Here is a 121896-nt window from a genome sequence, read left to right as displayed (position 1 = left end):
GCCCATGTCCTTCGTCTTCTGCCATGGATGCAGCGGTCAGCAGAGGCAGCATCATTATGTTCTGGTATATATATTTATATATAGATATACATATACAGGTTGTCAAATATCTCCCTTCCGCCTTTATGTCTTTTGAATTTTGCAGCTATGTATATATGGGTTTGCTATGAATATTGCGTTCAACAGTTATAGAAGTGTAAAAATGGAGTTTACTAACGCGGAAATTCGCGATATTTTAAATTTTTTAATGGAGTATTATAAAGTTGCTATCTAGAACAAATCAGCGCTTATTTGAAATAAATCCGATCACTGTAACACTTTTTTAAAGCATTGAATAAAGAGTAAAAAAACGTAAGGGAAATATTTGACAAACTTATATTTATATATATATATATGCCCATGCAGACTTTATATAAGGGCCAGCAGCAGATTGTGATTGTGTCTCCTGGTATGACTGGGCAACTTGGTCTTGGTTATGGGGTAGCTGTAGCTAAAAGCGTCGGACTCGTCTGCCTTTGCTTAATGGTTTTAGGAAATCGAAAATTAAATAATTTATCTCGATTTTATGACGTTACAAGCAGGTTTTTATACCCCTCTTCTCCCATCCAGCATGCGATAAATCTTCGGCTTACAATCAGGAGAAATGCTGCAAGAACAAAAGGAAAAACAAAAAAAAAACCAAAAACAAACATGCCTAGTGCAATGCTTTCAAGTCGTTGGTAATTTGAATAGCCACAGTTCTAATGCCATAAAAAACGATGCTATTCGTGGCCCCTGACCCTCGTTGTCGTAATCAAAATCCCCCAGTGAATCAACCGTAGAGGGGAACTATTTAAAAAAAACCCCATCTTGACTTGCTCATTATTTTCCTCGTTTTTTTCTTGGCTTTTTTTTTTGGCTGGTCATCGCTCTCAAGTGGTTCGTTCGCGTCGAGATTGATTCGAAAGAAAGGTGCAGAGAAAGTGGTAAAGAGGCAGCGGTCTTGGACCAAGTGGGCTGTCACTGGGCCTTCGCGTTTACACTGCAAAAATACCATGTTTCTTTTTTGCATAAAAAATGGAACAAATCCAAGAATATTAAATTATTATTTATTTTTGCTCAATACAACTTCAAGTTTGCATCTTTATATTTAGCATGAATAATGTTTGCAAACAATATAAATTGATCATTTTAATAATTTCTTATTTACAAATTGTAAGCTTAAAATTACAAACTAAGATCACATAGAGGAATAGTAGCCATAGCTACTTTGGTATTTGGCCGTGATATTTAGAAATATCTTATAATATAGTTATGTTTTTATATGTGTACTCATTTGATGTTGGAGGACAAGGATTGACTTGACGCTCCAGTCGCATGTGCTCGCATCGTTAGCAATTGATGGAAAAGTTTTCGGTTTAATCTGGACAGGCAGCTGGTACAGTTTTGATAATGTCCAAGATACTTTGTGGTCACTTTGATGTGGTTTTTACGGGCTTCAAGTGGATGAATGCATGGGTATAATCGGCGAAACCCGAAGATGACAATTCAGCTTAGCTTGACATTAAGTCTTATTCAAGTGCCACTTGACTTTGGTTCAAATGTTGTAGTTTCTTTTCTTCCTTTAAAAAAATTGACATGAAATTTACGATTCGAAACGATATTAAAATTTGGTTGGAACAAGATAACACCCTCTAGGTCGAAAAGTTAGCTTATTTCACGATTTTGCCTGAAGAAGCAATGAAATTAATTGAATTTAACAAGTATTTTTCTTTCTTATACTTAAGTATTCACAATTTATTTTGTGATCAAAACTAGAAAGAAATGTTTTTTAATTCTTATTAAACGTAAACTTATTACTATTTCAGTTTTCCAATAAAAGGAATACGAAATATTTCAAAAGCTTTTTTCTGTTTGATTTTTCAATAAAATATTTATTTATAAAAGCTTTTTCTGTTCTTATTTTATTTCATGCACTTGTTTTCAAGTCATAAAATATTTTCTATCGTTTACGAGCTCAACATATTGTCCCCGAAAAGTCATCATAGCCTGGCAAATACCGGAATACTTTTATCCTTTTAAAAATGTAAATAAAATTGCTATTCATTCAACTAAATTCTAGTTTTATTTGGCTTAATCACTATGAAACAAACTTAAGGGAAACTCTAAAGTCCTTAAATTTTTCCTAGTAGAGCACCACCTCCTCGATGCCATACCACGTGGTAGAGTAAATGGGCTTTATATCGCGCTTTTCCACAATATTCGCTAGCTGCGGCAGCAGATTGGCCAAATCGAATAAGCTATCCTCGTAGAAGGAGAGAAGATCGGACCACTTGGAAAGCGTTTCGAGGAGCGCTTCGTCCTTGGAGATGCTCAGCAGGGTGAAGTGGGAGGTCAAAAGGCAGCCAAACCATTGCAGGGCCTGGACTTCCGTTTGGATCAGCGAGGAATCCCGGTTGGGCCGTTCCTCTAGCTGGGCTCTGGGATCGTTGACCAGGTCGTACAGGTGGTTCATCAGGTGCTGGACATGAGAGAGCTCCAGCCGATGGCGCAGATGTCTCTCGATACCGCTGGCATCAAAACTGCAGGCTAGCACTGCATTCAGCAGCTCTTTTTTGGACTGGTTCGTCTCCATGGGTTCCACTTTGGCATCGCCATTAAGGACAGGGGTTTTCGTCCATTTATCTAGAGCAAAACGCAACGACCAGGCCAGCATTCTTTCCGAGATGTTGCTGTAACGCCGCAGGCACATTAGCACATGCTCTGTGTTTCCGGTCTTGATGAATAGGGTCAATATCTTCTCGATAATCTCCTCTTCGCCCGCTCCACTTCGCTCCAACTGCCGCACCAAGGCCTGCACAGCTGTGTTCTGTGGGCCCGCATCAAAGAAGTTCGTCATAAGAGTGACGCTCACATCCTCCAGTCCATTCTCGCAGCTTGTGGTCTCTCCATGGACATGTTGCTTAACGATTTCGTCCATCTCCTGGTCCACAAACTCAGGAGGCTCGTAGGCCAACGCCCTGCCATCTGCCGTTTCGGCCTCCACTGTGGGCATCAGCTTATTCAACTTGGATTTCACAGAGTTATAATTGAAGGGCTTTGTGCTGCCACCGAACTTGATGATCGACTCCAGTTGCTCCTCCTCGTTAATGTGATCCAGTTCGATGGGCGTGAGGTGGGTGTCGCTGAACTGGGAGCCCAGCATGTCCACCAGCACCTCACGGTTCATACGGTACCGCACGGCGGCTATATTGTGACCCATGGCCAGCAGAATGTGCTCGTCGCCGGCCCAAAGGCGGGAGAAGTCCAGGTACACCTTGAAGTACTGCTTGGCATTGACCACCTTGAACTGCGTGTTGTAGACCAACAGCGAGGCACCCTCCTGTCCGTAGTTGGCGCCGTAGATGGCAGCAAAGTTCCGCGACACTCCGTGCACAGATAGATTGCTCTCCACATTCAGCTCGGCCAGCATGGACACGAATTGTCCGGGTGATCGCTCCGCGGTACGCTCCGCCAGATTTAGCATGAAGATGCGCTTGTCGGACCCTAGAAAATAAGGCATTTTATAGTAAGCGATAGAAATTAGACAGGAACAGGCATCTATTTCGTTGAAATACTTACAAATAGTCAGCAGTTGAGGAGCTGCATCGCCTTCCACGACGGCGTAGCCTGTGAGGCGCACTTCCTCCCGCTTGATGAGGTACTCCCGCCTTTTGGCGGTGGTCAATGAAAGTCGGATGAGCTGTAGTTCGCCGGTGGCCTTTGTTTCCTCGAAGTAGGTGAGCACCTGTTGGCCCTGGGCCAATGTGTAGACCTTGGGCTTGCTAATGACCTTGCTGGCGGCCAAGGCCAGCTGCTCGGCCGTGTCCTCCTTCTGATCCTTGCGAGAGGTCAACGCCTGCGAGAGGGTTTGGCAGTCGCCATCGCTGTAGAGGACCAAGGCCTCCTGGCTGGTTTCCACCAGGTGGGCAATGCTTTTTTGGAACTGCAAGGGAAATTAAGGTTATAACTAATATATTTAAGGGACTTTGGGGTGCCCTTACCTTCAGCTTCTTGCACTTGGCTACATCACTGGTGTCCACATCCCAAAGTCGCAGCGAGTGGTTACCAAAGACGCCCACATATTTCTGGCTGTTGGGATCGTAGATAACCTTGGACGATAGCTTCTCCGGCAGGGACCAACTGAGCAACTGTTTTTGTGTACTGATCTGTAAGGAAACGTATTATTTATAGGAGAATCATCTTATTGTGGGGCCGAAACTCACGTTCAAAACGACAACCACATTGCGTGCCAGTGTGGTCACCACATTGCCCTTCTCCTTGTCGGAAGCCAGGCCCAGGAACTCCTTGGGATCTGGTATGGGAAACAGATTGTAGTAGGACAGAAACTTGGACATTTCTAAAGTAAATCTGTTTTTTCTGAATCAATAACAATTCAACACGTGCAGAGCGGCAAAATATTGGATTAGGGGTGGGAAAGAAACGACGACACCCTGATGTTTTTAAAATATCGGGCCTATCGATGTTATTCCATCTCTAACGTTTGGCTAATAGCGTATTCACACTATCGACTTCTCTGCGACAGAGACCAATTTCCATAAAAACTAATTTTTCATACTTATAAAGCTACAACTTGCTGTTGCAACTAGTATTCGCCCTGCAATTCGGTTGGTACTTAGTATTTGTAAAGTGGAAAGTTTGGAAAGAGGGCATTAGGATTATGTACCTGCTACATCGATGTTAGGAAACGACGAATATTGGGCAGCGCTGCGGCAGAGGGAATGCAGAGCAGAGATGGGAAGACATCGCCGTTGCCCAGCCAATCATCGATAAGACCGATGTTTTGAAAACATCGATGACACCGATGTAACATCGATGAGTCGCCACATGTAACCTCTAACCGAAAGAAGAAGAAATGGGTGGAAAGACAAAACAAGCGCCGCGCACCAAAAATAATGCAAAGGTAAGGCGTAATTGGGCCAAAATATAGTATTTAACCATGAATTCTGCCCTCCCGCACACTTAGCCCTCGAGCAGCAGCCGCACAGCCGAGCTGCTGGGCAGCTCCACGCCCATTTTCGTGGGCTTCTCGGCGCAGGCGGATGGCGGTGGCCTGGTTCCATTTGCTCCGGGATTCGCCAGTGCCGAACAAATGCCCGATAGCTTCGATGCGGCCATCAGCCCCCAAACGCAGATCATTCTGCGCAAGCTGTCGAAGAAGGACCCCATGACCAAGAAGAAGGCGCTGCAGGAGCTGCACGAACTGATCGAACAGTCGGACGTGGAGGCCCTCAAGAACATCCTGCCGCTGTGGCCCAAGTACTATCTGAATCTGGCTAGCGATCCGGAGCACAATGTCCGGGAACTGACACAGACGGTGCTGCAGTTGCTCATGGCCAAGTGCAAGAAGGCGATGGCTCCGTACCTCAAGTTGCTGGTGCCCGTCTGGCTGGGCAGTCGCTTCGATACCTATGCTCCTGCGGCCAGCATCGCCAGCCAATCGTTCCGAGACACCTTTGCGGGCAATGCCAACCGCACCCGCGAGGTTTGCCTGCACTGCCAGGTGGAGATCCTCGAGTACGCCACCCGCAACCTGACTTTCCACACAGCCGCCACTCTGTCGATCGGGAAAAGTCTCACGCCGGAGGAGGCGGAACAGAAGTACCAGCGCGTGGTCATCAGCAGCCTCAAGCTGTTGTCCTTCTTCCTGGAGCAAACGGCACAGACGGAGGAGCTCAGTCAGGTCAAGGAGGGATTCGTAACCCTGGTGTCGCACCAGAAGTTCTGGAGCTTTGCCAAGCACAAAGTGCCGCCAATAAAGTGAGTAATCTTACAACTTGTGAAATTCGTAATATGAATCATCTTTTGACCAATCTAATTATGATTTAGGGCCGCCTGGTTTGAGTGCATCTATCATGTCCTGCAATCTGTTGCCCTCTTAGAGGTAATCTCGCCCCAGAAGTCGCAACTGACTACCCTCTGTTTCCAATTTATAGACGATGCTGATCCCGTAGTGGCTCCTCACATTTGGGGATGTGTTTTGCTTCTACAAAGTAACTACGAAGATTGGTAAGAATATATACCCCTACTATATTTCCAAACTTTTTTTAAATAATTATAATTTGCAGGTTTGTTCCGCTCAACATTCGCAAGGCTCTCCTTCCCAAACTGTCGTCCCTGCTCCGCAATGGTTTCAATCGCAATGCCCAGGCCATCTGTCCCAATCTGCTGCCATTTCTATCCAAGATCACGCCAGACTCCCTTCAAGATTTCGATATCTACGAGTTCTATCAGCGCTTCTTTGACGACATGAAACTGGCTGTCACGGAAAAGTTCGATCCCCCGCTGCCCAAATCCGATTGTACAGTCATTCACAACGCCTATTTCGAGTGCCTGCGTTTCCTGCTCCAGCAGATCAACAACAACAAGGAACGGGATCAGAAAGTGGAGGAATTCGCCTCCAGCTTACTGGAGAACAATGTACTGGACCCCATTAGTTGGCTGCTGAAGAGCGACAGTGCGCATGTGAAGATCTTCTTCCAGCACAGCTCTGCACTGGTAGCCTTCTGGGATCGGCAGATTAACCAAAGGCTGGACAATGGTGGCTTGTATGCCAAGTTGCTGAACCAGTTCTGGACACGCATCTTCGAGCTGGTCACCCATGATCTGGCTGCTGAGGAGGTCAACGAGCAGCTGCTCTCACATGTCTTGCTTTTGGTTCAGGATCTGCACATGGCTAATCCTAGCTTGGAGTCTCCCAGTGTCAAGTTTGTGGAGGAGCAGGATGTTAAGGTGGAGAAGAGCGAACCCACGACGCCAGTTAAAAAGGCCCAAGAAGCTGCGGCTTTTATTCAAAAGGAACTGAAACAGTTAGTTGTGAAGCTGGTCAGGATCTGCCTGGAGAAGGCTAAAAGCAGTGGGACATGTAGTTCCTCTTCGCGTTACATTGAACAGATTCGCACCCTCACCAAAATGTTCTCCGATGCCGGCTTCTACAAGAGTTTAACCGATGTCGGAGATCTGGGAGCAGCGCTGGATAAATTTGTTTCACTGCTGGAACCACTGAATGACGACGCTAGCGAACCTGTGCTGGAGATTGTATTTGAGATTCTGCCACTGCTTGAGTCGGAGCCACGCTTTGGTTACATTGAAAACACCCTCATGAAGGTAAGTAGCAAATTTAAAAGCTGGAATGTATTATAACCTGATTAATTCGCCATAGCTCCCACAACATCGCGTGCAGAACCTACTTCTCCACCGATTGCTTTCGTATCCCCTGTGCACAGAGCCCGCCGTGAGGCAGATGCTCAGTGGTCCGGAAACTTGTGGCGTGATTGCGCGAATAGCGGAGGAGGTTGTGTTGGACAATGATCGGGAGAAGCTGAACCTGCTGCACAAGTGCTTCTTCCAAACGGACTCGGGAGACATACTCATCAATGCTGAAACTGTGGATAAAATACTGCTGGCCATGTGCGGACCCCTGGAGCAGCCTGTTGTCGACGACAGGGTGGAAGTGTGTGGCAGCTTTATTGCCCAGATAATGCCTGTGATTTGCAGCAACGACAATTCTTCGTTGCGCGTGCGCCAACATATCTTTCTCAAGCTGTTCCAATTCAGTTTGGAGCATCGGCCTGAGGATTATTTGTCGGAGGATACTCTGTGGGAAATCACCACCTGCTGGCAGGATGCGCTGTCTAGTAAGGACATCGAAATCGATAATGAAATGCTAAATAGCTGTGCGGAAATTGTGGAGGCTTTGGCGAACTCCGTCGAACTCAAAGCGGATAATCTGGATGGCATGGCGGAGGCAATGGCCAAGTTTGTCATTTGCTCGACGGAAAACATTGAGGAAGAGAGCAAGCGCTTGGAACGCATTGATGAAACCATAGCGTCTCTTTTGGATTCCCCCCTCAAGACACCAGAAAAGGTTCAGAAGTTCGAGAACCATTGTGTGCTCCTGGAAGCCTTGCAAGGATCTGTCAGTGCGGGAGTGCCCTTCGAAAGCGCTTCCCTGGCCAATGATGAAATCTTACCATTACTTCAACGTTCCACCCTTAACTTTTCCACCATCCACAAGCTTGTCTATCAATTCCCGCCACCGCAAAACCCAAATGATCCTGAAGATGAGTTGACCGAGGACTACTGTGATCCCAATGCCGATGTGCTCAAGAATTGGAACGAACCCTTGATTGCCGAACTGCTGCAGTGCATTCGAGTGGCAGGCACTGCAGAGTGCTGGCTGGAAGTGTCGGAGCTGCCATCATCGGTGGAGGAACTAGTGCTGATCCTGTCGGCGAAGGTTCAAAGCTTTATGGGCAACAGCAGCGATCTGGTTGGCATAGTCAAGGAGCGTCTTCAGCAGGCTGCAGTGCAGCAGTGCAGCGTAATAGGATCTCGCCTTCTGAGCTACTTCACTTCTTGTCCGCAGTATGCGGCTTTCGAAGAGAGTGCCTGCATTTTGCTGCACGAGGATCTCTCCGAATCTCTGGTGACGCAGGGAGCACTCAAGACCTATGTGATGGCACTTCAGGTGAGAGGTTTGAAATCATCCAAAGATCGCAAAGTAATTCCTCATTTATTTTGCAGTTTCTGCTGCCAAAGCTTTCGCAAAAGGCTATCAGTCTCAATTCGGCCATTATGAGAACGGAACCACCCGAGATTTGGGTTAAGGCAGCCGTCTTCCATTCCCTTCTCCTGAACAACTTCGAGGCCGAGGTCAATGAGCAAACAGATCGCAATATCATTGTATCAGCCGTTCAGTTTATGACGAGCATTGGGGAAAGGCAAGCCATCCAAAAGGATTTACTCCATTACAATGTGTAAGACCATACGGATTTCTTAGGTTCTTTGTTTTGGATTTAATTTAAATGCTTTTTAGGGAAATACACAAGCAACCCTACGAATCAGTTATCAATACAGTGGAGTTTATCAAATTGCTTACCGAAGTTCTGAAACGGTTTCCCTACGAACTGGGCATTAAGAACTGGGACGCCATTCGCATTGGTCTCAGTTCATGGGTGCTATCTGTTTCCAAATCCATTGCTCAGTTCAATGATCCAAAGGTAGGTTTTCTGGTAAAAACTAATTTTTTAAATGTACAAACCTCTGGTTTTCAATTGCAGACCTCTCTTTTTGTGGCGGCTGTTTATCAATTGTTTGCCGCCTTGATTGAATTCATTCACTCCGAGAAACAAAAGAGTTCAACGGAATTACTCAAAAACATGATCGATGAATGGGACTCTTTGTTTGCCAAGGAAGTCAATGTGGTGCTCTTCAAGTCGTTTTATCAACTAACTCACGAGGCTACTTTGGAGCCAGGATTTCAGGCCTGCTATGAGGCTCTACTGGAACGTCTAACACCAACTTTAGAGCTGCTGGATTATAGTTTTGTTTATGCGGTATTGTATAAAGATTTACTTTTGATTTGACTATTGATTGACTAATGCATTTACGTTTTCAGTTCTGCAAGTCAAACAGCAAAATCAGTTTGGACCACCTCTGCAATTTCCTGTTTAAGCAGCTCTACAACTCCCAGCACTCACTGCGCTTGAGTGCTGTTCACTCCCTTCGTCAGTTAACGCCACACTTTGTGGCCGATGACATTGAATTGAATGAGAAACAAAGCGAGAGTCTGGATACCACTACCTCGATCTCCAAGTGGCACTTTCTCAATCGTTTTGAGGATTACCTGACACGCTACGATAGCCTGATACGTAAATACCTGGACGAGTTCACTTTCAAGCTGACGGAGCTGGAGGATCTCGAGGCCATAGACAGACATGATGCACTAAGCTACCTTCTCCTATGGGACTGCATCATCAATGCCTGCGCCAAATCTCCGGTTGCATTGCGAGCTGTCTACACCAATTGGCTACACGACAACAAATACGAAGAGGTTGGAAAACAATACTTAAAATTTACTTTTGATTTGGGTCTTACACTACAAATTTGTTGCATACTTTACAGAATTTTCTACATTTCCTTTTCCGCGCAATGCCAGTGGACATACTTAAGAATCACGGGGCCAAGGTGCACAGCAATGGAGTCTACAAGGAGCTCACTTGGACACAGCTGAAGGGTAAGCTCTAACACAACTAAGCAAGCAATGTTTCCTCCGACATGTCGTCATTGTTAAGAACGTCGGTCAAGTAGCCCTCCCCATAACCATAATCGTCATATTCGGCGCCTCCTTGTTCCACATCCTCCATCATTTCATCTGCTCCCGGTTCATCGGATACAGAAATGAAATCTGACAGGGGCACAAACTGTTCGGGATCGTTCTCAGCCATCATCTGCCGTTTGACGGGCATCTGTTGTGGCGCCAAGTAAATGTTCAAGTTCGATATGAACTTGTTGATCCAAACGGTCAGGTTGTTGGCCAATATGCGCTGATACTCGCGTAAATTACTAGTCGTGTAGAACTCTTGATCTATTCGGGGATTTAATTTAGTTATTAGCACAAAGTTTTGTTTAAAGTACTAAGCTCACCCGTAAACTCGCGAAGTCTTTCGAGGATTACACTACAGAGCGGAGAGTTTTCGTCCACGATAAACTGATCGTTGAGTAGAAAGTCCTTCATTTCCTCGAAGAGGACGCAGATGATCTTCTGCATCTGTTTGCGTTGGCGCATCAGGATGCGCTTCTTAAGCCCCTTGCAGCGGCGTTTGTGGAGGCGCCTCGCCGCCCTGCGCTGACGCATCTCCTCCTCCATATACTCCAGTGCCTTCTCCATGCTCATTACCTCCACCGGCGGCTTGGGTTTCATGTGGTTCTCCAGAGCGGCTATGTGGCGGGGCGAGAGGTACTCCTTGAAGAAATTGAAGGTGTCACTCACTCGCATCGGATGCGGATCGGCCAGGCGCTCCACCCGCGCTGTACATTGGTTCACGAAGATCTTCTTGGTATAGTAGTGTGCCTGCTTGGCCAACTGGGGCGAGGAGAAGTCCTTCTTGGGCGTGGCCAGGAAGCATATGTGCTCCTCCCGGGACAACACGTCCCGGTCGATGATGATCTGGCCCGTATGCTGGCAGGGCACATAGCAAGGATGGTAGCGGGGACAGACGCAGATAAATCTGTGCGTTAATATGTGGATAATGGTTTAATTTTCAAACTATGAAAAATGACAAGCCATAGAAGCATTTAATTATTTTTAGCAGTCTATTAAAGTTAGGTTTTAGATAGGACAATCTATTGGTTCTTACTAAAATTTTGGAATTTAGTTTTGAGAATTAAGATAAAAGAACTCTTATTAAATAGGTCTGTGTTCACGAGTAAAAAGAAAATACGTTTACAGAAATAAATTTAAATATTTAGTTTGAATGTTTTTGGAATAAATTGTAATATCTAATGTAATTTAAGCTTTCGTTTTTACCTTTACCCATTAAATATTTAATTTGAATAATTTCTGAAGAGACTTCAATAAATAAAAATGTAGTTTAAATTAAAACCATGTTATGTTATGTTATATATTTAGTATAAATATAAAATATACAATTTTGGAAACAATAGTCAGGTATTTATGTAGACTATTCGATTTTGTTTGCACCAGTGTTATAAATACAACTTTTTTTTAAGTATATAGTAGAGGTCCTACCCAATGTTTTCAGTAAAAATTAAATTAAATAAACTTACTTACCTGTACAATCCCTGGATCTCGTTGGTGGGATACTTGACCAGGCGGCGGATGCGTTTGGCACGGGACTCCCGCACATGGACCATGGCCAGGCGGGCGTTGAGCTCGTCCGCCACGGTGGGCCCCTCCTGAAGGGGATCTTTCGGAACGTGCTCCTTGCGCGTTTCGCATTGCGTCTTCAGGAAGTTAATGGCCTCGGCCACCGTTGTCTTTTCGCCCTCAAGCTGAATGCGCTTGGGCTGCGGCATTTCGGAGGGCATTTCCTTGAAATTCACTGGCTTTGCCATACTTTCTAATTAGGAAAACCAAAAAAACTGAAGGAAAAACTATTTAATAAATTGAACGACAGCAGACGATCGAGCTAAGCGAACGCTTCACTATATAAACATTGATTGTCAAACCAAAATAAGTTACACAGCCTGGCTTGCCTTGATTGATCCATTCGTCTTACATTTTACAGATCGTCAGTTGACTCTGGAGCGTTATGTCTGCCATCTGTACACGGAGGTGCTGCGCAAGCTGCCGGCTGTGGTGCGCAGATGGTGGAACACCACCCAATCGAGACAGAAGAACTTCGTGGACAACCTCACCACCAACTATGTGAGTTCGCTGATTTGCAGCGAGGAGCTCAAGGCGATCGCCAATCGCAAGGAGAAGCACGAGAACATGCAGGTAAGTGGCTGAGAGTGGATCTTTGGAGTCCTTAAATCATTTCTGGGGAGGCTATGCGCAAGGAAAACACCACAGTGATGCTGATCAGCAGTATGGTGATGACAATGACGCGGAAGATTTCAAGGGTCACCATATCTCTGCTAGAAAGGATATATACTTTATTTTCTTGAAATTCTTTAGCCCTAAATTACTCTGGACTGACTTTACATCCTAAATACGCAAAGACTACTTAACTTACATATAATTTATATAATTTATAACTTTTCCTACTTTTAGGTCACTGTTCACTCCTCCACCCGCGAAGTGCTGGCAGTATATGCCATTGATGAGGCCCGCATGGAGCTGGTCATAACCTTGGCACCCAATTATCCATTAGGAGCTGTAAAAGTTGAGTGCGGCAAGCAGATCGGTGGACGAGCCTCCTCCCGAAATGTGGGAATGCAACTGACCATCTTCCTGACACATCAGGTATACATTTATATGGTTACCATAAATCAATATATATAAATCTATCTATAAATGTAATAATGTAATGTAATTTCCTTACAGAATGGCACCATTTACGATGGCCTGACCATGTGGAAAAACAATCTGGACAAGAAGTTCGAGGGCGTTGAGGAGTGCTATGTTTGCTATACCGTCATCCATCAGGACACTTGCCAGCTGCCCAAGCTCACGTGCAAAACCTGCAAGAAGAAATTCCACGGACCTTGTTTGGTAAGACTACTCCAATGTGTTTGCACTTTCTCAGGTCTAAAAGTATTTTTTCCTTTAGTACAAATGGTTCACCACCAGCAGCAAGTCCACTTGCCCCATTTGCCGCAATGTCTTCTAGATGGAGTATATATATATATAACATACATAGGAATGTGTATATATGTAACAGCTAAATCTTAGTTGACAACACGTATTATGCAAAAGGCACAACCAAACCATTCGATTTAGGCAATAGTTTCTGGTCTCTCAAATTGTAAATCAGCAATAATAATAAATTCGTACAATGTTTAAATGTTCTTCGTGAGTTGTTAAGTGCATGGATTGATTTTATTTGATTGTAAATAACTTTATTGCGCATTAAAGATTTTAGAAATATCAATAAACCAGGCAAAAAATTTGAATACGAAGTAAGCTTATGTAAAACAGTTCAGCAACCATTTCAATATAAGGCTACACAGTGTATATACAACTATTTTAATTTACAATATTTTGAAATGCTATAGGGGTTTTAAGAACTTTTCTAGAAGATTGTAATTCAATCATGGGAACAAGAGTAAAGGTTATCGGCACCTGTCCATACTGCAATCGTTATGTGTCCAGAGACTTGCGACCTATTAACACTCTGACACCACGGGATGCGAAGAGGATTTCTCAACTGATAAACGCGGAACCACCAGCTCCAATTCAGTTGGATTCTGAGGAGGAATCGGAGGTGCGAGTCTCAAGGAGGAAGGAAACCACTCAAGAGGAGTTACAGACGAATGCTGCAAGGGATGCTGAAGCTGATGAAAACTCTTTGGAAGAACTAACAGAAAACATTTTGAACTTGGTAGAGCAGGAGTTTGCCCGTAGTCCGGAATGCAGTGGAGCATCTAGGATTTCAGAGGAGAATGCCGGGCTCATCGTGGCCATGTTGACGGAGGAGCAGCGTATTATCGATAAGATTGAAAGGCGTGCACTTAAACGGGATGTTAAAGAGCCGCCTGCCAAAAGGCGAAGGTGTTAATTAATGGATACATCACATGCAGGCGGCAATAACTTACAAGCATTGTAAAATCAACCGCCGTATGGGAGGGCCGCCCACGTGCTGACCTTTCCACCCAGCTGGAAATAAACCTCCCTTTTTGCGCATGCGCCTTGGAGGGTTAACTTTCTTTCGGGGTGGGGCCCTCAGCACATGATGACTCGCCTTCGCGAGTCGGTTTTGCTCAGCAGTGCAGTTTTGCAAGCTGCTAACTGGGATTACACACGCCATCGCCTCATCCAAGTGGACTGCGTTGGGTCCACAGGATGACGTAAGCGCCGTGCTTGTACGATGAGCCCCCGGGAACTGAAACTTGGCCAGCGTGTTGAGGTGACGGGTAAAAATCTGCAGGGTAGGATTGCCTATGTGGGACGCACCACCTTCGCTGCGGGACTGTGGTACGGCGTGGTTCTGGACGAGCCGCTGGGCAAGAATAATGGCAGCATCCACGGCAGCATTTACTTCAAGTGTCCCCCAAACTGTGGCCTCTTCGTGCGCGCCCAGCAGCTGGTGAGGATTGCAGCCGAGTTGCCCCCCGGAGCGGACGACAATCGAAAAGCCGATGAAATGCAACGCGACGGGGCCAGAGCGAAACTATCGAGGCGGACTGGCGGCGGTGGAAGGTCCGTGGAGGAGCAGGTGAGTGGTGCAAGTGGAGAGTACATCAACTAGATATACATACTGCAACCATTTCCTGCAGGATAACCAGAGGGAGCAGGTGGCCAGCACTTCTGGCAAAGCGAAGGCGGTCACCCCATCCACCCCATCCACTTCATCCACTCCATCACCGCAGCACAGAAGCCGGAACGTTCAGTCCTCCAGGGAGCAGGCATTGGCCAAGACGTCGGGCAAGTTCTTGGCGGCTCAGCAGCAACCTTTGCAGCTTCCAAAGGTGAGTTGAGGGTTGAGAAAAAGGTGGTATCCGACTTCTAACCAAAATATAGGTCAAGCTAAAAATTAAAAAAAAAATTCTTTTTAATGTTAAGATTATTTGTGAGTACACCTTAATTGAGTTTATACAAAAAGAGTCTACCTTTTAATCTATATATAAAATTTTAGGTACAGCTGCGGTCAAAATAATAGTTTTTTAGCTCATTAAAATAGCAAGCCATAATAGTTTAAAAGCAACTTTTGAAAGACTGAAGCAAATATACAAATTTGGATTTTATCATTAACATAATTTTAAAATATTTGGTAACAGATTGAATAAAATAAACATTATTTTAAAATTAAAAAAAAAATATGTGATATTTTTTTATCTTAATAAAATTATAAAGATAAACGAGGATTTATTGTTATTTTCTAAAATTGTAAATGAAAAAGTGAATTTAGAGGAAACAATATCAGAGTTCTTTGTAGTCCAATTTTGTTTATTGGTAAGAAAGCCCGTGAGCATTCATAAAAGCTATTGTTATTATAAAACTAAATCAGTTTTTAAATTTCTTTAGAATCCAATGGTGTCAGAAGGCAATGCAAGACGTTCTCAGCTGGAGGAAGTTGACAAAGTAAACATGTCTCCCAAGAAGTCCTCAGCTACTGAGCAGGCCAAAGAGCTGCCTAAGCAGGAATCCAATGATGCACCACAGCTAGTAAGAAGGGGAGATGAGTCGGTTAAAAAGGAAGAGGAGCAGTCGAGCAGGGAGCAGTTGGCCAAGCCAAACCAGGAGACGAATGCCAATCCGCTGCAGACAAGCACAATTGGTGAGCTGCCGGCACAGAAGGCCGCTGGTCAACTGATACCGCCCATTATGACCTGCAACCAGAGGCGATCCACATCCTACACCCAGTTGCGACCGACGAGGATTAGCCAGCCGAAGCCAACCACGGCACAGGCGCAGAGTTCCACGGCCCAGCTCACTTTGGCCATGCCGGTGCCACTGGCTTTGGCACCCAAACGGAGCAAGACCAGCATGAGTCCCACTAGCTCGATTAAACGGGCTGCTCCAGCTGCCTTTGTGGAGCCACGCTTCCTGGAGATCCTGAGGCCTCAGTTCACGCCGGGGCCAGCTCTCCGGACGCCCAGCTCCGTGGCTCCACCTCCACCCGTGGATAATCCAGAACTGCGGCAACTGAGGGAGGAACTTCAACTGTTGAGGGGGCAGAAGAGCGAGGATAAACTCAAACTCCTGGAACTAGAGCGTATGCGGATACAGAACGAGCAACTGATGGAGTTCAAGTCGCAGATCATGACGCAGCAGGTACTGCTGCAGAGGGAACTCCAGAGATCGCGACACGAGCTGAGGGAAGCCCAGGATGTGTCCTCGAAATTCAAGAGGGAACTAGACGAAATAGCCGAGAGCATAGAACTCCTAACGCTGGACAAGGAGATGGCGGAGGAGCGCATGGAGACCCTGCAAATGGAACTGGAAATGGCTCAGGAACGCAATGATGAACTGAGTCTGGACGTCGAGATCCTCAAGGCGGAGCAGGAGGAGCAGCAGGGTCAACGCATCGAGAAGAGTGAGAAACAAAGCGGTGGCGGTGGAGTGATGACTACCACCCAATCCCCTGGCGAATTCCTACGCTTGGAGCAGTACAACCAACGACTGCGCGAGACAGTGGTCCGCTTGAGGGACACCCTTGCCCAGGAGAAGCAACTGGGCCAACGCACGCACAAGGAGCTGGAGACCAAGCACTCGGAGATCAACGAACTGAAGAGCATCAAGGAGTTGCTCAGTCGCAGGGTGGACAACATGGAGGTGCAGCTGATGGACCTGAAGGAGCAGGTCGATGCCTCCCTGGGGGCCGAATCGATGGTCACCCAACTGGCCATGCTGAAGCTAGAGCTCGAGGATCGCGTGAAGCTGCTGGAGGATGAGGTCAACGAACTGGAGGCCCTGGAGCAAATCCAGGAGCAGCTCATCGAGAGCAACCAGGAGCTGGAGACCGATCTGCGCGACGAGATCGACAAGCTAAGTGGTCAGGTGAAGATCCTGGAGCAGCAGAAGAACGCCGCCATGGAGAGTCTCTACGACCGCGATGTGACCATCATGAAGTTCCGCGATCTGGTCAGGCATCTGCAGGAGCAGCTCCAGCTGCGGGCCGACGGCACCCTGTCCATCGAGGACTTCAGCAGCGCCAACGAGTCGCAGCAGGAGGAGGGCTCCAACCAGAGCCAGACGGACTACCAGCACATCTTCAGTGTGAGCAAGGCCTATGGCCGCGCCCTGGAGCAGCAGATCAAGACCGTGGAGCTGCGGCTGCAGCGCCAGCACTTGGAGCACGTCCTGGCCTTCGTCCCCGAACAGTTCCTCCTGCGCGGCGGCGAGCACGATGTCGTCCTGGTCATGCTCCTCCTGGAGCGCATGAACGAGAAGCTCACCATCGTCTGCCAGGCCATCAACGAGAAGTTTCCCACGGCCTGTGAGTTTGGTGAGTGTTGTTTAGTCAATCTGTTGGATTAAGGAACTGCTTTAAAATCTTCCCTATAATTTTGCATTTATATTGTTTTGGATAAAATAATATTAAAATGCTTATACAAATTTTGGCAGTCAAAAATAAGTTATGCTTCTAATCTCAAAGACTTCTAAAAATAATATTTATAAATTCTTTAATAACTGATAAAAGCAAAACATTATTTTTGTTTTTCTAATTATTAGTTTATTTATATATTTACTATCCTAGTGCGACAAGGTTAAGCTTATATATATTGCACTAGTCAAAATGAGCTGATGAAATGTGTTGTTTATAATATTTTTAAAAAATGTAAGGGGGCAAGCAATATATTTTATTTTTTAATCTTAAAAAATTATTGACGTTGAAAATGTTTTGGGAATAAATTAGACATGAAGACCGCTATAACTAGAGATATACAGTGGATATTTTATGACATTTGTCGATTTGTTTTCAAAACTTAGCAATATGCTAACTATTACTAGAGTACCTGTAAAAAAAAGGTCATGGAAATTAAAAATAAGATTTGTTTATATAACTTCGACCATATACATATTGATAATCATTATCAACTATTCGATTCTTTGCGGATAGAATGTCAGGGTCTGTAAAATCCAAAGGCTAAGAACCCACGCAGATCATTTTTTGCTATGTCGTCCACTTTTTGGCTTACAAACACATACAAATTTGAAAGATAAAGTTTTTATAAAATTATTTTGATATACAGATAAAAGACTATTATTACTATGTTGCAATAGTTTAGAAAGAGTAAGGAAATATTATAAAATGTATAGATGAGGCATCTTTATATGGTTTGGTATTAAATAACTAATATTTGTAATTTACAGGTCGCGATGCCATCTTCGAGGGCTACTCGGTGCAGCGGTACATATTCCGGTCGCAGTGCCTCTATCTGCTGAAGAGTCTGCAACTGGTGCTGCAGCAGTTCCGCCACGGACTCACCCACTGCGACTACGAGCTGTGCACCCATGCGGCCATCTACCGGAGCGACCTGGAGGCCCAGGAGCAGCAGCTGGACGAGTTTGTGCGGCTGCTGAAGACGGGCCAACTGGATGAGCACACGAACTGCGAGCCCATTCAGCGGGTTCTCCACTATGTGAGTGGATTGCATCAGAATCTGATGCCACCGCAAACGCTTGTGGAACTCCTAGATGAACAGCAGCTGTATGAGGCTCTGATTGAGGTGTACGAGGCGGGATTGGATGCAGTGAATGCGAATGCTGGACTGATGCATACCATCATACAACTGGGCCACGAGCAGACGGCCTCCTTCAGTTGCATGCAGCTGCTGATGGAGCAGAGCTGTGCCCACAAGCAGAAGCTCAAGAAGCTGCAGCGGAAATTGGGTGGCAGCAAGACGGCTGCCTGGACGGGAATGCAGTGTGCCCGGTATCAGAGGATCCTGGAGGCCAACGAGGCATTGGGAGCCCTAATACGGCTGCTGGGCTCGACCGCTCGAGAGGCCAGCAGGGATTCCAATGGGGGAATAGCCCATGAGAAGCTTTGGCGGATGCTGGTGCTCAACTACAATAAATTCGCACCAAGTCAGGAGAGCCAGGAACCCAGGGAAGTGGATGCCTACAGTCAGTGGTGCATGCAACTCCTGGAGGAGCAGCTAGACGAGCTCTTCACGCTGCTAGAATCCACAGATGTGAATACGGAGTATGTGCGTCATCCCACTAGCAATACACTGCAGGAAAGGGCTGCCCAGGTCAAAAGACACTACGAGGATGTGAAGAAGCTCGAGCTGACTGTTAACGAACGGGACAAGGAAGTGAAAAGCCTCAAGTACATGGCCAAGATGCGGCAGCAGGACTTCTCGGAGCTGCAGGTTCGCAAGGAGATGGCCGAGAAGCAGCTGAGCAAGCAATGCCATGTACTGGCCGGCTTCGCAGATGCAGTGGAGCAACTGGAGCAGTCCATTCTGGCCAAGGAGGCAGCCCTGGGACAGGCCTTGAACATACTGGCGGATAAGATATCCATCCTAGAGCAGTCGCAGCAGCATTGGCAGGAGCAGCAGATGGTGGACAATGCGTGTGTGACCAGCACCACTAAGAGTTCCAACCGAGAGATGAACATGCTCCATCAGGCCCTGCGCCAGGAGCGATCGCTGCGAGTTCAGCTGCAGGGCACTGAGATGAGGAAGACCTTTGCCTCCCTGGAGCCACTGCATGTGCCCCGCTCTGGGTGCCAGGAGTTGAGCAACTTGGACAGGGAACTCCGCTCGCTGAAGAACCAGTGGCTACTGGCCCACCTGGAAATGGGTTCCACTGGCGCACAGCGACGCACGGAGATCGAGCTGCAGGGCAGCCGCATCCTGCGACATATCTTCCAGACATATTGCACCCATCATCCGCATCGGGCCAAAAACACCGACTTTGGACTCTTCATTAGCGAGGATCTGCGCAGAGCATTCGAACAAAATTTCTAGCTATACGAACATTAGTATTCGAAATGTATCTCGGTGGTCATAGCAAAGGTATATATGTGATTCGCGGCTTATATAACAAATTAATATACTAATAGTTATTTGTACGAAACTAGATATTATATAAAACTGTACAAATATATAGTTCATTTCGTGTTTATCGGGCAATAAACAAATTTACATTACGTAGATCAATTAGAAATGACAGTTTTGATTTTTAATTATCTAAAAAGAAAACGAATTTGGGGGTTTATTGATTTTTTTATAAAATAAACTAATAAACTATCCAAATATGGCCCCACAACAATATATTACCAAATATTCAAATATTACGTTATTGCATAATATTATATGCATATATATGTATTTCTGATCTGGGGTATCTGGGCAAATTTTAATTTGAAATTAATGTTTACTTAATAATTTTAAATAAGAGCTTCTCCACAATCAGGAAACAAAACTATACAAAATATTCCCATTACATTGTTTTGCCAAATATATAAGTATTTAATTATTTCAAAAATAATATATTCGTATTATTGGTTTCAGCGAATATATTCTTTTGGTTTGGATTTATACCAAATATTTTAAGTAAGTGACTAAGGTCTTAAAAGCAATCGAGGTTCTAATATTGATGCCAATCAATAACACATTGAGCCAATCTCATTGTCGAGCACCCCCGACTGTGGCGTTCTTAAATGTCGTTTATTTGAAATTAACATTTTACAAAATATCAATATACAATCCGTTTATGTACAAATACAAATAGTTGGGCCTAATAAGAGGCGCGCAGTTTGAGATGAGAGCGGCGCAAGCAGTTCAATTAAACGAAACGCTTATCACATGAGCACAGTATCGGGGGATCCAGAGTGGGCGTTGTGGGCGGTGTGGACGGTGTGGGCGTGGTTGGCGGATATATAGTCGGATATTGGATATATCATGGCAAGATGGCGGCCGTTGTGGGGTTTACATAAATACGTTTAATGTATAATGAGAAGAAGATTGGATTTGAGGCTATTTACAGTTGCTGAACGAACAAAACAATTTGCGACCTGTGAAGAACTGTTAAACAAAAATGTATTTGATCAAAAAACAACATTAAATAATAAATTAATATTACAAAAAAAAGGGGTAGAACAAACTATTGCTTTTCTGGATTTAATAAACTTAGATTATCAATTAGATTATAATTGTAATCCAAGTTAATAATTATAAGATTAATATTTATAACTTGTCAATAATTAGATAGTTAAAAGATATTTATCTAAGCTGATAACAATTAAACTAATAATAATATTTTGATAATTTCAAGAAAAGTAAATTTGTTTATTTTTTAAATCGATAAGCATTGTCCTAAAAATATACAGTCTCAACTAAAATATTTGGTTAAAATCCACTTTAGGGTTTTTATTTTTGATTTTTAATTGACATCGTTTTTATTTATAAATATTAGTGATTAATAAATGTTTTTAAAGAAATATAAGCAATTTTAGAATAACGAATAGTTTTTTAAATCCTTATTAATGCATAGAATAATATCATAAAATGAATTTTTGATGTACCAGTTTAATGTTTTAATAGCTTACATTTTTATTTTAGTACAACTTTTCCAAATTATTTTTTAATTTGTATAGTTATTCTTCTGGTTACTCACCTCACGACTTGGCTTCCGTCTGGCGCTTGGCCACAATTTTGCCCTGATCGCGACTGTTGATGACCTCGGCATGGAAGCCCGTCTCCCAGTCGGCGTAGTACTTCACGGTGCGCACATTGCCGTCGGGCTCCACCAGGGAGTACTCGCCCTTGACCACGTCCCCGTCGCGCTCCTCCTTTTGGTGCTTGTTGTCGCCCGTATGAGGATCGTTTACGGCGTATTCGAAAGCATAGCGTGGATGGGCATCCTACAAGAAAATAAAATCAATTTTAAATTAATAAATGCATATATTCATCGTGGAATCATGGCAAACTTACAAAGTGCTCCAGATGCTTCTCGGGCACTACCTTCAGCACGGCATGCTGAGCCACCGGCGCCGACTTAAGGTAGGCGGTGGCTGCCACGGGGGCGTGGCTGCTCAGCGCTGGCACACTGGGAGCATAGCGATAGAAACCGGCTCCCAGCGGTCCGATTCCACCCACTCCGTGCGAGTATCCACTCAGGGAGGAGTCCAGGTGGGCCAGCGAGGAGGTGGCCGGATGCGACAGACCAGATCCGTGGGACAGCAGACCGTGGTAGCTGAGGGCCGGGGACACCGCACCATGACCCAGCGAGATGGCTCCGTAATAGCCACCACTGTGATCCGCTCCATGGCCTAAGTTACCTGAAAGGAGGAGTGTTGTCAATGGTAAGTGATTTCAAATTTAAATCTTAACAAATAACTTGAACTAATATGCTATATATATACATATATAATATGAAATATTTGACTTTAAGGAGATACTTAAGGTTAAAAAACAAAATTCGTATTTTCCAATTAATCTATTGTCCTTATTATTTTATTTTTAATGAATCTAAGGTATTTTTCGCTTTAAAAAACATTTACAATTTAAAGTTTTTTATGATTAATTATCTCATTTTGGTTAACTATATAATTATTTCTTAGTTAAATTGATAAACCACTTTTTTTTAAGAAGAAAATCCCTAAAACTCACCCGCATGAATTCCGTAGCCGGTGCTGGTGGCCAGTTTACCTCCCAAGGAGTAAGCTGGAGCCGAAGTCAACTTGGTGAGAGGAGCGCCCAGAAGAGCTGCTCCGTGTCCATGTCCATTGCCCCCGTAACCAAGTCCCAATCCCAGTCCCAGTCCAACTGGCGAAGCCACCTTGGCGATGGCATGACCTGAAGCAATGGCCACAGCTGGCTTGGACACATACTGATGGGAGACTGCTCCCGAGCTGTAACCCGCTGCACTTCCTCCATACCCAGTGGCCACTTTGGTGGTCAAATGGGGAACGGAGGCGACGGCATGTCCCGTGGACAGGTGGCTCACTGCAGGAGCTGCGTATGTGGCCACCTTGGCAATTGCAGGAGCAGCTGCGATGGCCAGCGCTGGCTTGGACACATACTGGTGGGAGACGGCTCCGGCACTGTATCCCGAGCCACTGCTTCCGTATCCATGGCCACTGGACAGCAATGGACCCGCTGAGTAGGTGGAAACGGCAGGAGCGGCATACGAGGCCACCTTGGCAATGGCAGGAGCAGCTGCGATGGCCACCGCTGGCTTGGACACATACTGATGGGAGACGGCTCCTCCGTGCCCGGATGCTCCATAACCAGTGGCCACCTTGGCGGGCAGGGCGATGGCCGGAGCAGCAGGCAAGTAGGTCTTGGACAGAACGGGAGCCACTGGTTTCGAAACATACTGATGGGCGAGCAGGGCTCCGCCATGTCCCGATCCGCCATAGCCTGATCCGCCATAGCTAGTGGCAATCTTGGCGAGACTGGGTGCCGAAGAATAAGTGGCGATGGCAGGAGCAGCATAGGTGGCCACCTTGGCAATGGCAGGAGCGGCTGAAATAGCCACCGCTGGCTTGGACACATACTGATGGGAAACAGCTCCTCCGTGTCCGGATGCACCATAACCAGTGGCCACTTTGGTCACCACAGGAGCAGTGGCATATGTGGCGATGGCAGGAGCTGCATAGGTGGCCACTTTGGCTCCCGATCCCGAGACTCCATAGCTGGATGACAGCTTGGTGATGGCCGGGGCGGATGTGTAGGTGGCCACCGCCGGAGCAGCGGCCACAATGGGCTTGGAGATGTACTGGTGGGACACATCGGCCGCCTGACTGTAGGAAACCTTACTGAGAGCAGGTGCCGCCGAATAGGTGGCTATGGCTGGAGCGGCATAGGTGGCCACTTTCGAGATGGCCGGAGCAGCATAGGTGGCTACCTTGGCGTTGGCAGGAGCTGGCTGGGAGACATACTGATGGGAGACGGCACCTCCATGGCCGGATGCTCCATATCCAGTGGCCACTTTGGTCACCACCGGAGCTGAGGAATATGTGGAAATGGCTGGGGCAGCATAGGTTGCTATCTTGGCAGGAGCAGTGGCAATGGCCACCGCTGGCTTAGACACATACTGATGGGAGACAGCTCCTCCATGGCCGGATGCTGCGTAGCCAGTGGCCACTTTCGCGGCGGAGTAAGTGGATATGGCTGGAGCGGCATAGGTGGCCACCTTGGCGATGGCCGGCTTGGACACATACTGGTGGGAGGGGGCACCCGAGGCACTTACTCCGTAGCCAGGAGCCGAGGAGTAGGTGGACACAGAGGGAGCAGCATAGGTGGCCACTTTGGCAATGGCAGGTCCAGTGGAGTAGCTGGCAATGGCAGGAGCAGCATAGCTGGCCACTTTGGCAATGGCCGGGGCTGGCTTGGACACGTACTGATGGGAGACAGCTCCCGATCCCGAGGCTCCGTAGCTGGTGGATAGCTTTGTGATGGCCGGAGCGGACGAGTAGGTGGCCACCGCTGGGGCAGCATAGCTGGCCACCTTGGCAATGGCGGGCTGAGCCACATACTGGTGCGAAAGAGCTCCCGATGCAGTGCCTCCGTAGCTGGCGGCCACCTTGGTAACCGCCGGAGCCACAGCTGGATAGGCGGCCACTATGGGCTTGGAGAAGTACTGGTGGGACACATCCGCCGCCTGGCTGTACTTGGTTATGGATGGCGCATAGCTGGCCGAGTAACCGGTTCCATGGGACGACAACAGTGACGAGGTGGTGGCCAGCTTAACAGCCGGCGCGGAGTAGGTGGCCACCTTGGCAATTGCTGGCGCCGAATACGAAACCGATGGCGAGTAGGTGGCAATCTTGGAGATTGCCGGCGAGACCTGGCCATAGCTGTAGGCCGGAGAGCTGTAGGTCTCCACCTTGGAGTAGCCAGGAGTGGCCTTGGAGTAGGTGTACCCAGGTGAGCTGTAGGTCTCCACCTTGGAGGTCACCGGTGGCGCATAGTAGGGAATGCTCGAAAGCGCTGGCGAAGAGTAGGTGGCCACCTTGGATACAGCCGGCGTGGCCGAACTGTAAGTGTATCCCGGCGAAGTGTACGTGGCCACTTTGGTGAGTCCCGCCGATGGTGGCAAATAGGCGTTGTCCAGCTTGGTAATGGCTGGCGAAACCAAGTTCTTGATCTCGATTCCAGATGGCACCACGGTGGCGTACTTGGCGGCTGGCGACTTGTCCGCATAGGTGATGCCACCTCCGTACTCCGCCGATGGAGTGAACAGGGTCTTCTGCACCGGAGCAATGTACTTGTCGATCTGGGCAATGCCCCCGTGGGACACGCCCTCGATTCCGGCCGTCGACTGGTAGGAGGCGCCTCCACTTCCCACCGAGGTGTGCAGCAGGTGGCCGTTCTCCGCGTACGTGGAGATCGCCGGGCTCTGGCTGTACTTGGTCACTCCCGGCGAGATGGAGAACTTCACCTCCGCCGGCGGCGGATACGCGTAGCCAGCGGTGGCCGCGTGCACGCAGGGCAGGATCGGGGGGCCAGAGTGGGCGAGGGATCCGCCAGAGCCACGCTGAGCAGGCCCAGAAGGGCTACCAAATGGAACTGAAATCGGAAGGGTAAACATTAAGTCAAACAAAGTGAGTACCATATTTAAATATAATATAATCATAGGGTTATAAAAAAAATTCATTCTAATTTATTTTACTATCTAAAGAATATAAAACCAAGTTGGATAAAATGTATTAATTGTGTTTATATATGTAAGCCTATATATTAAAATATATATAAATGGATTTTTCAGGATTAATATACATTATTTATTTTTAATAAAAACAGAGACTTATAAATATTTAAAAAATTATGTTTCTTGTATTACTCGACATAAATTAAAGAACCAAATTAATTATTCACAAAACCTAAAACACTCCTAAATATATTTTTGGTACCCACTGCGCCGTACTAAATTTAGCCCAAATAATGAAATATGTATAAGTGCATATATTTCAGGATTAACCTTTAATATTCAAAACGTACCTAAATTTCAAAATTTATTAACACTTCAATAATATCATACGTAAAAAGGATATTAAATAAGATAATTAATTAAGCAATGTAAAGAAATTTTTAAAGATATTTGAAATTTAATTGATGTAATCCACTTTTTACTATATTTATTGTGTTATTAAACATTAAACTTAAAATGTTGAACCACTTCAAAAACACAAGAAAGCTCAAAATTAATAATAATACGTTTTGATACAGTATATCCTTTAAGTTCAGTTATTTGGCAAATATAAATTTACAATCAAACATTTTAAAGGTGCATTTCTTTATATATATTTATGCATTGGACATAATTTTAATAACTTTATTGTTTTGTTTTAATAAACTTTAGGAACTTCACCCTGCACAAAATGTCAAATTTGTAATTCGCCATTGTCCTTTTTTTATATTTGTAATTTTTATTATTTATTATCAAAGGACCCACCTTCATAATTTCACTATTCGAACTTAACACAGGCGACAGCTGCTATTCGTTTGCAAGGACTCACGAACTAAATAAAATCTTTGTTCAGTAACACAGCATTTGCACACTTTTTCTCAAAAAAGAATTCACAAGCTTTGCGATCCTTGATGGTTCGATTATATTTGCTATGGGTTTTATCCTTGGGCGGCTCTGAAAATAATTCGCATCGAGCAAAATACGCACAGGTCACAATATATATATATATATTTTTCGTTTTCCGATTTGCTTAAATTCTAACAAGTACGGCTCGAAATGAAGTCGATTCGAATCGAATCGAATCGAAACGGAACGGATCGGAACGATTCGGGATGTAGAGCAGAGCCACGCGGCCGACTGGACTGGACTGTTGGCCAGCCCGGCCCTATAATCGCTTATATACGTTCGGTCAGTTGGCCAACAGTCGCGAAAAAAGCTCGCACGCATGCGCAGCAGCCACGCACCAGTTTGGCGACAAAGCGACAAAAAAAAAACAACCAACTATGTTACTATATGTGTAGCAAAAGAAAATGCAACCAAAAAGATCAAAGATCTAGTTGCAAGGAAAGAGGCACGAACGAAGTAAAGCTGCGACTTTGGCGCGTGCAGATGAAGAATTGATGACTGCTGCTCGACTCCAGATCTCTCGTTTGCTTTGCCAGCTTTGTTCTCTCCCCGTTGAAAATTGAAAACTGCCAGCCGAAAGCTGAAAACTGAACTGAAAACTGAACTGAAAATTGGCGAACTGCAACCTGCGCCTGCCTGGCCAATTGTCTGGGCCCCACCTTCGCTGAGAGCCTCAGTTGGTAACGTTTTATTAGATCATAGTGGCGAACGCCTCGGCTCAAAACGTATAAGCCGATCACAAAATGCGCGTGGTGCATTGTTGGCCAAGTCAGCGGTTTATTTTTTTCTCTGCTTGCTTTCGGCCACAATTTTATTTCGACTTTTTTAAAGATTTATTTTTTTTTTTTTTTGCATACCCGTATGCTTTTAAAGCGACTTAATTTGATTTAGATTTTAATCGCGGCCATTGCGTGTAGCTCTGGAAAAAAATAAATGCATACGCAATTTGCTAGAGGCCCCCGAACCGAAATAAAAAAAAAAAATCAAGAAAAAAAAAGAGAGCAATGTATGTGTAGAAAATAAAACAAGAATTGTGGTATTAATGTCGCTATCAATAAATTTTGTCTGCCCGTATGTGTGCGCAATCATGCGTGTTGTGCGCCTTGGGCCTTGATTGTGCATTAGTTGGCTAAAAGGCATTGCATTGCCACATCATAATGCGATACAATGTGTAACTAATAGAATAGCCGGGAGATATGGCCAAAGTGTTGACTTGTCGGCAATTAAGGTCACCATGCATCGAGTGTCACCCTCTGTGCGAGGGTGGGTATACACCAACTCCAACGCCACACTTATAGTGGTATAGTGGTAATATGTCGAAAGAATGGCCAACCCAATGCGTTAACATGTCTGATAAATCGGCTGGCTGACAAGCGATTTGAAGAAACATGGCCAAGAATTTGGGGTTAGGCTGGCATCGTTTTTTTGTGTTATTTATGGTGTTGAATTTGAAGATAATTTTAAGTCATTACATTGGAAAGGATGCTTGTTTATAATTGACAATTTAAAACTTAAATTTAATTTCATAAATTATAACTAAATATTTTTTAGATTTGACAGAGAAGTGGGTCTTATAATTCTATGTCATTTTTATTCTTATTGCAATGATTAATAAATTTAAGTATTTTTTTTGAAATTAAAAAACAATACAAATTCAAAGAGTGTTGTAGCTTTTTTAAAACTAAAAAAGATAAGGCGTTTAAAAATGTAAGTAAACTTATGACTCTTATTAATCTAAGGCCACTGAAGATATTATAGAAAATGCGCGTTTTATCCGTTTTTTCACTACCTTATATAATAAAAGCAACCATAACTGTGCCATTTAATGCGGTGATTACTAAACCGTTTTTGGCCAAGTCCAGACATCGCCCACGAGTTTTGTGGACAACAGCTTGGCAGCCATTTCACACAAGGTGCGGAAAATGCATTTCCACTCATAAACACCGACCATTGGGCTACCTAAAGTCATAATTTTGCCGCTTTTGCGACTGCCCCGCTGGCATCACGCATACGCCATGTTGTGCGCTCACACAGAGCTAAAAATGCCAAGCCCGTCGGCCTTTCTCAAAAAAACACACGCAATACTTGCACTCTAGCACTAACTTAACTGGTTCACGATACACAAAAATATTCATATTCACTGAGGCTTGTAGAACTCTTGGGGCGAGAGATTGGCCGCTCGATTATGCACAAAACATAAAATCGACGATTTTATAAATATGTTTGGCAAATTTTGAAATGTTTACGCAGCGACCCGGTCAACATGATCGCAGTATTGAATGAACGACAAACCATCTAGATATAGGATTCGCCGCCCGTTACAATATTGAATGTAAATGATCCGGCTGGGGCGAAAATCAAGATTTTTCAATTAAAAAGGTGAGGGGTGAAGGAGGTGAGGGGTTTTACTTGCGATTTGATTTCGTCATGATGTTAAGTAGGCATGGTCGTGAGGCAGCAGCCATGGCCAGCTGAAGCTGAGGCTGAATCTATATAGTTACAGCTCTACAAAGTCCGCAGATCGTTTCACCAAACTTACGCAACCCGAGAGATCTGTGCGTGTGTGTGACAAATGCGTGGCGAGGCGAACTAAACTCGTCCAGCGATCAGCCTGAAGTAGGTTAAAATTCGCGCAGCTGACTTTTCTGCTTGCGTTTGCAAATGTTGAAAAATTAAAATTCAATCAAATTGCGAAAACCGTTCGCGTAAAGCCCAAAATAAAAATAAAAAAATATAAAAAACAAGGTAAAGCTGGACCAACAGCCCGAAACATGTTTCATGTTCAATTAACAGCAGCACCAGCAGCAGTCCTAGTTGGAAAAAAAATGGCAGGAAAAGTCGGGAACATTTGCGGACTTAACTCTTCTCCCTGGATTCGATTTTCCGATAAAAATCGCATCATGCAACACCCAATCGTTGAAGCTTAATTGGTCCACAAGGTTTATCTACTGGCACCGGCACTCGATCTGGATCGGCATTCTTTTCCAACTGCCGATTGCGTGTCTTGGTTTTCCCCACCTACCTACCTTTTTTTTTCGCTTTTTTCCATCGATTTTTCTTTCGGTCCGGTCTGGGCTTCTAATTGAAATGTCAACGCGTGTGCTGCTCAATCAATTTTCCAGCCAGCCATTTATGGTTGGTTAGTTTTATTTCGGCAAAACTTCGCCTAGATTTCACATCGCTGGTAATCGTCTGGCCAGGAGTTTGTCTTGCCTCTAGTTTTTTGGTTTCTTTTTTTTCCATCTGGGTGTTTTTAATTGATTTGGCCGGCATGCGGTGTCATTTGCGAGTCAGGGACAATGTGGCTGCGATGGCAGCTTGATGGCTGCCAGTGCCACCAAATGGCAGACTTCAGAGTTCAGACGCGGCGGACAGCTAATTAAATGCGCTCATAAAATATCAGGAGACATGGCCATTAATAAGGTCCATTGGGACTGGATCCTGATTCAAGTTTCTACTTATCAATATTTTCATACATGCTTATTATAAATAAAATATTAATTGATTACCACAATTTGAATTTTTGTCTTGACTTTTTAAATTAGATACAAAAATTGTAGATTCGTGAGAAATCATTTTTTTATTAAACAAACATTTCTTTAAAATTATTGTATTTATTGCATTGCAAAAAAATAAAATATGATGATGTAACATTAAGGTTCGACTTAAATATATAATATAATAATAAATAATATTTAGCCCTTAAGATAAAGTATTACCTTTCGACTACAAATTATTTAGTTGAAAATTTAAAGCAATACATTTTAGCCTTTAATATTCAAATTGATTTTCCAGGTTTTAAGAAAAAATAAAAAAGATTGAAACATTCAACCCACTTTATTTTATATTGCAAGCTAGCGAGGATTTCAATAAATATTTAGTGCAATTATTTTTGTATAAAATCCAAGGTAAAAAGCCGGATGTTATTGTGAACAACTAAAGTTGTAAACAATTTAATTTATGAAGCATACCGTCAGGGGCAATTTGATTTAAAAGTAGTTTGCTTATAGAAGGTTAAATAACAATATTTTATTAAATATTTAATAGGTTGATGCTTCGGTTGAACAACTCCTGAAGCAACCTCCTTTGAAGCAAAATATGCACCTCTGGTCGACTCGAGTGTCATAAACATTTGTCATAATTAACACAGATTAGGCATTCGGCATTCTTAATGTTCGATCTGCTGTACTGACTCTCCCACCAGCTAATCCAATTTAGCTAATCTCATGCATAACTAGTTCGACCACAGATCGAGTATTCTAATTACGGGTGCGATTTTGATTTTGATTTCGATTTCGATTTCAAATTCGATTGCCAAATGCCAGTTTGAGCACTCGCACTTTTTGTCAACGCAAAAACTGTTGCGTATGGCATTGACTTGGATTTTCTTGCGATTTCGATGCATAAATTGACGTATCGACCTGCGATCAGGGACCAAAGTGTCAACTGGCAGATCGAAGTGAAGAGGGCGAACTGAATAAATAACTGATTGCTTATATGCAAATTGCTCCCACATTGCGATTCTAGGCGAACCAGTTTCCCAGGCATCGGCTCCAAAGTGATGCCAATAAAAACCGCGATGCTCATAAACGGCGATCGCTGCAGAATCACTTAGCGCGTTTTCCACTCGCGTGAGAATGCCCGATAGATTCTCAGATTTCGGCTTACGTAGTAGAGTAGTGTGTTCAGTGCAGAGGCGTTTGTCAGCGCTCCCAATTAAATAATTTACAATTTTCTAGATTAGGCGCCGCCTCCGACCAACGACATTGAACGTAGTCAGGGGCTATGAGTCATGACTCCGATCTGCGATCAGCGATCTGCGTTCAATATATCTCAAGAGACTTAGATCCGGTTTGGGGCTCGCCGGACTTGCCGGTGGAAAAGCTGCCCCGCTGACACGCACACCTTTTAAGGAAAGGATCCCGATCCCGGCCCCACACCACCCCTCGCCCCAGAGTGATGGCCAAAAGCAATTAGCGGCCCAAACAAATGTGAGAGACAATTCTCAGAAGTGCCTGCATCATGGCCCATGCATTGCAATCGCATAATTTGCTGTCAAATCGCACGCGTTTTTAGGCATACTCTAGCGAGGGGTGGCTCCACTTTGTTGGAAGAAAAACAACTTAAATTAAAGATATGAATATTACGACTTTTAATGATAAGTAATTTAAACTTAAGAAATAAATATTATTAATTTTAAAAATGCAATAGATTTAATAAAATACAATAACTCAAGGTTTTTTTATATTGTTACGATTTAATTAAACCTTATTATAATAACTTAGATTCTAGTGATATTATAATTATTATTACTCGTGTTACGTTAGAATAGTGTTTCTAACAATAATTGTATAAACAGTATTAACAATTTCTTACCACACCTCACTTAGGAAATCGTTAAACATTTACTAGCTTCAACTCTAAAAGAGTATTTATATCTTTTACCTCAGTTATGGAAATTTTTGGGGCGTTTTCAGTGCTGCGTTGTCGGCTTGAAATAATTAATGCGAACTGGTGTTAATTTATGGTTGTCGCTTTCGTTGTTGGATGGCGTTGCCGCTGCTTTGGCCATTGCATGGCATAATCACAAAACTCAATTGGAGGTTTGGCACTGCGAGAGGGATCAGAAGTCGGCGATCTTTGGCTGCTTGTTAGCAATTTCCTGTCAACCCACGAATTTTGTGGCTCATTGTTTGTCTCGACTCGAGTTCTATGATTTATGATGGAAAATCGGCGGCAAGTGCAGCTGAAAATTTAATTCCGCAAGATCATTACTTACCATGTCAGGGAGTGGTGCATTAATTCCCTCTTCTGTAAACAAATCGCACAAAGTTAATTAATCCCACACTAATGGGAAGAAAATTGTTGAAGGTAAATGCGTTTATAATATGTCAACCATTTTTATAATATTTTAACTACACAATTAACAACTTAACACCGAAATGTGTGAATAAATGTTGAAAACCAATAAACGAAGTGCATAAAAGGACAACTTTTTGCTGATGCAAACTTCAAAAACTTTTATTTTTTATTGTCGAAAGTGTTTTAAGAATATTATATGATGTTTATAGTTATAAAAGCACTTTACCTTATGTGTGAAAGGCAATTTGTTTCTCCCAATAGTAAAATCGCATTTAACAACAAATTTTTGTTGTATCAAAATTTAAAACTATATCCAATATCAATTTAATGATTTAATATAGCGAAATTTAATTTATTTGACAAACAATAACTAAGATTTACATAGCTAAACAAATAAATTACTCATAAAACGAAACAAATAAATAAAGAAAGGAAACACTTTACAGAGAAAATAAATTCAACGTCTTAGGTTCCAAAAAAAGGGTAAAAACATTTTAAAAAGTAAACCAAAATATTAAAAAAAACACTAAATAAAAATAAATAAATATTACTTTTTAAAATGTTTCTACACCGTTTTTGAACTCGAAACTTTTGCTAGTTTTCTCTGTATACTAAACTTATATTTAGACACCCTCCAAGCTGCGATAGCTGCCGGAATCGAAGCTGTGTGCACCGGCGTACATGGGAACCATGTGCTTCTTGTCCTTGCGCACCATATTCTGGACCAGAGTGGCCGACGCCGCGCCCTGTTCATCCTCCACGTAGTCCTCGAAATCGTCGTCCAAAGTTTTGGGAAAGAGAACTGGACCGGATTTGTCGGGCCACTGGACACGTGGCTTCTGCTTGGGTTGCAGGGGACGCAGCTTCTTGGGCTTGCGGTTGAAGTAGCTGGAGTAGTCGGGTCGGGAATAAGACTTCGATACGCCCTTGTACTTGTAGTGCTTCAGACCGGGCGTGGTGTGGACCACCTTCTTTTGGTGTATGTGATTGGAGATGCTGTCGGGGATGCTGACTCTGGGCTTCGAGGGCGAGAAACTCGTGTGCAGCGATTGCTGTTGAATCGACGGCTTGTGTATGTAGTTGTGGGGCACCTCCTTGGGCTTGTAGTGCTCGTAGTAAGGATGATGAGAGTGTGCTGGTGATCCTGTGGTATAGTGAGGTCGATACTCCTTCGGCTCGTTCACAATCACCGCCTTCCAATCGCTCTCTTGCACGGCATAGGTGGGCTGCAGTTTCTGCGAGTAGTCCTCTAATTTGTGAGCAGCGGCTATTTGCTTATAGTACGTATCCCTGGCCTGCTGCAAACGATCCCTAATCCCCGGATCCATATCCATGGGCACTTGCTTAATCCTCGCATGTGGCTTGATCTCAATCAGGCTGGGAATCTTCGGATGCGAGTGTGTGAGATCCTCAATGGGTCTCTTCAAGGGCTTAATGTCCGAACTGAGGACAATGTGCTCTTGATCCTTGCTGTAATGATTGATCTTCGACTGTGAGGTGTCGTCGTTGACGTGGTTACTGCTCTCCGGATTCTCTGTGATGGGATGCGAATTGGCACCCACCGTCTTGACAATCGCATTGAAACCCTTCTTGGCATCGGCTGTGTAGTGAACCGTTCGTATGGAGCCATCCGGTTCCAAAATGCTGTAGTGACCCTTGACCCCGTCGCCATCGCGGGACTCCCACTGCGACTTCACATCGCCCGTATGCAGATCCTTGACCCCATAGCTGAAGGCATACCCCGGATGCTCCTGAAACGAATCAAAAATCGGGTAAATATGATTTAGTGCGTTTTTAAACGCTGCCAAAACGCGTGCGTTTCCAACCGCACCCAAAATTCGTACACACACTTTTCGAAACCCCAATGGCTCTGTCAACGTCTGTAGAATTTTATATGTTTTCATGACGACCAACAAATAACAAAAAAAAAATAAATGCCAAATAAAAAATGAAACAAATGCCATTTTTTTGTGTCAAGGCAAAAACGCGTGCTGTGCACAGTTTGAGAGCCATTGGAGGAGGCCTTTGGGTTGGGTTTTTGCAGTTCTTGGGGGATTGGGTTTTCGTTTGATCTGCAGCCGACATTGAAGTCAAAGCAACAAAATAAATATTAATTAGAAGAGAGCGGCTTAACCCTAGAAAGCCGTATAATAAGGTGTTCAAAGCGCATACATCTTTAAACTCCAAGTTTTCTCATTGAAAACTGTATCACATTTTAATTGCTTTGAATGTAACCTTATCATTAGTGATAATAAAAGTGTTAAATGCAAATGACTTTAATTTAAACTTAAATGACATTCTAGATTGTTATTTATAGCATAAACGACACGCATTAACCCCATAAAGCCAGCCACTAAACAAACCGAAAATTTACATAAATTCAATTAATATAAAATGTAGAGCATTCGGTGTCACTTGGACACGTTGGCTTTACAGTATATGTGTGTGCTTGTGCGTTTTCCCCTTCTTTTTTGGCACCTTCAGTATTTCTAAGGCAAATTGCAAAAGTTTTTCGCATGCTTTGGCGCTGGCTTCAATTAAGCGCAGACGTCCATAAATGGCCACGCACACAAACGCTAGCTGTTTTAATCTTTTTCATTTTCATTTTCATTTTGTTTTTTTTTTTTTGCCCCTCTTGCAGTAGTCAGTATGGGTAACTATTGGTTTCTTTTCTGGCGGTTACTGCTGGTGCTGCTGCAGTTGTTCGCTGCCTATCAATTTTAACTCCCTGCTCCGCTGTCGCTGTCCGGACAAAACAAATGATTACAAGCGAGTGTAACCTGAGCGGCAGCCGTCGCACGCATGTCCCTCTATGTTTAGGCACAGTGAAACCTCCTTATTCAGAGGTAGATTGCATAGAAAAAGAACAGATGTGGCAAAGCCCTAAACAAACAGATCATTTTTGGTATACTTCAACATGACATTAAATTTATACCGTCATGTGATCCAAGAAATTAGAAAATTCTTCCTAGTAAAAATAAAATATGAAACTTAAAGTGCCATTAAATTTACAAATTTTACATGTTTTTAATATAACCAACAATCTTAAATAAGTATGTATGTGTAAACAATGTGGTTTTTTTGTTTCTGTTATATAAATTTTGTGTGTCTAGTTTATTTAAAAGGGAGATTAATTTTTAAAACTGTTTAAACTCTATTTTTTTAAAAACAACAACTTAAGAAGTTCTAAAAAAGCACAATTGTGGCAGTACTATTTAGTTAAGCTATACTGTATGTTATAAATATATTTGAGCGCCTGGATATATGGAGGTTTTAATAAGAGTTGCATAAGGCGACGCATTGGCGCATTGGCGCAGTGGTCGCCATTGGCGCATTGGTAACTGGCCACCCAAAGAGATCATTTGGAGCAGCGGCCACGGTTGGTGGCCAATTTTGCGGGCAACTTTTGTGGGTGCGTGTGAACTTTAACTCATAAATTTATGGGTGAGCAATTTATGATTTGGCTAACTGGGCGTATGCGCAATCACTCCAACTCCGATCCACAATTACATGCAAATTACGCATACGCGGCGTTGTCAACATTTTGACAACAAATCGCCCGACAGATCGTGGGAGCACACAGCACGCCACACCGATTTTGAATCAAAAATGTTGTGTGACAGACGCGACAGTTCCAAAGGCGTTTACCCGTCGCAGCGACCGACAGACAGACAGCATGGAAAACATTTTAACATTTAACATTTTTGTGATACGAAAAAAAAACAGTTACAAAAGAAAAGAATTCAATCTCGCCTTCGGGCCACCTTTCGCTTAACTCTTTGGCTCGTAGGTGCAGCAGCCACAAGCTGAGTTATAAAGCCATATATGGCGCCCCCAATCGTGTGTGCACGCAAAACGCATTTTCGCATTTTCGTATTTACGCATTTTCGCATTTTCGGCTACCTGCCAGCTTCCACCACTTAGCCCCCCCTCTCACGCTGATTTTCCCGCTGAAAAAAAAGACAATGGATTGGAAGTCAGGTCGGGCCAACAAGTTGATTTATGTGGGCGGCGGTGGAGGCGGTTTATGGCCATCGAAAGATTTAGTATCGAACATTCGGCACATACTCGCACGACAACATTCACTTTCAATGGCGGAAAATGCGTTTTCCACGATCGCAAGATTAGCGCTGGTATTTATGCGTTCGCAGGGGGATTTCGACTTAAACTGCCTTGATGTATTAATCGCTGGCTGGTTCCGCTCTACTTTCCGATAGATCGATCAAATTCGTAATTAATTGTGAGACGTTATATGATTTATTTGATTCAAATGTGACCTAACGATCATTTTTGCGGACAGCTGTCCGCTATTATTACGCTAAAATATTTTATTTATTTGTTAATATTTTCGCCTAAAGCCTTTATGATATATGGTCGTGGGCTTAACAAATACATTCGATTATTTATTGCCTAAAAATTAATGTGTGGGCTATAACACATTTTCAAATATTCTTAAGAAGATTTAACTAATTTTTATGTTTTTTTCTTTTTTTCATAAAAATATAAATGTTAAAACGGTGAATACACCCATGTTTTTTTTTATCAAATCTCTATTATTTATTTTGTTAAATACTTATTATTTATTTAAAAAAAAACCTGCACATAAGGACATGCTGATTTAAAATCTTTTATTCAAAAATCCAATCAAAGCAAAAATGGTTTTTTTTTGACTGAACTGTTTATTTTGTAACTGCCTTGAGATTAAACATTTGAACTTGGTGACAGCGTATTTGATAATGATTGCTATTCAATCAAAATAAATAAATTACGGCTTAAATGTATTTTAAGTTTCCAAATATATAACATATCCTTAAAAGGGAAAATCAAATTTTAAAAATTTAAAATAACTTTAATTTAATTGTAAAATGTTCAATACAAATTAAGAACATTGAGACATGAAAGTCTTAATTGATCTTTCCTTTAATTTTTCCTCACTGTGTCTATAACTAAACCAGATAAATAAATTCCTGCCACGCTCTCAATGGGATTACTTTTTTGCCTTTTTCGGTGCTGGCTCACTTACATATTGCGGGGCGTACTCCATGGTTTCATCATCGTCGTCGGCCACCACAACAGGTGCCCCGCCCCTGGCCGCATTTATGGGCGGTGGGCGTGTCCACAGGCAGATCAAAGCGAGCAGGATGGCCGGCGGCAAATGGCTCGTTATCTGCAAAAAGGCATTTAAGCGGAATATGAATATGCGGTTTTTATCATTGCGAGCGCTTAATAAACGGAGCGATAAAAAACAAGTTAAGTAAACATACCAAAACAGTTAATAAATTGCCTACAAAATTATTACGCGAGCCCATAATAGGAAATAAGAGCAAATAGGCAAGGGGACCGACAAAAATAATTAATTGGCCAACGAACGGAGGAGCGTGTTTCGCAGATTGGCCGGGATTTCATTTTCATTTGCGCAGTTTCATTTGTAACTTCATTTTACTCGATCGCGATCGCGATCGCGATCCCAGACCATGTCATACAGCGTTGTGACAGTTGTCAAATGGTAATGGCAAAATACACCTTGCCGTCCGAAATCCAAAATTAGGCAGACAGATAGACACCGGGGCGCACATTTGTATCGAGCATATATGACAGCAAATGCCTGTCCGGCGAAACGAATCGAAACGAAAACTTTTGGAGATTGATGGCTTTGCTTAAGACCAGTAGTCAGTGGTCAGTAGTCAGTGTAGCCCGTGTAGCCCGTGTAGCCCAGTGCTTGCCTCGATTTCGCGATGAAAACGGGCAAACGGGTCTGGCAGGATACCGTACAATTCAATTTTCCCAATTGCAATCGCCTCGCATTTGTTTCTTTGCAAATTGCAAAACCATTTTTTGGACATTTTTGATTTTCGATTTTTGGTTTTTGGTTTTCGGCTGGGAGTTGCGAATTGCGAGATCGACGGCCCAACCTCGATTGGCATGTGTCGCTGCTTTGGGGAGGCTTGGTTTAATTAGCCATCGAGACGATGGCCATTCCATATCGCTTCCGTCGAGATTTGTCAAGAATGGCATGATTGGCATGCCAGCACAATGCGACTAAACAAATGAGGCGAAATGAGGCGTTCAGCATAGCACACATTGCTAAGTAAAATAGGTATTAACCAATCTGCAAGAATCACGCTCATATATATATATCATATCATTGCCTATACATCTAAATATGTTAAAATGTCATTTGTCCTAAAATGTACCTACATATTTCATCATTTAAATCGTTATTCCTAAAATTTTAAGCCAAATTGACTTCAGAGATAACTTATTAGTATCGCTAACTAAATGCATACAATACAATACAATAGTTTCTCAATGTTCTTTAATTGTTTTAATAATTAAAGAGTGCTATAAAATGAACAGCAACAAATAAACATTTTTTAGACCTAGAATCTAAATCTGTTACAGGCTTTAGGGACAAGAATCAAAACTCTATAATTATATTATTATGTAACACTTTAGTTGAATATTAAAATATATATACTCACACATTTTTAGTAATTTTTTTATCTTTTACTAAATGAGCAGAACCAAATAATAATTGCTTAGACTAAAGTCTGTGATAAGACTTTTGCGGTATAAAAATCTCAAACGCTTTAAATAAACTATTATTTCACAATATTATTGTATACTGAATATGTATTCTTGATTTGGGAATAACGAAGTTAATGAATTTAGAGTTTTACAGTAATTTAAAAATATTAATGGAGAACAGCTCAATTTCAACCAATATCGGTTGTAATTTAAATTTCTTGATTAATTATTTTACAAATTTATCTATATAAAACTATTTTAAATAATTGATATCCTCTTATATCAATGAGCAGTACACGAAATTAAGAACACAAAATCCACACAAAATGCTTAAAATCTACTTTTAAATGTTCACTAAATCCTTTAATTGATCTTTAAATATAGTTTTTATTACTCAATGTACAGGAGTTGGATTTGCATTCGTGTTTATTTGCTAGACTTTCACTTAAAGTGAAAGTTTGGTTATCTTAACTTTCGCTCTCGATTTCCAATTGCCAAAAAAAATGTGGCTCAGTAAACAGCAAATGAATTTGTGATTTTATTTATTTTCCATCTTAAACAACACTTACATAGAACCGCATGTCGCTTTTGGTAAAATAAAATTTCAACTATTATACGAAAAACACATTCACTGATCACTGGGCGTTTTAAAACGCTAGCAAAACGCGCTGCAGTCGCTCCTCTTCGATCTTCAATTCGATGCCGTGGTTCAATGTCAAGGACAAAAACGTAATTAAAGCGTTGGCGCGGCATTGCCAAAGTATTTATAGATGAAGACGAGGACCGGCACAAAACGCTGAGCTTCGGTTTCGTTTCGTTTCGTTTTCCCGGCGACAAGATTTTCCGGCTTCACCGGTTCCACTTCCAACGTCCAATATCCACCTTCCCACCCATCTACCATCCCACCATCTACCATCCAACTAACAACTTCCAATTCGCAACTGGCCAGACGCAACCAACTGCGATGAGCAACACATTGCAGATTAAACATTGCAGATGGCAGATTGCAGCTGCTTTGTCGCTTCCTAAGCTCGCTCTAATTGACAATTATTGGCTGAAACCCGTTTAGCCACCGATACTGTCATGCAACCCATACTACATTGTATATATATGTACACATATATATATTCCCTGATTTGGGCGGTCCAACTTTTGGTTTCAGGCGCCGCCGTGCGGCAAGTAAAAGTCGTCGCCGTTGTCGTTTTCGACGCTTCGCTGCAGCTGTCTAATGGCATTATAAAATTTATACCTGCCAGCATTACGTTTCGACTTTACATAAATTAATGGCGATTTGCTCTGCGAATGTGTCGTGTCTCCACTTTGCCAGTTAATCCTGGTAATCCGTATTCAAATCAAGTGCTGCAGTCCAGCACACGAAGCGGTGCTACAAATTATGGAGCTTGGGAAAATTTCCCAGAGTCGTATGTTTGAGGCGGAAAAATTAATCTATATTTTCGGTATGGTATTTCACGATTGGTTAAATGACTTTTCATTGCTATTATAGTGAAAAATGCTTTGTTTTTAAATTGTATATATTATATTATGGAATTTGTACATACCATAATTCCTACTTCTACTTTTTAACCAGCCTAAATATGTTGGGAATTGTGCCGGAAAATTTCCAATTGAATTATGTTTTAATATTCTTACAGTTTTTAATGCTTTTTAGGCATTATTGGTCTTTAATATAAGTTAAATCTTTAAAATTTCTGCTAACTTATAACTATTCGTTTTCTTAAGTACGTTACGGAAAGGAAAATCTGTCTGTTCATTCAGTATTAAAATTTTTATTAAATTAAGAATCATTAATACATAGTATTTACTTCTAATGCAAGCTGAAATATTTATTAAGAGAATGCTCAAAACCTTAGACAAACAAACGTTACGTTTCTGACCTTACCTAAAACATAAATTGTCTTAATTCGACAGTGATTTTTCCCCCCAACCACCTAAAAATATTAAAAACGTATACATTTTCGGCTATAAAAGTTATTTTAATAAAAATAGATATTAAGACAAATACTACACGTGTAAAAAGCTTGCTTTAGTCAGGTTATTTTGTTGCATTGTTAAATATGCTGTTTGTTTCAGATCGGTTTCGTCCTGGCAATCCATCTCAGAGGTCCTTGAATCAGTGCAATTGCTTCACGCTCACATAGCTGCTGGCGTGTCCTCCGTATCCGTGTCCATGTCCATGTCCGTAGTGGGCCACCACATCGTGACCATAACCGTAGTCGGCTCCATAGATGTCGCCATGTCCGTAGCCCTTGTGATAGACCTGTGGGTGGTGGGCGTGACCCAGTTTCTTGACCACTGCATTGAAGCCATTGTGGTCGTCGGCGGTGTACTCCACCACTCGAGTGGTACCATCGGATTCCTTGAGGGAGTAGCTGCCCTTGACCTTGTCGCCATCCCGGGTTTCCCACTGGCTCTTCTGATCGCCGGTGTGGGCATCTTTCACACCATAATCGAAGTGGTATTTGGGATAGTGATCTACCTCGTGCTTTTCATATCCATAGCCATAGCCGGAGTAGCCTGCACTGGGGTAACCATGGCCGTAGTTGCCTCCGTAGGCACTGATCACATCGTGATCGTATCCATAGCCATAGCCATGGCTCTTGTGGATGGGCCCCTCGTGTTTGGTCACCGAACTGTAGCTGGTGGCATGTCCTCCATGGGGAAACGCCAAACTTCCGCCCACCAGAAGGGCAAATAACAGACCGCCGCAAAAGGATTTCATTTCGTGCACTGCAATCGTCGTTGTTTTCCAATCGGAACTTTGATGATGTCTGATGGTTCTTAGGGGGCCCATCTACTCTTTATATACCACTCCAAAAGTGTGGGGCAATAAACCATCGGGTGGTCATTCTCTTGGCCACACCATTCACCATTCGTGCTAGCTGATTTGCTAATTACCTCACTAATCCATAATTATTATTATTGTTTTGGCCATTGAGCTCTATAGAAAATCGATCACATTTTATATCAAAACCAAATTTGTTACAATTATATTCTGCTGAAAATAATTAATTATAACAGAATCAAAAGGTGTTGGCAAGTTCGTTAACGTTTCAATAAGCTTGAACTCTAGTTAAAGAGAAGGGCCAAACTAACGTAAATTCTTAACGTCTTAATAAGCAAAAATTTGAACTGAAAAAATAAAAGCAATAAGGAAATGTTTATCTACAAAAATGTAACAGGAAGGCCATTAAAAATGTACACTATTTTGTTAAGGAAAACTGATTAATATTCTGTTTGCATTGAACATTTTTTACTCTCAATAAAAATTTTGAATAAAGTATAATTAATGCGTTTTAAATAATATAAAAAAAAATTCGCATTAATTTAGGACTTTTTAAATATTACTAATTGTAACAGTTTTATAAAAAACTAGAATTTTTTCATTTTATAATTTCAATTTTAAGATTACTTAACATTAAACTGTACAATTCTCAAGAAATTTAGAATAATAAAGTTTAGCTAAACAAGATGGCCAAAGCTTAAGTCATTTACCAGAAACTTAAACTTATTTTGTAATATTGGTATAACTTTGTATATTTTCCTAGCAAAAAAGCCTCTAACCTTGTTAATTACAAATATTTAGAAAAAATTAACCGCTCTTTAGTGATTTAAGACCAATTCGGAAGCTTTGGGTGCCCCACCGCAGACCCCCTGGGCAGAAACACCGACCGATTCGACTGTCCGCCCAGCCCTGCCCCCTCCCCCTTCCCCTTCCTCTTTGCCACCTATCTCAAGGTCATTTGGCGTGAAGTTGGCGAAGAAGAGGGGCGAACCCAAGAAACGCAGCGAGGCGAGGCGACTATTGCTACGTAATTTGAAAGCGGGCCACACTTGTTGATTGATTTCTAAGCAACAAAAACATAGCAATATAGCAAGCTTTGCTTTTATTTTTATTTTTTTTTTGCTGATTGGGCGATGTTCACGCCCCGTTTATCGATGTTGTTGTTTTGTGAGCCACATTTAATTTGCCAATCGCCCCAGCAAAGATTATGAATACGAATGAGGAAAAATGAAAATTTGCACAAAAATTCGAAGCATTTTTCATACCTATTTTTTGGGACTCTTACTTTTTTCTAGCCTATTTAGCCTCGAGGGTAAATGTAATTAATCGATCCGTAGAATGGGCAGAAGTATAAAAACGTTGGGCACTGTCTACCGACTATCACAGTTCCAATTGCGATTTAGGCCAAGCAAGTCGATCAGAAACTAACGAAAATGGCTCACAAACTAACCATCCTCTGCTGTGCTCTTTTGGGAGTGGCCGCTGCCAGTTACATTCCCCACGGAGGACACGATCACGGATACAGCATCCAGACGCACCACGAGGCACCCAAGCAGTGGCAGGATCACCAGCAGGATCACCACTCGTGGGCCCCAGTTCAGGATCACCATCACCAGCAGTGGGCACATGATAGTCACCAGCAGTGGAGTCACCACGAGGAGCCCCACCAGCAGTGGAGTCACCACGAGGATCCCCACCACCACCCCAAGTACGAGTTCGACTACGGAGTGAAGGACACCAAGACCGGGGACATCAAGCAGCAGTGGGAGACCCGCGATGGCGACAAGGTCAAGGGGGGCTACACCATGAAGGAGGCCGACGGACGCACCAGGATCGTTGAGTACTCCGCGGATGCCCACAACGGATTCCAGGCCACGGTCAAGCACGTCGGACATGCCGATCACTACGAGCACAGCCACGGACATGGACACGGACATGGACATAGTCAGGAATACGGACATGGACACGGTCATGCCACCAGCTACGCCCATGTCAAACAGGACACCAGCAGCAAGTGGGAGGACAAGAGCAGCAAGTGGTGGTAAAGGAGCTAACCAAACTGACTGATAAACCGATTCGAACTTACTAAATTATTGTAAATACAAACGACAAAATTGAAAACAATAGTTGTAAATAAATAAAGAAAAGCAAGGTGCAGAAAATGCGATAACTTATGAAATCAAAACAATTTTGTATTCATTGAAAATATTTTTTCAGCTTAAGCTTTCCAGCAGGTTGGCTGCTGCCTATATTTATTTTCTTCAATTAATTTAGGTTTATTTTTAATGACAGGAAACTGACATTCATTGACATAGAAAAATGTACAATCCGACAGTCCTATAACAATTGTTTAGTTGATTAGCTGTTATGTAAAATTAAAGTTTATTCATTAAATGTGTCGCTTTCTGGAATGATAGATTGATCGCTACGATCTCAATATAACTTTCCGGAAAACCCACTAAAGCTCTGATTTTTGGAGCATAAAAAGCCGAGTCTTGGATTTACTGTAAACGGTTAAAAATTTAAAATTCCATTTTTTTAACCAATTTATTATATTTTTCAAAAAGGTAATTCCGGTTGAAGGTATTAGAACTGTAAAATACTTAGCCCATCCCAAAAATTCGAAAATAAAATCCTATATTTTGATCTTATTAATACATTTCAACCCTTTTCAATCTTGTAAGCAAATCTTTTAAGGAGTTTTTAGATTGAGAACCATTCAAGCTACAGATTGGTCTGTCCCAGTATTTCTTAAAGTTTATTCTAAACCAAATAAGTTTAAAATAAACCGACAATAATTCAATTTTGATTTCATATTTTATCGCATTTTCTGCACCTTGCTTTTCTTTATTTATTGTAAACAAACAAAACAATAGTTGTATTGTTTTCAATTTTGTCTTTTGTATTTACAAAATTTAGTAAGTCCGAATCGGTTTATCAGTCAGTTTCGCAGGGTGATCTACCACCACTTGCTGCTCTTGTCCTCCCACTTGCTGCTGGTGTCCTGTTTTACATGGGCGTAGCTGGTGGCATGACCATGTCCATGTCCGTACTCCTGACCATGTCCATGTCCGTGTCCATGTCCGTGGCTGTGCTCGTAGTGATCGGCATGTCCGACGTGCTTGACCGTGGCCTGGAATCCGTTGTGGGCATCAGCGGAGTACTCGACGATCCTGGTGCGTCCGTCGGCCTCCTTCATGGTGTAGCCCCCCTTGACCTTGTCGCCATCGCGGGTCTCCCACTGCTGCTTGATGTCCCCGGTCTTGGTGTCCTTCACTCCGTAGTCGAACTCGTACTTGGGGTGGTGGTGGGGATCCTCGTGGTGACTCCACTGCTGGTGGCTATCGTGCGAGGCCACTGGTGCCCACTGCTGGTGATGGTGATCCTGAACTGGGGCCCAAGAGTGGTGATCCTGCCACTGCTTGGGTGCCTCGTGGTGCGTCTGAATGCTGTATCCTACTGCGTGTCCGTGATCGTGTCCTCCGTGGGGAATGTAACTGGCAGCGACCACTCCCAAAAGAGCACAGCAGAGGATGGTTAGTTTGTGAGCCATTTTCGTTGGTTTCTGATCGACTTGCTTGGCCTAAATCGCAATTGAAACTGTGATAATCGGTAGACAACGCCTAATGCTTTTATACTTCAGCCCATTCCACGGATCGATTAACTACATCTACTCTCGAGGTTAAACGGGTGGAAAAAAGAAAGACACCGTGAAATAGGTACGAAAAATACTGCGAGTTTTAAGTAAATGGAAATAAATTATTTGTAGTTTGTTTTACTATTATTGTATTTGGTTTACTATATGGAAATTCGAACTTTTCCATAGAATAATTTAGTAATAATTAGTTAATCATTTCGATCTTATCAGGCTGACTGGGCGAGGCAGATGTGGATGTCTTCTTTGAGTCCAGAAGTCGTTGGTATGTCTGCTCACTTAAGCTGGTGCGAAAGATCTCTTTCATATCTTTCGTTGTGGTTTTGAAGACCTCGACTTGCTCAGAGAAGTATTCCCAAAACTTGTCTTCCGGGCCGGGCTCAAGGCCAAAAATTTTCATGAAGTCGTTATATAATTCAGTGGACTCTTGGCGAATGACCAGATAATCTTCCTTCAACTCCTCCTCTTTGGCCGCAAATACACACAGCGCTCGGATATTTTGAACGTATTCCGGATTACGAATAAGCATTAATTTGGTAGGCTGCATCTTCTTTATCTGATCGAGGATCTTTAAGCAGTTGTCTGGATTCCGGGATGCCAAAGATTTCCCCAGCTGATTGAAAAGATTCACGAAATCGCGTTCCGTGAGTAAAGCCGCCTCGTGGTCAAGCAACTGCTTTTCGAAACGCTTGGACTCGATCCTTGAAACCAGCATTTGCTTCGGCTCCACAATTATTCTACCGGGCATGTCGCCTGGCTTCAACCGACCGCACTCCAGACCCAGCTTTATATCCTCGGCCTCCAAGTGAGCCTTTTCCATCCAAGTCTTCTCGGCGGCGGCGTTACTGAACTTTTTCGGCTTATTCCATTCGATGTCGATGCCAAAACACTTGGAGATGGGAACGAATGCCATCAGGACTTTTTTTTTTTGGGATCGATTAGGCTTGCGAGGCATTTTTCTGCTGTCCGTCAAGTTATTAAAATGAATTGTGAGGTTTTTGAGGAAACTATTTTCAGCGCCTACTAGTCGAAACATCGAAGCCGTCTTCCTAAAAAAAGGGGTGAGATAGGTGAGTATGAAAATCAAACGAATCCAAAAAAAAATACAATTTTTCCAAAAGCAATCAAAAATTTGTAGCACTTACTTGTTGCTAAGTGTATTTAATCTACATTTGTATGCATTTTACATTTGATTTCGATGCTATGAAGGCGGCACCTAGCGGTGACTTTCATAACTTTAAACTGTGAGATGCACTGCTTACCTATATGGTAAAGCAGTTCTTTCAAAATTTTTGCGCGGCTCTAAGATTAACTTAAGAAGTTGAAATATTTAATTTAAGCTTTTTAACAAAAATAAGAATTTTAAATAAACTAGCTTTGGCAGTGCTGTTATTTGAAAGCAAGCTTTTAAAGAACTAGTTTTACTTTTTGCCAATCTCTGTTGCAATAGTCTTTAAACAACCTCAAATAAGCCAACCATAGTAAACTTCAATCCCACTGCCCTTGTCAACTGGTCAAACCATTGATGGAATGATGTCCATCGCAAGCCAAGGCATCTTGCCCTCGTCATATAAATTCATCAATTAAACATTAATTTATGCCGTGAAGCAAAGTTTTGCGGTCACATAAATCTGCGAGCGTTGTTTGCCCGGAGTTGTTGGTCGGAAACCAAACAGAAAATGCCTGAGGTCAGGCATCCCGGGGACCAAAATGATTGAAGCCTCCACCCTGAGAGAATTCCATTGGCAATGCTTCGAGGATAAGACTGCCACCGAAATGTAAATGATGTTGAAACATTTATCGGTTACAGAGAGAAAATCTCAACGCTGCGATAAGCGACAAACTGTTGACAGTTTGGATTGGTATATGCCGGGGATCTGGCCGGATTTATTGACCAAGCTAGTAGTGCATATATGTGGTTGGTTGGTTGGTTGCGAGACATAAAGTGGCGAGCAAAAACCCTTTGCCTTTGGCTCATAATTTGCCGCTCCTCCACACACTGTCGTCCAGTCTTGGTCCTCCACCTCCAATTTTCCGCCTTTATATGGTTTCATTAAAAATGCAAATGAGCAGTGGAGATTGCAATCGTGGCAGCCGACCAGGTGGGGTCAAACGAAAAAAAATGAATCAGAAAGAAAAGCTCACACAAAGACCGAAACGCAGACCTGAAATTTATGCCAAGGGTTCAGGGACTGAAATTTATTGTTGCCATCGAGGTACATCGAATATAAAGCTTCTTTTGTCCTGGAAATAACTCATAATTCTAGCAGTTTCCTTTGAAATAGTGATAATTAGCTAAGAGAAACTATTTCCGCATTTGGTATTGGTATTTCTATAAATTTTTGCTAAGTCGAGTTTGTTGCATTTTTTTGTAAGGACATTTAAATTTTACGAATAGAAACAACAAAAAAAATTCTATTTTAAAATTTAAAAATAGTGAAACTTTATAAAAACTTAATAGTACAGGAACGATAATGTCTTCATATTTTCATATTATAAATTTAGTGTAATAAAACAATTTTCTATCCTGTTTTATTCTAAATATTGAAATGGTTAAATTTCAGAAATTTGCTAAAGAATTAAAAAACTAAAAAAAGAATGTATTTCATTAATTGTTTGTTCCAGTTAGCAAAGTTTGACTGCACTTTCGTTTGCCTTGCAGTTAAAGGCAATTCATTTATCTAATGCAGGTTTCTGCAAGTGTATTTGAATTGCATTCTTTCCGTAATATAGTACTGTTTCCCCTTCAACCTTTTTGTTGTCGTTGGGCCAAAGGCGTTCGCCAGACACAGAATGGGGAAAACTGAAACAGAGACGGAGCCGGAAAAAAAGGAAAAGCAGCTCGAAAGCCGAATTAAATCGTCGAAAGTTCAAAATGAATGAAAAGCAGCTAGCGACGAATAAATGAATGAAACGAAAATGAATCCCAGAGGGAGGTTTTCTTGGTGTCGGTGAGTGGAGTGAAAAAGAGCAGTGCCTGGAATGACTGTTGCCCTCCTTTGGCCCCTCCAGTTTTCAGTTGCCAGTTTTCCGCCGACCATCCTGCCCAGTTGTTATGACAGACGGGGCTTACGGAGTGCAGGGGGCACCGCTTCGCTACCAACGGAGTGCGGGAAAGTTTCGTCTGATTTCGGCGCCGCTCAAAGTATAATAATGTGATCCGGCGATCCCAGCATCCACCTTCCTTAACTTCTTAAGTTAGATAGTGTTGTCATTGGTTTCGTATTTTATTGCTAGAATTAGTTTAAATATTTATTAGTATTTGACAATTTGATTAATTACAGTTCTTAAAATTATTTACATGCAGAATTGACAACAAATCTTTTGAATATTTTCTTACCCTTTAAAATGTATTATACATAGTTAAAGTTATTATAGAAATTAATCTATAATAATGGTCTTAAGCTTTTGTTAATGGCACAGTTGTCGGTTAAAGTTAATAAATAACTTAAATTTATAATTAAAATTCAATAAATTGTTAAAGTCATTGTTCTCTTTTCAATTTTTCTTAATCTTTTTACATTTATTTATTTTTGTTATTTTAATTGTGTGCGAGACACGTGTTCCTATTCGGCTTGGTTCCCTCAGTCTCAAAGTATCGATACATTTCTAGAGTTGTGTAAAGCTTAAGGCTGCTATCGATTAGTTTCGAATATAACTTAATCATACTTACTTACATACATAATTTATATATCGTTCTTAGCAAACATCATATTTAAGATGGTTTACCTTATAATTAACAATCAACTTATCAAAATAGCACTGCATTTTTTTGTGTTATTATTTTTGCCACCTAAATTTTCGGCTGCACTGCCGCCTTGTGCCGCAGTGGGCGTGGCCAGGGCCCGGTGGAAAAGTGCATCATGGTGGCTTGTGCTGCTTCAAGTGCACACTTTCTCATGGCTTAGCACTTTGGTGCATGCCTCGTTGGCTTTTGTAGAGCGGGGTGCAGGCTGAATAGAAGGGGAAAGGCAGGATGAGGCTTATGCAACAAATAATTTAATTTTATGCTGCATACAAAAAGGCGCAACTGGCAAACGAACGAAGCAAGCAACCAACCAACAGACCGACGAATGAACGGAGAGGCGAAACGACAACGGAAATGCCACTTTACGGCCTGTTTGACGGAAAAGTGGACGTTAAGTTGTGAATATGATGATGGAGATGAAGAAAGTTGATGATGATGAGCACGATTATGGCCATGGACCCGCCGGCTGGCCAAGAGCAACAAGCAACGGTCTGAAATATGGCGCATACGCCCCGTGGGACGAGAAGCTCACAAAACAGCAATGAGGTCAGCCCATAAACTGGCCTAAATGTCATATCAACTGAAGACATCCTATGAACGAACGGGAAGTGACATCAAAACGAAGGATTATGACATAAAAACGTACCCAGTGGGATGAATAGATGAATTTTTTGTGGTTGATCATCATATGAATACGGTAATTGGATTGTTATTTGACTGCCTGAGTTGTAGTTGTTTGTTGGTTGTGGTCTTAAAAGCTGAAAAACGTTTGTAAAATATAAGAGTATATATTTCTTGACTACAACTACAATAAGTTTAGATAACTTTATACAAATTTTAACTTGAAAATTAAATTATATGTATTACTTTATTATCAAAGTTCGACCTAAACATTCTTTGCAACCTTTCTCTGTTTTTACTTTCCTCAAACTCTCTTGATATAAAGATTAATGTACATATAACCACTAATTGGTGACCTCATTAAATTGACAACCATTAACCAAACAACTTCTATGACCATCCATTTACCATCGGAATGACCCGGATTTCACGCCCTTTTGGGCAGCAGACAAATATCTTAATAAAGCCGAGGTCGGCAATCAAATAGTTGAAGCGCAAAATATAAAACATAAAATATGATTAACATATCAAATCCAACAGCAGCATTTTTGCCAACGCAGGCACAAAAAACAATAGCTTTACATGATTGGGTTCGGACCAAACAGCAAAAACAGAATAAAAAAAAGGCAAAGGATAACGAAGCATGGAATTTGGGTCTGAAACACCAAAACTGACCGCCTCATAAATTCCAAAAACAGCAGCAGCAGCAGCAACAGAAACAATATTAATATGAAATTCAACGAACGAAACGGATCAACAAATGAGCAAATATCAAAACCTATAAAACCATTTAGTTAGATGAGCGTGAAACTCAGTATAAAGTTTTCCTTTTTTTTTTTTTGGGAGGATTTGTGATCCACTTTAAACGTGAGGGAATTGAAAGTGGGGTGAGGTAGATTTCGGAACGAAGGATGGCCACAAATTTTGCAACAACTGTGCGGCATTTTATGAGTTTGCCACGCCCACACAAACACACACATGCACTAGCACTCACACACACAGCAAGAATGGCAGTCATGACACTTCTGGGCCAGCGTTAAATAACATTTAAACAGAGGCCCAGGACACGTACAAAGCAAAGGGGCGGCGGAAGGAAGAGGGGCGGTGCAAATGGAAGGATGTGGCCGTGGATATGGCGTAGAAGGATGCGGGTGCACAGGAAACAAAATTCTTGACTTCTTCCAGTTCGTTAGATTCATCAATTGATCTTGAATAAAAATAAAATAATATTCCAAAGGCTTTTTTATTTTCAATATTCAATAACATACATATGCCATAACAAGACCATTTTGATCCAAATAGATATGTTTTCAAGTTAGAGAAATAGGTTATATTATATGTTATATGTAATATGTTCCATAAATTTTCTCGCACTTAAATTTGGATGTTTTTAAAAACATATTGGCTACAAGCTGTAAATTATACTTTAATAGCTTGTAGCCCAAATGTTTGTAATATGGAATAATGTATATTCTATTTTGAAAATTGTTTTTATGAGACTTTCATTCCCGGTGCATAGACCAACATGACACAAGAAGGCTTTGCCAAAGCAGCACCAGAAACATTGGCAACAGTTTTTGGCGGTTACCCTCGACTGCTCCGTTTGCTCCCCTGCTCCTGATGCGTGGTACTTTGGCCTGTCCAGTTGCTGTTCCGACTTGTCCTGGCTGCTTATGACGGCAGGAATTAAATTTCATTTAATGTGCCGAAACTTTCCACATAGATATACACACACACACACACACACACACATGTGGCGGTGGCGTATGTGGCATTTTATGATAACAAAAGCAGGTCAAAGTGGACCTGCTGGTGAGCTGCCATTCCACACCCCTTACCCTTGCAGCCGAAAAAAAAAGATTATTTTGCGTAATTAACCCAAAATTATATATATTTATGTACTGTGTCAGGCGGAGATTTGGCTTGAAGGTCATCGCTGATGGCCATTAAAAATGGTTTAATTATAGGCCAAACAGATGTTGCTCAAAGACAAAAGAAAACTTTTGCTAATGGAAAACCGGAAAGAAAACGGAGAAATACTTTGGTTGTGGGGGTGCTTTGCAAACCTAACCTTTGGTTTGAATTTTTATTAGTTTATGGTTAATCTAATGCTTCGGTTAACTGATAAACCGAAGGGGTATTTTCTTTCAAAATTTTAGATATTTATGTTACTATTCCAGATTTTTATCAGTGTTCATATGTTTTGAATTGTATATTTTAATATAATTATTAAATGTTTCAGTGTCTTAAGGAAATTCGAATTAATATGATCTTCACAATAATCGAATTTAGATTGAATTTCACTTGTTCAAAAATCTCCTCTGAATTACACCACCAATAGTGATTAAATGATAAACCTTTTAGCCAGCTGCTTTTTATCCTCTCAATGGCTATATGTACAAGGAGCACTAAGTGTTTCAGCTTAGTCAGCCCCAAAGTCCTGACCCATTTCACTACGGCTTTTTGCATGATTCCTTGACAGGGAAAATATATATATATTTATTTTTTTTGGCCAGGAAACTGCAACGACTGTATTAAGAGGAAATGCCCCATCGTGGGCCAGAAAAGCAGTCCGCCACAAAATGCCCCACTTAACGCTTGACTAGGCGCAAGGTCGGCTGGCGGAATCAACAAAAGCTGCGGCTCTGCGGGGGCGAACTTTCGATAATTGGTGGGGAAGTCTCGCAGGACTCTCCTGGGATATTAAGGACCAAGAAATTGGCAAGAGCCAAGGAGCTGGGAGCTCAGTTTTGGCCTTAACTGGCACTCCATCAGCGGGGCAATTGAAGCGTGTACGCCGGGCACTAAATTACATTTAGTGGGTTAATAAAACGCCAAGCACTTTTATGCAAATTGAATTAAATAGGTCTGAGGTTTTTCGACGAGGGAAAGGCAACATCTACACCGCAGGATATAGCAACCGAGCATCTGAGTATCTGAGCATCTGAGCATCCGAGCAAACAACATTGCCGCAGCTAAGCAAGCATTTAATGTATTATTTATAAAGGATTATCAGATTCAGATGTGAGGCGAAGCTCAACTGCCGTCATGCATGGCATTCCGACAGAATAACAGGAAGTCAACCCCTGCCTAACGAGGACATCTAATTGCCACCGACAGGATCTGCACCCCACTTCCCCACTTCACCCTCCTTCATCCCAGTGAATTGCCTCCTTTGTTGCCGCCTTTAATTGTATGCATTATGAGACGCTCATTAACAAAGCAAATGAAGAAAAGTCGAAGGGTTCCCGGAGCCTTGAATGCCAAAAATGAAATGAAAAGCGAGCCACGGAAGCTGGGAATAATTCTATAAAACACCTGGGCATGTGTGGGTGTTTGGGCGTCTCATTGGGTAAACATAATTTAAATTTATGAAGCCACAAGAATTTCACAAACACAAAAGTGAAATGTTGTTATTGTGCATATCAAACCGAGTCATACACTTTTCGTTGGTTGCCTTTAATTGGTGTTAATTTCACGAAAACATCGTGAAACCCATACCCTACATTGTAAATATATATAATACAGAAAAAGGCTTTCAAAAGAAGTCGTCCTGAAATTAAACATAATTAAATATAAATTATATATGTATATTTTAGTAACTATCATTGTTTATTCAAAGAAAATTTTTTTCCGTAATATTTTATAAAAATGATGGCATAATCTACGATGATTGTTTTGGAGGATAATTTTGACTGCTCTTAACAAATCGTTATACCCCAAAGAAAATCCTTTACAAAAGCCACACAATTAGGCTTCCGGTGGCAACACACACAGCAGTATGCAAATATGCATATGTACATAGGTACGTAGTGTAATCGTGGGCGTTCGTTTGTTGCCTGTTTGTGTTTTTGAAGTGAAAGCAAGGTCCTTTTATGCCAACATTTTTCCTTTTGGTCCGCATAATATGAGCACACATAAACGCACGAGCAGGTGTATATATGACATTTTACATAATTAACTGACAATGAGTTTATGTGCACAAACAAAAAAACAAACACTCATGCATGCATTCGCCTATATATATCTCCATTTGCATGTGTGTGAATAAGGCCATAACCTTTCCCCGGGAAGTTCCGCAAATTCTCAAAGGACTTAAGTTAATTATCACATTTTTTACACACAATTTTACTTTGCATTGATGCGTTGCACGACGAGAACATGGGCGGCTGTGGGCGTGGCAGGGCGGGGTCTTGTTAGCAGAAAACTGGGGGCGTGGGCAGGCCAAGCATTAAAGCGTAATTATGTGTATAATTTGTTGTAATTTGCTGTGAAAAGCTTCACAAACAGCCGCCGAGCATGAGATGAGCGCATTTAACCAGGCCTTAACCCCCCTATAGCCACGCCCACACCCTCTAGCCCATCAATCGGAACGAAAAAGTTAAATAAACTCATTAATATGCGATAATCAGGCCAGGCAATAAGGGCTTCTGTTTGTGCACGCATGTCTTTAACATACATACATTAACCTGCCAAAACCGGAACTTCATTTTTATGCATCTGAGCAAAAGCCCTATTTAGAATTTACTGTTACCAAATGAATTTTAAACTATTAACCATGAAAAAACATTCATTGTAAATAAAATTTATGAAAATAAAAGTTAATTTTCTTTAATATTTGCTTAAACATTATCGTAAAGTTTTTAAGGCAACCAGACATCAAAAATATTGAAAATCAACAATTTTTAACATAAATTATATGTTCAATTTAAGAAAAATATCTGATTTTATATACAGGAATAAGTACACTTGTTATCCACATTAAAAGGTAAACTTTTTGCCATTTTCAGTTGTCAAATGTCCGTTCCATATTTATTTTAAATGTATTACAATTAAACTGTACTAGATTTATATTCCTTATAAATAAAAATAATTTACTTGCAATTAAAAGTTTCGTGTTGTGTAGAGTCATAGGTTTCTTCCTTGTGTCAAGTGGCCAGTAACTATTTGTCTTGTTTACTCAACAAATTTCAGCCATATCTGTACAGCAATCCTTTATTCGCGTCGTTTCCATTGCCTCCACTTTTCATTTCACACCCGAACACTTTTCCGGCTGCCCAACATTTTGCCAACTTGCCAGCCATTTGAAATCTTTTTCCTTTATGCCAATTGGCAGGTCACACCAATTGAACTTTAATCGCTGCTGACTTTTGTCATTGCTTTATCGTTTAGGCGACAACACAGAGTGCGCCCATTCCCTCACCGAATTTTCCCGATTTTTCGCCACCGCTTTTCCGATTTTGCCCCATTGCCCCCCATTTTGACCCATCCCCGGGTTCATCCCCCCCTTTCAAAAATTGTTGCCAAAAAACGCGGTCCAGACGTAATCCCCGAACGCAGAATGCCCGGGTCCGGCGCTCATTGTCTCATTGAATAGACCAAACCCCGCCCCTTTTTTGGGGCCGTCCTATGTGTGTGTGTGTGTGTAACTACGCGTGTTCGAATTTTTATGCCCGTCAGTTAGAAATTTTCAGCCATTTCAGCAAAAATGTAAAAAAAGAACAGCCAGAAACATTCATTCAAGTGAGGAGGAGTCGTGGAGAGCGTTGAGAAAAAATTTTTGTCGTACAAATCTTTGAAATTGCTCCACCGAGAACTATTTTCAATGCGTCGGAATCAATAAATTTTAGCCAAGCATTCGCGGCAACGTTTTGTCCGGCAATTTGGCGGAATTCCCTAGATTTCCCTCTGGCCCTCCGTTTTTCCACCCCTGACCACTCGTTTTCATTTGCTGGATAGTTTGTCTGGGATGTCGGTAATCGTAATTGCGGGTCTGATAAATATTAATGTGTGTTTCTGGATGGATTCCTGTGCCCGAAGACGCTTTAGCGCCAAAAGCGCTGCCCATTTTTCCTGTTTGTCTAGTGAACGTTTTATGGCCAACTTAGCACGTGATCCTCCCATCTATTCCATGCCGCCCACTTCAACCTCTGACCAGCCAGATATATATTATTCGAAAATATTTTTTGGGTTTTTGTTTTTTTATTTTTCTTCTGCAGTGGTGCAGTGTCCATAAATTTCAGTGAAAGTCATTAGCAAATAGGCTTAGGAGAGTCATTCAACAATCTGAATATAAATTTCAGATGTAGCACACACGTGCTGGTGAAATGCTTAAAAGTATAGGTAACAAATAATAATCTGTGACGGTTATCAGCAAAACTGAACAAATAAAAAACTATTTGCTGCAAACAATACATAAATAATTGATTAGACTCAATAACAATTTCTAAGTTCAAAATTGTCATTATAATTTAAAGTACATTTTAAGATTTTAAAAATGATTCACATTTTAGAGAAATGGCTTGTTAATCTAAAAACTTTCGCCTTGGGATTTTTTAGCACGCATGTTGATGATTAAAATTTTAAAAAGTAATTTTCCTGAAATTGCGTAATATGCATAAACATATTAATTTACTTAAATTGAGTTCTAATAAAACACATAGTAAAAATTCAACTGAATTAAAATAAATCGATCATAAGGAAAAGCTCATTCAGGGAAATATTGTTTATATGAAATTGTCAACTAGGAGATCAATATAATAATATAGCTACAAATATGAAACTCAGCAAACAATTAATTGATTCTTAAAATTGACCGTACGACGAACTAATCCAAATACACTTGAAATTTACTTTCCCAGTACGTTAGCAAGGCCATTTATTTTCACTACTCGACTGAAAAAAATGTTAATCGCTTTTTCAGCTGATGCAATTCAAATGCCGATTGCGATAGTTGCCATTATGCCATGTTCTATGTCCGAGTATGAATTATATTGATTCTGATTTGAGCTCAAACGCAAACAGAAACAGAAACAACTCAAAAAACTAGACGAAAGTTCAAGACATTCAGTCAAAAGTCACAAACAATCACAAAATTGTAGTGAATTCAGCACATAACGCACTCATTGTTATTTGATTTTTTGCCTTTAATTGCATAGTTCGGAAGCTGGCAAAGACACAGTTAACGGTTAATCGCCAACGCTGTCATTAATTAACCATAAAAAAAACATTTTAGACAACAATTAGACACATGGCAAAGCAGCGATCGACAAACACGGAGTTCTGACAACGGACTTAGCCAGTCTGGTCCGGTTAATTAGCTCTCGGGCAAACAAAATAAAAGCTAATGTGACACCAAACGAACATTTAGCAAACATAGAGATATTCTCAGCGAAATAGAGACCTTTACTCACATTTATTTGCCAATTTCTGACAGGCGTTGGAAAAAATAAAAACCAACCCGACAACTTGTTCAAACAAACAAAATTACGAGCACGCAGCTTAAAATTATTATCTCCCCACAGACCAAGTGTAAACAAAGTGAAACAAGGCAAATAATTAGTGCAGCCAAAGCAAACATATATGTGTACGTATATATTAAGCTTTTATTATTTGTTGACTTTTCTAACCACTTGGAGTTAAAGATATAGCTTTTTACGATATATTGTGAAAATGGCGATGCTGAGTTAAAATGTCGGTTTAAATTTCAAGGGTTATGAATAACTCATAGTTAAATATCCACACCCCATTTGATTACTAACCTACCACAGTTTTAATTGTCTTAAACCAGACCTTTAGAATAAATACAGTTTGCTAAATTAACGTTAAGCAATCTCAGAGAAGATTAGATTTATTTAAATTGCTATCAAAATTATATGTTTACTTGATTGTTTTCAATTGTCGCTATACTTAGTCAATTTTCTAGATAATAACTTTAGTAGCTTGATATTTTAATTTATTGTTTTTACCGGAAGAAAAATTTTTAAATTTGTACAACATATTATACACTGATTATTTAAAAAAATTATTATTTGACTGTTTGTTGCAAATTTGAAACTAAAAAAATTAATAATAATATTAGTTTAATGTAGTTTCATTAAAAAGTTCCCGTTAATATATACTAAAATCGAAAAAATCCAGTGAATCAGCGCATGAGTTTACCCAGTTATGAGTCAAAAGAAAACGAACTACTTTTAGTAATGGTCAGGAAGTGCATATCCCATATTTGACATAAGATAATGACCATGCGAACTGGCAAAAAAATGTGCAACTGGATGTGAGGGGGCGTTCCAGTGCTATAAATAGAGTAAAATGGGGTTGGTGGGACTTTATTTCGTGGATTTGTGGCTACCGAAAAGCCGCGTTCCGCAAACGCTCGTACACATCGTATACGTAATTGCCTGGTTCAATGAGAAACGCCCAATTAGTTGGGATTTTTTTTGTTTCTGTTTCAACTTGGCAGGCCTGGCTTGTGAACTCGTCTCGAAGCCGAGTTCGATGGAAAGTGGTCAGCGGTAGCAACAATAGCAGCAACAGCACTTGACGCAAAAATAGCCGAATAGACGAACGTTGATTTATCTCTCTGTTAAGTTCTCCGTATCAAGCTGTCAACGCTTTATTTTAACCCCAGACGCGCTGTGGATTGCACGCGTCTTGCAGCTCACCGAAAAATCAAGAAACCGCAGCGGGAAAAATCGTTAAAAAATTAACCTGCAATTAAACAAAGCAAATAAATATCATAAAGCCACAAAAAAAAAAAAAATCAATAACACACAAATCTCGTTTTTGGAAGTTCGAAAGATCGGCTCTTCCGGCTTTGTTTCGATCGATATAAAAAGGTATCCAGCCTCAAAATGATATTCGGTCGCTGGACACGTAAACAAATACTCACGATGTTCGGTTTGGGAGCTGGCCTTCTGGGCGTTGTCATTGTAATCGGTATCCTTAACAGCAGTGTGTCCTCAGAAAAACTTGACTGGAAGAATCCAGCCAGAGCCAAGTGCTACAAGACCAGTCCCAATACCACACACTCCACGCTGGAATTGGTGCACATAGTGTTCAGACATGGCATTCGCACTCCCGTTGACACCTATCCCAAGGATCCCTATTTAAACGATGGCTTCAAGCCAACGGGCTGGGGACATGTGACCAATGTGAGTGAAACACATATAAAATTCTTAAAAAGTGTCCACATAAAATATTACATAATATTTTGAAAAATTATTGTTATATAATGTGTTACCCAAAGTTCCCCAAAGTGATATAGGCTTGTGTTTATAAGTGCTCGAGTGTTTTCATTTTCAATTGAATCAATAAAACAAAACTTATTTTAAAGTTTAAAAATATATTAAAATAAAAGAATAAAGACTCATGTTCATTTTTATTCACAACAAAATGAAATGAAATAAAATAAAATGAAATGAAATTTAAAATTGTTATTCTATTTTTAGTCTGGAAAACGGGAGCTCTTCGAAATGGGTCACTGGCTGAAGCGTCGCTACGGCGATTTCATGGGTTCCTATTACAGGCCAGAAGTAAGTAGCCTTAATATAAAATAATCCCGTATTTAAGCCATTTAATTAACACAGCGCCTCCATGCTCAAGCCACTGCCTCGCCGAGGGCCATGATGTCCTTGCAAACAACACTGGCCAGCATGTTTGAGCCGCGGGGAACCCCCATGGAGTGGAATAAGCACCTCAACTGGCAACCCATTCCAATCGTATCGGAACCCTTGGATGAGGATTCGGTGCGCTTTAAATTCCCAAATCTTGTTAAACTTAATTGTATTTTAAATTTAACTTCTGGTATTTAGCTCCTGCTGGTTCGCACGCCCTGTCCTCGTTATTTCGAGGCCCTCGAGGAGGTTTTCAAGCTACCGGAAGTTATTGCCGAAACTGAACCCTACCAGCAAATGTTCCGCGAGTTGACAAATCTCACTGGAAAATCGATTCAGAGTGCCGAGGATATAAATTCCCTCTATATAACTTTATTGGCTGAACAGGAATTTGGCTATAAATTGCCCGACTGGGCCAAAGATTACTTTCCCGAGCGTATGCAATTCCTGGCCGAGCAGAGTTATGTCTATAATGCGTATACGCCCGAGATGCAGAAGATCAAGGGTGGACCTTTCCTCAAGAGAATGTACAAAGAGATGGTTGCCAAGAGAGATGGTAGTCTTAAGCCCAAGGATCGGGGTATGTTTATATATACTGGTCATGACTGGACCGTGGGTAATATTCTAATGGCCTTGGGTGTGTGGAAGCGCCAGATGCCTAGGTTCGCTGTGATGGCCATTTTTGAGACGCATCGGAATAAGGAAACCGGTGAACATTATGTGGAGGTAAGAAATTTTAAGGGCTCACACTGTTTAACAGTGCCTTAATAGTTTCCCACGTTCCCTCAGTTTCTATTGTGTTCATTGCTATAATTTATGCGGGGAAATTAAATATGTGTTTTGATATATAAGATAAGTCGTCTGGCTTTAATAAAACACAAAAAATCAAGATAGACATTTTCTTGACGAATTTATTCTATATGTATTTCGAAGACAACGAAATTTTAGAGACATTTATGCTTACTTAGTCCTAGCATATTTAATTAAATATATTTCAAGATAACATTTTTTTATATACAACAGCATATAATTTCTATTCGCGTTAAGAAGTTTTTGAGAGATTAGTATGAAAATATAAGCACATTGGAAGGATAAATTAAATATTAAATGAACTAATGTTGCTCAAAGTCATATTCCTCAAATAAATCCTTTGACCTCCATATTTGCAGATTTTCCTCCGTAACGATGAGTATGGCTGTTTGGAGCAGCTTCAGCTGAAAGACTGCGATCTTCAGTGTCCACTGAGTCGTCTCATTGAACTGAGTGCCGAAGTTCTGCCCAACGATCCAGCAGAGCAGAGATGTCGACCACATGACGATAATTTCGTGGAGCCGCCACCGCGAAAAATCGATCAGAATAGCTAGCACGCAGTGCCAAAGTGAAATTTGTGCACTCAGTATTACAATAGCAGCCGACGAAGAGTAGTGAAAAAAAAGAATATTATAAATTATACTGTACAATAAAAACCCCCAAAAAATAAAGGTAATTGAGTTAATTTTTTACGGCGGGGGAAATCATTTTCGTGCGAAACTAATTAAATTGAATTTTTGCGAAATGTTTGCTATTGTAGTTGATGAATTCGCAGATTGAGCAGTTCGCTCTTCGCCGCTCTTATCTGTTGGTGTGTGAATACCACCTCGTCTGTATGGGTGAACACATAATCAAGACTTATAAGCAGACCGCAGGTCTATTGATGCAGTCACTCAACGCACAAGCCCCAACGAAGCCGGTCCACTTGATTCCTAACGATCCGCTCAATTTAAATTTGAAATCGCGAAAATGCTAAAGTTCTTCGGCCTGATACTTTTTGTGAGCTGTGTGTTAATTGCTCGCGGAGGTGTTATAGATATAGAAATTCCCCAGGAAGTTACTGAGGGGCCAGGGGATAATTCTAAATACCCCAGTAATATACACACAACCGAAAGCAGTGCAAGCAACTCAACCCTGAAGCTGGTTCATGTGGTAAATAAGTGAAAATCGCCACTACCGCAAAATAATTGCCAAAAAGTTTGTGGCACAAAAAAATCAGCTCAAACTAAATTGGGGCTCATTAAACTTTTGGCAACTAAGCAAGTCAGCAGACCATAAAATTATCCAAAATGTGTCAAACTCATTTAATCTAAACAATTAGTATATGGTGACAAATTTTATAATCGTGCCCAAGTCGACGAAATATTATGTTCTCTTAAGTACATTAGAATTAGTTTTTCCGTTGAGAAACCATTGAAGTTCTCTTTTAACACAATTCCATGGCAAATGTTCCTAAGCCAGTTTGCATGGCGTATACGTAATATTGCATTAAGACCTGAAACCGGTTTATTGGTACTTAAACTTCAAACTTATGCGGCAATTCACTGATTTCCCATTTTGATTTGCATAATAATAGCTCAATTAAAATAAAATAAGTATGAGAATAAAATCAAGTTGTATGAATATTAATTTATTAAAATCAACGTTGGCACGAGCTTAATTAAAAAGCAAAGTAGTAATTATTTGTTGTATATATATATTTTTATTTCATAAATAGAATTATATAATTTATTGTTGTGACTAGCTTAAAGCTCGAAAATTGTATTATCTGAGGAAATAATTTAATTAAAAGACAATAAAGTACTTGCTAATTTATTTCATAAAATAGATTTAACCAAATGTTTATTTTTCGACAGCTATTTCGTCATGGCCCCCGCACACCCGTCAGCACTTATGCCAACGATCCGTATATCAACGAAACCTTTGAGCCCTACGGATGGGGGGCACTAACCAATGTGAGTACTTGGCACAAACATAAACAAGATTAACTGAATTTAAATGCAATTTCAATTTGACAGGGTGCTAAAGTGGAGCTGTATAAAATAGGCAAACAACTGCGTCATCGCTATAAAGATTTCCTGCCACCCTACTATCAGCCCGATGTACGATAAGTAGAGCAAGATCAAGGGGGTTAAAATGAAAATAACCAGAGCGTTTCCATTGCAGATGATCCGTGCCCAATCTTCGGAGTCGCCGCGCACCTTGATGTCCCTGCAAATGGTGCTGGCCGGACTTTTTCCGCCGGAGAACACTCCGATGGAGTGGAACTTGCTGCTCAACTGGCAGCCCATTCCCATTGTGATGGAACCCGAGGAAATTGATGTGGTGGGAAAAAAATAACTTTAATATATTTATCTATTTATTTATTAATTTGTATTGCAATTACAGCGCATTAGAATGAAGGCACCCTGCCCCCGATACGATGAGGCAGTTCGAGAGGTTATAAATCTTCCTGAAGTCAAACAATTGCATGCCGATAACTCCGATTTGCTGCAAGAACTGAGCAATTTAACCGGAACCAATGTCACCTATGTCCATGATGTTACCAGTATTTTCATCACACTGCTCTCAGAGCAAACATATGGCTTGGAGTTGCCCTTTTGGACCAAGGATTACTTTCCGGCGAAGATGTTGCCCTTGGCTGCCAAGTCTTATGTCTACGATGCGTATACGACCGAGTTACGCAAAATGAAAGGAGGCTTCTTTGTCGACCTACTTTTAAAGCAAATGCAGGACAAGATCTCGGGCAAGTTGCAGCCCAAAGATCGCAAAATGTTTCTATCTTGCGGTCACGATTGGACCATTACAAATGTCCTCTCCGCTTTGGATGTTTGGCAGGCTCAAATGCCTCGATTCTCAGCTTTAATTGCTTTTGAGTTGCATCAAAAGGCAGAAACGAGAGAGTATTTTGTGGAGATCTACTTCCAAAATGATCCCGATCAAGAGCCTCAGCAATTACAAATTCCAGGCTGTGATAAACAATGTCCCATTGAAAAGTTAGTGAAGCTAACCAAGGACATAATTCCCGATGCTCCCTATGCAGAATTGTGCAAGGCTAAGGGCACTCAGGAGGGAGCCAAGATTAGCTATAATTAGTGGGCAAAATCCAATGGTTAATGATCCAGAGTTCAGTATTAAGATTACATAAAGAATAAATATATAAATATATACCTTTAATACCAGTGTTTGATTGACTCGCACGCTAGGGAGATGTAATTAAGTTTTTAAAGTGTAAGTGCAAGCTGAACTAGTTTAGTAACGATAAAGACTTCGTTTCTATAAGGCAGATTGAAGAGTTATTTATTTTGTATTAAACTTAATCTATATATTTTAAGCTATTTTTCTAGGATATTTGAATCTTTTCTAACTAAAAAACGGTATTAATTATGATTGTTAGGCTTATGCTGGATTTACATTGGCTCACTTTTAAGTTATTAGCTCTATTTTTGAAAATATGGAGTATACTTTTGGGCGCTGTTTTCGTTAAATGTTCTTCCAGAACCTTGGTTTATGGAAATTATTCTTATTAAATCATTACTTGGAACTTTTAATCTGTTAAGCTATCGCGAGATTTAGTTAGTTAAGTCATTTTTACTGATATAAACCAGGATAAAAATTCCGATCTTGAATTTTATCAAATTCTTTATGACTTATGAAAATTAAGCAAACTTATAATATACTTTGTAGTATTAAAGGCTTGCGTTTCTCGTGTACGTCTCAATCGACCCTCTCCTTTGATTTCCAAACATCCATCATATAAAAAGTGTTGGATATATTTTAAATTCAAACAGTTGGCATTTGAGGCTCCACTCATTCGAATCGGAAGTAAATCACAAAAAAGCCAAACGAATCCCAACAAAAGGGCAGTATGTAATTTTACCAGTTGGATATCGTTTTGCAATAACTTCCGGACTATGACGACAACGTAAGCCACCAGATCCCGCCCAGCCCCGAAAGCAGTATTTAAATTCGGCAATTAAGCAACGAGGATGGATAATGTGAAATTAAAATATTACTCAATCAGGAGGCTAAACGATTTATTACCAAAGTGCTTACACACGCAGTTTCGATGACAAATTCGTTGGTATTTCGGCGAGGGGGCGGCGGCAGCGCTAACCAGAGAAAAAATAAGTAAGCGGAGCAAATCCGAGAGTTCATATAAATTAAAAGTCGCGGCCGCGTTTTAAAACGCCTCAAACGCTACGGCATTGTTGTCCGTGTCTGGGGCTTCTGTTCTGCTCTGTTCTGGTCAAACATTTACTCGCACTCGCACAATAGACGCTGTCCAGCTGCAACAATAACAAATAGAATAATAATAGTGATAAAAAGAGCGGCGGTGACGAAAGCATTTGGCGATAATGGAACGATAAAAGAGCCAAACACTCATGCTTTTTCCACATTTCGACTTTTTCAATGATATTTGCCCCCGCAAAGTTAGTATTGCCGCGGATAGTAGCATAAGACAGTCGCGTGCGACCCTCGGAAAAGTTGAAAAATTTAAATACTATCAGCTTAGTATTTAGTCCACGGTAAATAGGAGATAGTAGCCCTACACTCGGAGAAACCAGTGCTATTAATTAATGTCGAGCAGCAGGCACCGAGCAAAAACCCGTTTACCACCACGTCTGTAAATTAGCTAGTTTCGTGGCTTAATTAATAAAAAAACAAATAAGTAAATAAAGACCAAGCGAATAGCGAATATAACAAGTTAGTCTGCGATCTGTCTCGAGACTGTTGACTCCCCAAAAAACCAAAACCAAAAACGAAACCGAGACCGAGACCGTAGACCGTAGAAACAAAGGCCAAAGCGGCGAAGTCGGAGAATCCGAGCCCCTGACAAATTCTCGTAAACCCGTAGAGTATAAAGAGCGTCCACCAAAATGCCGCGTTCGCATTTCACTCGAAGGCATTGTCTAGCGATGACGGGCGGATTAATTGCATCGGCGGTTCTCATCTGGTGCGTCGCCCACTCGGCGATCGAATCGTCGGCCAAGCTCTACGATCCCACCGCTGATAAATCCACGCTCGAGCTGCTCCATGTGGTAAGTCAGTGGGCATCGTAAAACAAATAGAAAAACATTAAAACAAATAAAGTGTTTAGAATCCGGAACACAAAACAGCTGTGCGGCAAGAAATTAAATTGCAAAGATCTGATTTCGGTATGAGGAATAGTGAAGGTACTTTAAAATCAGTGCTTTTGGGATTCAAAAGTTTCAAAATTGTTACTTAATTAAAAAAAGAGTGAAAATATTGACTAGACTGCTAAAAATGCATGCCCTTGAAAATTTGTACCTTTAGTGACTAATTAAATATCTCTGATAATTTTTTTTTAAGTTTCCAAGCTCTTGGTTCATTTATAAAAATATCAGTAACATTTTTATAAACATACCTGGCAAGACCTACACTGCAATCAAAAAGCCGAATTAAACTTTATAACATGAACAACACATTTACAGCATATAAGCCCCACTTCTTAGGTCCTAAAAAATATAAACATTAATTAACACCGAACAATCCATAAAAAACAAAGTCAGCAGTTATCTTTACAACAAATATTCAGCTGATAACACACATTATGGCAGTCACTCTTAAATTTTGTATACAGCATTTACAAGATCCATTGGCATTGACAATTACGTGGGCAGTAAAAACAAACATTTTGTTGATAAAGCATTTGTTTATAAACGTGTATAGTGAAGCGAAAGTGCAAACACTGGCACATTTTTTTGTGCTAGTGTGTAATTATAATTGTACTACAATTTAGTAGACTGTCAGCTTTGGTAGCAGATAAGATTCAGTCCGGTCATTTAATCGGAACTATCAGTATGAAAAGTGAACTCGTTCGATAAAGATATTACAGACGTGTTTTTAGTGGTATTTCCAGAACACTAGTCTCAGGTTGCTTTGTATTTTTTCTCTCTATTTAATATGTTTGCTGTTTAAGCCATTTGTCTGGCTCGATTCAATTAGATAATATGTATAATATGTAATTGCTGTGAATTACACTTCACGAAAAACAATCGAGTGCAGGCAGGCGGAAAGTTGATCGGAAAATGTTTCTCAAGCTGTAAATAATATATTTCTTTGGAATTGAAGTTAAAGGCGAGTTGGTCATAAAAAGCTTGGGCTGACCTTGGAAAATGAGTGAGTTAGTGGATGGAAACCTGGGCGAAATCTAATTCAAAAACGTCATAATTATTTAATTATTCTTTTTGCTTGTTTTTTTTTTGTTGTGTGATGCACAATTATATTTGCCAATAGTTTCAATTTAAAAGTTATCTCACCTAACAGTGGTGTGTGATTTTATTAAAAAGTAAATGAAAATACATTTTCATTAATTATTAATTAAACTGCCTTTTCTTATTTAAATTCGCTGATGAGTTAACAAATTATTTTAAAACAACCTGTTCGAAAACCACAAAAACTCGCATAATTTATTAATTATTCCAAAATAACTCTTACTTTAATTAACTTGATTTATATCCCTCGCCAACTCATTCGTCTTCCAAAGACCCACAGAAAAAAAATTAATTACAAAGCAGCAATGAAAACAAAACCAAAACAAAAAAAACCGGCTAACCAAATTACAGTTTGCCGAAAAACCTGTCTGCAGTCGAACGTAAAATCAAATTATCAAATAAAGCTGCGACGCACTTTTGCTTTTTGTTTGAGCACAGATCACACACACAATTGATTAACTGGAAACCCATTTACCGCAGTCATTAAATATAGTTATAGCGATAGTCCATTCCGATCTAGATCCCAGGGCTGACCTTCAAATGAGACAAATCTTATCAGCAATCAAACAGGAAAAACATTCGCGGGAATCTAAGGTCTTACGAGCGAATGAATCTTAGAAAATTTGTCGCGTGCGAAGATTTTCCCTAAAGCAGCCAGCTAATTAAAGTGACTCTGATTTTCGATTGCTCGCCGTATAGTACATATAGTACATAGTAATATTTGCATACTGTGGTAAATCCGTTTGACTAATAAAAAATTGTAATTGCTAAACTTCAGGTATTCCGACATGGACCACGAACGCCGGCGGATACGTATCCAAGGGATCCCTATGTAAATGAGACCTACTATCCCTTTGGCTGGGGACAAATAACAAATGTGAGTGGAGAAAAAGTTGTGCAGCGCAAACTTTTGCCTCGTCATCCCCGCCGAAACCCGATTTCATCCCCCCTCCCCCGGCAAAGCATTTAAATAAATTGAAATGCAAATGTTTTGCTGGGAGAGCTGAGGGAATGAGAACTCAGGGGCCGGCTGCATTAACATATACACATGCATATGTTTATGCAATTGCAAAAATGCAAGGCATTTATTATTTTATAACACTTTCCTCCATCTCTCCGTCTCTGTGCCTTGGATCCCCCGTACTGCTGGCGTTGTCTCACGTGCCATCCACTCATACCATGCAATAAATCAACGCTCCAGAATGGCAAACGCGAACTGTTCAACATTGGTACTTGGCTGCGTAAGCGTTATGGCAAATTTCTGGCGCCCAACTACAGTCCCGATGTGAGTAAGCAGTCACTAACGAACCGACAAGGCACAACTCCTTACAGCAACCCCCCGTACACAGAGAGCAATTTTTTTCGATTCGAATTTTTTATTTCAAAGACAATTTAAATAGCAAGTTGAAGCATTTTGGAACTTGCTAATTTAAATGTTCGTAATCACTTCTAATATTTGCCTTTCCATCAGTAAGACAATTAAGAACTATGAACCAGATAAGTTAAAACAACATTAAAATGAATGACAAAATTATTTTATTAAATCAAAAAATAAAAATTACTTTTTATTTAATAGAATAGAATAGAATAATTTACTTAAGAAGTGAGACTTTATTTTGTTAGGAACTTTTGCAAGCTTTATTATTTGTAAAATACAAACTTGTTTTTATCCAATAGCAAATTTAACTGAGACTAATATGATTCAGCTATCCAATAGATTTCTCTCTGTGTACCCCAACCTTACTTCCTTATTTTCACATCCGAAGGGTGTTTGCCTGATAGTGCGGACGTTTACAAATTGCAAAGCTCAAGCGCGCTTGGCTCATCACTCAATTCCTTCTTCTCTCTTTCTGTTTCTGTTTCTGGTTCGGCTTCTGGCTCTGCGCTTTCTCCTTCTCCGCTTTCTCCGTCACCGCTTTTTTCCTCGCCTTTCCCCGCGATAGTTGGTTCACGCTCAAGCGACGGGTGTTCCGCGGACTCACATGACGATGCAGACCGTTTTGGCCGCCTTCTTTCCGCCAAAGGGAACCGACATGGAGTGGAATAGCCGCTTTAATTGGCAGCCCATACCTGTCTTCTCCCAGGAGCTCAATGAGGATACGGTGCGTATACTTGATAACCGAAATGATTAATCAAAACCTTCGCCTACATAGCCGGTTCGATTCGATCCCTTTTTTTTGTGTGCGGCAGGTGGTGCTAAAATCGATTAGTGTTTTGATTAAATATGCAATTCATTTTGCTTAACAAATATCTTAGTTTTTGACAGTTAAATCACTAATTGGATGAACAAATTGTATAATTAGTAATTTAATTAAAATGATTTTTGTTTCAAATTATTATTATTATATTATTAATTGTTGTAAGTAATAGTAGTGCTTTTGATTACTTTTAAGTTTTCAATATAAAACACTGATCTTTAAATAAATATAATTTATAATTTTTTTTTTTAAATTGTTACAATAATTTTTATTTAACCAACCTTATATTTTAGTTGCTACTGGTGCGAACACCCTGCCCGCGATATTTCGAGGCCCTGAATGAGGTGTACGAGTTACCTGAAGTCAAAGCGGAAATAGCACCCTACCTGGAAATGTACAAAGAGCTGGAAAAGCACACAGGCCTCAGTTTCAAGGAGCCCGAGGATGTGCAATCCCTGTACTTGACACTGCTCGCCGAACAGGAGTGGGGTCTGGAATTGCCCGAATGGACGCATTCCTATTTCCCGGAGAGACTGCAATTTCTGGCCGAGCAGAGTTACGTTTACAATGTCTACACACCCGAGATGCAGAAGATCAAGGGTGGTCCCTTCCTCAAGAAAATGTTCACTGAAATGCAGCAGAAGAAGAATGGAACCCTGAAGCCCAGTGGCAGGAAACTGTTCATATACACAGGTCACGATTCCACGGTGGTGAATGTCCTTGCCGCCCTAAAAGTCTGGGAACGCCAGATGCCTCGCTACTCGTCGATGGTTCTGTTTGAGCTGCATAAAAACAAGGAAACCGGCGACTACTGGGTGGAAATCTACTTCCGCAACGATCCCAAGGATCAGGCACGAAAGCTCACAGTTCCCGGCTGTGAGTTCCAATGTCCTTTGGATAAGCTTCTGGATTTGGCCAAGGACGTAGTTCCCACGGAAACGGATGCCAACCGTTGCGAGTCTCGCAATGCAGGCTTCACGGAACCACCGCTGCGGGGGCCATAGAAACCAGAATTTAGTGGATATAGAAAAATCGTTAAGGTGCTACACATCTCAGGGAGTGGGACTGCAAAAGCCCCACTAGCAAGTCGCAATCCTCTAGTTAAGTCCGTCGTTAGGCATAGCCCGAATAAATATACCTGAACTCGTTTTGGGTTAATCGTTAACTTATGGATAACTTGTTTTAAAAATTTGGCGGTTTTTAGATCTCAAATCAAAGCTTGGAATATAAATATTTTATAGTTCGAATTATTTTCCATGCAAAGTTCTAAGACTTATAGGAAAAATTTAACATAATTTGTAATAAAATTGTTAATGAAATTTACGAATTGGTAAATATATAACAGAAAATTTAATACTACAACATTTTAGAAGTGTAGATATTGACATTGCCTCAGAAATCACTAAGGTTTTGAATGCACTTGTGAAGGTGTCTAAAAGTATGAAATAATATATTTTGAATCCATAATTCCAATGAATTTTTCATTACATACTTTAGAGGCACCTTTATTATTGATATTAAAACCATTGGCGTTCTCGTTTAATAGAATTATCAAAGACCCCGCCAAAAGTGCGTGGAGGCACTGATCGGAGCTCCAAGTTCGTCGTTCGCCAGCCAGAATACTGCCAGTAGTTTGGTTGGTTATTGTCAGGCGGCGTCTTTTGCGCCCCATGTGGCAGCCAAGTTGGCTCATTTCCGCTCGGTGGCGACAGTCGACTGCCGTCATTGCCATTGCCCAATAGGCCGCTTCCGCTTGGCCTTTGCCAGCGGCAAACGCAAACAACTTCCGCACTTGTTTAGCCAGTTGGATGCGCCACTCCATCTTCGGTGGCATTTCCATTGCCATTTCCACATTTCCCCTTTGCCCTGCTCATTTTTGCCAGGAGGTGACATTTTTCGCATTGCGGTTTACCATAAACTATTTCATTGGGGAGTTGTTTTCCACCTCGCCCATTTCTTTCGGCCCTAACCATCTGCTCATTCGCTTGTTTGCCATTGTTTACTCGTGTGCGTTGCCATCTCTCTTCCGCTTTTCCGCTTTTCCTCTACATCTCTGTGTGTCAGTTTTCCCTGCTCTTCGTGTGTGTGTGCATATCTGTAAACTTTATTTGTCAACGGGACGCATATGTTGTGTGTTTGCCAAAAAATAAACGAATCCCCATGCACAAAGTCGGGCATTCCCCAATTGCATTCAGCTCGCCTGTTTGTTGTTGCATTTAATTTTATCTTAATTTGATTTTCCGGCTGCGGGAAAACCAGTGTGTGTATGTGTGTGTGTGTGTGAGCGTGGGTGTCTGACAAATCTATAAGTGCATATGCTCAGCTTGTTCTACTTCGATGATTAATGGTGAACTGAGAGTGAATGGGTGCTGCCGGAAGTAAGTATACGCCATGTGGGCACCGACTTTGAATGGGCGCTCGGGAAAAGGATGATGGCAGCCAGGAAGTCCGTCAATCTGATGTGAGGACTAAGGAAAGCCACATATTTAAATGAAAATTTGTTCATAAGTCTACATGACATTTCTTATTAAGATTACTCCATGTCCGAAAATACATAAAAAGGTACTGCCAAAAATATATCAATTAAAAATTTACAGGTAAAACATTTTGTAACAAAAAATAAAATAAAATACAAATTTTATTGCTTTACTGTTATTTTATTTTTGTTAGGATATGAAACTTTTATAAAGTATAAAACTTATGCAGATATAAAAGAAGGAATAATATTATTTTTTTTTTTTACAAACTTTTAATATTTCGCCAGTAAAACTAGAAAAGAGATAATGAATTAAACTAAAAAGTATTTAGCATATTTACTAACCCTATTATGCGGTTACTTATGCCAGTCGTACCGCAATTCCCTCACTTCCGAAATGAGACATATGCCCAGTTCCACAAATCTACTTACGGCACAATAAGGATTCAGTTTCAGCCCTAGCTTCAGTTTCATCTCCGGCTCAGTCATGAAACTTTGCAATGGCCAGCAAAACTTTTGTGCGGGCTAAGTGCAAGTCTTAGGTTGAAGTTGGGCATTTTTTGCTCCGATTGCGACTGAGACTTCGACTTGGACTGCAACTGAAAAGAAATAGGAGCGGCCAGTTGGGCTGGAAGTTTCCTCTGAGCCGCTGCACTTTCGCCTCACATCTTTCTGCGGTCAGCTTACTAACGACTTTTCGATACGGACCGAGAACAGCTAAAACTTTTGCGCTTGGCCTAGGAGATAAAATGTTCCGATCGGCGGGGTGGCTGAAAAATGAAGGTGGAAATGGAGCGGGGGCCACCTGAATGGGGCACACCCGGACACACCTGCTCCTCCAGCTAATCCCGGGGCGGGAGAAGAGAAGTCGGGTGCCATGCATATTAATATGCTGCACAAATGTTTGTCGGCAAACAAAGTGCCAGGATGCCGGCGCTCAGAGTCGGATGCCGTGTAGTTCAGTCTATTAAGAGGCACAATGGACTTCCTCCCCCAGAAAGCCCGGATCCAAGGAAAGCACGGGGCATGTGATGCTTCATTTCCGCTTACCCCCAGGGATAAAATGTTGGTGCACAGAAAGAAATTAAATGTTGGGCAAATGTTTTTGCAGAAAAAAAAAAAAACAAGGAAAGATTGAGGTGCACAAACAAGGCATACTTTCCGTTTATTTTAAAAAGTAAAACGCTTTATGTAAATTTATTTTAACTTAGGTTTACTTAAAATGTATTGCTATACTTTTAAAAATGTTTTTACCATCTTTTCTCTGTGTTGAATATATTTTTTGTAAGGAACATGCTAAACTAGTTGACTAATTATTTGTCATTATAAGTTTTAATTTATCAATATTTTTTTTATAACAAGAATATTAGTAGATTAAAGGTTGTTTACACACGAACGATTTAGTGGAGCTATGATATTAAAACTATACATCGAATTGTATACAAAACGGTATTGTGGACCTTTGATTCCATCAAACTTTGACTAGGATAACAAATACGTGTAGTTGGTTTGTGCTATAGAGTGAGGTAAGCCGAAATGTTTCCAAGGTAATAATATAAATAATTTACAAATTATTTTAATATGTGACAAAAAGTACTTATCAATGCCGTTTTCTTTACCTGTAAAGTGAAAGAGTGAAAGCTTTCCTCACTCGAACCGTTTGCCGTTTAGTTTCGCATGAAGCGTAGTCTGCCCTGTAAAATGCATAAATCTTTGTTGGCACTGCAGCTCGGCTCATTCCGAGATTCCCGTTCCTGGGTCTCAGGTCCTGGGGTCCTGGTTTTGGTATCCTGGATGCTGGGTGGTGGCTCCCGAGGCCTCAGACCTAAGACCCCCCGCCATACTTGAGCGTCTTGTTTGTTGCACGTTTCATTTGTCAAAAAAGGTTTAGGAATTTTATTGCCAGAGCCCCAGCGCTCAGAGCTCGGTGGCAAAATGCCCAGGGAATGCGAAAAAAGTGGGTGGGAATGTGGGGGAGGCTGTGAATCTGCTGCACTTGTCGGCTGCCCTAAGTGGCAACTGCCGGGAGCCCATTGAAGTGCCACTGATAGCACAATAATTTGTACACGGCTTGCACCCGACAAGGACAAAGAAATGCAAGGTTAACTAACTACCAGCAGGCAAGTGAAATTAAAGCGAGTTAAGGCTGCCTGGGAATACCAGATGCGGGATTAGAGAGGTGAATATTTCATGGATTTTCGGGTAAAAGCAGAAAACAAACTGCAAAACGAGGACATGGCGAGAGTTCTTAAGTTGTACATAAAGATTAAATGTACGGAACAGGCATAGCCAAAAACTGAAAGTTAGCCAAGAGCTTATTGTTAGGCAACTAAAATTATAAAAATGTGTTTAATGATATTTATTGAAAAGAAATATGATTAGGGTGGTATCATAAAGAACTAACATATTCAAAAAATTCCCATATTCCCTTAACAGATTTGACTGAGAAATTAGTAGCTAACTATAAAGCTAGTAGTAAAGAAAGTGTTAATACAAATTATATTGATAAATGATTACAAAAGCAAGCGTTTACAAAGCTTTCTATAAAGAGCCTCATTTTGTGTTGTCAACAAAGTATTTTTAAAAGAACTGTCAAAGAATTACCTTTTTTAAAATAACAACCAAGGAAATTACGAGGATAAACCACGTTACAATGGCAAAAAAGAGTAGTAACATGATTTTCTATTTGACATTTTTGATAATAGCCGGATGTATTGTGTGCATCTGGAAGTTCTCGGGCTTCAATCATGAACCGGGCAAGTTTCACAAGATCCTGGTGGCTTTTTTGGCAGTGACGCTGATTCGGCTTCTGATTTTTACGCCCATCAAATTCGTGATCATGGCCCTGGATGCCGCCTGTTGGCCTCCTCAGCAGGCTCCAGTTACGCTCGATGAAGACGTGAAGGTTGAGACATTGATCGACAACTTAAGACTCAAACTACGGACATTGCGGAGTGAGCTGTTGATCACGGAAAGCCATCGAAATGAGGCGATTAACCTGAAGTACCGCCTGATCAAGGAAGAACTCTCTCTGACGGGCAATCTGTTTTTGGGATGTCTCGGCATGATTTTGGTCATATTTAATGAGAATCTCTACTATAACACCGCCACAGTGAACTATCTATTTAAGAAAAATCATACAAATACGCTCGGACTATCGAAATTGTCCACGCTGCCGCATGTATATAAGTTCATAGAGCAATCGCTGATCCGGGCCTTCACGGATAAGCAGAACACGGCTGGCGGGGCTCCCTGGGTGCATGCCGAGTCCGTCAGATTGCTGGGCGTGGTACGATTGAGGCAGCTGCGGACGGAGGACACTCACATGGGTCTCCAGCCTCCGGTTCTAACGTCGAGGGACTATTTAGCGGGCTGGCAGTTGCCATATGTACGTGTGCCATATACGAACAAGTTCTGGCCCATCTACCGACCCTGGGTGGCGAGTGTTTTCGACTTTCGGGACATACTCATGGGCTTCAGTCACTACGGCCATTTCATCACGTATCCGGAAAATATGGGCTACCTATGCCTGCTCTCGGACACGCGTATGAAAAGCCTAATGATACTGGAATATTTACATAAGAACAAGTGGCTGGATCGGAATACGAGTGCTCTGTTCATGGACTTCACGTTGTACAATGCGGACGCGAACATCTTTAGCGTGTGCACACTGTGGGTAGAGCAATTCCCCTTGGGCAGCATTCACTCCCACATAGAAGTGGACAGCTTCGTTTTCGTGCAGCAAATGGAGCAGATCACGGCCCTCGGAATTCTGATGCTATTCATTTTCGTCATCATTTGGCTGCAGTTTGCCAAGTCGTTTTTCGTCAAGATCTGGTATGAGCCGCATCTGCTGAAGACCTTGTGGGTCCTGGTTGACGCCACGATCGTGTTCCTCAGTATGGTTGTGGTCGTGATACATGGGATCCGCGACAACCTGGTCCAGACGATGCTGCAGCAAGTGGAGCTCTCTGTGCTGATGAAATTCATTGATTTCAGGGAGCCTTCGCGAATCACCTACTTTGCCGATGTCTTGATGGGATTCGCACTGGCTCTGGTCACCATGCGGCTGTGGAAAGTGATGCAGTTTTCCGGCACCTTTCAGCTCTTCACCGAAACCCTCTATAAAGCCTGGAGATCGCTGCTCTTGACGATCGTGATAACCATCATATTTATTGCCTCCATCGGCATTGCAGCTGTCGCAATCAATGGCACTAACACAAAGCACTTCAGTAATCTGCCCTCAGGCATTGTTTCGGTCGTTGGCTTTGTCTTTGGCTTCACTAATCGAGTGGGACCAGAAGATCTATTCTACGGTGGCAAGTGGCTGGGCATCATCTTGTATGCCATGCTGGGCTTTGTGGTCAAGATCCTGCTAATCAATTTGATTGTGTCCCTGCTGAGGGATCAACTGATGAGTGCCATTGTGAAAAGGGATCATAAGGTACTGCATAGCATATCGTTTCTCCAATTTCTTCGCGTCGAGTATGCCGACTTCATTAATTTTATAATGAAAGCAACTCGTTTCCAAAAGCCGTATAAACGAAAAAATCGCACAGTGGCTGAGAATATCCAACGAAAACTGGACGAGAGGCTAGATAGCCAGGATTATATGAAAAGTATTAGCTATAAGAAGAGAGACGAGGAATTAATTCAGTTGAGATATAGAGAGCGTATCGAGCGCACCTTAACTTTGGCCAAAATTCTGCAGACGCAAATGGAACTGATAGAGAGGCTTAAGTTCGGAGATGATGAAGGAAATCTGCCGAATTTGGTCGAAGCTGAAAGTCCTGGTCCGTCGAACCGAAATTCTTAAGGGCTTAAAGCTATAGCTAGCTTTTAAAACAATACACTTTTTTGTGCATCGACAAGTTTTTAATATACTTAAAAAATTACACATATAGTAAGAGATGTACAAACTGTAAGACATCTGAAATTCAGTAATAGAAAATGGGAAATAAAATAGTTCTTTAAAAATAAACAGATAATTGATTTATTTTATAGGGTATACACCAGTATAATAATACCCTCTGCAAAGATTAAAGAAAATTTTTTTATAAGTGTACTAAATACTGTATAGTTTTTTAAATTGTTACTTATGTCATGGCTAAATAATTATGCGCAAACAGGCAAAACTTTTGACTTGAAAAGGCTTTTAAGGCAATTTGGCGCTCGCTTTGTTCGACTTGTTTGCTATCCAGAATTCTGGCTGTGCTCCAAGACGCCAAACTAAATGACTTATATAAAAAAAAGAGGAGTGGAACACCCCATACTATTATTTCCCCCACCCCCTCACTATTGTTATGAAGTAAGCAAATAAAAATTTAATACTGCAAGCTTTTAGGCCGAGCCCGAACTGCAAAACTATTCCCTGCGAAATCTGAGCTAAATGCTAACGCTGAAAAGGACTTAACAAACATTGTCGAGCATATCCTGTAAACTAAACAATTGTGAAAACTTTTGTGTCCCCTTTTTGCTATCAACCCACAGACAGATAGTCTGGCAAGTGTTTTTCTATATATTTTTTTGCGGTACTTATGTCACTCGGGGGGATTGAGTAAAACTTTTATAATTATTAGCAACAAATGAGCAGTGACAGAGCGTTTCTGCCGTGACTGTAACTTTGTAGGTTTTCCAGCTATCCAGCTATCCAGCTTTGCCGCTTCTGGCTTTTTATATAAAGTACCCAGACGGCAGAAATCACAAATGATCCCCGCCCTCAATTTAAAAGTTTTAACTACCTGACTGTTTCTCCAATTTACTGCCTTTGAGGCTGTGTGTGTGTGTGTGTGTGTGTTACCTGAAGACAAACGGCAGAAGAAAGAGTGGCCAAATCAAAAGCCATGTGGAGTTTTTCCTGGCTCAGTGTGAGCTGGGGAGTGAGTTAAGTTGCCCGAAAAGTTTTTAATTTTTGATCGCTTTTTGTATGGGACCACAATCAGCAACTAAAAGTATGCATTACTTTTTCAGCCCGCAAAAGGTGACTGGCCTACAAAAGCTGGCTGCTATGGCACAGTTTGTGCAGAAAACTACTCCCAAAAGTAGGCAATGCACTTTGTTTTCAAATGCCTGGGGGGAATTATTTTTGCAATTGAAAATTTACATATAGAAAATCCTTACAACTTTATACATTTGGTTTCCTAAGTTGAAATATTCCATATTTAAAATGCAACAATATTTCACAATGTTGGCAAGCACACGACTTAAATTGGAACAATTTGTTCCTTTCCCATTTAAACAATTCATAAATTATTTGATTGATAAACAATACTAAAAATAATTAAAGCCTGACATTATGTATAAAATATTAATAATAAAATAAGTAGAAAATTAATATATTTCTTAAAATTGTCATTTTCGGCGTAAATTAACACAGATACATTAAAGATTCCGATGCTATAAACAAGAGCAAACGTAGAAAAAACAAAGAACCTAATATAATGTGCATAAACCATTAAAAGCGACTGATAAAAAAATATTTTTAAGCTTAAATTCATATTTCAATAAGGCTTTTATAATTTAATAGCTATAGCCAATAGATACAGCGGCAACTCTGATGGGGTTGTTGAACACATTAGGTCATTTGACGTCTGACAACTAAGTACAATAAATTTTCTCGCAAAATGCCACGATCGTCGAAATCGAAAGGGAAACCTCCGTCGAATGGGGGAAGACATACACCCATTATCGAGATTTTATCCGATTCTGATTCAGAAGAGGACGAAGAGTTTATCAAGCACTTGTTCAGCGACGAAACCCTCAAGAAACTAGAGTCGAAAGACATTAAAGGCCGAAAGAATGTAGAAATTCCAACGGAGAAGCCCAGAAAATCCAAACGCAACAAAAAGCCAAAGAAAGGCAAACACGAAAAGAGAAAGAAGAATACAGAAATTCCCATTTCGGACAGCCCTGGAAATATTTCAAACATTTCTTTGCCCAGGTAGGAACTTTATAGGAAATATGTATTTTTAGATATATTTATACATCTCTTTGTAGCCATTCTAGGTCTATAGAAACACCAAAAACAAAGGCAATAAGGCCAGATACTCCAATTCCACCACATTTCTCATGGTAAGCTTTACTCAAATAGTAAATTGAGCTAGTTATTTAATACATTTCAAAAGCCTTTATAGTACCCCGATTTTAAAGCCGTTGCCCACCAAGTTTTGCATTGGCGATGTGGTTCTGGATTTTGGTCTCGAGGAGAACTCCGAGCCCATGCACGTGGTTTCCGATGTGGAGGCAATGCCGCCACCGAATCTATCTAGGATAGTCAAAGCGCGACGCTTGCCCACCAAGTACAAGGTGAAGCAGCCGCCAAAAAAGCCAAAACCTGCCCCCAATAAGAATCCACCAGCAATAGATACAGCGTGGTTGATGGACCGCACTTTCCGGCCCATGTCGCCCATCAAATCGTTGCTCGTGAATGAGGTGAAAATGAATCTGCCATCGTCGGAGGATATTTGGAAGAGTTACAGGGACTTGAAGGAGGGTTTGGTGCAGCCCTCGGAAGCAGAGTGGCCGCTGTGCTGCATGGGAGGTCAGAAAAGCGGTGTTGCAAAAACCACAGAAACTTCTAACTCCCAGGAGTCTCGCTCAAAAAAAAGCAAACATGCAGAAAGTTCTCCTACTGAGCTGCTTTTGACTTGGGAAATGAACAGAAAAGTGGGCAATGAATTGCAGCAGCAGCGAAATTTTCACAATGAAGATTTGGTCTTAGATCATCTGAATATAAGCGTTGAAGAAGAGAAAGCCATGAAGGATTGGATTAAGTCAGAAGGGCTCGACGAGCCCCTATGTGATATTGAAGAATTCGATGTGCTTCTGAGCTTGGCCAGCGACTATTCCAAGAACAAGGATGTTCTGTTTGAGTTGTTAAAGCCCAAGAGTCTTGTTAGCAAGCCGGTCAAGGAAGTTAAAAAGAAGTTACCGCAGTTGGCGATTGAAGTCTTACCTCGTAAAGTGGATAAAGTGGTTAAAGTGGATAAAGTGGAGTCAGTAGTTTTGCCAGAAAAAACTGTAGAAACGGAAAATCCAGCTAAGAAAGCCCAACCGGAGGAACTTAGACCAGAGCGACCCATTGTTCTTCAGGTCAAGGACATTAGACCAGTACCTCCGAAACCTCAAGATGAGGCAGCCATCCAGGACTGGCTTCAGCAGTGTAGTGACACCGTTTCTCAGCAACTGCAGTTTATCTTCTATGAGGACAGTACCAGTCAGCAGGAAGCCATTGATTTCGAGAGCGAGATCAGCAAGGAGCAGATGAAGCCGCGCAGTCAGGAAAAATCTAGTGCACCATGCTCCAAAGAGTCTGGCTATCAGAACAGCTATAAAGTTCGCCTCGAGGACTTCGAGGATATCATTGACCAAAACATGACGGAGTTCAGGGACCCTCAGGCGAAAAGACTGCGCTCCAAGTGGGACCAGCAATTCGGCGTTAAGTCGGCGGAGAATTTGAGGAGGTCGTTGCTGCTGCCACCTTTGCCAGTTCATCTGGACAAGTGCCTCCAGAAGATCCGGATCCTCCGGCGTCCCGCTAAACGCAAAGTCGAGGACTTGCGACTGCGCATTGAGATGAAGTTCTGTAAAACGTTTTGCACTCTGCAAGTGAACAAAAATTTGGACTTAAAAGTGGCTGTAAATAGTCTTAGCAATGCACTTTACAACAGCGATATAGATGTGATCCAAGTGGGATATGAGGCCACACAGATAGCCTGGATTTGGTCCAATGGCACTTTGATGATTATCAACGGCAGAAGTCAAGCAATGCTGGCCGAAACTCAAAAGGATGTGTTGGCCAAGATTACGGGGCAAGCTGATTTCAAGGCCGATAGCTCGCACAAGTTGCTTCATTTACGCCTCATGTCCTGTGCCTACTATCCTTGGCGAATTGCCCTGGTCGAGTTCAGTAAGGCCTATGCCCTCTGCTCAGAACTCCTCCCTGATGAGGTGCAGTACGTCTACTACGTGGACAGGGCACTGCCCGGAGTGGCGGCGCGGGTCCATGAGTCGGGAATGATCCACGTGTTCGCTATGACCACGGATCAGGCGGACAAAATGCTGGCAAAACTATATCCGCTTACCGCCAACCATCGAAAGGCCGAAATCAAGGTCGTCAAAAACGAAAAGACTACATAAAATTGTTATATGTTAAACTTGACTACTTTATAGCAATAAAATTTTCCAATAACTTTTTTTTTAAAACTATCAAATAAAATATATTCCAAAAGAATTCTTAAAATATTAAGTTATTGTTTGGTACATAGTTTTTAAATTAATGATAAATTAAATAAAACAGATATGTGATTTGGAATGGACTTCTATCACTTTTAACAATTGTAAATTTTTTTTGGAATTTTCTAATTGAAAATCACATTGTCAGTTTAAATGTAAATGTTTGTAAAATGTGCAAAAATTCTGGGAATAATATATTCTGAAAATCAGTCAATTTTGTTTTTGTTTAAAAATGTTGAATTTATTATTCAAATACTTTTTGTGTAAAATGTGGAAAATTCTCAAAGCAATAGTTTTTTTGTTTTGTATACAAATTTTGAATTTATTTTAGAAATAAAATAAAAAGCTAAAAAGGACCAATAATAAAAGCATCATTCGCTTGAAGATAACCCCACAAACATTTTCCTGGACATATCTAAAACCTTCTCTTTAAAATATTTTAGCCCAACTCTTGCCTCCTGAAAATCTCTTTGGCCAGAAAGCTCTCGCCAAAGAGAGCTGCTGAATGGAAGCCAGAGGACAAAGCTTTCTCTCCCACGCAGGAGGACCAACTTCGTCCGGCCAGGCTTTTGGGTTAAAGTTTTCGCAGAGATACGAAGTTCCGTTTATGTGGTAGCTATCTCTGCGGACAGGATTCGTGGCAGGATTTAATTCATAACTCGAGTGCCGTGTCCTCGGTGTTCAGCCAAGGTTAAGTGCTGGTGCAGCGCCAAACACGTCACTTCTCAGGTCTCCTGAAGTCCTAAATTTTTGCGGAGGAGTGTAGCAGCAGCGCCGCTAGGGATTCGCCTTTACCTTTTCTTATATTCTTATTTTTCCCGCTACTTAAGCACGAAACTCTTCTCCACACCAAAAATTGATGTTCCTCCATTTCGCAGAACCCAGAAAGCGGATGCCTCATAAACAATTGCCTGGATATATAATACATCGGCTCATTGTGTTGGGTCGCTTGAACTTTTGCTTAGCCTTTAATACCCGCTGAAAAAGGAATCCTTTTGATTGAAATATTTTCCTCGTTGGTGTGAATGAACCTCACAGCAATTAAGTAAATTACATTGACTCTATATAACAACAACAGAAAAGGAGATGAACAGGCCACAATCCGGCATAATTAAACCTTGTCACGCCCAACAAAAAAAAAATGTGTATAAATGATTTGCATAAAACTTGGCTGGGAAAACTTTAAAGCCTCGCTGACCTTTGGCGTATCATTTTTTAAACCGAAAAACCACCCGCTAAAACCAAAACCTTTTTAATTTACACGACACGTTTCTTGGGAAAAAACTTTTTAGGTTGTATTTTTTGGGGGATTGGAACACCTACAACGGTGTGATGGCCATAAGCAAAAAACAAAAGCAGTGCTAGAAATATTGAGGCAATCAAAAATGCAAATATCACTACGTGAATTGTTAGTCCGCAGGACAAATCCCTTCTTCAAAACAGGCCCTCGGGATGTTCTTCGTGGGCGGAGTCAATAAATTTGCCTGCAATTTCGGCTTACATTAATTCATACTTACGTATATATTCCGTTTTATTTATCGCAAAAAGTTAATTGCCAGGCCGTGCTCTCTATTAATCATATTCCATAATTTGTTTAGCCTAATTAGCCATATAGATAGGCAGGCATCTGGCCCAGCTTCTCCTCTTTTCGAGGCCAATGAGATAGACTCGGGCTCTGGATCATTAGCCAAGTCTCAGAAGAGTTTGGCAAGTATTTTTTTTTGCGGGGAGTTGCGAGCACAGATTGGATTTCAATACATACGCGAATTTTTTATATATGCATTGTACAAAAAAATACGCTCCCTATTATATTAACTCTAGTTTTTTTTTTGAAGTTTTCAATAAATGTATTTAATACTGTCGTAAAATTTCAAGCTAGTTAATAAATAATCTGTAAGCTTTCTTAAATCTAACCAAAAGTGAATGACAATGAATAGTCCAAGTCACAAAATATTATTAGCATAATACATTCCTCACACATTGTTAGCCTGGGTAATCCCTTTGCATAATCAAAATAAAGGAGAAACATGAAAATAATCTTAGCAAACATTTGCCGGTCCTTGTACTCCTGTCTCATCGCATCCTGCATCAGATTTTGTATTGCAGCCAAGTCAAACATTAAACGAAATGTCGCCTGGCCATTATTCAACCATTTTGCGCCTTGTCGGCAAACAAAATTAACAGCCAGCGGAAAACATCTACCGACAAACAAACATGCAGAAGGGAGCTGGCACGGGCATAAGCAAGTCATAAAGTTCGGTAACTAGGCTCTGTCTGGTCCTCTTGGATGCAGGGCAACAAATTTTTGAATCTGGTTGCTGTTCTGTCGCAGTAACTTCATCTTGGCTCCTGCCTGTTACATTTAAAATACCCATTTCTAGGTATACTCTATTCCTTATTCGAGAAAGACTAAGCTTCAGACTTTACAATGCGTTAATATAAATTTAATTTAAATTTTAAATTACTTTAAAGTATTTAATATTTAATAATATAATATAATATGATATCAGTTTAAAAACTTAAAAGTCATGGCAAAGCTTTTGAATTCAAAATAATTTTATTACTAATCGGTGTGAATTTTTTATTGAATACAACATATTTATATATCTTAGAGGGTTAAATATATTCCTGCTTATATTTTTGCTCAAATACATAATTATTGTTTTCTCTGTTTGTTTCGGACATAATGAATTCTGCCATTTTAAAATTAAAGAAATTAAATTGTACATTTTTTCTTGAAGCAATTGTAAAAAATCCTATTAAGGGTATGTTTATATTCGATTCCAACAGGAAGTTTTATTTTTTAACGCCCCGTTTTTACATGTGCGGGCTTTTTTTAATGCAAAATTCGTGTAGAGTTGGGAGATTTTTCGCTTTGCCCGCTCCCGGATTTCCACAGTCGTCGACGTTGTGTACCATTTTGCTTGTTTTTGCCATTAACAGCAATTACAAAATGGCAAACAAAAACGCAACCGACAAAAAAAGGGGCGTGGACGCTGGGCAAGGGCGAACTTTTAATTATTTAGACGAGAGAACGCAAAAGTCGCGTTTATACATACTTTTTTGTACACTTTTTGCAAAATGTTTGTTTGCTGGCTGCAGATGCAGATTTTTTGGTCTGGGCGTGACTTTCACCTGGCAAGTAAACTTAATTATGCAACGAGTTTGCTTCTTTCGGAAATTTTTGGAATTTTGCAGTTTTTTTGCAATCACAAGTTGTAACTAATCAAATTAAAGGCAACCCACGAAAGGAAATCTGCTCAGGAAAAACGAAAGGAAAGCGCCAACGCGCAAATCCTTGAGGATGTGGAATGTGGTGGATTTTCAGCCCTGTGGCAGGCGATAACGTATGCCGGGGATTTTTTTTCGGCTTTTCCTTTGGCTTCTGGCAGCTGGCAAGGAAATGCCATTTTCTATCTAAACGCGCGAACGCAAAAATGGCTATTTAAATTGTGCATCAATGCATGAAATGCGCCATGAAAGCGTTTTAGATAAGCGAAAAGGCAAAACTAAAAAATAACCACGGGCCCAAGAACAAAATGGGATTATGGCGCGACACGCAGAAAATAAAGCATGACAATATCAGATTCTCATCGAAAATATATATAAACAAAAAGAATAAACAAACAAAATACATTTTGAAAGCCGCTTTTTTCACATTTTTCTAAAGTTAATTAAAAAACGCAATTTTAAATCATATTAGCTCTGTGATAAATGGTGAAAGGTGAGTTATGAGATTTGTCAGTTCAATAGGAATTTGGTAGTGATGTGCTTCATGGAAAGGCTTTAGCTCCACAGAAACACAGAAGAGAAAAGGAGTGAAAAAGTCTGGTGTGTCTGGGACACAAAGACACAATGCCCACAAATATTAAATGCAAAAAAAGTTCCCATTAAACAGAATTTGTTGGTAAGCTGGTTTCAATTTAAGCATATTGTATTCATTTACTTCAATTAAATATTTTTCTAGTTGATCACGGTTTTGTTATTTAGATAAGGATTGGTGCGGGAGCAGCGGCGTAGCTCAGGGGAGCGGAGTAGGCCAGAGGAGCAGCCAGAGGAGCAGCTGCATACTTGGCAATCACGGGAGCAGCCACGGGAGCAATCACAGGAGCAGCGGCGATTCCATTGAAGTTCCTGGCGATCACCTGGCTGCTGGTGGCAGTCACAACTGGAGCAGGAGCAGCCACAACAGCTGCGGGATGAGTGTAAGCCAGAGGAGCAGTGTAGGCCAGTGGAGAAGTGTAGGCCAGAGGAGCACCCAGAAGTCCTGGCTTGGCAGCAACACAGGCAACGATGGCCAGGATAACAACAGCCTGTGAATAAAAACACATTAATAAAAGTAGACAGAAACTCAAGACTACAAACTCACGGATTTGAACATAGTGATGGTTGATTTGTTATGATGCTTTCGGTTTGAAGACTTGAACTTGTCTGATATCATTCCTCGCTTTCCTTGTCGCTATTTATACACCAAAAGGTACTTCGTCTGTGACCTCAACTCTTCGAATTCAGTGGCCACCAGCAGTTATTCCACATTCATCAGTGGGAAATAACATAAAGTATGGTAAAGTGTAAATGGTAACGGTAGACTGTCGCAGCATTTAAATGAGCTGAATGAGTTCGATCATGAGTCACAGCTGAGTATTGCTTCGGGTATAAATAGGTTCGACCAAGAGCAGTTGGACATCAAACAATTTCCAGACTTCCCAAGAAGCAAACAAAGAAATATTTAGCCACCATGTTCAAATACGTAGGTGCTTCAAGAAAGGAACTGGAGAGGATTATACTAATCAAACCTTTTTGTTCACAGGCCGTTGTTGTCCTCGCTCTCGTTGCCTGTGCTGCTGCCAAGCCAGGACTTTTGGGTGCTCCTCTGGCCTACACTGCTCCTTTGGCTTACACTCATCCCGCTGCTGTGGTTGCTGCTCCTGCTCCAGTTGTGACTGCCACCAGCAGCCAGGTGATCGCCAGGAACTTCAATGGAATCGCCGCTGCTCCAGTGATTGCTCCAGTGGCTGCTCCCGTGGTTGCTCCCGTGATTGCCAAGTACGCAGCTGCTCCAGTGGCCTACACCTCTCCATTGGCGTACTCATCTCCCCTTGCGTACACCTCACCTTTGGCCTACAATGCCCTGCCAGCTGCCCCAGTTCTTGTCTAAGAAGCTTTCAAAGAAATATAAAAATCAAACCCAATTCCAATTGCTCCTCCTTTTTTCGGCTCCTGCTAATTGGATTTACCGCTGGCATACTAAGACCGAAAGTACCCACAGCCTGCCGGTGGGACATTCGAAAGTTTTCAAATGCCGGTCACGTAGTGGCCATAAAAATTATTGTCAGCTCAGCGGCAGCAGCTGCCGTTCAATGTTTGTTACATTAAATTGTGCGAAATTGATTTGTATTCGAGGGCTATTTTGTTTGTAGCCTTTGGGCACCGAGCTTGGCAATTATGTCAAGGTCAAAGAGTGACCTGTGACCGACAGGAGCCCTTGATGTTGCACCCTAGGAGGTGAAAATCACCTCGTTGTAGACCTGATGGGCCAACTGCCAGTTGACATTCTTTTGAGAAAAAGAGCCATCTGAACATTTGCTATTAACCTCCTATGATAAAGAAAACATAGTAATAAATTAAAATTTTGTTTTGGAGGGCGATGGCTATGGCTATTAGGGGTTTTATTAACCATGTCGTTCCCAGAATTGAAGGTCAATGAAAATTTGTATAATTTGCGTAACAATAGAGCCGATTTTTAATCAAAACTATTCATAAATTTAATAATTAATTAAGAGTAAGTTATATCCTTTATCTTATTCGTATGATGATGTTTTCAAGGCGTCACATGGTTTTTACATTCAGAATCGTATGAAAACAAATTAAAGGCTTGAATTCTATATATACTCATATTTTCTTCACTTAAATTTAGGATTGATTTGCATTATTTCGTTGTTCTTGAATTTCAATTCATTAATGTCTAGATTTAGTTGTGTTTGTAAATTTCAAGATTATATGAATATATTCTGTCAAAGAACCGTTCACTTACAATGTAAAGCGAAATTCTCGACAAATATTTTGCATTTGAAGTAGCCACCATAAGTTTATAAGCTATGCTGAATTTATTTATTTATATATATTACCCCATTCTCGCTTCTGTAGTAAATTATGAAAAATAATATAGTTATTATGCAAACGTTTTTTATTATTTGAATTAATTTCGTAGTCAATATTTAAGGAACTGCAATTTTGTTTTAATTTATTTAATAGTACTTAAACCAGCACAGGTGCCGCTGGGAGACCATTGTAAGCGAGAGGAGCTGTGTAAGCCAAGGGGGAGCTATAAGCCAGGGGGGCAGAATAGGTCAGAGGAGCCGCCAGAGGAGCCGCGGCATATTTGGCGATAACTGGGGCAGCCACTGGTGCAGCTGCATACTTGGCAATCACGGGAGCAGCCACGGGAGCAATCACTGGAGCAGCGGCGATTCCATTGAAGTTCCTGGCGATCACTTGGCTGCTGGTGGCGGTCACAACTGGAGCAGGAGCAGCCACAACAGCTGCGGGATGAGTGTAAGCCAAAGGAGCAGTGTAGGCCAGAGGAGTACCCAAAAGTCCTGGCTTGGCAGCAGCACAGGCAACGAGAGCGAGAACAACAACGGCCTGCAAACAAAAAGGTTTGATTAGTATAATCCTCTACAGTTCCTCTATTTAAGCACCTACGTATTTGAACATGGTGGCTAAATATTTCTTTGTTTGCTTCTTGGGAAGGCTAGAAATGGTTTGATGTCCAACTGCTCTTGGTCGAACCTATTTATACCCGAAGCAATACTGTGATACTGTGACTGTGACTCATGATCGAACTCATTCAGTTCATTTAAATGCTGCGACAGTCTACCGTTACCATTTACACTTTACCATACTTTATGTTATTTCCCACTGATGAATGTGGAATAACTGCTGGTGGCCACTGAATTCGAAGAGTTGAGGTCACAGACGAAGTACCTTTTGGTGTATAAATAGCGACAAGGAAAGCGAGGAATGATATCAGACAAGTTCAAGTCTTCAAACCGAAAGCATCATAACAAATCAACCATCACTATGTTCAAATCCGTGAGTTTGTAGTCTTGAGTTTCTGTCTACTTTTATTAATGTGTTTTTATTCACAGGCTGTTGTTATCCTGGCCATCGTTGCCTGTGTTGCTGCCAAGCCAGGACTTCTGGATGCTCCTCTGGCCTACACTTCTCCTTTGGCCTACTCTCATCCCGCTGCTGTGGTGGCTGCTCCTGCTCCAGTTGTGACTGCCACCAGCAGCCAGGTGATCGCCAGGAACTTCAATGGAATCGCAGCTGCTCCAGTGGTTGCTCCAGTGGCTGCTCCCGTGATTGCGAAGTATGCCGCTGCTCCTCTGGCTGCTCCCTTGGCCTACACCTCCCCGTTGGCCTATTCCGCACCCCTGAGCTACGCCGCTGCTCCCGCACCACTTCTTATCTAAATAAGGAACCTGTGATCACCTAGAAAAATAAACTAAATCTTTGGAACTTAAGCATAACAACAAATAATGGCTAATAACTGTTTAAAAGTTATTTATAATTCTGGTTAGAGGTTTGTGGGTTGTTAAGGATACATTTGCAAGAGTTTAAACACCTGATTTCTATCATAAAGGTCGCATAGTAATATTAGATTTGACATAGTTTAAACCTAAATTATATTTTCAGATTTGAAAATCGATTCCGAAAAAATCAAATTAATTATTTAAGAAATATTTAAATATTATCATGTTTCAAATAGGTGAAAGCCGGAATAGATGAAAATCAAGGTGGAAAATATAATTCAAATTTTGTGGATTTTAAAAACAATAAATGCGTATATTTAGCAAACGTTCTATTGACTAAAACTCTTTTTTTCAAAGTCAATCAAGACCGAAGAAACTATTGCTCATAAAAATTATTGCACATTTCGGCTGATCAACTAAGATTTCAACAGAGTCAAAAACGGATTTTTTAGTTATATGCGCCCAGAAAAAAATCCGTTCAAAACTGTAAATTATCAAAAAATCAAAAATTCACACTTCATGAACCCTCGTTCATTACATTTTCGCAAAATTTCTGTATTGAATAAGTTAGCTTACAACAAATAAGCAAATTTAGATTAACTTCTAACAAAGAATACTCTTTTACTCCTTGAGTTTTGGTTTATGTCAATAAATGAAAGAAATTAGTTTGAATAAAAGTTCTTTTTATTTTTCTAGGTGATCACAGTTTGTTTTTTTTTTAGATAAGGAGTGGTGCGGGAGCAGCGGCGTAGCTCAGGGGGGCGGAGTAGGCCAAAGGAGCAGCCAATGGAGCAGCTGCGTACTTGGCAATCACGGGAGCAGCCACGGGAGCAATCACAGGAGCAGCGGCGATTCCATTGAAGTTCCTGGCGATCACCTGGCTGCTGGTGGCAGTCACAACTGGAGCAGGAGCAGCCACAACAGCTGCGGGATGAGTGTAAGCCAGAGGAGCAGTGTAGGCCAGTGGAGAAGTGTAGGCCAGAGGAGCACCCAGAAGACCTGGCTTGGCAGCAACACAGGCAACGATGGCCAGGATGACAACAAGCTGTGAATAAAAACACATTAATAAAAGTAGACAGAAACTCAAGACTACAAACTCACGGATTTGAACATAGTGATGGTTGATTTGTGTTGATGCTTTCGGTTCGAAGACTTGAACTTGTCTGATATCATTCATCGCTTTCCTTGTCGCTATTTATACACCAAAGCAAGACAAGATTCCGACTGTGACCTTAGGCAAGCAATTTCCAAACAATGTTTAGGTATTCCACATTCAGCAGTGGGAAATCACATAAACTATGGTAAAGTGCAAATGGTAACGGCAAACTCGCAGAGCATTTAAATGAACTGAATACGTCAGAGCTGCAGACTGTTTTGGGTATAAATAAGCTGGTATAACGGTAGTTGGACATCAAACCATTTCCAGACTTCCCAAGAAGCAATCAAAGAAATATTTAGCCATCATGTTCAAATACGTAGGTGCTTCAAGAAAGGAACTGGAGAGGATTATACTAATCAAACCTCTTTATTCACAGGCCGTTGTTGTCCTCGCTCTCGTTGCCTGTGCTGCTGCCAAGCCAGGACTTTTGGGTGCTCCTCTGGCCTACACTGCTCCTCTGGCTTACACTCATCCCGCAGCTGTTGTGGCTGCTCCTGCTCCAGTTGTGACTGCCACCAGCAGCCAGGTGATCGCCAGGAACTTCAATGGAATCGCCGCTGCTCCAGTGATTGCTCCAGTGGCTGCTCCCGTGGTTGCCAAGTACGCAGCTGCTCCTCTGGCGGCTCCCTTGGCTGCTCCTTTGGCCTACACCTCCCCTCTGGCGTACACCGCCCCACTGGCCTACCATGCCCATCCAGTGGCCGCTCCAGTTTTGCTGTAAGAACAATGACTGATCTACAACCGAATTAAAATTAAAGAAAATCACAAAGAATTAAATGGGTATCAATGGGCGGGGAAATCGTTGAACTGTCGCACAATTTTAATTGAATTAGCCACTGTCAGCTGGTCGTGGCCATAAACAACAGTAATGACTGCCCACTGGTACTCCGCTGGCCATTTGCGGATGCAGCTCACGTAGCCAGTGGACAAGTTATTGGCCACCGGCAGCCGTCGCTGGATGCGTGATATTTAAGAGTGGCCCAAATGGTTTGTTTTGAAGTTGTTGTCAACAAATATGTACATGCAATTATGTCAAGGTCGCAGGGCCGACGAGGTCGGGCTAATGAACTTTCGAGGGCTAAGCGAATTTAACAATGACAAATAAATGGTACTATTATGAAGTTTAAGTATCCAAAAATGAGTTCTGCTTTATTCATTAAGTATCTCTAAAAATTAATTAATTTATATTTGTATATGCAGACAGGTGATATAATAAATTTTGTACTCAAAATAGTTTTAGACAATAATTTGTTATTATTATTATTACTTAGTTAATTTGCGATTCAAAAAATATTTTAAACATTTATATGAACATATTTTTTAGTGGACTTAAATATTTCTCTGTTTAATTATACTTTAATAAAAGTGAAATGAAAACCTGGAAACAGATTAAATGTAGGATCTAGCAGAATGTTGTATTTTTTCTTAAAAAAAAAAACAAAAAAAGTTGTTTTTAGGACCGCTTATCCAATCCGATATATTTTAATGGGTTCGAAAGAGAACGTGACTGCCGGAAAGGAATTAGCATTCAGAGTGCGCACCACACCTGCTAACTGTAATAAGCGTACTACTTTAGTAATTTACATATATCTGTATCTCTTTATAAAGTAACGATTTCGTATCTTAAATGAAGTTGAAAGTCAAGACACCTCAAGGTTCCACAAATATTTTGCAAAATTATTCAAGAGCAAATAGTTCCAGTCACTAGTATTCAAACAACAAATCCTTGATCGAATTGGGAATAATAAATTACAAATAAACTAATTTAAAGAAGAAACCCAGCTACAAAAACATTTTTATGTTTATTTGATTTTATTTGATTTTATTAAAATACAATCCTGACTACAAAAATTATGTTTGTCCTCATCAATAGGCCTACTCAATTTCTTCCGACGAAAATATAAACAATGTTAGAGGTACTTACGGGTATATAATCAATGAAATTTTTCTAAGAATGTAGTAAACTACGGTAATAAGTTTCGAGGTCAAGAACTAGATCTTGAGATCAGGATTCTGATCATAAGATTAGTAGCAGCCTCTGGAGGTCTATTAATTTTCCGATCACTAAACCTCCTTTGACCGTAAGTAAATACATAAAATATATAATATTGGCAAGAGAACTCAATTTTTTTTACTGTCACTTTCAATCGGTCAACTCTTTCCTTAATTCTCTCCAAGCATATAGGAAAGGTCAGTCAACCACAACCGCATTCCAGCCTTGACCCGGATGGCAAAAACAATAAACGTAACGTCGCCGTCCAGCAGAGGAGTTCCCAAAATCGTTCAAGTGTGTTTATGTGTGCTTTCTACTGCTGACCAAATTCGGCACGTGCTCAAAATGCTTAATTGGCCGGGATGCCTGGACTAGACTATATATGTATATTTTGCTCCTGCCAACAGGTTTTCAATGAAAATGCCTGGCAGCCAGAAACAAAGGGTTAGAAATGTTCACTTGAATTATTGTTATGAGTAGTTTTGCTTAATTTCTGACCCAAAACACCAGTAAATTTCGACCAAGGGATGTGGTTACTTGGGAAGGTTTGGTTTTAAGAACAATTTGGTAAGTAAAATAAAAATAGGTTTTGTGTCACTACCAATTAACCCACTTGTTAATTTTCCTAGCTCACATCAACCACATGAAATCGAAATTGCAGTAAAAATCAATTTATGAATAGTGCAATTGGCTGCCCTTCGGGTTTTGTGCCGTCCCTCAAAGACCTAAAACCTAAAAGCCACCAACTATTATTTTTCAGACACTTATAATGGGCCAACGGTGCGTACACTTTAAGAATATTAAGTAGACGCCGCGTGTGCCATTCGATCGTATAAATACGCCAGCGGCCGCCTTCGTTTGTCATCAGTCAGCTCTTTGCTTTCAAATCAACCCAAGCTCAGCCTTAAATCAAAAAACCAAACACCCATCATGTTCAAATACGTTAGTTTTGGCTAGCCAAGTAACTCTAAAGGCTGTTTTTTAACTAATTTCTTGACTTATTTCTAGGCCGTTGTCATCTGCGCCTTGATTGCCTGTGTGGCTGGCAAGCCGGGATTGCTCCATGCTCCGCTGGCGGCTCTTCCAGCTCCTCTGCTGGCTGCTCCTGCTCCGGTTGTCACCGCCGCCAGTAGCCAAGTGGTGGCCAGGACCTTCAATGGCATCGCCGCTGCTCCGGTGATTGCCCAAGTTCCGGTGGCACCTGCTCCAGTTTTGAGGACACTGGCGGCTCCCTTGGCTGCTCCCTTGGCTGCCCCCGCTCCCGTTGCCTTCGCAGCTCCAGTTCCCGCTCCACTGGCCACCCCGATCCTCAACAGAGTGGCTCCGTTTGCTGCCCCCATTGCCACGCCCTTCGCTGCGCCCTACACCCATCCCATTGCCGCTCCACTTCTGGCCAAGTACACGGCTCCACTGGCCTATGCCCCAGCACCTTTGGGCTATGCCGCGCCCGCTCTGTGGTAAAGGAAAAAAAACGCCAGGGATTAAGCAACCGCTTGTGTGTTCAATGACTGATAGCCCTTAATAAAACTCGTTAAATTGGTTAAAAAAATATTGACTGCATTGTTTGTCTGCGCCTCGGGATTCGGCTGGAGTTTTGTGAAAGGTAATCCGTTAAGGATATTTGGGCTTAATATTTTAATGCAACAATATATACCTCGAAAATAATTGAGGTTTTGATTAGCAATGCAATAATTTATAAAATAATTTTGGGACGGGCTTAAAACAATTTTAACTTCTACATTTCTGTTATTAAAAATATCTTGAGATTTATTTAATCACCTTAAAAACAACTCGTGAACTTAGCAATATCCTTCGTTTTTACCTCACCTACCCACCCAAAAATACCTTTAAAAAATTTTCAGAACACATGTAGAGTCAATCGTTTGTGTCGCGTCGTCGCTTTTTATTCAGGTCATTTGTGTTTCAGTTTCCCACATTGGTTTCGTCTACGCTTCTATGGACGAATTATGGCACATGAATATAGAGTGTGTGTGTGTGTGGTTTTCCTGGGGACAAATGGGATTGGGTGGGTGGTTGGTTGATTGGTGGCTCAGGTCGAGGAGCAGGCTACTCCGGGTCGAATCGTTTTTCATTTCCTTTTCATCGATATTTGCCATTCATTTGGCATTTGACAAACAATGCAAGAAGCGAAGCGCAATGAATGACCAATAAATGTTCAATTTACTTTCGTCTTTTCCTCCATTCTTTTTAAAGCCATGAAACAATTCGGATATTGGTAAACTTAAAGCCAAAGTTTGGCCGCGAACAACACAACGTCAGAAAAAAAAGGAAATTAAGAAAGTAATGCCGAGTAGAAAGCGAAAACTTAAACAGCAAAGAGAGATAAGAAGCAAACATACACGCAATTTCTACACTACTAAGGCCTCTTTTCACTACCCATGCCCCCCTCCCCCCCCCCACAAAGTTTTCCACGATTTTCCTTGGGAGGGGGAAAATTTTCCATGTCGACGTTGGTTGATTTTCAACAGCAGCGCAAACGCAGCAAAGTTTATCCTCAATTAAACTTTTTGTTGTTGCGTAAAATTGCGCTTGAAGTTCGCCCCGGCATCTGTATCTGTCTCTGTGTTTGTGACCGTGTGTGGGTGTTTGGTCCCACATGTACACTAAAAGAAAATTAAATAACAATTTTAAACTTAGCTAGGGTATCATAAATAAATATGCATATATATTCGCAATGCAATACTTTTTAATTCTGTATCTTATCGTCGACAAATAATATCTTTTACAGTTTTCTTATTGACTACATTTATATATTTATTAGAAAATTTAAACAAATATTTAAAGGCATTTTCGTGTATTAAGAACCTTAAAAGCTTGACAAATTGTTCAAGGATTAATCACTGTTACATGCAAGCACTAATAATACTTTTAATACTTTTTTCTTACAGTGTATATGTATGTGGGATAGGCCATACGCAGGCTCAGAGCCCCTGCAGTTCCCATTCATCCGACTCATCTCCCAGCCCAATCCTCCTACCATCCTATCTCATTTTCACTACCATCCACCATCTTCATTTGTTGGCTTAACTTTTAACTCCACTTGCCTTAATTTTTTGGGCCAAGTTTATTGTTGTTGTTCATCTGCTCGGCACAATTTTTCGGTAATTTCCGTCCTTGTCTATAGAAAGAGTTTGGGTGAAGCCCTCAACTTACCCATTTGTGGTAGGTGGCCATTTCCCAAGCATCTGAGCCTTAGAATTTCATTAGCTCCGTTGCGTATGCGTCTTAATTTGTTGCATCATTGCCTTGCCGAGTTTTTCTTTTAATTGATTCAATATCAAGTGCCGTGCCCTGCTTCCTTTCAGAATCTGCCGTATTATCATCTTCTGCCGCTGCGGGCAAAAAGTTTTTAATTCATATTTTCAAGTAATTACCAAGACTTTTTCATTAGGGCTTGCAAAATGTTTAGAAAGTTCGGTGGTCGCGGTGCGTTTGGGTTTTATTACAGCTCACATATAAAAAATATTAATCTGTAATTTAAAATTTTCAAATACCAAACACTTTTTCGCAGCAAATTTTACAAGTTTTAAGAAAAGGCACACTAGTCCTTTGAGTAATTTACATAAATTTGACTTTCATTTTTAATAGAAACATAAAATAAAAAATAAAACATGATAGGAACGTATTTTTTTGAAAATTTGCCAGGACCAAAATTCATAACCCTTTGCTTTGTTTTGTAAACAATCGTTTATTTACCTTTTAAAAATCGGAAAGCGCTTTCATGGTCCGTGAAAAAAACGTTTTTCGTTGCAAATTGTCTGACAGTTCAATATCATACGCTGCTCTTTTCAATATTTACTTTAGATCCAGCGGAGTCAGAAATACACATGCCCATGCCAATGGTGCACTAAATTCTTAAAGGACTCGAATATCGAATCCGCACAGGATGTGTGTGTGTGCATGAGGAAGTACATCGCAGAAATCCAAGCAGACAAAGCGAGCTAGACGTTTGGTCGGACCCGTTTCCGGTTGTGGTTGCTTAGGCCCCCGGATCCTGATTCCAGGATACCGCCATCCGAAAGGGAAGCGAAGGGGCTCGGGGCGGGGACTTGGCCAAATAACGGCACTCAGTCACTCAATGCGGTTGCTTAGCCTTTCAGCTACAGACCGCAAAAATCCAGCAGCCTTTTCTGGCTTTTGATATGACGACAACGGAACGAGAGCGAAGCGCATCGCATGGCGTATACGTTATGCACGGGGCCAAATAAAAGGAAGCGAAAGCTGAATCAATGGAAAAGAGCAGTCGGTAAACATTTCTGGGAAACACTTAACATTATTCAAAGTCGCAAACGTTTTTTATAGCAAAAGACATTTTTAATTTTTTGTTGTTGTTAAGAAAACAAAAAAAAACAAATTTAAATGTTTTGTTAGGCTTGTTTTAAATTTAAATATAATAATAATAATAATAATATACCTGAACCATTCGGATATTTAAAGCAAATTATTATTAAGGTGTAAAGCAAATTACTTATTTCTAAGGTGTACTTTAAGACACCTTTCTTCTTGATTTCAAGCCCATCATTTCATCTACATCATTTTATATTTTTGTATTTTTAACCTGATGAAAACTTAAACATCATTAAAAATTAAATCATTATGTGACCCATAATTTTTTCTTTTCGCCCAGTGTGCGTATACGTGATTTGTTTGCCGGAGCAATTTACATGCCCCGGCGATGGATGAGATGCGAGATGTGCGACAGAGATGGCGCTGCCAGATGCCAATGGAGATGGTGATTCGGATGGAGATGTCGAACGCCGGATTCTTTTGCGTGTGATTGTGGGCAATGTGGGCAATGCGTCTATGGGCGGGGGTCGTGTGGGTGCGGCTGCTGGCACTTTGACATTTGGCACCCTCGCGAAATTTTCAATTTCCGTACGCCAGGTGGCGTCCGGGCGCAACTTTAATCGCCCCGAATGCCAAAGCCAAAAAACGACGCGTGGTTAAGCGTCTAAGTAATGAGCAGCTGTCGGATTCCAATTTGCATGCACGGAAAAAGCCAACGCCAAATGCATTTGACAATGGAACGAATCGACAAAAGCTTAATCAGAACTAATAGAAAAAGGCATCGGGTGGCAGCTAAAACAAAACAAAAAAAAATGCTTTGCCATGTCTGTTTCTGGATGCCGGCAACGCTTCACTTCCTGTCAATTGCCATGAGCTGGGGGCTTTGGCTGAGCTAAGCCTTTTCCATTGAATGCGGATTATTGCATTGATTTCTTGCCAATATTACGCATACGCAGGGCTGGCGGGGGTGTAACAGGTAAGCCAACGAACAAGTAATAGAGGGTAATGAAAATTCCCTTGGATAACATTCGATCGTAAAACGTGGCCCTAGCTTAAAATATATTTATTTGCTGAACCTATTACAAAACTGGGTTGAAACAAAAAAAATCGATAAATTAGAAGGAATTTATATTAATGTTGATATAATATTATATATATTATGTTATATGTTATAAACTAATTTTGATTAAATTGTTTGCGATAGCTGTGGGGTGGTTTTGTTTATTAAAAAAAAATATAAATTTTTATAAAACATAAAGAGTGCGTAAAATAGAAGCTAAAGATGTATTTTAAAAATTATGCTAATATATATACAAGTTTCCCAATCAGGTTTAACGAAAACAGAAAGAGTAATTTAGATTTGCTTTAACTTCCGTAAAAACTGAAATAAATGCAAGGAGAAGGGAACCGAATGGAAATGGGGTCGAAAAACAAATGAGAATTTTCACTTAAATGCACTCAGGCTAAAGGACACCGAGATACGAGCATTTCAAGCAAATTTCCTTCATCGCAGTGCCTAAACAAAGGAAAGAATTTTCGGATTCCGTCTTCCGGTTAATAACCCCTTCTCTGTACTTGCGCCATGAAGGAGAAAGTTTTTCCCAAAGTTTGTTTTCTTGTGCGTGTGTGTAGGAGTGTGTGTTTGTGTCTGGGGAAAGGGTTTTTCCGAAAAACACACACACATATGTACATGTGTATAAGTGCTGACGCAGCTCGTTCAAATCCGCTTTGGGTGCCGAAAACGAAAAATAATTAATTAAGAAGTGCAAATCATAGCAAAATTATGCGGGCTGCCAAATTAAAACGAAAGTAAACGCCAACAACAGACGCATCAAAGAAGGAGAAGAGGAAAATTCGGGGATGTAAGCGAAATTAAATACTTGGCGACTCGAGATGAAAGAAACGGAATGTGGAATTGTGAATGATTTTGGAAACTCGGATGTGGAAGTTAATGATGGGCTTTGCTAATTGGGATGTACTCGTGTTTCCTAATTGGATTTAACATAACAACTTAAGGGTTATATTGGCAATCAAAACAAAATTAAAATATTACCCTACTTCTTACATGTATGTATGTTTTTAGTAACGTAATATTTTTAGTAATAATTCAAATATTTAATAACATATTTCAAATTTTACACACTTCGACTTTTACTGTGTCTAACGAAATATCAAAGCTGTTTTTCATCGCATCACGAAAACTTCACCGTTGCGCGTTTCAAGTTTATAAATTCGCAATCCATAGAACAATCTGTCTGGCTCTTATAAACTGCTGGCCAAACAATTTGCGGTCTGATGACATACGTTTTCCTACCATACTTTCCCTCTTTCCCACCTGCCGTACACCCACTTTCTTCTGCTTTCTCCCAATTTCCAACAATTCTTGGAGAGAAAAAAGGGAAACTGCTTGGGGGAAAACTATGGACACAACTGCAACTGCCAAGGCTATTTAAAAGCTTCAACTCGAACTCAATTCAACTCCTTGAGTGTCAGTTGGATTCTCTCCAGTTGGCCACCATTTCAGTCCACCTTCAACCCCCACTCAGCACCCATTTCAGCCGGAAACCTGTGGGTCGACAAGCAAAACTCAGTCACAACACCTGAGGGCAACGAGTGGGAAAGAGCTCCGGCACTATAATCACAAGAGGTTCCAAGGGGTCGACTCCATCTGTCTGTGTATTTAAACTTTTGTAATAATCTACGGCAAATGCGCAATGTCAGCGTCTTTAGTTGGGTGAAATTGCCCCATCCCCTTGGCCTTTCCCCTCGGAAAGTTGTGGGGCGCCATTTTGCTTTTGCTATTTGTGTTGCGACTTTTGTTGATGCTGTCTCCAGCCTCAAAAATCCAACGCCAACTGCAACTGCCGCTCCCGGCGTCCAAACTTTACCTTTCCCCAAATTTCATTTACAAACATTCCGGGAGAGACTGCAAATTGAGTGTTTAATTGCAACGAACTGGCATTTCAGATGGCAGCGGCAACATATGCAGTCGAAGCCTTTGGGCCTCTTTATTGGCCGGTTTGCACTCTGTCGTTTCGAGTTTGGTAAGTGAAAAATTGTCGGTTACTCGAGTACGGTTAAGGTTACATATTCTGCATTGTCGTGGAATTGCTGGTGTAGTTACCTCTCTGTTACTAAATTTAAGGTAATAAAATACATGGGTATGAAGCAAGAAATACATAGATTTAGGTGGCTTTTTTGGTAAAATTTTATTTAATTTTCTTTGTAACGCGTCACAAATTAATCTGAGCTCTAGAATTCGATATTTTAGGCCCAAAAAGAGGGTTTATATTAGTGGATTTAAATTTAAATATTTTATTACATTCTATTTTTCCAAAACCGAGTTTTGAAACAATCAATAATTTTGGAAAAACGTGTGATCTTCCTCACCATCATCCCTTTGTTTTGGCCCCAACTCCCTTTTTTATCACGGCGGTGAGCCAATCATTTCACTTACGCTTTCATTTTGTCAAGCGTCGAAAGTAATTTGCATTTAACAAATATTTGCCGGCACCCACACCCACAGCTTCCTTCTTGGAGGACGAACATCAAAGTGGCATCCCGCCATGCGTGTCAAAGGCGTCGACATAGCGTAGCTTTAAGTGTAACTCGCTTACAGTTCCGACTGTCAGGCTTTGAAAAGTGGAAGGGAACCCCCTTCATTTTTTTTCCATCCCTTGGCGCTTTTGCGGTGTTCAGGCGTCAAAAGTGAAGCCGTCAGCAGCGGCGGCGACGTGGCTAAAATGAGTTTCCAACTCAAGTGCTGCCAGGACATGGCCTCCGGCTTACAGAGGGGCTAATTTTTGTGATGGATTTCTGGCATGCTCTTTTTTTCGGTTGGTGAAGTTTGGATTCTGTAGTCTGAGCCATTGCTTATGTCTGCCTTATCGATGCCATTCATTATTTGTTCAGTTGTCAAAACTATAAAATGGATGCGAATGCAGGCGACAACTCAAAGCACTCAGAAAAAATATCTATTTATTAAATTGCAGTATTGATATACCTTGAATAAAATAATATTTAATAGATTTTATTATTCTATTTATTTGAAGCAGTAAACAATAAATCAAAAACAAATTAGTTGTCAAACGAGTGACCCTTTAAAAAAACAATTCTGATACATGCTAACACTTAATATTGTTTAGAAATTAATGTGTGGTATGGAGCATGTATATTATATATATAAAAACGATTTTTTTCCTGCTTCGCCTCCGAATTAAAAAGCACTGAAGTTATTGTTTCGTTGCGTGTATGGAAGCGATAACTTTATGTTATTTTTAAGGTGCTTCGTGAAGAGCGGGAAAACTCAGCGAGCGGCAAGTGCAAAAGCCTCGCCGATGGTCGTTGTTGTTTGCTTTGAATTTTCCAAATCGTCCAACCCAACAACCATTTTGCAAAGCTGTTTCCCCGCCGCCGATGCTGCAATGCTCGTGTGCATTTTGTTGCACTTCCACGGTGGTTGCCCTCGTGGGTGGTTCCATAAATTGCACAATTGATGGGCGGGGAGTAATTCCATTAAAAGCTGTTTGGACCAAAGCTGTTCGCAGAGTTAAATAGTGCAATGGCAGTACGTAAAATTTCAGCTTTACTATTTATCGTATTTACCATACCAATATAAAATTGAGAACTAATTATGGGAAAATTATTTAGTCAAATGGTATCTATGGTCCCTTAACAAATATTTTTATTGTTTTCAAAGCGTTTTTAGATGTTTCACACATACAAATGAACTCTTCTTTCTTGCAAGCTTGTAGGATGTTTTAAAAATTAAATAAAATAATGTTATTTTGACAAATTATATTAAATTAATTTATATTTTATGTTAAGTTAGGTGTAATTTAGTGGTGGATTTAATTTGTTGTATAAATTACATCCTATATTTGCACAGTAATTTAAGTAATTTTTGCTATTTCTTTGACATACTTTGCACAAACTCCCCGTTCAACCCTCTGGCACCTATTTCCTATACGTTTTTTTGTTCCGAACTTTTTAGCATTTTTAAGCATCGGAGTTGTGCTGGGTAAAACCTCTTTGTTTTGCTTTTGACGATGGCTCTGTCTCCGCTCCTCTGGCTCCTGCCAAAATCACCTCCCCCATTTTCCACCTGACACGGATGCACAATGCGCACGTGTTCAATAACAATTGTGTTGCATACTTTAGTGCGCCAGGACAAAAGGATGGCATTAAATTTTAAAGTTGAGCTTGCAGGCATCGGCGAGCAAAGCGTCAAACGGTTTACAGCAAATCAATTAGAGCTAAGAACTTTTCCAGCGCTAATTGCAAGAGATTTTCCTTCTCTTCCTCTGCTGCTTCGCTTTTCTTGTTGACTTTGTTTTTGGGGATGGGCGGAGTGAAAACGCGAGGCGAGGCAGCCAAAAAACTGGGCATAAAAATAAAATAAGTTCCAGATGGACAAAGGAACAGCCCCATCCCCCCAACTTTTGGCCACTCGGCTCCATAGAATGGTCGGGGATTTATCATGGAGCGCTTTGTAAGGCTTTTCGGCTCTTTGCCGGCCATGTCTGCATTGCGTATTTCCTATTCGTGCAGTTGAAATTAATGTGCAAGCCTTTTAATTACACGACAAATAAGCAAACAGCCCAAAAAGTTTTGCCCACTTTGTAAGAACTTCAAGATGGAACGGAATGGCGGCTAGTGAGCTATGGGAAAAATCACTTTGAATTCGAGGGCTGCAAGTTGTTTATTTGCTGGAAGAAAATAGAACCCGATTCTAAAAAAAAGGCAATAAGTTCAACAGTTGATTAAAGGCTTTAAGTACAGAATAAAATGTTTTGAATTATTTTTTATAAAGGGAACCTTTCGTTTTATATTAATTAATATGTTGAACTTAGAAAAGAATTTGATTGCTTTCGAGTTTAGGTAAACCTATTTAAAACATTTAAATATCAGTGTGTTAGTTGAAATTGATTTGCCAGCCCTGATTAGTCAAAGCCTGCAACATAAGTTTGGTTTACATATCTAAGTGTGTGTGTGTTAGCCACTAATTAATTTGGCTTTGACTGAGAGAGTTGAGAAATCGCCGCTGGCATTTGAGGACACATTTTTATTGAGTCCCAACGGCAATGCGGCTGATTCACGACTCTGCGTTCGCAAAGTTCCTTCTCCCCGCAATCCCCGCAATTTAAGTGTAAAATCGAGGAAAAGTTTATCAAAATGCTGCTTAATCAGCTTTATTTACATTGATAGCATTTGCATTGCATTTTCGCAGGGTGCAAAAAACAAAAGGAGATGAGAAGCGCGAAAGGAGAGAAGGAGAGAAAACGCAACATGGCGTAAAATGCATTAAAAGCGAGGCAAACAAGTCTGAGGGGAACTCTCGCAGGACTTTTTTCCACCGCACCTCATTCAGAAGTTATGCATTTTCAAGTGACTGAATGAAGGTCCCGGCACTCAAAGAATACTCTCTGTATTTAAGTAAAATAATCCTCCAATATCATGAACATTTTTAAAGTACAAAAATATAATTGAAAATAAAGTAATAAGTATGGTTTAAAAATAATATAAACTTTAAAGATATGTTTTTATTATAAGAGCATATAATAAGTAAGATATCATGTATTTAAAATTAAAAATGAATTTGCTTAAAATATCAAGTTGTAGACGAAAAACATTTCTTGTGAAAGAACCCATAAGGTAAATGGTATTTTGCCAGTGCTGGTCTACTGTAGTCCGAGTTCAGGACCTGAATCGCGTCCTGTTCCTGTTCCTGGCTGCTCCTGTGGCAGGTCCTGCTGTTTACAAAGCTACTTAATCGAAGTGCTGCCGATGCCGCCGCCGCTGGCATATCCTGCATATCCTTGCCACGCCCCCCCCCTTCGCCCTCCTTCACTTTCTGTGTACATTAAACGCAAAACTTTATTTTTCCTTTTCGGTTTTGCAGCTTCCCATTTTTTTTCCGGTTGTGTGCATCCATTTGCTTTCTGTTTGCTTCCGGTTTTCATTAATGGTCTTAACATAAAAATACAATTTGCTGACGTTTAACTGGCTTGGCGGACGTTAATAAATTTTTAAGCGTTGTTTGATTTAATTTTTTCACCACCACTTTTGCGACTTCCCCGAAATGTGCCGGGAATTGATTGATTTCATCGCCCCATGGGGAGATATTCCAGCCCAGCCGGTGGTTCTCCAACTGTGCCAAGGTGTTGGAGTTTGTTAAGTGTGTGGCCTGGAGGTTTTCCGCCTGATCACCCTTCCAATCAATCTGTTTACGCTTATGAATTCGCCAGCCGTCGTATTTGCACGGGGGAATATTGGGATAAGCAAGGATTGCTTGTGCTAATGTATTGCATTAGTGCCAAAAATCGTTAAGTAGACGGCCTAGAGGAAATTTAATATATTTTTAAAGAGCGAAATACCTTAAAACCAAGGAATATAGTACATAATTTAAATTTATATGGGCTTAAGCTGTTCTATGTTCCAGCAATTACAAGTTTTCTTTTTTTTTAACTAAAAAAAGTTAGCCATAACGCTTTTACTTAGATTCTATTTGTCCCAAATTATTTTCTTTTATCAAAACTTTGGTAAATAATGCACAAAATAAAGAATACCCTACTCCTTGAATTCATCGAAAAATTGAGCACAGATTGAACATAATAATTTTATTATTATGGATTTAAGTTTTCATTTAAGCAATATGTTTGAAATCAAAGTTTTTCTACTATATACCTCACATTTTTGAAAGAGAAGTTTTTTATATAACATAAAACGTAAAATAAATATTATATACAATTTAGTGACTCAAGCAGCGTCATTTACCAGATAAGCCAACCATTAAACTTTTATTAATTTCGCATGTTAACACCATCATCAATCTCTTAAAATTTGTAATTAGCACAATAAACTGTCAAATGTTACTCTTAATTCGATTAAATGGTGGCATTGCTGACAACTGCAGTGACTGGGAAAATCGGAAAAAAGGGGAGTATTACCCCCAAACAGCTCTGCACCTTTTACTGCAGCAGCAATAAACCAAAACAGCAGCTCAAATTTCTCCGCTCCACACAGAGTTGTGGGTGGTAGTTGGTAGTTTTGGTCCAAGCCCACCGCCCTCCTGTCAGCCTTTTCATTTAATTGCGGTCGACTTTTGGGGTTTTGACTTACACAAGGCGAGAAAATCGAGCAGAGGAGTGGCAATGCTCTCCACTCGGCAGCAAAATGCCAATCATCAATCAAGGTGATTTGTTTCAATGCCCCCCAGCCACACATTTCACGCTGTTGTGCATTTCGGAATGGACAGACACTGAAAGCGGTCGATGGGGGATAAAGGGGATGCTTTTGGAGGGGTTTTGGTTCGGTGGTTTCATAGGGTATGCAGAGGTTCATTCGGCTTGGCACATGTGGCCAATCACTTGCATACACTTCAATTGCTGTGGTCTACTCACTCTCAATCGCTCTTGACACATTTATACGCAAGGCAGTTCATGAACTAAATAAAATTTATTGTTAAAAAGCTGCCTTAAACTAATTACAAAGAAGTAACTTTGCAGTTTTGTTCAAAAATTCTACTCAACCAAGAAAAAATTACAAAAAGGTAATAATAACATATCTGTTAATCGTTTTGTAGATTTAGTCTTTGACAATAAATATGCAATTATTCTCTATAATTTAATTTAAGATGAGTGAAGACACGTTAAACAACTTCTAAAAAACACAACTCAGTTACTTATAAATAAATAAATATTTTCTATACATTTTTCTGACTTTCATAAAACAATATTGCTATATTGCGTATACGCATAAACGAAGTATGTCTCGCCACCATGGCAGTTGTTGTTCATCAATGAATTCAATCACGAAAATGCTGCCCCATTTGGCAGAGTCCCTTGCTCGTTGTCTACTCACTCTCACGCAAAACACTCAAACACTCAAACACTGAAACACTCACAGGAATCACACTCCCACAGACAACACTCCTTGCCGCACTTACTCATTCGTTGCATATTCATGAGCCAATCGCTGGCCTCCTTGTTTGAGTTACTGACGTGGCTTTGATTTAATTGCCTTGATTTTGTCTATAATTTACTTTAAGCCTTACTCCCGGACCAGAGACCTATCTATTTTTTCCACCACCAGTAAATTCGTCTTCGGGTGTGGGTAAATATTTCGTTTAATTCACACTTGACTTAATACCCATGTTGAAGTTGACGGCTATGTTTAATTCTTTTTAACGCAATGATAGAACGGAGTACATATAGGCTTTTCCAGGGCTGTAACAAATCGAAATACAAATTACAAACAATTTTTTTTAGGGCTTAGCTCAATTTGAAAGAAGACTAAATTTAGACACCGAGTTAAATAAATAAATTTTGTGTAAAATTTCTGCTTCATGAACATCACCTCAACGTTATATACATCTTATGTGAAACTACAGATTAATTAACGTTTTTAATGGTTTATACTATTCTTTTAAAACAAATACAAATTTAAATAAGCTGTATAGCTAGCCTTAAAGGACTTAAATTGACCTTTAAATTTAATAAAATTTAAAAGCAACATTTTATTATTAGCTAGCCGAATTCTGATGAAAGTGAATAGAGTTAGAGAATTTTAAACTTTTCCAGAGAATTCAATAGTTGAACATTCCCTGGCGTAACCTTTGTCTGCATAAAGTTGTAGAAATATTTCATTTTATCCTGGTTCCGCCATAAGATCCTGCTGTCGCCCTTTTTTCCCCTTGGAAAACCACAACAGCACATTTTTGACGCTTTAAAAGTTGTGAGGCTACCGCTATTTTTATGCGCCGTTCACTTTTGTCGCCATTCCGTGCGCGCCAAGAAAAATAAGAAGAAAAGCCGCTCCCGTCTCCCGGCCTTCAGCTTTCTCCACCACCTTTCTTTTTCTTGCTTGCAGTCATGTTTCATACTTTTTTACAGATATTTTTAGCACTTTTCTTCCATTTTTTTTTAAATTCCGAAAGAGGTGTGCGCATAAATTTTTTGGTGCCCTGCAGGCGAATTCTTTATTCCGCTGTAGCAAAATGCGAAATTTAAAACGCGTGAAAGAAGGGAGGACATGGAACTTGGGAACTAAATTCAGTTTAAGGCCAGACTGATTGTAATTTGATTTGGATTTTTCCAACCATTTACCAGCAATCCACCAACAGTCCACCCACCTTCAATACCGATTTTGGTTATTTCATTTTCCGAGCGACAACAAATGTCATTTCCTGTCGCCGTGTGATTTGTGACCCGAGAAATCGTAATCACACTTTATCTATTAGTTACACTTTCTTGCCACGCCCACTCAACTCCCGGTCGACCTTTAATGAAATTTACTCGGGTCGCCCCGTTTTCTATTTACTTTTGTGGCACGAAATTAATAAAGGACCTCGTTGTCCCTCTTCCTTTGCCCCTTCCCTTTTCCTTTTCCATTCGATCGGCATAAGGCCAAGTGGAAACTTAATCCCCAAGGAAATTATGTGAAAAATGTGCGTTGGGCTTGGCTTTTGTCCGGCATTTTCCTTTTCCGTGCTGCTTGCAGCTTGCTTTGGGGACTTTGTATTATTTTTTTGATGCTCTAAGTTGTTAAGCGGCGAATAGCTGTAAATATTTTTGTTGGTTGGCTTAAAACATTCAGCGTATGGCCGGAAATATAAACTTAGGATGGGGTGGGTATACTATATCAACAAAGGCATCGAGACCCCTTTTTCATTTCGTGTTTAGGTCTGTCCTTTTCCTTTTTTCTCCAGAATTTGAGGTTCATTTTTAAGCTGCGCAATTATCATTAAGTGGTAGCCGTTTCTGAAGGTCAGAGGCATTTCATCGGAGAGGGATCAAAAGGGTTCTTGTGAAAGAATTTTCCAAGCTATCCAAAGTATAGAAATTTTAGAGTAAAATTCATGGAAAATTAAATTTAATTCATTTTCAATGAGTGTAAGAATCAAAGAGAGATTTTGACAGATTCTCAATTATAAATAGTTATTATTTTCAAATTAATAAATTTATGGGTATTTTTAAGCTTTTTTATTTTTTTTTTCTTACTGCAATAATTCTTTGATTTATTAAATATATATATATTGTATTTACATAAATTGTATCCCTCTGAATATCCTTTGAACAGCAAAGCAGCCCATGCCCTATATCAGCATCCTTTTTCTGAGACCCTCCGGTGGTTTGTATCCCCACCCCTGCCTTTTATCCTGCTACGTTTTAGGTTTTTTTCTGGTAATTGTATAAAGGTTGCCGGCAATTTCGTTCAATTTGTATGAGTCCCTTTTTTCCAGGTTCTTCGTGCGGATGTTTTACGCAACGGATAATTTGTGCGCCACACTGCGTATAAGTTATGCGATGACTGCATAATGCGGCTTACACATGAGTTTGGCGAAAGGGGAGCTTGCGTTCGCTTGACGGATAGACTTGCCCCATTGAGAAGGACTCTGTCTAATCAGGACAATTGTCTTTGGTCCTTTGTGCAGCTCCTCAGACGGCCCAAAGTGTCAATTACAGTCGTCCACGCAAACGGTATCGAGAATAGAACGTTGGAAACTATGGCGATATGATTTGCGGAGGTTGGGGGAGCTTACGTTTACCTAATGCTTATGTAATTGTCAGTTCATTGTTTTGGCGCAGACATAACGTTCCAATTAGCCAAGAGAACAAGCAATTAATTAGGTGAGTTTAATGCAAGTCAGAGGTATAGGATACAGGATATTTATTTTAAGATGAGTAGTAACTTTGATCCGCTTAAAATACAATTACAAACAGCAAATGAACATTTTAAATTCTAATATTTAATTTAGTTAGGAGAAAATGATTTTCTCCTATTTTAAGCCATTAATTACCCTAATCAGCAGCCAAGTTGCATGTAATTGAAAATCATTTTAAAATATGTAAAATCAGCACTTAAACTTGCAACCTTGTTGTTAAAAAATATTTACTTGTAAATTTTCCTTACAAAAGCCTGGCTAAGAAATACAATCATTTGGGAAACGAATCAAGCCCGAAAATTTAATTATAGAAATTTTAATCAAAATGAAGTCATCTAGAAAACGACTTGGTCGTTTTCCCATTGTGTGCGATGATTAAATATGCTGAATTAAATCCATGAGCTGGTCACCGAATGCTCCTAAGTAATTGGAAGGCCAGACACTTTTGGGATCTCCTGGACTCGGGATCCTTTCACCTGGCAGTCATCACCTGTGCGTGCACTCTGTTTTCGGTCTTTATTTCATTTTAATTACATTGCATTTAAATTTTACATGGCCCGAGGCCATTTGATGGCCGGCTTCAGGGCTCTGGCAGTCAAATCAGGCGTATGATAAATTGATTGCGAACGCATACACTCGCACATAAGGATGTCCTCACACAGGCATGCATTTATGTTTTACTGCAGATCTGATGCTGTGTATCCGCTGTGTTTGTCTGGCATTGAGACTTTTCTGCCTCGTGCTTTCTGCGAAAGCAAGGCTTTAATAAAATTTTACGCATAAACTGTCTTTAATTTAATTACATTTAATTATTTCGCCACACATTTTGCTGAGAGTTCGCAGCCAGAATCGATTTCTCTTGACACTAGTGTCTGATTTGATATGGCCAATATGGTTATCTTAATTATTATTCTGCCTCTTGCTATACATTTATGATCAACATTATTAATCACTTAATTATTAATGAACTTTAATTTGTTTATTGGAATAACATGATAATAACAAAATATTCTTAATACTGTTCTTTAAAATGGATTACAAGGATTTTACAAAAATGTGTTATTCGAAAGATAAGGCGAAGTATGCCAAACGAAAAAGATATAAGCTGAACAACAGTTTTCAACTGTCCTTAGTGATAACATTTTTTAGATCAAGCAAATATTATTTTAGATTTAACCATAAATATATATATCGCTGCTCAAGAAGAGAGCTTGAAAAAAAGCTGACTTGTCTAACGATCTAGTTTTTACTAGCATTCAATAATGCCGTCAGTGGATGCAACGGGGGAATGTTTTCGGAGTCCTCCTCCATCTGTTCATTCTCCTCCGGTGGCAGCCAACTGGGGTCCTCGTCTTCCATCGAGTTATTGTAAGACAAAACAAGGCCACTCTTGTAGTTCACACGCTTGCGCACTCGCTTGCCCTTTCCCATGCTGCTTAACTCGTTCTCCTGGTCCTGCTGGTGGTGATCAGCCAACAGTTTGCTCCAGAAGGCCGTGTCCTTCTGTTCTGTGTCCGCGTCCTTCTCTTCCTTGGTGGCGTACGAGGCCACCTTGAACGAGGAAAGGTACTCGTTGGACCAGGACTCCTTCTCCTCGATGCCTCGATTGCTGCGGTCCAGCAGCTCGGCCACCGCCTTTTCGTCGTAGTGAATGGTCTCCACCTTGCCGTCCTCCTTGAAAAGATCCTCGGTCCCGAAGCGGAGGATGTCGTCGAGCTCCTGCTTCGTGAAATTGGCACCCGGACGCACCACAAGGTGGGTGAGCATCATCTTGTGCTTGGCCACCTGCATGATGCGCTCCTCCACCGTATTGCGTGTCACAAAGCGGTAGATCATGACCTTGTTGGCCTGGCCAATGCGATGGGCTCGCGACAGGGCCTGAATGTCGTTGTGCGGATTCCAGTCCGAGTCGTAGATGATGACGGTGTCGGCCGTGGCCAAGTTGATGCCCAAGCCGCCAGCTCGAGTGCTCAGAAGGAAGACGAAGTGCGGCGAACCGGGCGCATTGAACCTGTCAATGGGCTCCTGACGCGTGGAGCCCCTGGTGCCACCGTCAATCCGCTCGTACTGGTACTGCTCTCCCTCGAGAAAATCCTCAAGAATGTCCAGCATCTTGGTCATCTGCGAGAAGATCAACACCCGATGGTTTTGCGCCTTCAGCTGTTTCAGCATCTTCGAGAGTAGCACCAGTTTTCCAGCGGACTTGGTCAGGGACTTGATCTCGTAGAGGCCATTGGCCGAACTGGTGGCCCCCTGGGCAGCCGAGGGAAAGAGGTAAGGATGGTTGCAGCACTTCCTCAGCTCCATCATGATGTTAAGCAGCGAACAGGAGCGACCGCCGCCGCCGTACTTCGAGTTCAAGGCCTGGAAGTTCCTGGTCAGGATGAGCTTGTAGAACTTCTTCTGCATGGCCGACAGCTCCACGCGCACAATGAACTCCGACTTGGAGGGCATGTTCTTCAGCACATCCGTCTTCAGGCGGCGCAGCATGTGCGGCCCCAGAATCTCGTGCAGGCGCTTGACCTGCTCCTCCTTGGAAATATCGGTGAACTCGTCCTGAAACGCCTGCATGTCGTCGAACTTGTCGGGGCTCAAAAAGTTGAGCAGGTGGAACAGCTCCTCCAAATTGTTCTGCAGCGGTGTGCCGGTGAGCAGCAGCTTGTAGGCAATGCTCTGGTAGCCGCTCAGGATCCGGAAGAACTTGCTCCGGTCGCTCTTCAGTCGATGGGCCTCGTCCACAACCAAGGCCGCCCATTTGACTGTTTTTAAGTAAGTGGCATCCAAGGTGATCATTTCGTAGCTGGTCAACAGCACATGGAACTTGCTGCCCTCCACGAAGTTCAGCTCGTTTTTCCGTATCACCGCTCTGGCCTCCATGTTGCCGGCATAGGTGAGGCAATAGAAGTCCGGAGCCCACAGCTCCAGCTCCCGTTCCCAGTTGACGAGCGTGGAAAGTGGCACGGCCACGAGGAAGGGTCCGCTGCAGTGGCGCTCCTTGAACAGGGAGTACAGGAAGGTCACGGTCTGGACGGTCTTGCCCAGACCCATCTCGTCGGCCAGGATGGTGTTGATGCCCTGACCCCAGCTGTAGCGCAGCCAGTTGAGGCCCTCCAGCTGGAAGGGATGCAGCTGGCGGTCAGTTCCCTTCAAGAACAGAGGCTGCTCCTCGTAGTGCTTCTTGAGGTCCGTAGTGGGCTTGTGCTTACGCCTGGATTGGCTGTCTTTTAGAAGATCCTTATAGACGTCGATGGCCTGATTGAGGCCTTGGATGCCAGAGTTTTCCTCCTCCCAGGTGGCCTTGTCGTAGGGCAGCTCCTGCCACTTGACCAGATACTTGATGGTGCCCTCTGGCTCCTTGCGATGGTTGACCACGCGCTGGACCCTAAGCCACTCCGGCTTTATGCCGTTCTTGTAGAAGCGATCCGCCAGCTCCCCCTCAAAATCCCCGAACTTGGGTGGCTCCTCCATGTCGTACTTCCTCTGGTAGGCACGGATCTTGGGGGCATGGTGCAGGTGCATCTGCTCCTCGGACACCCAAGTGCAGCGCCAGTGGGATAGGCCTAACCACTTGATGAAGAACTCGCGTTCCCTGGGTCCCTTCAATCGCTTCGAAGTGCTGGCTCCTAGGTGGGTCCATCGCCAGGACATGATCTTCTCGAGCTTTCCCGGCGGCGCAGTGCAGCGTGGGCAGTGCCAAGCGCCCTTGGGCACGGATTGCAGGGGAGGATTTAGGCAGGTCCTGTGGTAAACTGAGGGACAGGAATCGCAGCACAACAGTTTGCCACCATCCTGGCAAACCTGGCAGAATTCTCCATCGCGGAATTCGCTCTTTTGGGCTTTTTTCTTCGTGCGTCTGTCCTTGGAATCATTAGCATTATTCGACTTCACAGAAGAATCGAAATTGGGATCAGATGACATTTTCACAAGCAGTTTGGACAAATAATATTACGCGCAATTCAATTAATACTTTCATTTGGAGAAACATTTCACAAACAAACATAGGTAATTTTTAGTACCATTCTAAAAATACTTCAAGGAAAATACTAACCACAAAATATGGTTCTGCAAAAAATACTATTACATATGGGGTATTCCGCACTGTTAAATTGCAGCAGTCTTGATCTTTTTAACAGAAATTCAAAAATCGATCGCACTTTGAAAAGGTTTTTAAGTTATATATTTTAAGAATCTGCGTTTAAACACTGGCTTGTAATTCTGAATCCATTTATCTTGCAGTTTTAATGATGTAACTAAATAATCTCTTCTAGTTCTTTTCCAAGCCCATCCCTTTTAAGCTCATAAATTTTTTCACAGAAATCTAATTTTCAAAAGGAGTACCTGTAGAAGTTTTTGGCGTAATTAAGAAGAAACTAAGAATATGAACCTAATTTAGATCCGGTTAATGAGTCGGCCACTCCCATACATAAATGTGTTTATCCTTAAGAAGTTTGGATATGGCTATGGATGTATAACCTGGCCGAAATTATCTGCACCACTGCATTTTCGAAAAAATATCTTCCCTAGATGGATTCAAACGGATTTAAAAGGCCGTAAAGTTGAAACTTGAATCAAACTTAAACAGTGATTTAAAGTTGTGATCCGCGGGTCGAAGCATGCGTGTATCTGAAAACCAAAAACCAGCCGCAGAGCAACGAACCGGCGACCGCCGAAACATTTCAAAGACAAGCCACCAACAACAGAAACACCGTCAACAGTCGGCGGCCACATCGAGGACAATGGATTAACTCAAACTCCAACTCCAACTCAAACTCAAACCTTGTAACAGCCGACCTGACCGACCGCACTCACACACCGATAGAGTCGGTGAAAGTGGGTGGCCGACTGGTGGGTGGACAAAGAAGTGAGGGCCAGTTGATGGCCACATGTCACAGACATTATGGAATCATGAACTTATGTGCACCTGTGCGTGCTGGCGGGGCGCATTGGGTGGCCCTGGACTCCATTTTGGTTATAACGGTGTGGATTTGCGGTCGAGGACAGCGATTTGTGGTCGCTCCGATTGGAGATGGTTGCGTGACTCGGTTGCGATTTATTTGCAAGCATCGAACCCTATACGAACAAACATTAATGGCAAATTAAAAAAAAATACATTTTTTTTAAAACATTTTTCTTATATTTGTCAGTTTTTTTTCAGGTCGATTCTTTCTTTTTAAATTTTTGTTTAAATATATGTATGTAAATCAAATATTTGTATATAAGGGTTTTCTAAGGCAAAATTGATAAGAAATCATAATCGTTTTTATGAAAATCTTTATGAAATTAGTCTGGTTGTTCAAATAGACAGAGAAAATGTTAAATTTATTTTCTTTAAAAAATGATACCTGTTTGTTGACATTAAATTGATACTTTTATTTCTGTGAACCCTTCATTGTTTTTGTGGCAATTTAGCTTCAAGGGAAAATCTTCTTGTTCTCAAGATCATTTAACTTTTAATATGACTGCTGCTATGAATCGTGTCTCATCACTATTCCAACCCCGTGACATTTCAATCATCAATCAAAGTGTTTTGTTACGACTTTCATACGTCATGTTCATGCCTCGGAGCCACCGCTTTTTGCATCCCATCATCCCCTTATCCCCTCATCCAGTTTGCGGCGCTCCTTGCAGCGACGACCCTATATCTCTTCCCCAATCTGGGGAGCCAGTCAGGCGGAGGTGTGACTGCGACACAACAGACGACATTTATGGTGTCGTCGAGAAGGATTCCCATTACAGCCAGCAGACAATCAATCACATGCGCACCGAAATCAATTGCCGAGGCTCCTATTTTCGTTTTCGATTTCATTTAGCTAAATATTTATGAGGCCAAACACTTTGGCCGTTCGATTTGTAATCCTAATGAGGCGTAATTAGAAAACATTCAATTACATTCCACTGGCATCAATCAATGACGCTTTTTATGGCCCTTGCTAGGGGGACAACTTTAACCAGCCTAAGTTTCAATTTTCTAGCGCCCCATTGGTAATCCTCTAATGCTCTTTTCAAACTCCATCTTCTGTTTCTGTTTGTTGTCCGTGATTGCTGCTTAAACTTTCTTTCGTTCTCCCCCACTTGGTTGTGATTAAGCCTTATTGTAAGGAGGTTTTTGTACGCCTTTTGATTTATAGATATTGGATCATACCACTCACCCTCTACTAACAGCAGCTACTCTCAGCCTTTGTGAAACTGGGAATCTTCAGTGGAAATACAGGGTTTTGTGATTTTATGGGGAAACTTTTGGGAAGAGACACGTAGCTGAAGGAGAAGTCTGAGGAGGTTGGTATAAAATTAAAGGATTAGGTAATTTTTTATTGGTTCATTATTTTAGAGCTATAAAAATATAAAAGAGATAGGCAGATAAATAACATATTTCATACTTACACCTCAAATTGTCCACCTTTTTTAATAAGTTTGCTGCTAACATTTAAACAACTTTTATTAAATAACATTAAGTAAAGTATTCAAGTGAATATCCTGATTATCTTGATTAATCTTAGGTAATTATTAAAACTTAAGCTCAAATATGATTAAAGCTGATTTTGTTATGGTTGTTACATTTTCGTGACCCTTATGGTCATAAAAAATTACAAAGTAATTTTCTTTTTTTTTTAATACAAGTTGATTTTTTAAAGTGTGTTTTCGTTGCAGCGCATTTACAATTCGTTTAAGCTCGCTATGTCCATTAAGCGATTCTCACTTGTGCCTTTGTTGCATACTTTTAGGCGCGCGGCTAAACTTGTTTACAGGCAAACGCTGGCGAAAGGACCCTGGATCGTGTACATTGGCCCACTGGCCGGCATCCTTGACGGCCGCACAATTTGCTGGCGCGTTTCTGTATCTCTCAGTGCTTGTTTGCCAGCATCAAAGCGCTAGTGCTCTCTGCACAGAACCAAAATTGTTTGCTTTCAAATTATTGTACAATTTTTTTATGCTCTTAAATCATTTTCATAATTTTTTTTATATCCCTTTATAATTTAAAATTTTTTTCTTTATTTTTTTAGGTTACACTCTTAACAATAATTATATATCCCGAGCACAAAATATTTGACATCTTTTAATAAAATTTCAATTAAAAATCAAGGGATTGACCATCTATTTTAAGAATGTATTAAGCTCCCAAGGACTATATAATTTGTAAGGAAATAAAATCAACACACGTCTTAATAAAAACTTTAAACTGAATAAAAACCAAATGTATTTGTCTGATTAAGACATGTGATTAATCCATAATCGATATTAAAATCATTTTTCTCTCTGTATGTTTGTGTGTGCGTGCTGGCCATAATAATAATAAAATTTCAATTAAAAATCAAGGGATTGGCCATCTATTTTAAAAATGTATTAAGCTCCCAAGGACTATATAATTTGTAAGGAAATAAAATCAACACGCGTCTTAATAAAAACTTTAAACTGAATAAAGACCAAATGTATTTGTCTGATTAAGACATGTGATTAATCCATAATCGATATGAAAATCATTTTTCTCTCTGTATGTTTGTGTGTGCGTGCTGGCCAGCAAAAAGTTTGCGCTCTGATTGCAAACTTGTTTCAATTGTTTCGTAAACCAAACCCAACCGAAGGGAAGAACCCAGAAGACTCCCAGTGGACGGATGAGGAGCTGGGCGGATTGCGGGCTGGCTTTTCCGCCATGAAAGTCAAGGCGAAAGCTCCCAGTTCCGAGCTCAGAGCACGGAGGCTAAGGCAATTCGCCTGCATATTTGTGTGGCTTAGTTTCCGTTTCACAAACGAAACGAAATGAAACGAAACGAACGGCATAAAAACCCATTGAAAATTTCCATACGAAAATGAAATTCAAATAGGTTTCCCATGTCCCTCGCAATCAGTTCCGGCTAGTCCAATCACAAAAAAATAGTGAGCGAAAACTTTCGCTTTTCCTCTGCCGCTTTAGCCCCATATTTATGATCCACAATAATGCAAACGGATATTTCATCTTTGAGGATTATCCCCTCTGCCAGTTAGCATTTTTAATCTAAATCGTTTGGCTGACTTTGTTTATTGGGGCTTTCTCTGGCCGCTTTTACCTCGGATTGCGATTCGAACAGTAAGTGATTTTTCATTGACTTTGTAATGCAAATTGCTTGTCTATCTTGGCCCTCTGTACTTCTGCTCCTTTGTCGCCGTCTCTGTTTGCCATTGGCAGGTTTTTTGGGCCCTTTATCACCGGAGGCCTGGGTTACAGGCCCTTCAACGATTCGAAAGCCAATAAAATGCAAATTTTTTCATCGCGTAAACAAATCCTAGCCAAAGATTCTTAGAGATGGGGGCTCTGAGTGTCGAGATGACAAGAATTTAGGGATTTAAGCAAGCTTCTTAAACAAAAACCTTATCCAAACAAAAGCTTAATTCCTTTTTATTTAAAATAGAGGTTCAATCAATCATAATATTTTCTTATGCTTTTTTTTTTGTGAAACTAATACTTACCATTATATTTGCATTGCAATCCTAAAACTGATTAGCTTAATATAAATACGTTTCATGTAAATTATATTTTAACTATCGAATTCTTTTCCTTAAATATTGGTTAATAAATTCTAGCTTGGCTTAAGAACTCACGAACTCATCTCCAAATAAAACCCAAAACTCGAAACTCAAACTCATTTCCATCAGCATCAGGCTTGACTTGAGCTGGAGCCCTCGACGCACAGCCATTGATTTAATTGTAAGCTGTTGAATTTTGATGGCTTTTAATTATCTTAAGACCGGTTCAGCAAAAACCAATCAGGGCTCCTTTTGATAAGACCTGATGGATGGTGAGACAATGGTGTGGCTTTGGAGAATGGGGCGGTGGGGATGCCATCTGTTGTCAGCAGAATAGTTGGAAATTCCACTTAGTGCTGACTACTGACCCACTTATTGGTCACTTGTGGGTCTGTGTTTCCGCTGGACCCCCAACCGCCTCATCCGCATTCATATACCCATTCCAAAGTCAACCACTTGACTAAACAGCTCTCAAATTTGATTTTGATTTATGCTGCCCAGCAGTCCGCACCGAATCGCCTCCTCTTTCCACACTTTTCAACTTTCCCCTGGGCTGTAAATTCCTCCCATATATAACTACAATTGCAGGCTCATAAGTTTGGCATCTATAGTCGTTCGCCTTTCATATTTACATGCTCCTTACACGCGCATTGACGTGTAACGGAAATGGAGAAGGATATACACGCAAAAAAATGGGTTGACCCAAATTTAAAAATTTTTTTATTCAAAAGAACATTTAATGTAATATTTTTAAGTATTTAAAAAAGTCTATTTAAATTATTTCTTCGATGTTCCTGACACATATAAAATTGTTTGTTTTATTAAAAATATTTATTTTTATTTTATTTATAAGAATTCATAAAAATATTAAAATAATGATAAATGGTAGAGGACATTAGTCCATATCGAACCTGGCAACATTTAAAAAAATGTTCTATGTGCACTTTCTATTCTGCCGCTTTCTAAAAGGGTTGTCCGAAAAGGGTTGCCATCGCACCCGAAAATCTATTGAAAGCTCGTGGAGCAAACGGTTTCGGCATTTTCTTTTTGTTTTCCGCCTGCATCCTTTGGCCAAGACACGGACCACTCCCCCCAGCCCTCTCGACAAAAGTCTCACAATGGAAAATACAATTTTCGCAATCTTTGCTTATCTTTTCATCTCTCTGTGGCTGGCTCGCTCGTTCGTACGTTGCATGACTCGTTGTTGCTGTTGTTGGCCAACCAGAAAATCGGTAAAAAGCCAAGATATAAGGGGGCGTTGCAGCGGAAGGGGCGCGAGCAGGATGTGTTGGCGGAGTATCCTTTGTTTGTCGGCAGTGCCGGTAATGCCAAGTTGGTGCAGTAAGCTCATAAGCATCGGTTATGTCTCGAGGTTTGACTGAAAGTTCATAGTACTTTACTTATAAATTGCAAGCAATCGAAACATTTAAATATGATGAATTATTTTCCGCAAGAAGTAGTTACTTCCCTAAAACGAAATTCCGTTAATATAATTTCAATAAATATTTACACAAATTGATGAGGATTTAAAAAATTGAGAAATTTAAAAAAGTACAAACATTGATAGATATTTGTTCATAACGCTTGGATTATAAAATATTTATTTATTGAGCTTATCATGTTTTTTACATTTTATACATACATACGTAAAAAAAGAGGTCCGGAAACTTTAGAGTCTCCCCTGGCCATATGTCAGTCTTCTTTTAAGGTTTTTGTATTTCTTATTACAGTTCTTCGTTTTATTGTTGTCATAATGTGGTGGCTTGTTGCTGTTCGTTCGTCTGCCCCCTCCTTTTACCGTGTTTCTTGTACTACTTTAGAACTATTGCCACTATTGACTATCTTCTGGTTTCCCCTCCACGGCGTTTTTTTCATTTCTGCATTTTTTACTGCTTAATGCCAGGACATGGACACAGAGCACCGACATTGAGCAGGATTCCTCACCCGGATACTTCTTCCACCCCACAGTTTATTCCTGCCTTTCGCCCTTCCCTTCAGAGTTTTCACTCCTTTGCTGCATTTTTTATAGGCAACACACAAAGGTGTATTTTACTTGCCATAAACATGGATTGCATACATTGTTCCTCTTCAGGGTGCTTTTGTTGCTGTTTTTCTTGCTGCTCCATGCGTCAAATGAGGATATTCAATTTGAACTTGATATGCATTTTATATTGTTGCCGGGAATAAACTGGATGCTCAACGAGCGTATTGAAAATCAGAGCAATCATCATCCAAAGGGTCAAGGGTCTAGGATACAGCTTGAATAAGTGTGATGCACACATAGTTACGCCTTTGAGCTAAGTGATATCGAAGCAAGAAATTTTTAATATCCCATGTGAGAAAGGAAATCGAACTATGTATTAAGGTAAATCATTGCATTCATTTTAACACGTCTACAAGTTCTTCAAAGTTCTTTTTCCTTCCAGAAAAATAAGGTATATATACCATTAGGAGAACATAATAAAATTGAAGCGAGACATACACTAACTAATTCTATAAGATTTTTTTACTTGGAAACCATTTAAGTGCTTATATTCGAAATAAACGTTTTCCTTTAATTTTTAGCAGATAAATGAGTTCGAATTTTTTAAGATAGCAATCATCAAATCGGAAATCAAAGCAATCCACAGCCCAGACTGTACTTAGTGCGACAGAAAATAATTTATTTACTTAAATTACACCTGCTATTCTTGCAATTCACAGAACTCAGGGTCTCACGTTTCGACTGCAATTTGCCCTCCCACACAACCCACCAAAAATGGGATCTCGAATGCCTTCGCCTAACAATACGCACGCAATTACCGCAGGACGAGCAGCTGAAAAGGACGAAAACTTCGACTCCCCAACGCTTGACGAAAGTTTCACAGTTGTCCTGATGACGACGACCATAATGATGTTGGCGATGACAATGATGACGTTGCCGCTGGACAAACTTTTTCAGGGCTCTAATTGCCCAAGTGGCTTTCGTGTTCGAGTCGAGCGTCGCCACGTAATGGAGAAAGGAGACCCAAACTTTTGCCCAATTCAGCAGAACTGCGTGCACAACATCTTCTTCATCTGCTGACGGGCCCCAGCCCCACTTCTATTTCAGTCAAAAAATGCACAATCAAAGCTGACCGTTGGCGTTAATAACACAAATGAAAATGGTGCAATACTCATACGTGTAAATGTGTAAAGACAATATATACAATTCCCATATACTAAAAATGTGTATGTGAAACCTAAATTATCATCTTTCAGAGGAAAAAACTTGTTTTTTAGAGGTAAAGAATTCTTAATATATATAAAAAAACAACAATTTCCTATATTTTAATTTGTTGTTTTAACAATGAGACTTACCTGTTAGAAAAATAGGATGGGAACCTATTTTGGTACGCCTTAGAAGTATTTAGAAAAAAAAGAAATGAGTAAATAAATTATTTATTTGCGTTTGCTTGATATTTTTATTGATAAATTGGATAAGCAATTTTTTTATTTTTAACGACTATTTTGACTTTATTTGTACATTTCGGTGAGAAGAGTACCTCGTGTAACTTATCTAGTAATTTATTAGATGGTCAACCTGTGGTGAGGTTAAAAGATGTCCACTTGCCCTAATGAAGTTCAGGCTTAGGATGGTGGAGCATCTAGAAACTCTAAACTCCAGCTCCTTTTCACATATGCAGCCTCATAAAACTTGCAAGACAAAGGCCAAGATCCCTGCCTTTACATTTACATTTACATTTTACCTTTTCGGGCTTTTAGGTCAGAGTTTCAGCATTTTGCTACCTGCACTTAACTTTTCGGCTTGTGCGTAACTTTTGACTCAAATCGGGAGTTTACGGAAGGTAGGAAGTAAATGCTTTCAAAGACCTTTGCATCTAAGATGAACTAGGTTACCTAATAAACCTATGATGGTTGCCTTTGAATTGTAAGATCACCTTCAATACTGTAAAATCTAAGAAAGGACGTCTTATTAAATGTTTTAATTTAAAACATCATTTCAAACTTAACCTACTAAAAAGTATAAATGAATTATTCAATGACTGCAGAGCTACAACTATTATGAATTAATTTAAAACAACTTCAATTAAATTTCGTTTGAAATCAAACCACACTTCCACTTTATTAAGCCAATTTAAGCTGATGATTAAAATCGTTCGCAAATAGGTAAAGGCCCCACAAACTTTTCCAAGCTTGGTAGTTAGCTGTCATATCCACAGGTTTTGAAAAACTTTCGCTTCAAATGCCAAAGCCTTGAATTAACCAAAAGCCACAAACCATCAGACCTCAAACCTGAAGAATGATTTGGTAGCCATTCCAAACCAGCTATTTCAATCTGTTCGAAACGGAGTCGGTGCTCAACAAACTGCGGTTTATTGTGCGAGGCGTCAGAAACAGATTTAAATGTACAAGTATATATATATTCCGGACACTCCCAGCTCTGACCAATGGCCCCTTCCCTCGGCTCATTTGCATCATCGATATGAGAAGACAATCTCCAGCTGAAGATGAGGAATTCAATCTTGTCGCTCTCCTAATGTCATCGCATTGAATTTTTAATTTAATTTAGCTGTAAGCGTACGCAGCAAAAAGAAATAACAAGCGAAATTCGAGGGGGGCTTGCGAAGGAAAACCAATTTGTTTTATTAAACTCCTGGCGTTGATTTTTGCATAGAAATTGTCTAATCAAAAACAAATTTCATTTGAATAGTGTTTGATGTCGAGACGTGACTTTCGCCTGGCATCTTCCCCTAAGATTTTCTCCAGGTGATAACCAATAATGAAAGGGAGATTTTCCCGGTTTGTGGAAAACTTTCCTCCAACATCTACCTGTACATTTTTACAGACATCCTGTGGCGTCCATGCTAACCGCAAGCGGCAGAAATTATGCTATTAAAATGTATTTTTTCAATTAGCAGCCGACGCCCGTGTTTCTTCGGTTGTCTGTCAAAATATATACGTTCACTTTTTTAGCGGCATTATTAAAAGGTCGGCGCTCGGCATGCGATTTTGTTTTTGGGCGCAGGGAACTCAACCCTAATTAGAAAAGACCAGACGAAAAGCAACAAAAATGACAGGCTTTGTGTGCCGCAAACAAATTTTAATTAAAACCCACAAAATTAACTGGAGAAAAAGTGCCGAGATGTGAGAAAGTTCAACCGCAAAATGTTGCCAAATTATGCGGTTGCAGTTTTACCCAACAAACTTAAAACGAAATTGTAATGGTTTACAAAGCAAAAAAGTGGCCGAAAATTTAATAAAAATTTAACTGGTTAATTTGAGATCATTTAAGTTGGCAGAAAATCACAGCACATACAATAAAATCATTTAAAAAATTATATTATTGACTTGATGACTTCATTTAATTTAACATACATAGAAAATAGAAAAGTATATTGCACTGTATAAAGCATTAAAAATTTTGTAATTCTGTAACCTTTAAATATTTAAAACTAAAATTGTCATTTTATATTGAGAAGTGAAATTGCATGCTTACCATTGCATAATTGTTTGATAGTACATATCTTTTGATCTTCCCAACTGGCCACTGACAGGACAATTAATTGCAAAAAATCTTCATTCACATAGTTTGACAACCGCCTGGTATTTGGTGTTCTGGATTTTTTTTTCGTTCATATTGGTTGGCATTAATTTTCAGCCGAAACTGTTTGCCACATAACAACAGGCAAACATTTCTCCCTCCATTTATATCCATCAACTGCCAATAAATCATTACAAAAAATCGTTTTATGCTAAAAAATGCCTGTGTACATGTGCGTATACAAGCGGCCATTAGTCTTGTATGTGTGTGAGTAAGTGTGTGCATGTGTATGTTTGCTAGGGTCGTGGAAATCCAGCGAACAGCAAGAAATGTTCAATATTTGCCAACAAGCATTTTTTGGTAATGTTTCAATTAACTTGAGCAAAAATATTTATGAGCCTGCCCCATAAAAATTTGTTGGGCATAAAAACGCATCGAACGACCCACACACGCATACCAATACACTCGAGAGTCTGTCTGCTTACCCCACTCTCTCCCCTTTCTCCATCCCGCGTGTTTGTTTCTCGTTCGCTCGCATCAACCGACAACATAATTTGCGTCTATTTGATGTGTAGCATACTTTTTTGGGCTATGGGCGCTCAGTGCCAACATTGATAATAAACAAGAAGTTTATGCGAATCCCAGAAATACTCTTCAATAATTAAAATAAAGTGGTTAGAAATAATATAAAACCATTTTATTTTAATAATTTTGTATTCCGTAGGCATTTTATTAATTATTTTTACTTTAATTTAAAGTTAATTTCAGAAATTAAAATTATTATCCAATTAAATAGAATAATTTTCTCTTGTTGTAAATTGCTATATTTAAACCAAAATAAAAGGAATGTACATTTTAGTTTAAAAAACTATTTAAATTATAAATCTCAGCCTGATACAATCTTAAAATGTATTCACGTTAGGTACCACATTAGCTCACGTAGAGTTTTAAATGTTCTTATATACATACTCCAATATATATTTTTTGTTTCCACATTTTTCTAAATATTTTCTCATTAGCATTCGAAATTCGTGAAAAAGTACAACGCCCAAAGCGAAGAGTGGTGAGTCTACCTCATAGACACACTGGCGCAGCCACAAGGCAATCAAGTGCCGCTGAAAACAAAACACACGAAAATAAATTGAAGGGCATGGGCAAGGGGTAGGGGCATGAACATAAGGGGGGTAAGAGAGGT

General features: G+C 40.8%; 23 protein-coding genes across 28 annotated transcripts; 13 read left to right on the top strand and 10 right to left on the bottom strand.

The window, feature by feature from the left end:
* Positions 1-2085: 2085 nt before the first annotated feature.
* Positions 2086-4465, bottom strand: LOC108146478. Its single transcript, XM_017272502.2, has 4 exons — positions 4245-4465; positions 4023-4187; positions 3601-3964; positions 2086-3525 (listed from the first exon to the last, which is right to left on the bottom strand). The coding sequence occupies exons 1-4, from the start codon at positions 4374-4376 to the stop codon at positions 2165-2167; spliced, it is 2022 nt and encodes a 673-aa protein (XP_017127991.1). The 5' UTR covers positions 4377-4465; the 3' UTR covers positions 2086-2164.
* Positions 4466-4838: 373 nt separating this feature from the next.
* On the top strand, positions 4839-13292 carry LOC108146003 (E3 ubiquitin-protein ligase listerin). Its single transcript, XM_017271757.2, has 14 exons — positions 4839-4942; positions 5006-5799; positions 5869-6048; positions 6108-7146; positions 7202-8509; positions 8566-8798; positions 8858-9041; positions 9102-9377; positions 9440-9874; positions 9946-10057; positions 12072-12283; positions 12560-12751; positions 12833-13000; positions 13059-13292. Exons 1-14 carry the CDS (start codon positions 4895-4897, stop codon positions 13116-13118), a joined length of 5241 nt encoding a protein of 1746 aa, XP_017127246.1. The 5' UTR covers positions 4839-4894; the 3' UTR covers positions 13119-13292.
* Positions 9876-12005, bottom strand: LOC108146006. Of its 3 annotated transcripts, none has more exons than XM_017271760.2 (3): positions 11615-12005; positions 10468-11051; positions 9876-10408 (listed from the first exon to the last, which is right to left on the bottom strand). In XM_017271760.2, exons 1-3 carry the CDS (start codon positions 11896-11898, stop codon positions 10074-10076), a joined length of 1203 nt encoding a protein of 400 aa, XP_017127249.1. In that variant the 5' UTR covers positions 11899-12005; the 3' UTR covers positions 9876-10073. The 3 variants fall into 3 exon arrangements, with proteins under 3 accessions (XP_017127249.1, XP_017127250.1, XP_017127251.1); XM_017271761.2 differs by having other exon boundaries at positions 10468-11002; positions 11615-11895; XM_017271762.1 differs by having other exon boundaries at positions 11611-11803.
* Positions 13293-13395: 103 nt separating the features above from the next.
* Positions 13396-14133, top strand: LOC121467122. Its single transcript, XM_041708380.1, has one exon. The coding sequence runs from the start codon at positions 13542-13544 to the stop codon at positions 14004-14006; it is 465 nt and encodes a 154-aa protein (XP_041564314.1). The 5' UTR covers positions 13396-13541; the 3' UTR covers positions 14007-14133.
* Positions 14134-14253: 120 nt separating this feature from the next.
* Positions 14254-20068, top strand: LOC108146004 (dynactin subunit 1). Its single transcript, XM_017271758.2, has 4 exons — positions 14254-14663; positions 14725-14916; positions 15473-17396; positions 18266-20068. The coding sequence occupies exons 1-4, from the start codon at positions 14316-14318 to the stop codon at positions 19867-19869; spliced, it is 4068 nt and encodes a 1355-aa protein (XP_017127247.1). The 5' UTR covers positions 14254-14315; the 3' UTR covers positions 19870-20068.
* Positions 20069-20170: 102 nt separating this feature from the next.
* LOC108146005 (fibroin heavy chain) lies at positions 20171-26311 on the bottom strand. The gene is given in 6 exon segments (XM_017271759.2): positions 20171-20928; positions 21521-21767; positions 21838-22184; positions 22516-25356; positions 25359-25419; positions 26306-26311. Coding segments are annotated over 5 exon segments (3501 nt in total). The 3' UTR covers positions 20171-20928; position 21521.
* A 6620-nt stretch (positions 26312-32931) lies between these two features.
* LOC108145802 lies at positions 32932-39417 on the bottom strand. Its single transcript, XM_017271377.1, has 3 exons — positions 39406-39417; positions 37332-37475; positions 32932-34059 (listed from the first exon to the last, which is right to left on the bottom strand). The coding sequence occupies exons 1-3, from the start codon at positions 39415-39417 to the stop codon at positions 32932-32934; spliced, it is 1284 nt and encodes a 427-aa protein (XP_017126866.1).
* Positions 39418-40809: 1392 nt separating this feature from the next.
* Positions 40810-41615, bottom strand: LOC108146067 (cuticle protein 8). Its single transcript, XM_017271881.1, has one exon. It carries the CDS (start codon positions 41574-41576, stop codon positions 40968-40970), a length of 609 nt encoding a protein of 202 aa, XP_017127370.1. The 5' UTR covers positions 41577-41615; the 3' UTR covers positions 40810-40967.
* A 1173-nt stretch (positions 41616-42788) lies between these two features.
* On the top strand, positions 42789-43814 carry LOC108146066 (histidine-rich glycoprotein-like). Its single transcript, XM_017271879.2, has one exon. It carries the CDS (start codon positions 43073-43075, stop codon positions 43682-43684), a length of 612 nt encoding a protein of 203 aa, XP_017127368.2. The 5' UTR covers positions 42789-43072; the 3' UTR covers positions 43685-43814.
* Positions 43815-44481: 667 nt separating this feature from the next.
* Positions 44482-45252, bottom strand: LOC108146068 (kininogen-1-like). Its single transcript, XM_017271882.2, has one exon. The coding sequence runs from the start codon at positions 45190-45192 to the stop codon at positions 44599-44601; it is 594 nt and encodes a 197-aa protein (XP_017127371.1). The 5' UTR covers positions 45193-45252; the 3' UTR covers positions 44482-44598.
* A 229-nt stretch (positions 45253-45481) lies between these two features.
* LOC108145630 lies at positions 45482-46207 on the bottom strand. Its single transcript, XM_017271166.1, has one exon. The coding sequence runs from the start codon at positions 46205-46207 to the stop codon at positions 45482-45484; it is 726 nt and encodes a 241-aa protein (XP_017126655.1).
* An 11888-nt stretch (positions 46208-58095) lies between these two features.
* Positions 58096-60560, top strand: LOC108146062 (venom acid phosphatase Acph-1). The gene is made up of 5 exons (XM_017271876.2): positions 58096-58596; positions 58894-58977; positions 59032-59190; positions 59257-59784; positions 60228-60560. The coding sequence occupies exons 1-5, from the start codon at positions 58297-58299 to the stop codon at positions 60420-60422; spliced, it is 1266 nt and encodes a 421-aa protein (XP_017127365.1). The 5' UTR covers positions 58096-58296; the 3' UTR covers positions 60423-60560.
* Positions 60561-60771: 211 nt separating this feature from the next.
* Positions 60772-63045, top strand: LOC108146064 (venom acid phosphatase Acph-1). Its single transcript, XM_017271877.2, has 5 exons — positions 60772-61020; positions 61725-61823; positions 61887-61970; positions 62035-62193; positions 62257-63045. The coding sequence occupies exons 1-5, from the start codon at positions 60838-60840 to the stop codon at positions 62962-62964; spliced, it is 1233 nt and encodes a 410-aa protein (XP_017127366.1). The 5' UTR covers positions 60772-60837; the 3' UTR covers positions 62965-63045.
* A 1047-nt stretch (positions 63046-64092) lies between these two features.
* Positions 64093-69474, top strand: LOC108146065 (venom acid phosphatase Acph-1). 2 transcript variants are annotated; one of them, XM_041708484.1, is made up of 5 exons: positions 64093-64301; positions 66886-66984; positions 67309-67392; positions 68051-68209; positions 68599-69474. In XM_041708484.1, exons 1-5 carry the CDS (start codon positions 64254-64256, stop codon positions 69307-69309), a joined length of 1101 nt encoding a protein of 366 aa, XP_041564418.1. In that variant the 5' UTR covers positions 64093-64253; the 3' UTR covers positions 69310-69474. The 2 variants fall into 2 exon arrangements, with proteins under 2 accessions (XP_041564418.1, XP_017127367.1); XM_017271878.2 differs by lacking the exon at positions 64093-64301 and adding an exon at positions 64318-64910.
* A 3913-nt stretch (positions 69475-73387) lies between these two features.
* LOC108146061 (polycystin-2) lies at positions 73388-75684 on the top strand. Its single transcript, XM_017271875.2, has one exon. It carries the CDS (start codon positions 73435-73437, stop codon positions 75595-75597), a length of 2163 nt encoding a protein of 720 aa, XP_017127364.1. The 5' UTR covers positions 73388-73434; the 3' UTR covers positions 75598-75684.
* A 1699-nt stretch (positions 75685-77383) lies between these two features.
* On the top strand, positions 77384-79956 carry LOC108145629. 2 transcript variants are annotated; one of them, XM_041708483.1, is made up of 3 exons: positions 77384-77721; positions 77787-77852; positions 77906-79956. In XM_041708483.1, exons 1-3 carry the CDS (start codon positions 77405-77407, stop codon positions 79917-79919), a joined length of 2397 nt encoding a protein of 798 aa, XP_041564417.1. In that variant the 5' UTR covers positions 77384-77404; the 3' UTR covers positions 79920-79956. The 2 variants fall into 2 exon arrangements, with proteins under 2 accessions (XP_041564417.1, XP_017126654.1); XM_017271165.2 differs by having other exon boundaries at positions 77778-77852.
* A 4164-nt stretch (positions 79957-84120) lies between these two features.
* Positions 84121-87544, top strand: LOC108146070 (cuticle protein 38-like). Its single transcript, XM_017271884.1, has 3 exons — positions 84121-84324; positions 87086-87110; positions 87167-87544. Exons 1-3 carry the CDS (start codon positions 84215-84217, stop codon positions 87491-87493), a joined length of 462 nt encoding a protein of 153 aa, XP_017127373.1. The 5' UTR covers positions 84121-84214; the 3' UTR covers positions 87494-87544.
* LOC121466739 (calphotin-like) lies at positions 84713-85207 on the top strand. Its single transcript, XM_017271887.2, has 2 exons — positions 84713-84765; positions 84826-85207. The coding sequence occupies exons 1-2, from the start codon at positions 84754-84756 to the stop codon at positions 85171-85173; spliced, it is 360 nt and encodes a 119-aa protein (XP_017127376.1). The 5' UTR covers positions 84713-84753; the 3' UTR covers positions 85174-85207.
* LOC108146071 (cuticle protein 38-like) lies at positions 86185-88992 on the bottom strand. Of its 2 annotated transcripts, XM_017271886.1 has the most exons (3): positions 88974-88992; positions 86721-86745; positions 86185-86660 (listed from the first exon to the last, which is right to left on the bottom strand). In XM_017271886.1, exons 2-3 carry the CDS (start codon positions 86730-86732, stop codon positions 86274-86276), a joined length of 399 nt encoding a protein of 132 aa, XP_017127375.1. In that variant the 5' UTR covers positions 86733-86745; positions 88974-88992; the 3' UTR covers positions 86185-86273. The 2 variants fall into 2 exon arrangements, with proteins under 2 accessions (XP_017127375.1, XP_017127374.1); XM_017271885.1 differs by lacking the exon at positions 88974-88992 and having other exon boundaries at positions 86721-86776.
* Positions 88220-88715, bottom strand: LOC108146073 (cuticle protein 16.5-like). The gene is made up of 2 exons (XM_017271889.2): positions 88655-88715; positions 88220-88598 (listed from the first exon to the last, which is right to left on the bottom strand). Exons 1-2 carry the CDS (start codon positions 88664-88666, stop codon positions 88272-88274), a joined length of 339 nt encoding a protein of 112 aa, XP_017127378.1. The 5' UTR covers positions 88667-88715; the 3' UTR covers positions 88220-88271.
* On the top strand, positions 88949-89484 carry LOC108146072 (cuticle protein 38-like). The gene is made up of 2 exons (XM_017271888.1): positions 88949-89028; positions 89089-89484. The coding sequence occupies exons 1-2, from the start codon at positions 89017-89019 to the stop codon at positions 89431-89433; spliced, it is 357 nt and encodes a 118-aa protein (XP_017127377.1). The 5' UTR covers positions 88949-89016; the 3' UTR covers positions 89434-89484.
* A 2080-nt stretch (positions 89485-91564) lies between these two features.
* On the top strand, positions 91565-92254 carry LOC108146069 (cyclin-dependent kinase inhibitor 1C). The gene is made up of 2 exons (XM_017271883.2): positions 91565-91647; positions 91714-92254. The coding sequence occupies exons 1-2, from the start codon at positions 91636-91638 to the stop codon at positions 92164-92166; spliced, it is 465 nt and encodes a 154-aa protein (XP_017127372.2). The 5' UTR covers positions 91565-91635; the 3' UTR covers positions 92167-92254.
* Positions 92255-107631: 15377 nt separating this feature from the next.
* Positions 107632-110667, bottom strand: LOC108146417 (chromodomain-helicase-DNA-binding protein Mi-2 homolog). Its single transcript, XM_017272420.1, has one exon. It carries the CDS (start codon positions 110594-110596, stop codon positions 107918-107920), a length of 2679 nt encoding a protein of 892 aa, XP_017127909.1. The 5' UTR covers positions 110597-110667; the 3' UTR covers positions 107632-107917.
* Between the last annotated feature and the right edge of the window lie 11229 nt (positions 110668-121896).

Source organism: Drosophila elegans, unplaced genomic scaffold (assembly GCF_018152505.1).
Source record: "Drosophila elegans isolate 14027-0461.03 unplaced genomic scaffold, ASM1815250v1 contig_208, whole genome shotgun sequence".
In the NCBI taxonomy this organism is placed as follows: domain Eukaryota; kingdom Metazoa; phylum Arthropoda; class Insecta; order Diptera; family Drosophilidae; genus Drosophila; species Drosophila elegans.
The sequence above is the reverse complement of the archived record's forward strand: the minus strand, read 5'-3'. Positions and strand labels throughout refer to the sequence as shown.

Bases quoted from the DNA above. Each gene is read 5' to 3' on its own strand.
- LOC108146478 (XM_017272502.2), bottom strand. From the start codon at position 4,376: ATGTCCAAGTTTCTGTCCTACTACAATCTGTTTCCCATACCAGATCCC. The intron at 4,188-4,244 runs GTGAGTTTCGGC...GTTTCCTTACAG, and splicing joins ATGTGGTTGTCGTTTTGAAC to ATCAGTACACAAAAACAGTT. The intron at 3,526-3,600 runs GTAAGTATTTCA...CTTATTTTCTAG, and splicing joins TCCTCAACTGCTGACTATTT to GGTCCGACAAGCGCATCTTC.
- LOC108146003 (XM_017271757.2), top strand. From the start codon at position 4,895: ATGGGTGGAAAGACAAAACAAGCGCCGCGCACCAAAAATAATGCAAAG. The intron at 7,147-7,201 runs GTAAGTAGCAAA...AATTCGCCATAG, and splicing joins TTGAAAACACCCTCATGAAG to CTCCCACAACATCGCGTGCA. The intron at 13,001-13,058 runs GTAAGACTACTC...TTTTTCCTTTAG, and splicing joins AATTCCACGGACCTTGTTTG to TACAAATGGTTCACCACCAG.
- LOC108146006 (XM_017271760.2), bottom strand. From the start codon at position 11,898: ATGGCAAAGCCAGTGAATTTCAAGGAAATGCCCTCCGAAATGCCGCAG. The intron at 11,052-11,614 runs GTAAGTAAGTTT...ATTAACGCACAG, and splicing joins GAGATCCAGGGATTGTACAG to ATTTATCTGCGTCTGTCCCC. The intron at 10,409-10,467 runs GTGAGCTTAGTA...ATCCCCGAATAG, and splicing joins AAGACTTCGCGAGTTTACGG to ATCAAGAGTTCTACACGACT.
- LOC121467122 (XM_041708380.1), top strand. From the start codon at position 13,542: ATGGGAACAAGAGTAAAGGTTATCGGCACCTGTCCATACTGCAATCGT.
- LOC108146004 (XM_017271758.2), top strand. From the start codon at position 14,316: ATGAGCCCCCGGGAACTGAAACTTGGCCAGCGTGTTGAGGTGACGGGT. The intron at 14,664-14,724 runs GTGAGTGGTGCA...CATTTCCTGCAG, and splicing joins GAAGGTCCGTGGAGGAGCAG to GATAACCAGAGGGAGCAGGT. The intron at 14,917-15,472 runs GTGAGTTGAGGG...AAATTTCTTTAG, and splicing joins AACCTTTGCAGCTTCCAAAG to AATCCAATGGTGTCAGAAGG.
- LOC108145802 (XM_017271377.1), bottom strand. The intron at 34,060-37,331 runs GTAAGTGAGCCA...GATTCGTTTCAG, and splicing joins TGGAGTACGCCCCGCAATAT to GAGCATCCGGGGTATGCCTT.
- LOC108146067 (XM_017271881.1), bottom strand. From the start codon at position 41,576: ATGAAATCCTTTTGCGGCGGTCTGTTATTTGCCCTTCTGGTGGGCGGA.
- LOC108146066 (XM_017271879.2), top strand. From the start codon at position 43,073: ATGGCTCACAAACTAACCATCCTCTGCTGTGCTCTTTTGGGAGTGGCC.
- LOC108146068 (XM_017271882.2), bottom strand. From the start codon at position 45,192: ATGGCTCACAAACTAACCATCCTCTGCTGTGCTCTTTTGGGAGTGGTC.
- LOC108145630 (XM_017271166.1), bottom strand. From the start codon at position 46,207: ATGGCATTCGTTCCCATCTCCAAGTGTTTTGGCATCGACATCGAATGG.
- LOC108146062 (XM_017271876.2), top strand. From the start codon at position 58,297: ATGATATTCGGTCGCTGGACACGTAAACAAATACTCACGATGTTCGGT. The intron at 58,597-58,893 runs GTGAGTGAAACA...TTCTATTTTTAG, and splicing joins GCTGGGGACATGTGACCAAT to TCTGGAAAACGGGAGCTCTT. The intron at 59,191-59,256 runs GTGCGCTTTAAA...TCTGGTATTTAG, and splicing joins AACCCTTGGATGAGGATTCG to CTCCTGCTGGTTCGCACGCC.
- LOC108146064 (XM_017271877.2), top strand. From the start codon at position 60,838: ATGCTAAAGTTCTTCGGCCTGATACTTTTTGTGAGCTGTGTGTTAATT. The intron at 61,824-61,886 runs GTGAGTACTTGG...TCAATTTGACAG, and splicing joins GATGGGGGGCACTAACCAAT to GGTGCTAAAGTGGAGCTGTA. The intron at 61,971-62,034 runs GTACGATAAGTA...TTTCCATTGCAG, and splicing joins CACCCTACTATCAGCCCGAT to ATGATCCGTGCCCAATCTTC.
- LOC108146065 (XM_017271878.2), top strand. From the start codon at position 64,749: ATGCCGCGTTCGCATTTCACTCGAAGGCATTGTCTAGCGATGACGGGC. The intron at 67,393-68,050 runs GTGAGTAAGCAG...TCCCCGCGATAG, and splicing joins CGCCCAACTACAGTCCCGAT to TTGGTTCACGCTCAAGCGAC. The intron at 68,210-68,598 runs GTGCGTATACTT...CTTATATTTTAG, and splicing joins AGGAGCTCAATGAGGATACG to TTGCTACTGGTGCGAACACC.
- LOC108146061 (XM_017271875.2), top strand. From the start codon at position 73,435: ATGGCAAAAAAGAGTAGTAACATGATTTTCTATTTGACATTTTTGATA.
- LOC108145629 (XM_017271165.2), top strand. From the start codon at position 77,405: ATGCCACGATCGTCGAAATCGAAAGGGAAACCTCCGTCGAATGGGGGA. The intron at 77,722-77,777 runs GTAGGAACTTTA...ATCTCTTTGTAG, and splicing joins TCAAACATTTCTTTGCCCAG to CCATTCTAGGTCTATAGAAA. The intron at 77,853-77,905 runs GTAAGCTTTACT...ACATTTCAAAAG, and splicing joins ATTCCACCACATTTCTCATG to CCTTTATAGTACCCCGATTT.
- LOC108146070 (XM_017271884.1), top strand. From the start codon at position 84,215: ATGAGTGTAAGCCAGAGGAGCAGTGTAGGCCAGTGGAGAAGTGTAGGC. The intron at 84,325-87,085 runs CAGCCTGTGAAT...GCATCATAACAA, and splicing joins AACGATGGCCAGGATAACAA to ATCAACCATCACTATGTTCA. The intron at 87,111-87,166 runs GTGAGTTTGTAG...TTTTATTCACAG, and splicing joins CCATCACTATGTTCAAATCC to GCTGTTGTTATCCTGGCCAT.
- LOC108146417 (XM_017272420.1), bottom strand. From the start codon at position 110,596: ATGTCATCTGATCCCAATTTCGATTCTTCTGTGAAGTCGAATAATGCT.